Source organism: Phaseolus vulgaris, chromosome 2 (genome assembly GCF_051622355.1).
Source record: "Phaseolus vulgaris cultivar YP4 chromosome 2, ASM5162235v1, whole genome shotgun sequence".
NCBI lineage: Eukaryota > Viridiplantae > Streptophyta > Magnoliopsida > Fabales > Fabaceae > Phaseolus > Phaseolus vulgaris.
Genome location: NC_143499.1, coordinates 4448359 through 4590611, shown reverse-complemented (window position 1 = coordinate 4590611; position 142253 = coordinate 4448359). Strand labels below are relative to the sequence as shown.

The 142253-nt window shown below is 32.2% G+C and overlaps 17 protein-coding genes and 1 non-coding gene across 25 annotated transcripts; 10 read left to right on the top strand and 8 right to left on the bottom strand.

The window, feature by feature from the left end:
- Positions 1-550: 550 nt before the first annotated feature.
- On the bottom strand, positions 551-2326 carry MAKR1 (membrane-associated kinase regulator). Its single transcript, XM_068611638.2, has one exon. The coding sequence runs from the start codon at positions 1974-1976 to the stop codon at positions 930-932; it is 1047 nt and encodes a 348-aa protein (XP_068467739.1). The 5' UTR covers positions 1977-2326; the 3' UTR covers positions 551-929.
- Positions 2327-7329: 5003 nt separating this feature from the next.
- On the top strand, positions 7330-15399 carry LOC137810397 (cyclin-T1-4). Of its 5 annotated transcripts, none has more exons than XR_016518384.1 (7): positions 7330-7472; positions 7859-8408; positions 8563-8644; positions 9328-9462; positions 9775-9950; positions 13696-14017; positions 14256-14394. XR_016518384.1 is itself a non-coding variant. In XM_068611635.2 (7 exons), the coding sequence occupies exons 2-7, from the start codon at positions 7864-7866 to the stop codon at positions 14981-14983; spliced, it is 1116 nt and encodes a 371-aa protein (XP_068467736.1). In that variant the 5' UTR covers positions 7330-7472; positions 7859-7863; the 3' UTR covers positions 14984-15399. The 5 variants fall into 5 exon arrangements, 2 of the variants coding, with proteins under 2 accessions (XP_068467736.1, XP_090154269.1); XR_016518386.1 differs by having other exon boundaries at positions 13691-14017; XR_016518385.1 differs by having other exon boundaries at positions 13661-14017.
- A 1194-nt stretch (positions 15400-16593) lies between these two features.
- On the top strand, positions 16594-31437 carry CLC-D (chloride channel D). Of its 3 annotated transcripts, none has more exons than XM_068611634.2 (24): positions 16594-16728; positions 16844-17248; positions 17352-17424; positions 17938-18159; positions 18256-18302; positions 18405-18503; positions 20089-20163; positions 20367-20455; positions 20579-20719; positions 20811-20881; positions 20975-21054; positions 21218-21367; positions 26682-26741; positions 26818-26892; positions 27311-27462; positions 28369-28504; positions 28574-28705; positions 29329-29406; positions 29490-29545; positions 29684-29770; positions 29847-30003; positions 30095-30196; positions 30282-30323; positions 31137-31437. In XM_068611634.2, the coding sequence occupies exons 2-24, from the start codon at positions 17066-17068 to the stop codon at positions 31152-31154; spliced, it is 2325 nt and encodes a 774-aa protein (XP_068467735.1). In that variant the 5' UTR covers positions 16594-16728; positions 16844-17065; the 3' UTR covers positions 31155-31437. The 3 variants fall into 3 exon arrangements, with proteins under 3 accessions (XP_068467735.1, XP_068467732.1, XP_068467733.1); XM_068611631.2 differs by having other exon boundaries at positions 30282-30328; XM_068611632.1 differs by lacking the exon at positions 16594-16728 and having other exon boundaries at positions 16754-17248.
- Positions 31438-32716: 1279 nt separating this feature from the next.
- On the bottom strand, positions 32717-33785 carry LOC137810395 (mavicyanin). The gene is made up of 2 exons (XM_068611630.1): positions 33422-33785; positions 32717-33252 (listed from the first exon to the last, which is right to left on the bottom strand). The coding sequence occupies exons 1-2, from the start codon at positions 33591-33593 to the stop codon at positions 32864-32866; spliced, it is 561 nt and encodes a 186-aa protein (XP_068467731.1). The 5' UTR covers positions 33594-33785; the 3' UTR covers positions 32717-32863.
- A 1659-nt stretch (positions 33786-35444) lies between these two features.
- On the bottom strand, positions 35445-41296 carry LOC137810394 (Major facilitator superfamily protein). The gene is made up of 5 exons (XM_068611629.2): positions 41087-41296; positions 40297-40622; positions 38216-38340; positions 36522-36813; positions 35445-36336 (listed from the first exon to the last, which is right to left on the bottom strand). Exons 1-5 carry the CDS (start codon positions 41217-41219, stop codon positions 35644-35646), a joined length of 1569 nt encoding a protein of 522 aa, XP_068467730.1. The 5' UTR covers positions 41220-41296; the 3' UTR covers positions 35445-35643.
- A 13295-nt stretch (positions 41297-54591) lies between these two features.
- KMS1 (SNARE associated Golgi protein family) lies at positions 54592-60639 on the bottom strand. The gene is made up of 8 exons (XM_068611628.2): positions 60167-60639; positions 59109-59320; positions 58647-58725; positions 58057-58356; positions 56765-56901; positions 56031-56147; positions 55206-55385; positions 54592-55099 (listed from the first exon to the last, which is right to left on the bottom strand). Exons 1-8 carry the CDS (start codon positions 60222-60224, stop codon positions 54920-54922), a joined length of 1263 nt encoding a protein of 420 aa, XP_068467729.1. The 5' UTR covers positions 60225-60639; the 3' UTR covers positions 54592-54919.
- A 5297-nt stretch (positions 60640-65936) lies between these two features.
- HSP70T-2 (heat-shock protein 70T-2) lies at positions 65937-71118 on the top strand. Its single transcript, XM_068610936.1, is given in 6 exon segments — positions 65937-66444; positions 66447-66629; positions 66632-66701; positions 70404-71009; positions 71011-71057; positions 71060-71118. Coding segments are annotated over 6 exon segments (1473 nt in total).
- Positions 71119-76222: 5104 nt separating this feature from the next.
- LOC137810391 (G-type lectin S-receptor-like serine/threonine-protein kinase LECRK2) lies at positions 76223-79240 on the top strand. The gene has a single exon (XM_068611627.2). The coding sequence runs from the start codon at positions 76743-76745 to the stop codon at positions 79107-79109; it is 2367 nt and encodes a 788-aa protein (XP_068467728.1). The 5' UTR covers positions 76223-76742; the 3' UTR covers positions 79110-79240.
- Positions 79241-83090: 3850 nt separating this feature from the next.
- Positions 83091-86390, top strand: LOC137810389 (putative RING-H2 finger protein ATL21A). The gene is made up of 2 exons (XM_068611625.2): positions 83091-83960; positions 85785-86390. Exons 1-2 carry the CDS (start codon positions 83258-83260, stop codon positions 86237-86239), a joined length of 1158 nt encoding a protein of 385 aa, XP_068467726.1. The 5' UTR covers positions 83091-83257; the 3' UTR covers positions 86240-86390.
- A 50-nt stretch (positions 86391-86440) lies between these two features.
- On the top strand, positions 86441-86513 carry TRNAA-CGC (transfer RNA alanine (anticodon CGC)). Its single transcript has one exon. It is a non-coding gene; the product is annotated as a tRNA-Ala (tRNA).
- A 1241-nt stretch (positions 86514-87754) lies between these two features.
- Positions 87755-89021, bottom strand: LOC137810390 (uncharacterized). Its single transcript, XM_090299391.1, has 7 exons — positions 88946-89021; positions 88718-88853; positions 88566-88637; positions 88324-88467; positions 88160-88230; positions 87968-88040; positions 87755-87806 (listed from the first exon to the last, which is right to left on the bottom strand). Exons 1-7 carry the CDS (start codon positions 89019-89021, stop codon positions 87755-87757), a joined length of 624 nt encoding a protein of 207 aa, XP_090155517.1.
- A 2660-nt stretch (positions 89022-91681) lies between these two features.
- Positions 91682-93349, bottom strand: LOC137809873 (uncharacterized). Its single transcript, XM_090299390.1, has 8 exons — positions 93274-93349; positions 93112-93196; positions 92884-93019; positions 92732-92803; positions 92490-92633; positions 92312-92386; positions 92098-92166; positions 91682-91733 (listed from the first exon to the last, which is right to left on the bottom strand). Exons 2-8 carry the CDS (start codon positions 93185-93187, stop codon positions 91682-91684), a joined length of 624 nt encoding a protein of 207 aa, XP_090155516.1. The 5' UTR covers positions 93188-93196; positions 93274-93349.
- Positions 93350-97148: 3799 nt separating this feature from the next.
- Positions 97149-101415, top strand: LOC137810388 (UDP-glucose 4-epimerase GEPI48). The gene is made up of 9 exons (XM_068611624.1): positions 97149-97547; positions 98063-98112; positions 98278-98413; positions 99027-99128; positions 99406-99633; positions 99958-100036; positions 100166-100248; positions 100727-100818; positions 100975-101415. Exons 1-9 carry the CDS (start codon positions 97227-97229, stop codon positions 101069-101071), a joined length of 1188 nt encoding a protein of 395 aa, XP_068467725.1. The 5' UTR covers positions 97149-97226; the 3' UTR covers positions 101072-101415.
- A 5127-nt stretch (positions 101416-106542) lies between these two features.
- LOC137810387 (G-type lectin S-receptor-like serine/threonine-protein kinase LECRK4) lies at positions 106543-112718 on the top strand. Of its 2 annotated transcripts, none has more exons than XM_090298142.1 (2): positions 106543-109394; positions 111910-112718. In XM_090298142.1, exon 1 carries the CDS (start codon positions 106959-106961, stop codon positions 109389-109391), a length of 2433 nt encoding a protein of 810 aa, XP_090154268.1. In that variant the 5' UTR covers positions 106543-106958; the 3' UTR covers positions 109392-109394; positions 111910-112718. The 2 variants fall into 2 exon arrangements, with proteins under 2 accessions (XP_090154268.1, XP_068467724.1); XM_068611623.2 differs by lacking the exon at positions 111910-112718 and adding an exon at positions 109584-109721.
- On the bottom strand, positions 112051-115322 carry LOC137809594 (uncharacterized). The gene is made up of 7 exons (XM_068610708.2): positions 114983-115322; positions 114689-114806; positions 114324-114412; positions 114160-114206; positions 113953-114041; positions 113134-113267; positions 112051-112617 (listed from the first exon to the last, which is right to left on the bottom strand). Exons 1-7 carry the CDS (start codon positions 115067-115069, stop codon positions 112183-112185), a joined length of 999 nt encoding a protein of 332 aa, XP_068466809.1. The 5' UTR covers positions 115070-115322; the 3' UTR covers positions 112051-112182.
- A 6378-nt stretch (positions 115323-121700) lies between these two features.
- LOC150028950 (uncharacterized) lies at positions 121701-122434 on the top strand. Its single transcript, XM_090298141.1, has 2 exons — positions 121701-121888; positions 122174-122434. Exons 1-2 carry the CDS (start codon positions 121816-121818, stop codon positions 122284-122286), a joined length of 186 nt encoding a protein of 61 aa, XP_090154267.1. The 5' UTR covers positions 121701-121815; the 3' UTR covers positions 122287-122434.
- A 2100-nt stretch (positions 122435-124534) lies between these two features.
- On the bottom strand, positions 124535-128673 carry LOC137810385 (Survival protein SurE-like phosphatase/nucleotidase). The gene is made up of 9 exons (XM_068611622.1): positions 128482-128673; positions 128303-128397; positions 128158-128222; positions 127767-127810; positions 127077-127154; positions 126670-126823; positions 125285-125458; positions 124958-125017; positions 124535-124890 (listed from the first exon to the last, which is right to left on the bottom strand). The coding sequence occupies exons 1-9, from the start codon at positions 128610-128612 to the stop codon at positions 124789-124791; spliced, it is 903 nt and encodes a 300-aa protein (XP_068467723.1). The 5' UTR covers positions 128613-128673; the 3' UTR covers positions 124535-124788.
- Positions 128674-132272: 3599 nt separating this feature from the next.
- Positions 132273-139831, top strand: LOC137810384 (uncharacterized). Its single transcript, XM_068611621.2, has 8 exons — positions 132273-134840; positions 135434-135563; positions 135669-135757; positions 136072-136310; positions 136916-137002; positions 137738-137837; positions 137974-138166; positions 138262-139831. Exons 1-8 carry the CDS (start codon positions 132612-132614, stop codon positions 139056-139058), a joined length of 3864 nt encoding a protein of 1287 aa, XP_068467722.1. The 5' UTR covers positions 132273-132611; the 3' UTR covers positions 139059-139831.
- Positions 139832-142253: the final 2422 nt, after the last annotated feature.

The window sequence follows — 142253 nt, the reverse complement described above, 5'->3', positions numbered from 1 at the left end:
ATTATTAATATTTAAATTAATTTTTATTATTGATAAATAGTTTCTAAATTATATCTAATTAGTTATCTAGATTTTAGCTATCAATTATTTAAATTTTAAATTTGATATCTAATTTTTTCTATCTAACTAGATATTAGTTTAGAAATTATTTATTAATAATAGAAATTAATTTAAGTATTAATAATTTTTTTATTTTTTAAAATATTATTTAATTTTATTAATATAGTAATTAATTATTTTTTTATCTCTAAAACTGATTTTTATTTAATGATTTTTTTTAGTGATAAAGTAAAAGCTTAAATATAATAAAACATACTTAATTATTTGTTGAATTAATTATTTAAACTGAAAAAAAATCTAAATATTGATTAATTGTTGACATATGGAGACTTATGCAGAACCTTCCTACTAAACAAAAATTTGTAGATTTAATAATGAGAAGGTTTGAATCTTCCTTATAATTTACGCACATGCAGGATGAGACCGAAGTTCGATGTACTATTGTTTTTATTAGTTTTATAAAGCAATGTACCAAGTTGGATTTTGAAGATGGAAATAAGAAAACAGAACTACATTATTGTTTGATGCTAGATAAACCAAAATGATTTTGATGAGAAGGTAGCTTCATGTAACGTTACAAATGGAATCTCATCTCCAATAAAATTCCAAGTCACATGGTGCCAATTTAGCTTTGCAGAGCAATTACTCCAACCAGAGGGAAGTCACTGTTATGCAATAAATTATCCAACAGACCATAACTTTCAAATTTTTGCAGTCAAATCAAGGTAAAAGAACATATTTTTTGATGATTCACCACACCCTGTGGCTAATTAGTTCATCATGGATTTTGAACATTGACAAGGGAATGAAAGAGGTGGAAAGAAAAGAAACTGCATGGATTCATTTGATTTTACTTTACTAGATTGGATTCAGATTTCCTTACTGGTCATTTTGTTCTGAATCATCGAGTTCTTGCAATGGGCTATGGCTCCTTGGATTGCGTTCTGCAACTCTTCCATGGAAGAAGTGTCTCCGCAGTACATAGCAGCAGCAGCAGCACCTGGTTGAGAGAGAACACCGGAGTGATTCGGCGATGATCTCATGGAAGAAGGACAACTCGAAACGCAGCTTCTTCTTCTTCTGGGGTATCTGAGATTTCCCGAGAAAGAATGAGAAAGCGCACCCACACTCTGTTTTCTCTCTGTCTTGCATAGTTTGGTAGATTTTTCTGTCTTGGTTAAAAGTGAAAAAACAGAGGTCATTGTCACTACACCAGCACCAGCACCCTCCCCTGTGTTTAACTGCCCTGACCTCTGCTGTTTCTGGGAGAGCTTCTCGTAGAGAGGCTTCACCTTCTTGAAGTACTTCATGATGACCTCCCTGGCCGTCACGCTCATTTTTTTCACTGAGGAATTTGCAGAGACGCTGTCTAGGTCATGGGAGGTTTTGACGGGTAGGTTGTTCTCCTTACGGAAAACAGAGGAGAATCTGGAGAAGAAGAACTTGTGAGATTTTTTGGAGATGGAAGATGAAAGGTTGTTGCTGCTGCTGTTGTTGATACTGTTGTTGAGGCGCTTGAGTTCGTCTTCCTCTGTTACGGAGCTGGGGCGGGAAGAGTCGCAGTCAGGGAAGATCGCGAGGTCGCTGGTGAAGGAGGAGTGGGAGTCGTTGGAGCTGCTGCCGGTGGAGTCGCGTGCGGCGGTGGAGGCGGAGGAGGTGCTGGCGGAGGAGAGGAGGAGCGTGCGGACCATGGAGATGCGCTGGGAGAGGTGGAGAGGGAGGAGCTGACCCTTGTAGAAGAGATCATCGGCAGGGCAGAGTGCATTGGAGGATTTGCGGGGTGAGACAGAGATTGTGAACTCGAAGTCTGAGGAAGAAGAAGAAGAGAAAGAGTGAGAGGGTGATGAAGGAAGCGTGTATGATTTTGATTCATTCCCTCTTCTCCTTCCCATTTCTCTTCTAAGTTCTAACTCCATCAAACTTCCATTCCAGAGCACATAGCTCCATTTATAAGGTGAAATCGTGATTAGTGAGAACTAACGAAACCTAGTTAAGGATGTTAATGAAGACATAAGACAAGGTTGTTTGATTTTTGATGTGTGATTTGACAAACAGGAGCCGCATCTATAGCGAGGTAATAAAGACCCACATGGGAGAGGTGGAGCTTGTGAAAAGGGTTTTTAAATTGGAAGTTGGCCTCCTCATGTGTTGTGAGCTTTCTCATTGTACGTGTCATGTGCTCCAGGCGTTAAACTAGGATGACCAAACACATGGGACCTTCCTTCTTTCTCCTCTTCTCCACTCACTTTTCTGTTCCCTCCCAAAATTCATCACTTTTTCCAATAATCATTTCTCCATTAATACTTCCATTAATAAAGTTGCACATCATCATCATCATAACCCAAGTTTTCAATTATTAGACCAAGATTCTTAAATTTTAATAATACTTTTTACCAAAAATCTACTTAGAGCTCCTGTTCAATTCAAGGATCTTTCATCCATTTTTATTTATTTTACTTGTGTAATCCTGAAAATTTATATGAAACTGTTTTGAATAATATAAGTTTGAAATATTTTTATATTTTATCAATTTTTTAATGAAATAACTCCTATAATGAAATATCACTTGTGTACTTAGAAGAATAATTCACCACCAAATGATTTGCAAAACACTCTAGGAACATGTCTAGAAGTTCATTTCCATGGTAAAAAACATTCACACTTTCTAAAAAAGATGAAATTTTTTAGAAACTAAAATTTTAGTAATTTTCATTTTTAATAACTTTTTGAATTGTTCCTTTGAGTTGTTTTTTTTTTATTGTACTTCCATGTCCACTTTTGAACAGTCACGTGAACAACTTTTATAACTAATTACTCACACTATCTCGGTTATTAAACCTGAAAGTGGAATGATCTTAAGTTTATTAATTAACAAAATTAAGTAACTAAGACTAAAGGTGTAATTAGAGGTAAAGAAGGGTGTGTGTGAAAATTATTGTAGATTCTGGCAGTGGTTGTAGACGACAAAACAACATGCAATGCACTCGTGATATAATTTTGTTTTGAAGTTGCAGATCCGAAGGCCAATGATCGAAATGGTTTTGCATGGTGGAGGAAGTTGAAGAAAGATGATAACAGAAAAAACAATGAATTTGGTATTATGATTAGTAATTAAAATTTGGCTGATTCGGCAGAAACCATAGTTGGTGCGTTTTTGGAAGTGTTGGAGCCATTGCAGTTTGTTGTCACTGTTGTCAGATAATTTGAGTCGGTTATCAAACCAACGCAATATGCATTCAGAGCAGGAACCATGGCATCACTGGTGGAACGACTCTCCCTACTATGCTTTCTTCACAAGCCACCCTAACAAATGCTGCATCTCACCATTCCTATAAATCATTTTTCCATCATCAATTGTTATTTTTTAAACATAAAATCGTCACTTTAAAAAACAATTCTTGTAACTAGTGTTTTTCTTGTAACTTTCTTTTAATTGTTTTTTCATGTTGTCACTGTAAAATTCATTATATAAGTGGCTAATTCTCCCTTCACCATATCAACTGTAATATATACCTAAAACCTACACAAAATATATATGTATCCATAGAAGAATTTATTTATTATAAATATTATTTGATTTTGAGATTATGTTTTGTCAAAATTAAGTATGAGTTAAAATCTGATGTACTTTACTATATATAATTTATACAAACATATAAAGATTTGGGAATCATGTTATGTAGTTTTTCTGTATAAAAGTTTTTCAAATAAAGATTATGACTTGAAATATCTATGACTTTTTGATCAATGCTAATTGTTGCTTATTGGTTATTGTATATGTTAATTACATGTGAAATATTGCCTTAAGTATATTAAACATTTAAGGCACGTAAATATATCAAAGTTGAAGTTTTCTTAATGAAAAAGCTACATTATGAAAAATATGTTGTCTTTGAGTATCATATATTCAAGTTTCAATATTTAAAAATATATAAGTATAGAAAGATTTTAAAGATCAACCTTAACAAATAAACATTCAAGAAGAAGTGTGAGAAATTTTCATAGCAAAAGTTTTCTTTTGGAGCATCGCTAAAATGAAGAAGTGTAAAGTGAGATTTGTGTTGTTTTTAAGTCTTGAAGTTAATAAGTTTCAATGATCGTCATTTATGAAAACTATATAAAGACTTACAAGTTGAGGAAAAATAAAAAAATCACTAGAGCAATTTTTAAAGCTTTCAACATTTAATATATATTGTACATAAAACGTCTAGTCAATCGAGTTGTGAGCTAAATATTGTAAATCATTACTTTGAAGTATATCAAGTGAGTTTTCATTGTTATCTATTTGTGAGTGTTTTTTTTATCATATCTTGATAGATTATAATCTTAGGAGGAGATTAAGACTGATGTACATAGAGATATGTGAATACTCTATGTATCTAAAGAGGTGTGAACATTAATGTACCTGAAGCCTAAACCCTAAATCATAAACCCTAAATTGAGTTGTTAGTTAAACATTGCAAATCATTACCTTATGAAGTATACCAAGTGAGTTTTCATTGTTCTCTCTTTGTGAGTGTTTTTTTTTTATCATATCTTAATAGGTTATAATCTCAAGAGGAGATATGTACACAGAGAGATGTGAATACTCCGTATACCTAAAGAGGTGTGAACATCAATGTACCTGAAGCGATCTATGTACTCGGTGTATCTAGAGAGGTGTAAATATTCATTGTATATATAGATGTATGTGTACACGTCTATAATAATGTAACCTTTTAAGCAATACATAGTCTAAATCATAGGATAAACCAATATAAATTTGTATCTTAAATTTCTCTTCTCTCTTTATTTATTAGATTTTACTTTTGTATTATCTTTATCTTTCTTGCTTAACAATAAACAATAAACGAGAACATGATTATGCATTTTTAATTTAATAATGTAATTTTTAACTAATTATGTCTTACAATATGCAATCACACTTGAATTTGTATTTTTTAATTTATTTTTTTAATTTTAATTAAATTTGATTCAAAATTCTTTACTAACCATTTCTGTGGTAATTTCAAATTCAATTTAATCATGTCTTTATAAAATTTAGAGTTTTTACGAAAATTTTAATAATATTTGTATAACACTATCTAATTGTATTTTAAAATTGTTATTTCCTTATACTATTCTTAGTTATCTTAATGTATATTTTAACGTATATTGTCATTCTTAAAACTATTGAACATCCATATATTTTTTTATTAGTCATTTTATGATTTACATGAATTCAGATACTTAATATTTATCAAATAATATTTGATACACTGGCATGTACACGAGTTTTTTTTTTTTTTCATGAACTATATCTTGCCTATATGTTTTTATTTTATTTTATAGGTTACATTTAGTTTGATCACAGTAAAATCCATAGAAGAAGTAGGACGAAATTCATCACAAATATATTTTTATAACAAAATTTAATATAATGTTTTTGCCCAACATAACAGTGTATCAAATATTACTTTGTTTTAATAATTTTTAAGTTTTAACCACATTTTTCTGATAGGCAAAATCAAGTTTTCACTATATGTTGTTTGTCACAACCACACATTCTTAACTAGTTAATATCAGTTTATATATTTTAATTTTTTTGACTCAATTAAAATTTTAAACTCTCATATTTTATTTAAAAGTGAAATTCTTGTAATATTCTCACAAGTTGTTAAAAAAATCTATCTAAATAATCTAAAAATTCAGCCATCCTCCTCTGTACCTCTATTTTTGTCCTATGTAAATAGTTTTCAATGTGAAATACAATTTTATATCACAATATAAACATCAAGAATATAACCTACATGAGAAAATTATTTATTTATTTTATTTTCTACAATGACATAATTTATACATTAAAAACACATTTTATATTTTTACTTATATAAATAATCTTTATCTTGGGTAATACATAAAATAAATAATAGTTGTAATTGAATCTGATTTTAAATTAAAATATATTTATTCTTTCGTCCCGTTAATCAATTTTAAAATAAAATTCAATACACTTTTTTTAAAATTTTATACAAAATACTATATATTTTTCTTATAGGTCTAAAGTGTTTTGCCGGTAAAAGTATTTTTAATAAAAATTTATGCACTTATTATATATAATAATAATAATAATAATAATAATAATAAATAGTCTACCCTCATATAATGAAATTAATATTTGTTTTTTTAAACAAAGGAGTTTTTATTTTTTTAAACACATGATAATTTTTTTTTAAAAATTTTAGATTAATTATTTATATTTTAATAAAATTCTGCTATATATATATATTTTTTTTACTTATATTATCAAAATATCTTTCGTTAGATTTGTATACTTTTAATAATATTATCATATTATAAAAAATGTTAAGTTAAAATTATTATTTTTGGAAACGAGCTTATGCTTACATTTTGTCATTTTTCTATTATGGATTTTAATGTTTTTATTAATTTAGCCAGTTATGATTTTTAACATTTTAAACAAGATTCAATACATTTTTTTAAAACATTTAAAATGCCTATCCACAAGAAATGGTTGTCACTATTATTAGTTTAAAAAAAATACTATCATTTATTATTTTTTAAATATATTTTTTTCCGTTAAAGTAAATCCAAATCCTATAGTACGAACTAATAAAAGAAGAAAGGACAACTTTGTTGTTATTCCTATTTCAATCCAATCAAGTAAAGTTATGAATATTCCAACTCCTCAAACTTTAAATTCTTTATCTTTCGCATCAGATTTTCTTAATAAAATACTAGAATCTTTGAAATAATTGAAAATTATGGTAGAGTTCTATTGAAATTATTATGAAAGTTTATTAATATATTTTGTAATCTTAAATCTTCAACAAATTCTTATAATTTTATTTCATTTGGCTTTTTTTTTAACTATTTTTTTAAAAAGCAAGTAAATTTGATTGTTTATTAATTTTATTTTAATTTATGTTTAAATTTGAATTAAATTTTAAAGTTAAAACAATTATCTTCTATTCAAAATAAAAATAGTAAATTCGGTTCGCATAAAATTGATTTTTTTTTTCTCTCCAAATCTTAATTTCAAGTCTTATAAATTCTATCTTTTTTATTTATTTTTCATTTTACTTATTTTTAATCATTTCATAAATCATTTTTTAAAATCTTAATATTTAAGTAAGAAATTAATTTAAAAATAAGTAAAAAAGTCTGGGGAAAATTAAATTAAATTAAATTACTCCAAAAAGTAAAAAGAAATAGTAATTAACTAAAAAAAACTAGCATTGCGTGTCTTCCTGAACTAAATTGGAAGTTAAACTTGTTTTTTATTTGAACTACCCTTGATCTTCAAATTGCAAAGAGGCGCAACGCAAGGCTGTTCTTTGTTCATCTCTCTGTTATTGCTCTGTATTTTCATTACAATTCCAATTTCTAGAAGTTGTTTTCGTAGTAATCAGGTACACCTTCACCCTATTCTCATTTATCACCTTGGATTTTTTTTTCATCGTTTTTTTTTTCGTTTTTTCACTTACTTTTCACAAGATGTGAACGACGATGAAATTTCCACCATCTAATTCTACGATTTATGGTCCTCTGTGCCATTTGATGCTTTTCATTCAGGAATTTTATGTTACGAGTTTTGTGATATAAGTTTGGGAAGACAAATTGGATTTTCAGTCTCTGAACTTTTTGTTATCGGTCAAATGATTGAAATTTTGTTGGTGGCATTATGGCATACGCGTGATGAAATCGGAATTCGATTGCAGAGGTCTTTTATTGCTGAATAGTAGAAATGTGAAAAAGATTTATAAAATAAAATCAGATGATTATTATGGTTTTGCAGGAATAATGTCTTTTGGAAGGAATTCGCAAGCACAAGGATATCAACATGGTGGTTGTTGTCCCACCTTTGATGGAAACAACAACAATGGCAACCGGAAGCGGAGCAGGATCAACTATTATCATGGAAATTATGACATTCGTGATCGCTGCTGGGCAGAACATGGTGTCTATTCTAATGGTAACAACTTTGATTACGGTAACTATGTTCAGCACGATGCTGTGCCTTCATCTTCGAAAAGGAGGAAACATCCAACTCCTAGTTGGGAAAACAACCAGAAACACTATCTTCCATCCACTGTCCAAGGCAATATCCCCACTACTTCCATTAACTTTCAAGAGCCTCCTAAAAGATCCAATGTTGATACCTCTATATCACCTATATGCAAGCTTGATTGTTCTATATTTGAAGATAAAGAGCCGGTGTTTATGTCAAGGAATGAGATTGATAAATGTTCTCCATCCAGAAAAGATGGTATTGATGTACTTCACGAGACACACTTGCGCTACTCGTACTGCGCCTTCATTCAAAATCTTGGGATGTGGCTTAACTTGTAAGATTCACATTGCTGGTCACATGCTTCGTGTTGTTTTTAAAACAATTAACATCATAAAGTTTCTGGATATATGTTTATGGTATTGTTACCTGAGGTTGCAAATTAATTGTTTGTCTTACACCTGTGTAAAGTTTGATATGTTCCTTTGCAGGCCTCAAACTACCATCGGGACAGCTATGGTTCTGTGCCACCGTTTTTTTGTTCGAAGATCTCACGCTTGCCATGACAGATTTGTTAGTCTGTTTACCCTCTAGCTTTGATTACCAACTTAATTTCTTACTAATTGCTTCACGATCACTGTGAAAACTACAATGTTCATGGAAGTTGTCATACTTTGAGAAGTGCATAAATTTTATCATATAAAATTTAGATAGGACATGACTCAAATGCGGGACAACATATAAAATTAGTATCAAATTAGCATCAAAACACAAATTTTTGATTGCAGGAAAGAATGTAAGACTCAAATTATTATTAGTTGACAAGATTCCATCATATATCTTAATTTTAGAGAAATGCCATCATTTTACTGTAGTATTTCCATTAGTTTTTGTATGAAAAATATTGTTTTTTGCCTACAGTCATTAGGAGTATAAGACTTATTTGATAAAATAAGTAATATTTTTTTATAAAAAATTATACAGCAGAAGACACTATTATAGATATTGAAAAAAATTCAGATAGGAAATATTTTGATGAGATAATGTCTATGAAATATCTTATATGGTTTATTCTCAAGACAGAAACAGTGATTATTTTGAAATGCCCATTAATCCTAGTAGACCGATGTGAGCGATTGCTAACTTTTTTTTATCTAAACAAGTATGCAGTTACATCGGTATTCATATTTGTTTTTCGGAGTTGCTTCTCATGGTCAGCATGTGGTTTAATTAATTTTGATTGTGTCCTGTCACAGTTAATTTCTACTGCTGCCATTTTTCTTGCTGGAAAGTCAGAGGAAACACCATGCCCTTTGAATAGTGTGTTGCGAGCATCCAGTGAAATCTTATTTAAAAAAGATTTTACTTTGCTGTCCTATCTGCTTCCTCTTGTGAGTAGACTTCAAAATATGTACATTTTCGTACTTCTTTTGGTAACATGCTGGTAGGAGACAATAAAAAAAAATCTTTATCAATGTTATGTGGATATATAATATACTCTGTCACTCATGGATATGGTTGTTGTTCTTCAATAAAATTTTAGATGCATAGTGTCATTTAAGCAGCATGTTACCTCAAGTCAGTCAACATTTTTCTTGGAGGCTTCTAAAATAATCTCCACTACTAAAGAATCTCGGGCAGGTTCTTCCTTGGAATAGGATTAAGTTTAATTTTCACTCATGTTGACTTGATTTGTTTTTCAGGATTGGTTTGAAAAGTATCATGACCGGGTGCTTGAGGCTGAGCTATTGCTGCTTACTACTCTAAATTTTGAACTTAATGTGCAGCATCCATATGCACCTCTTACTTCTATCCTTGACAAATTAGGCCCATCGAAGACTATTTTGTTGAACCTGGCATTGAACTTGATCAGCAAAGGGTGAGTTTTCATATTTGTTGGGTCTTGTACTTTCTGCAATTGCAACAGTATGTTTGCTTGTCCTTCCATTTTTGAACCAAATATGTACTGATACTAATGGGTTATCTGTGCCCAAGCCCACAATCAAATTCAAGTGTCATTTATTTTAGCAGCAAACATCTCAAACTTGTCCATGTATATTCGCTGCTCTCTCCTGGAAAAATACCTTTGATTTCAAGAACAGGTTCCCTGTATGGTGATTATTGTATGATTATATCAGTCAAAAGGAGATCATTTGAGCCGTTCCCATTCCAATTCTTGTTTTGCCTCCTTCAGCAGCCTGAACAAAGTCATGTCATTCCCTCAATCTCTCCATACATATTTTTGCCAGTTGTAGTCACAGTTCTTGTGGTGTGTCTTGCTCAACAAAATACATATCTGCACAGGAAATTCTCCTGACTGATGAGGAATCCAAATTCTATTGGCACTGCAATCCCTGCGACACCTTGAAATGTCAAGCCACAGAGGACTTCCTAATATCCTCAATGCTGGTCAGCGAGGAGCCCTGCTTAGCTGAATATTCAGCTGTACCATGTGTTTCTTTAGTGTCAAATAATGATTATGCAACACGGTACTTCCTCTTGATTGAGAGTGGATTCAACCTTTACCATGTGAGTGTCTAAAGTATCAATTCATTGAGAAACCATACAAGTTTGCTCACAATTGATTCTCCCTCATAACTTCTTTTGAGTGAAAACACCAATGATAGGATCTGGTGCAATCTGGCTGGGAGACTATATTTTATTGATGAGAAGAAAAGAGAAATTACAGAAAACAAAGAGCTCCGTGCTGTGGAAGAAACTTCCTAAGCCAAGTTAAGTCACAAATAGAGATGACATATTCCTATGTGACTCCCCTTATACATCAGTTCTGTCTTTAGTAACAAACTACTCTCCAAAACTGTATTTTCTCTCCTTTTCTAGCCTTAAGCCTAATAGACTTGTTGGATTTTGGGCTTGGGTGCAAATAACCCATCAGATACATATAAACCTCCCTTCCCTTTAGTCTGTTTTGGTTTGCATGTGCATGTATTGTTTCAACCTGAAGTCCTCTTTACGCATCATTTTTATTGGTTTTTACTTGGCTCATACAGTGTAATACACAACAATTACCCTAAAAAACATAGTGCATTTTCTTGAGTTCTAGAGAGCTAGTAGCCTTGGTGTCTCCCCTCAAATTTTTGGTTAAAGGTTATTAAACCTCTTAATATTTTTCTTTAGAGTAACTGTTCTTTGTAATTAATCTTTCATGGGGTATTGAATCTTTTGGCATGCATATAGTGCAGGATCTTCACGATATGAGCATGCTAGCCTGTATAATATTTTTAGCTGGTGGGTTGATATACTGTTTAATGTTCATGGAACATTTGTTTTACATCTGGAAGTGAACTGCTGATAGTTTAATGGATTGCCATACCCTAAGCAGCCTATGTGGATAAACTTTTGCTCAAGTGCTTCTTACAAAATAAAATAAGAAAGAAAATGACATTAACTTAACCACAAACATCATAAGTTAGAATTAATTTATGCATATGCTAATTTGTAAAACTTCTCTCATGTTAGTTTCTACATAAACTAATTACAGAGAAGTCTATTTTTAATTTCTACATAAACTAATTACAGAGGAGTTTATTTTTTTCCTTTTTGTTTTCTTCTTCTAAAAATGCTTACGGATAAGTTTATCCAAATTAGTTCTAAGAAACTTTTCTATTGGCTGCCCAAGATAACTACTACTATTCCTCTGACCCTGATTTTCTGACAAACCCTCCATGCTTTGTGGGTAAGAAACTTTTCTTTTGGCTGCCCAAGACAGCTACTACTATTCCTCTGACCCTGATTTTTTGACAAACCCTCCATGTTTTGTGGGTTATCTATTCTGATGACTTCAGCCAAATAGGTTACCTTTTTTATGAGAGAATAATATCTTTTTAATGAGGTCAAATAGGTTATCTTTGCACTTTAAATATAATAAACAGAAAAAAGAAAGCATTTAATTTTTCAAATGGTACCTTGGAGATAGTCTCTCCGCTTTACGGGAGTAATGTTGCATATATACACCCTTCCCAAGCCCCCACTATGGGAGTCTCATGTACTGGGTTGTCTTCTATATTTCCTCCTCTGGTCTTAGGTTTTTGTTTATTTCTTTCAACCTGCTTTATTAATTGATTAGTTGATTTTTACGAAAACTATTTTGAGCTGGAATATGCTGATAAATAAAATCCCTTTGTTTTAAACTGTTTCCTTTATTATTTTTGAGGGCTGATCTTTGAGTTTGTGCAAGGTGTCTCAATCCCCCTTCACTTTTCTAGCCACATTGAATTTTCGGTTACTCACTTGGATTATTTCCTTTTCGTGGGAGTTTTAAATTTGCATAATATATGTTGAAATATTTGAGGTTTTCATTTGATTTTAACCTAGCTATTTTTTAGCATACTTTGATACCCTGTTCTTGTTAATGTCGTCTTTCGGATTTTATATCTGATCAAAACTTGTAATCTCACTGTTTATTGACATTAAGACTAGTCATTAAGATTGTCATGGAAATGCACAGTTGAAGGTTTAACTGGCCATCATTTGCAACAGTACATGCGAAATAGTTGCTAGTCATTATAGAAATCAACAAGAAGAGTAACAAAACTATAGAATCTGGTCACCCAGAACTTAGAATTTCACCTTCTTTGAGCAACAAGCTTTTAGTTTAAAGTTCTTGTGGGATCCACTTTCGATAGTTGGGAAATTGTTGTCCATAGTTTTGATTAAATCTTACTTTAGATGAACCTAGGCTGCTGCCGAAAGTATTTATGTTGAAAACCTTAATTGCAGAGCTGTTAGGTTATGTGTATGCATATTACCTTTGGTTTCCATAAGCCTAAAATGCTAACAGTATCCATTAACAAATTTGGTTGGGTTGTTGTTATAACTGACTTGGTGAGTTAGATGAACTTCTGCAGCCTGTATATAGTTGCTGTAAACATAAGCTCATCATTGTACAAACTCAGTATAATCAATACAAAAATTTCCTTTCTCTATATTTTTTTCTCTTCATCTCTTAATATGGTATCAAAAGCTCCTTGATCCTTATCCATGAATTCCGAAAATCATCCTCCTATTCCAGCACTAATTTTTCATGAAACCATGTAATTTTCACAATAAGTTGTCCATTTCCTATTAAATCTGAAAATGCATGTTGCAGCCAACTTATCTTATTTATGTTTTCTTTTTCACTTTAACTTCCACAATTCCCGATTCACATTGTACATTTGGAGTTTGTTTTGAAGATGTTGTCCTGTTCTTCTTTCATTGTTCACACTGTTTCATATCTTGCTGTTTTTAATTTACATTGAAGCTTTAGTTCTTTGAAAATGAATGTTCATTGGAGTATAGTATTGGTAGATTAGTGCCGGACTTTGTGAACTAGTGACTTAAGTTATCAAGGAAGGTTCCATTCCAGTGTTGGATTTTATCATTCTATATTAATTTCTATCTTGAGATTACTTAGAGGTAAAGTTCTTTATCCATGATTAGCTGCAGGTTTGGACTAAAATTATCAGGAAGATTTTTCTATTATTTGTTTTTTGTTGGAAAGGATAAATCAAATTCTCCTTCCATTTTTTCATGTTCTGTATTGTGTAATGTTGTTAAACTTACAATTTGCACCTGCAATATGGACAGTGGTAGAGGATTTAGTGAGTTAATCTGTAGTGCAGAATAGGATGCATTCATCACAAGCATTCTGATTCCCATATTAGCAAGGCTGTCCAGATCCAAATGTAGAGCAGAAGATGTTGCATTGGCATTAGCTTTGAAAGATTCAATTGTTTGCAACGTGCAGCACCCTGTGTATGCATTCTGATTTTAATTACATAGATTTCTGGAGTTTAAAGCCCCCACAGCATATTTGGCCTGGAAATCTGAATAATTCTCTAAATGAGTATAAGATAATGCTATAGTTTGGTACCCTATCAGCAATTGTGCCAAGATTCTTGGAATAATATTCTTCCTGAGTTGCTGCCTTGTTGGAAAGGAAAAGTAAGTAAATTTGTGTTTTGCTGTTGGAATCAATGTTCAATTTTGTACGTCTTCTTATTTCAATAGTTGGCATGATCTCAGATATGGTGAAAACATGTGTTAATTTTTACAAGAATCTTCTATTCTTGTTGCTTTGGATAATTTGCTGTTTGCATATCTCTGAATGTCTGTTAAGAGATGCTTGCAGAACGCATGTGTCTAGTGTGATTTTCTGACGCTAGAAAATGGTGTTTTGCAGTCTTCAGAGCTCTCTATGGCTTCAGTATAAACCCCATCACATTGCTGCGGGAGCTGCCTATCTTGCTTCAAAGTTTCTGAGAATTGATCTTACTGCTTATCACAATATCTGGCAGGAGTTTGGGGCAACACCATCCATTCTTGGGGGTACTCTGCTACCACTTTCCCCTTCCTTCTATATCTCTCCCTTTTCTCTTGAATAGCGTTGAATTTATACTAATTTGGTTTCTAGAGTGGTTCATCAGTGATGGATAAGTGGAGTTTGGTTGATTTTCGAGAGAGGAGAAGAAACAATTTCGTCACTATATTGCATCAGTTGATTATTTTTGGAATAACGGGGTCTGATGTCATGTCAATCTCTTTAATTTACTCTTTCTTTTAATAAATTTGGTTTAATCTAATCATTTGAAACCTGAAATCTAAAATGTAGGTTTTTACTTTGTAGCTTTTCAAAGGAGTTGTCTTGAAAATGTGACTAGACTTCCATATGTTAGATTAATGCTGAAGCAGAAATAAATTTCCAAAATTATGATAGAAATTTCCCAGATTCAACCATAGTTGTTGGATGGAATAAAGTGCTAGGACCACCTATGCATCTAAATGTTAACATTGATGCCAACTCATTTTGTAAAAAATTCTGGGAAAAGTTATGATTACGCATGCTTATTAGTTAATACTGTTTCTAACTTTTGTGCAGATATCTCGCAGCAATTACTGGAGCTCGTTTAAATGTATAAAGGAGATGGTTATTGGATTGTGGCTTCTAGATGCAGAGTAGAGTATGGTGCTGTGTTCTGTTTAAAAAATGCCTCTGAAGGAAACCATCATAGATTGTCTCTGTTGTTTATGTTCACTTTGATGGATATTATATATATATATATATATATATATATATATAATGTTGAGGGGTTGGGACCTACATGATTGAGCGTTTCAACTCCATAAATGTGTTATTCATTTAGTTTATTAGTCGATATAGCCTGTGATCTCATGTCATGTACATACCAAGTTACCAACAACATTACCAAAATTCTTAAATTCGAAAGCATGTAAGTTATGGTCCGAAATTAAATTTTAGTCCTGTCGGAATCATTCGTAGTCGATCTAACGAATCTGCAATTTACGGGACCATCCATTTTATTCTATTTTTAACGCATTTTTTTACTGTTGAGTGATGTATACATAGATTAAGTTATGTGTTTTTTATTTTTTTTGTTATTTAATGTAATTTACATGAATTTTATCTAATTGCTGAAAATGTATGAACATATCATGTTAAAAAGGTCATCACAGTTTTACATAATTGATGGAATGATTTTAGAGAGCAATATTTTAACGTTTTTTTTATAGACGAACATATATTTTTTTTTGTATGGATTTACACATTTGTCATCTTCAAAAAATTAATGAAAATTATTTTTTCCGTACGCATTTCTCAATTTATTTTCTCTTTGCTATTTCATGTGACAGACTTGCCTTAATACATGTTAGTTTTAATTTTGCACTTTCTAATGCCATACAATTTCTCTGAGTTCTGTCTTTCATCCGTGGCAATTTTGCCTTATTTATTAAAGCATGGAAATTTCAGATCAGTGACTAAAAATTACATGTCAAAACTCGCAACACAGAATTTCAGCGACAAAGACAACATTGACATTTTTAGAATAGAAGCAAAGAAAATAAACAGCAAGCAATCAGGCACAAAGGTGATTAAATTTAGTGATACGTGAAAAAAAAGTCGAAACTGAAACACTTAAGACGTTATTCTTTTTAAGAAAATCTGGTCCAATGCACTTGTATTTTATTATCAAGATGTTCTAACCTCAAGTTGGAAAGATAAAATTATTATGATAAATTATCATATTTAAGGTATTATTTGTTTTGAAAGTTAATATTTCAATATGATTTTATTTTTAAAAGATATATCTGTGCATTGGAAAAAGAATGAATATCTTTAGTCGTAACTCTAAACTATGTAAACTTATATTCACTATACCGAAACAACAACTTCCAATCCAGAGTTAAGAGAAACTTCCAATCCCACGCTACTCAACTACTAAACGATACTCCAAATGGAACTAAACGATGACGATGAGAATTATTAGGTAGGTTGTGAGCAATGTAACCCAACTATTGAATGAGTAATATCCATTTTTGAGAATTTCACAATTGTCTCAGAGATATCCAACCCAATAAAAACTAACACTATTGCAGTTTGTGTATCTTTATTTTAATTTTATCGCTTGAGTTTTTGTTGAGAAAGAAAAACTCTTTGAACCACGCACGAACGTCCACGTAAAAGTTTCATCTATTTAAATTTGATCACAACCCAACTAATTAATTATTTAAATAATAAAAGATTAACTTGTCAACAGCAGAGGACTCGATTTACTTACTCATCAGAACTCCGCAGCGTGAACCAACCGTTCATAGCGCGTGTCTGTGTTCTCAACAACGAACTCAAACTCCGTAACGTAGGCGTATCCGTATTGGAAAATTGTTCAGTGCCTCCTTTCATTTTTTTCTCGTCATTAACTTTTTGTTTGCTTTGTCCCTCTAACTTGAGAAATTGGGTACACGAAAACACAGAGTGAGGACAATAAACAACCAACGCACCATTGAGAGGGAAAACGACGTAACAGCAGTGAAGAAAGAGAGTGGCGTACGACACTGCCGCTTCGCACTCAATCAATTGCTGATCCGCTACCGATGCGCGACTGAATCCACCGTAACAGAACATATCATAACAAACAACGCGCGGGCTTTGGAATTCTTTTCTAGGTTTTGAGTTTCGGCTCCGATCGACCGACGATGCTGGCGAATCATTTCCAGAACGGCATCGAAACGGCGAGGCTCGTTTGGTCGCGGATTCCAAATTCTGATGAATCGCAGCTCCTCGACGACGCCGTCGGCATCCTCAAGAAGAACGACGGAGGCGGTGTTGAGAGTCTAGACTATGAAGTCATAGAGAATTTTGCTTACCGTGAGGAACAGGTTTTACTCTTCTCTTTTAACTGTTATTCTGATCTATTGATCTTCTTAATTATAATGCTTCTTCATTATAAAATGATATTCTGCCGTGCTTTGTGGTTTTTAGGCGCTGAGAGGGAAGTTGTATGTGAGCTATTTGCTTGTGGTGAAATGGTTCTTCGCCTTGCTCATTGGCATTTGTACGTTCTTCAATTTAATCGCGGTTTGAAAGTGTTGTTTCTCTTTCGGCCTTCTTTTTTTATTGCGGTGCTCTAATTTTTTTTTTCTTTCTGAATAGCGAACTATTTAATATGCAGGCAAGCGTTAGGGGAAGTGTTATAAAATTGTAGCTCATTGAGGTTGTAAACTAAGATGTGAACTCGAAGCCTGAGTTTGAACTTGTTTTAAAGCTCTACTTACTGAGTGCTGAAAATTTTCAGCTGTGAAAATGTCTTATTAATATTTTAGTGAAAATGTCTGACAGAAGAGGTCCTAGAATTCTTTCACAGACAATGATTTAAGTGGTTTATTGCGACTAGTTTCCCTTAGCACCTATAAGACTAAATTTTCACGACTAAGAATTTGGTGATTTTTGGTGTTGAATTTTCCAATTTTATTGCGCACGCCTTCAGTCTGGTTCTCACCTTGCATTATACCACCCTTGTAGCACTTTCAGAGATTTCTTTATACATATTTTTTTTTATTGTTTGCAGGTACAGGACTTGCTGCTGTTTTAATCAATATTGCTGTTGAAAATTTTGCTGGCTGGAAGTTTTCGGTGACATTTGATATAATTCAGAAATCATATATTGCTGGATTCGTTGTATACGTTCTGATCAACTTGGCTTTGGTGTATTCTTCTGTATATATTATCACTCAATTTGCACCAGCAGCTGCTGGATCTGGTATTCCTGAAATCAAGGGTTACTTAAATGGTGAGTAAACTCTACTGAGGTTTTAAAATTTGAGTTGGATGTTGATCATGTAAGATTCCCTGTACACTTAGAGTGCTGATTCTCATTTATGTTCAGGAGTTGATACTCACGGCATCCTTCTTTTCAGAACTTTAGTTGGAAAGGTGTGATGGATTACCTCTTACGGTTTTTTGTGGGGGGAAGTTGAGGGAGTCCTTAAGAAATGTTTGTCTGTCTAAATTGTGAGGTCTAATTATGTGCTACAGATATTTGGAAGCATTGGTTCAGTGGGTGGAGGCCTTGCTTTGGGCAAAGAAGGTCCTCTTGTTCATACTGGTGCTTGTATTGCTTCTTTGCTTGGACAAGTAAGTACTTACTACTCAGATGTGCTAGTATCTGTACAGTGTGTTCAATGCTGTCTATTCAATGAGTCGATGCATGTGGCCTTACAAATATCTCTTGATCTATTTAATCTAAATATGAGACTAAAATGTGACATCAATACAACCTGAAGTGTATTATATTTTAATCAATCATTTAAATGATCTTTGTTTTGTACTGAGCATAAATTACCATCGCTTCCTCAGTGCATTACCATAGCCATGGCCATTCCTTTCTCTTATAAAATAATGAACTTATCAGGGTGGGTCAACTTCAGCCAGAAATTAGTGATTGGACTAGTCTAGTTTAGTCCAAAAATCGTCAGACTAGCCCAATTCCAGCTTGGAAGTAGTGAATAGGCTGGCCTGATTCTAGTCCTAATTTTATGATTGGGCCATCTTATTTAATATCTAAACTCTCTGAACCATGGTAGTAGAATCGAGATACAAGTAGTGTATCAGAGAGCTGATATTATGAATCGTAAATCGTTTCGTATCGTGAATCGTAAGATTCATAAACATTACAAAATTTAATATATACTTAAATATATAAGATATGTATACATGCAAGATACAATAAATTATATATATGTATATATATACCACACAATTTCACCAAAACAACCTCTATGGTGCATACATGTTATTAAACAAATTATGTCTATCTTTTTTATTTACTCATTTTTTAAAATTCACACTAATTCACACAATACTGAATCGTTTCGTTTCGGGATTCAGCGATTCTTTGTGCGAATCGCATGATACAACTAAGATTCAGGGACGAAAAAGATTCTTCACGCGATTTGTATCGTGGGAGGGTGAAACCATATCGTTTCGTAAGATACGTATCGTGAATCGTAAGATACTAACTACTATGCTCTGAACACATACAGAAATAGGCTTAATTCTTCCTGTATTGGTAACATGGTTATCAGTCTCGTACTAGATTCAAGATAAGATATGATTCTTCTGCTTGACAATATAAAGCATTGGTTATAATTTTTTAGAGTGAATTGTGCAAATTGTTTAATCACATCTCGTGGAAAATCGTGCTATTCTTCCACAGCTGGTTGTGATGTGTTGCCATCCAAAGGTCATCGCTTTGCAGAAAAAAATGCAAATAATTTGGCCATGGGAGCTGGCAAATCAGACTGTACTCTAGTTAGATGTACAGCTTCTGTTCCACTCAAGCTGTGCTTTCTCTTGCTAGTGGGTTGAAAAGGGAGACGAGCCACAACACTGAACCTAAATGACAGTTTACTGTGTTTTTTCTTATGGTTCTAAGACAAAAACCACCAAGTTTCAATTTTTTACCTTGGGCAGTTTATATAGGATTTTCTAATATCTTTTAATCAAAATATAGCGAGAAAAAAAAGTGAAATCTAGATTCAGGATAATCAAGTTTTATTTTCAAATTTAAATAAAGATATTTTCTAATCCAGATATTCTGAAACTTATACCACTTTGTTTATTATTTGAATTCACACTTTTGTGTGATTTTTATTGTGTGTTTATGCATATGCTTGCAAGCAAGAAACTGAATGAAATAACCTTTGATGTCCTTAAACAGGGGGGATCCACTAAGTATCATATAAATTCAAGGTGGTTTCAAGTATTCAGAAGTGACCGGGATCGCCGTGATCTTGTAAACTACTTTTCTCCTTTTAGTCTACTGGTTATAAATTTTTTCCAATTAAAGCAGATAATGTACTGTTTATATATATATAGTATTCCAGGATTCCCTGCACCTTTACCAAAGTCACAATGATCTCCAGTTCATCAAATCTGCTCCAATCCTAAATGTGAAAGAAGAAATGCTCATTTATAATTTCATTGATGTCTTTAAAGGTAACCTGTGGATGTGCAGCTGGAGTTGCTGCTGCATTTAGAGCTCCAGTTGGTGGTGTGTTGTTTGCTTTGGAAGAGGTTACATCTTGGTATAAATTCTTGATCAAAGATTCCGTTTACTTAGAGGCATGTGTAGTAAAGACAGTAATGTCTGTTCTTGTATTTGTTTCTTGCTTTTATTATACCTATAATTTGTTCACGTGCTGTTGAAGGTGGAGGAGTCAACTCATGTGGCGTGTCTTCTTCACTTCTGCCGTTGTGGCTGTTGTGGTTCGAGCTGCAATGGGGTGGTGCAAGAGTGGAAAATGTGGACATTTTGGGTCCGGTGGATTTATAATTTGGGATATATCAGAGTTAAGATCTAAGCTATCACCCTTTTCACTTTCAGTTGAATAGTCAGATATTTGTTTCTTCCTTCCTCTTCTTGACTGATTTTGTTTTTAGTGGCCAAGAGGATTATTCCTTTGCAGAGTTATTTCCAATGGCTATTATTGGGGTTATTGGAGGTCTACTAGGTAGGAATTTTTGCCTTTATTTTGGGCTGCATCTGTACCATGAGTTTTACTTGGCTAGTTCGTGTTTGTTAATATAGTATCAATAATTTGTAGGAGCTTTATTCAACCAGCTTACACTTTATATTACCACCTGGCGACGAAATTATCTTCACAAGAAAGGTAACAGGGTCAAGGTATGCTGTTAATTTTGATCTGATTTTTGTCTTCTATGCATCTGTAAAATACGAAAAAAATCCAGAGGGTGGTCAATATTCAATAATATTTTTTTGTTTCTCATCCAATTTCTTTTCTCATCTATTTTCTTTTCACTCATTCCCCCTTTCCTTTGAATTACAGATTATTGAAGCATGTGTTATATCCATTTTAACGTCAGCCATTTCATTTGGCTTGCCACTTCTAAGAAAATGTAGTCCTTGCCCTGATTCTGATGCTACATCTGGTATTGAATGTCCTCGACCTCCTGGAATGTATGGGAATTATGTAAATGTAAGAGCGTTATACTGTTTCTTGGATGTGCTTTATCTTCATATTTATTTTGTTTTTACTGAATTTCAATTATCTATGTCCTAATCTTCACATTTATTTCTCATCTATTTCCATTCGTTATATTTCTCACCCAATCTTTCCTTCTTATTAAACAGACCCTTCATGTTTTCTGTGTTACCTAATGACAGTTCAAAGTGGGTGGGAATGAGGGATTAAAACTGTAAAAAATAGACACTCACTCACACTTAAATTCTCTCTAAAAGAAACACTCTTCTTTGCAATTCTCTCTATTGTATTTCTTTCTGTGGTGTATCTTACAATTGAGAGAGCATCCTATTTATAGGCTTTAGGAAGCTCTTCTAGAAAAGTCTTCATTATGGCCTTAAAACCCCACTAACAACACAATTAAAATCCCACTCACAACTTTTGACCTTTTACATATCCAAACTCCCATTCTACTCTTTTCTAGTAACTTCTAACTTTAAAACCCACAAATTACATTAAAGTTTATTCAACAAAACTCCCCCATAAACTTAAATGTTTCTACCATCCATCATGCCAATCATCTTCTTGAATTTGTCGAAAAAGACTTTCGGTAGCGGTTTTGTGAAGATATCAGCAACTTGATCTTGACTTGCCACATGCACCAATTTCACAATTCCTTTCTTCACATGATCACGAATAAAGTGAAAACGAACGTCAATATGTTTGCTTCTTTCATGGTTCACTGGGTTCTTTGCCAACTCAATTGCTGATTTGTTGTCAACTTGAATCACAGTTGCATCTAGTTGCTTTAGCTCCATCTTACTCAACAAGTTTCTTAGCCATATCGCATGACATACACACCAAGATGCTGCCACATATTCAGCTTCACACGTCGATAGCGTCACGATCGGTTGCTTCTTTGAAAGCCAAGAAAATGCTGTGTTGCCCATAAAGAATACATATCCCGATGTACTTTTCCGATCATCTATGTCTCCGCACCAATCGCTGTCAGAGTAACCCACCAACTTGTAATCTTCTGCTTTTGAGTAGAACAATCCGAGTGATACAGTACCTTGGATGTACCGTAGGACTCGCTTCAACGCCTTCCAATGTGAGTAAACCGGTTCTTCCATGAATCGACTTATGATGCCGACACTTAATGAAAGATCCGGCCTTGTGCATGTGAGATAACGAAGGCTTCCTACCAAACTCCGGTATCTACTTGCATCGACACGTTCTCCTCCATCGAACTTTGAGAGTTTTGCACCTGGTTCCATTGGTATTGATACTGGGTTGCAATTTTCCATCTTGTACGTCTTCAAAATCTCCTTTGCGTATTTCTCCTGTGATACAAAAATACCTGTCTCTTTTTGTCTAACTTCCAAGCCAAGGAAAAACTTCATCAATCCCAAATCTGTCATCTCAAATTCCCGTCTCATTGTGCCCTTAAACTCTTCTATCATATCATTATTGTTACCCATAAAAATGAGATCATCAACATAAAGAGCAACAAATATCATGTTACCTCCATTGTTCTTTGCGTAAAGAGCATGCTCGTAAGGACATTGCTTGAACCCGTTCTCCTTGAAGTATGTATCGATACGAGTATTCCATGCCCGCGGTGCTTGCTTCAACCCGCAAAGTGCCTTCTTCAATTTTAGCACCTTCTTCTCCTCTCCGATTTTCATGTACCCAGGTGGTTGTTCGATGTAAACTTCTTCTTCAAGCACACCATTCAAGAATGCCGACTTGACATCCATTTGAAATATCGGCCATTTAAATTGAGCCGCTTGGGAAATGAGCAATCGAATTGTCTCCATTCTTACAACGGGAGCAAACACCTCATCATAGTCAATTCCCTCCTTTTGTTTGTATCCCTTCGCAACGAGTCGCGCCTTGTACCTCTCTATCTCGCCTTGAGCATTCATCTTTTTCTTGAATATCCACTTCACACCAATGGGCTGACTTCCCTCTGGCAATTCTGTTAGCTCCCATGTGTTGTTGCGGTCAATCGCTTTAATCTCCTCATCCATGGCAGTTTGCCACTTCTTGTCTCGCACCGCCTCTTCAAAGCTGATATTTTCAGCATCTGCCAAAAGACATACTAGGTGTACCTCATTTGTCGAATCATACAAATCATGCAAACTTCGAATTTTAGGTTGTCGTGGTTCATCTTCATCATCGGTTGTTTCAGAATTTATACTTGTCGGTGATGATTCTCCAACTTCAATCATAACCTCTGAAGAATTGTTCCAATCCCACTCGCTTGCTTCATTTATTTGCACATCACGACTCACCGTCACCTTCTTGCTTATTGGATCAAGTAGCTTGTACCCTTTTGTCTTCTCATCATACCCAATAAAAACATACCTTTTGCTTTTGTCTTCGAGCTTCGTTCTTCGTTGATCTGGTACGTGTGCATAAGCCACACTACCAAACACTTTGAGATGAGAAACTGTTGGCTTTTGTCCGCTCCATGCCTCTTGTGGTGTTTGATCATCTAACTTCACATGTGGACATCGATTTTGCACATAGATGGCGCATTGCACAGCTTCCGCCCAAAATTCCTTTGGCATCTTTTTGCTCTTAAGCATTGATCGAACCATGTCGAGAATGGTCCGATTCTTCCTCTCGGCCACACCATTTTGTTGAGGAGTGTATGGTGCAGTTAGAAATCACCTTATGCCTTGCTCCTCGCAATACTCCATGAAAGCCGTTGAAGTATACTCGCCACCTCTATCAGATCGTATAGCTTTGATCTGTTTATCAGTTGTCCTCTCTCCACCATCACCTTGAACTTTTTGAACACCTCAAATGCCTCGGATTTTTCTTTCAGAAAGTAAACCCAAGTTTTTCGTGAGAAATCATCAATGAAGGTAATGAAATACCTTTTACCGCTGAAGGACTCTGGAGTAATTGGTCCACATATGTCGGTATGAATCAATTCGAGAGGTTGCTTAGCCCAATATTGAGCCTTCTTTGGAAACGAGGTTCTCACAAGCTTGCTGAGCACACATTCTTCACAAAATTTTCCCTCGTAGTCCATGTTGGGTAGCCCGTGCACCATATTCTTCTTCGCTAACTCTTTTAGTCCACCATGATGTAGGTGACCAAAACGGAGATGCCACAACGATGCCTTATCTTCTATGTTGACTTGCAAACATTTTTCTCGTATGCTTCTCAAATTCAGCTTGTACATCCGATTTCTTGCCATCTCAATTCGGGCAACCAAACACCCTTGCTTGTTCTTCAAGTGTAGGAATCGATCTTTCAAAAATATCGAGTAACCTTTCTCCGTGAGTTGCCCCATACTCAAAATGTTGGTCTTGAGGTCTGGTACGTAATAAACATCTTGGAGTGACCCAATTAAGCCATCCTTTTGTAAGTAGCAAACCGTACCTTGCCCTTTGACCTCCACCTTTGATGCATCTCCAAATGAAACATGACCATCTTCAATCTTTTGCATATCTTTGAATAGGTACTCGTGACCGCACATATGGTTGCTTGCTCCAGAGTCGAGGTACCACAGAGTGTCATTGTTAATGTTGACTTCATCTTGAGCCATCAAGAGAACACCTTCATTCGTTTCGACTTCCAAGGCTAGGTTGGTTGTTTCTTCTATCTTTATATCAGCACGGCAATCTTTTGCAAAATGCCCCACTTTACCACAATTGTAACATTTGTCAGAGTTACAATCCTTCGCATAGTGACCATATTTGTGACATTTGTAGCACTCGATGTTGGAATAATTCGATCGGCCGCCTCTTCCTCTACCACGTCCTCTTCCACGCCAATTTGGTTGGCTCGATTGTTCCTTCTCCTTATAGTACCCTTCATGGTTGCTGCCTTTTCCACCACGACTTCCACGACCACGCCCTCTATATTGAGAATTTTGATGATAGAGTACCTTTTCGTCTTTGATTGACGCCTTGGTTTGAAGTGCTTGCTCGAGTGTTTCCTCCTTCTTCTTCTTCTTTCGTTGCTCGTGTGCCTCGAGAGAACCGGCGAGCTCGTCGACTGTGAGCGTCGCAAGGTCCTTTGACTCTTCTATCGCGCACACAATACTCTCAAAATTGTCTGTTAATGTTCTCAAAATCTTCTCCACAACTCGTGCATCGGTTAGAGTTTCACCGTTTCGGTTGAGTTGATTCACCACAGCCTGTACACGCGTGATGTAGTCAGATACACTTTCTGACTCCATCATCTTCATGTTCTCCAACTCGCCACGCAGAGTTTGTAGACGCACTTGCTTAACTCGGTCAGCTCCTTTGAACACCTTCTCCAATATGTCCCATGCTTCCTTTGAAGTGGACGCACCAACAATCTTCTCAAAAATTGCCTCATCAACAGCTCTATACAACATGTACAAAGCTGCCTTATCTTTCGATCGCATCTCTTTCAATGCCTTGGTTTGAGCTGCCGTATAACCCGTGGTATTGGTCGGTTCTTCAAAACCTTCTTCGACCACCTCCCATGAATCCTGAGAACCGAGAAGAACTTTCATTTGAATGCTCCAGTTGTCATATCTGGTCGCCTTCGTTAACCGTGGTAGCGGTATTTGACCCGTCACATTCGCCATTGGCTCTTGATACCAAATTGTAAAAAAATAGACACTCACTCACACTTAAATTCTCTCTAAAAGAAACACTCTTCTTTGCAATTCTCTCTATTGTATTTCTTTCTGTGGTGTATCTTACAATTGAGAGAGCATCCTATTTATAGGCTTTAGGAAGCTCTTCTAGAAAAGTCTTCATTATGGCCTTAAAACCCCACTAACAACACAATTAAAATCCCACTCACAACTTTTGACCTTTTACATATCCAAACTCCCATTCTACTCTTTTCTAGTAACTTCTAACTTTAAAACCCACAAATTACATTAAAGTTTATTCAACAAAAACATCGCTGAAGCACTTTGCTTTTGTTTCTTATTGTGATAAAACATGTCCCATGTAGTCTTCTTTTTTTATAAAAGAACAAATTTATTAGATAAAAGAAAATTACAGTCCTTTGACGAAAAACTAAAAAGAGAACAGTTAACATGAAGAGTCTCAACCAAAGTAAAAATAAAAGCCTCAAAACCCAGTGAGGTTTCTCTATCTGCATGTCACTGGAGATTCCTTTGAAAAAAGGGGGCATGAAACTATGAAAGTGATGAAGTCAAACAGAGGGCATAGAGTTTGTTTCCAAAGTCTTTGCCCCTCTTCCCTTCTGTTGCAAGAGCAGACATTCTTTTGAATTTAACTCCTTTCTAGTGACATTTGAGATGCCTCTTTTGTTTTAATTACTTTTGTAGATTGATTCTGTTGTTATTTCATGTCTTTTGCAGTTTTTTTGTAGCAAAGACAACGAATACAATGATCTTGCAACTATTTTCTTCAATACACAGGTTTTGAATGAACTGGATTTTTTAGTTTCTCTTTCTTTTCTTGTTACATTACATTAATTTACTACTCTTGTTTCAGGATGATGCCATAAGGAATTTGTTCAGTGCAAAAACAATAAATGAGTACAGTTCCCAAAGTTTATTAACCTTTTTGGTATTGCATTCTTGCTTACTGATTTGGATTTTGCATACATCAGACATTAGTTCTGTGATATTTTCGATGTTATAATTATAGCAAACTGTGTACTTTGGTATATTCTACTGTAGCCATGTATGTAAGTTTCTAGTAAGAATACAGTGGGTAGAAGTTGATAGGAACCAATAACAGAAAGTAATTAAAATATTTAGTATGGAGGTATGCTTTTTCCAAAAGGGTTTGAAAAAATGGGCTTTCTTCTGATTACGATGCACCAAAAATGAATGGTTTTCCCCATGGAGGTCCTGGCCATCAAAATTACTACAGGAATTCCAGTTGATTTATCTTCATATTCCCATATTTGAGAAAGTTGTCACTTGCAACTTTTGATGCTTTACATGTTTATATTGTAATTATTATCTCTATTATCTTGCAGGTTATGTTTTATGCTTTAGCAGTGGTCACGTTTGGTACTGCTGTGCCAGCTGGTCAATTTGTTCCTGGTATAATGATAGGATCAACATATGGGCGTCTTGTTGGCATGTTTGTTGTAAAATATTACAGAAAGCTCAACATTGAAGAGGGAACGTGAGTTTACTCTGAGTTTACTCATTGCCTTTGTTGGAAATCATGATTATGAAGATATGGTTTCCTTTCTTATTATACATATGAATTGGTTTTATTCTCAGAAGACATCAATTTTACCAATTGATCAATCTTCTATCCCGTTTTCTGGGTGATAGATACATGCTCCCCTCCTCCTTGTCCTCCTTCTTGTTTATGATGTCTCAAGGAAAATGTATTCTCTATTTGAAGAGCTGACGGACATATTGGACACTGATACCTTGGTTGATCCTGTACTAATGAATTATCAAGTAACTTTGCCGTCAATTTGTGTTATGAACCTAGTAATGAGTTCTTAGTTTTCAGAGAGATGGAAAAGAACATTTAATGGAATGGAAAAGAGTGCTTTGGTAGTTGTTTATTATAATTATTTATTGATTATTAGCTGATTGATATCAACTATTTCCTTATTATTAGCTTTCCTTTTTACAACAGTTTGGACACATGATTTGATTAGGATCCATCATTTTCATTTTGGTCTAGATCTCACTTGTATATAAAAATACATGTACATAGACATGTAAAAATCAGTGGAAAATATTCAGATTCCATTCAATTGTAGTGTTTATTAAATCAGCAACGAAGGACATCTATAGAGTTCTCCTTCCAAGAGTTTGCTCTCTACAAAGGATTCCCCTTTTCACAATAGATCTAATGCTCTGTTCTCAATGGCACAGCATGAGACTGAACCTAACAACCCAACGAATTCTGTAACCACAATTAACCAACTCTATCTACTTTGCCTTATTTATTCTTCCATGGGTCCTATGACACTGGCATGCAATGTTTGCTGTTGCAGCCTATAATTGAATGATTCCATGTAGTTGTATTTTAATAGAAATTTACAATTGATATTTTTCTTAACTTCAGGTATGCTTTGCTGGGAGCTGCATCTTTTCTTGGAGGCTCAATGCGGATCACAGTGTCTCTATGTGTCATTATGGTTGAAATCTCAAATAACTTAAAATTTTTACCTCTTATTATGCTTGTTCTTCTTATATCGAAGGTATGCCTATCAAAACTCCCTGCTACAAAGAAAAACCTCTAGAAAATGCACTAAGCTTCTCTGTTACAGGCTGTTGGTGATGCTTTTAATGAAGGTATCTATGAGGAGCAGGCTCAATTGAGGGGCATTCCGTTACTGGAATCAAGGCCTAAATATGAGATGCGGAATATGACAGCAAAGGAAGCCTGTGGGAGTGGAAGGGTAAATATAATTTTTAAATTATTTAAGAAAGTGCATATTCACCGAGTGTGATAAGGGGTGTTGCTGTATTAATTAAGAAATTGGATATAGACCAACAGTTGTTGTCTAATTAAATTGTGTTTCGGTTGAAGTTTTTCTAGTAGTGGGAGGGGAAGGATGAATGAAAATTCCCTCAATTCTTGTTAGCAGTTGTCCAATTTATTTTATTTTTTTCATTCAGTGTTTCCAGTAGAACACATGTTTGGGTCATCGAAGTTTAATGCCTATTTGAACTACATGCTGTTCCAGATGCTTTCTAATATAACCGAAGACAGAGGTTGTGTTAGGTAAAGGCAGATTTAAATATTTTATTTCTTCTTGTTTAGCACATAAAAAAGGGAGATGGATAGGGAGAGAGAGAGGAGGGAATTAAAAAATAAAAGCCTTATTGAATATATAGGCATTAAATTATGGCAGTGGATACAACCCAAAATCAATGGGTGACGACTTATTGAGATGGTGCTGTTGCCTTTATTGGTTAACATTTATGAAAAATAAGGCTGTCACTGGTAAACCATGTTTCACATGCTTTTTACTGTTATTCCTTTGGCTGCTGATTGTATGTTTAAATCTTTGTATTGAAGGTGGTCTCTTTCCCCCGTGTTGTTAAGGTTTCAGATGTGGTCTCCATTCTACGGAGCAACAAACACAATGGTTTTCCAGTATGTATAACTTTTGTACTAATCTAGACTTGAGCATTATTCCTTACATTTTCTAAGTTGTATTTCACAATTTACTATGCAAGGTGATTGATCACACAAGAAGTGGAGAACCACTTGTTATTGGGTTAGTGCTTCGTAGGTGAGAAATGAGCATAATAAACTCTATATACTCTGATATCTTTTTTGGTTGCAACTTGAGGTTAAAGCTTGCATCACTTGAGGTTAAAGATTGCATCACTTGAAAACTCAAGCCTCTATATGCTTTTATTCTATGCAGTCATTTATTGGTAATTCTGCAGTCAAAGGTTGATTTCCAGCATAGCCCTTTACCCTCAGATTCTCGAGGTGGGGGCAGATCAATTAGGTAAGGTTTCTTGTGATTTGTCAGTTAGGCGTTTCACATCTGTATGCTGCACTATTTATGACTCCTTAACTTCCAGGCATGATTCTGGTGAATTTGCAAAGCCTGTCTCTAGCAAAGGAATATGTATTGACGATATAAATCTAAGTTCAGATGACTTAGAAATGTACATTGATCTCGCTCCATTTCTGAATCCCTCACCGTATATTGTACCAGAAGATATGTCTTTGACAAAGGTGTGTCATTCAAAGTCCATTAAATAATCTTTTTAAATTCTATCATACATTTTGGTTGTCAGATGACCATGATGTCGGACTGATGCAACAGGTATACAATCTTTTCCGTCAACTTGGTCTAAGGCATTTATTTGTTGTTCCTCGACCATCTCGTGTGCTTGGTTTGATAACGAGAAAAGATTTGTTGATCGAGGTAATCTTAGTGTGTTCAATTTTTTGGTGTATTGGAGTTGAGCCTGCATTTATCTTTCGACTAATTGTACTCTGTAATTGGACAGGACAAAGAAAATGTGAATACGTTAGAGCTTCAGTCAACTAGTGTAAGGTCTCTGATCCTCTACCTCCTATTCAGTTTATTCAAATATTTTACGTCTAGATTTGATATTTTACGTCAATCATATTTGTTTATATTCTAAAAGCTGTTCTAAGTTTTTCTTACTGTGGATTGCCACGGTGCCTATGAAACAGTTATATTTTGGTGGATCTTTCCAAATTTTATTCTTATATTTAGTGTCAGCAATATTACTATTTATATTGTCAAGGTTTGCAGGCATGTCTACTACGCTGTTTATTGTTCTGAGTTATCCACTAGCACAAAATAGGAGTGTTATCTCGAACTCAATTATCTTTATGAAAGATGTCGTTGACCATGTGTGCACAATTTCCTGAAAGTGAACGCCGTTATGGACACATCTTTGTCAGATTATCTCTTCAAAAGAAATATGATTTTTCTTTTGTTTTTGATAACCTTCAATCAAGCTATACTTTTTAGTAGAGTTTAAAATTATATTCTGCTTAATATTTGGATTGAGTTTGATGGAAGAGTATACAAGTAATCACCTGTCCAATAAAATAGGAATTTTTATTATTGAATTTAGTTTGATGCTTTGTGTAAAGTCTTTTTCACTTCCGGTGAGATTGTGAACTAGAAATGGTTTGTCTGATTTTAGATCTTAAGAGGATGAATGAGACGTGAAACCTCTACGTATCTTCATATTTCGTGGTCTTTTTTTTCTGCAATAAATCTGTGCAATTGTGTTGTCTTAGCGATTAATTATGAATCTACCAGGATTCATCGGTTACTCCAATAAATTGATTTAAGCAAAGTTGTCTTCGTGATTTTCTCACCACAGAATAGGGCATCAGTATAAAAGATTGACAAGGAATACAGACGTGGAGCGGCCTTTGCTAAACGGACTGCTCCAGAATCAGATACCTGACTAACACTGCCTGTAACTTACTCCAACTCCTCTCCTCTTTCAATTTTCCTTGAAGATCATTCTTTATTATTTATATTATTTATTTATTCATGCTAAAATAGGCTAGAGAAACCGATATTTAGGAATGGGGTTGTGGACACCATGCCCTAGAATTTTGTATATTAGACACAAGATTTCATCATAATGATAGTTTACTTTAGTGTGATCCTTTCAATGTCTTTTGGTTGAGGTCATTCCTTTTTTCACTTTGCATTTGTTATAATGAATGCCTAATTTAAGAGTAATCTAAAACTCATCTTTTCCGATCTTATGTAACCACTTCTATTCAATAGTGAAAACACGGATGAAATCTTTAAAATAGTTATGAAAATGTATTTTTTTTATTAAGTGTTATAAATTACATGTTAAAACTTAAAATCAATTTAAAAATTTATTTCAGTTATTCAAATGGTATTTAATTTTAAAATCATTTTAGTTCTATCATTGTTTTTTTTTATGTTAAAATTTATACGTGAATTAATTAATATAATAAAAGTATTCTAAAAACAACATAAAAGGATAAACATTTTGTTGGAAAGTATATTATCGTGTGAGTTACTACGAATTGATATTTTATTTTATTTTATAATTTATAATTCAATTATTTATCAAACACAATAACATGATCTACAGCGTACACAGTAATGCGATCTCCTAAAATACGGAGATCTCTCATTTGACAACAAATTACTTTTTACAGTAATTCTACTTTCTATGTTAACTTAAATATATTATTAATATTTATATAATATTCCAATAATAAATTCTTTCACATAGCACCCAGGAATGAATATTTTCATTAAAATAGGGAGAATTTTTTACCTTTAATTAACAGAATAAACTTTTTTACTTGTGTCTAATTAAAATTAAAATTTCTTTTACATGATTAATATATATTTAATTTCTTAATAAAAGAACATAAACTGACATGATCGGTATTCTCTATTATAAGTAAAATTAGCGTCTGAAATTGTTTTTTTTTTAATTATTTATTCTTATATATAATCTTGTCACTCAAATAAATTATTCAATATTTTCCTTCACCTGAAAAAAAATAATTATTTTATAGATTGACGTGTATGAAAATTTATTTAAATAAAAAAATTATATAAATTATAACACATGTGAGTAACGTCTTTTACATAAAAACAAGTTGGAAAAAAATTGCCTAAATCGTCTTAGTATCCAAAATTGTTATGTTATTGCTCTTCTACTATATATCTTATTGAGTGATAATTTTTAAATGTTTTATTATTTTAATAACTTATCATTATATAAGTCTTTTTTCCTAGCATATCACTTATAATATCAATATTTTTTTCATTCAATATTTAGGTGTACACTATTATTATGTATTAAATCCACTTTACAGTTTATCCAAAAGTTCCTAACAACATAACTATAAATTTCGAATTGTTATTTATCGTCTAAACTCAACCAATCCAAAAATCAGATGTGAAAATAAAATCTTGTCATTCAAAAACGGTTACAAGGATCCTGACAATGAAAATGTATTGAAATATTTTGACATGATCATTAAAAAAGAAAATCCAAATATCCAATAAACCATATTCTTAAGAACTAATTAACAAGTATAAATCTCAATAATGAAGGGGTAGAAAGAGCAAGAAATGCAGCAGAGCCATAGCCAAAGCTGAAAAAGCAAAAGCTCCCTTGACAACAATGAATGGGGATGCATTGTTAGGAGAGGGTGCTGGTACATTAGCAGCAGGTGGAACTGGAGAAGCCATTGCTGATGTTGGTGTTGGTGCTGCTGCAGCAGATACCTTCATCACGTTGATATCAACCTTCTGTCCTGCTTGGCAGTGACCAGGAACGCCACATATGAAGAAGTGGTGACCATGATTTGTTATCTTTATGCTGTCATTCCCAGTGGTCATGGTTGTCAATGGGGACGATGCATTGCATGACTTGTACATAGCATGTGTCACTCGCATCACGTTGTGGAACTTGGCATTGTACTCAAAAACTGATCACACAAATTACCATCTTTTAATTCTTTCATGCTAATATTTTGATGACATGGTTGTTTTGTTTTCATTCTTAAAGGAGGTTGCATGTAAAATTCAAAGGATTTTCCATTTCCAAGAAAATTTCGAGTGAACATAAATAAAGAATTTTGGAGTGAGGGAACTTACTGATAGTGTCACCAACTTGGAAGTTCTTAGTAGCAGCCCATTTCCTGTAATCTATATTACCAATGATGGTCCAGGCAGATGAGTCCCCAACCTTGTGCACAGCTGCATGTGAAATTTGAAAAGCTGCCATCATCATCACCAAGAAAACCACAGCTTTCTCTGTAAATGCCATGGCTACAAGCTCTGCACACTAATTAGGAATCACCTTTTCCTTTGGCTGAGGTTTGAGCAATTGAGGCTTCTCTTCTCTTCTCTGCTCTCTGGGATCTTTATATATCCTTTTTAACTACATGGCTTTGGGAGATGGAGAATGGAACTTGAAGAATGGAAAAGTTAATTAGTTGGTTATTTTGTTTTTATTCTTATTTCTTTTGATGAAAACCTCCTTTTTAATATGAACAAGGTGGCCCCTTAGTTTTTTTTTTTGCAATCATGTTTGGTAGGTAAAAGTGGATCTAAACTGTCTTCCTATTTTTGGCTAAATTTTATTTGATCCCTTTATTAGGTTAACAAATATATAGATCAATATCTTGCATAAAAAGGAAACTAGTGTAATAAAACTGGTCCAAACTTGTATTAATGCATTTGCATGCAAGCAGTTTTAGCTGGGTGGTATCTTATTGGGTTTTTTACCTTTACTTTCGCTGATAAAAGAAAAAAACTTCACTTTAAAAAGAGTATCAATCACGAGAAAATACAATGAACAAAGTGGTGCGCATGCAGAAAAAAAATTGATGATGAAAAACATTCAATTAATTAGGGATTATAAAGGTTGAATCATAGATGATGGCTTGTGATCTGTAACACAGATCAAAGCAAAAGGATTTGTCTAAAATTATATTATTAAAAAAAAAATTAATCTTAACTCAATATCGTAAAATTGACTTACATTATAAGGTTCGCATCCATTTATATATATAATTTATAGTCAAGGTTACCAACTCGTGCGTAAGACTATATATTATGGGTGATACGGTTGAATGGTGAGTGACTTGATAAATCCAACAAATAATCGTTATGATAGACTTAAAATTACTTTTATACCATGTTAAAAAGACTGAGATTATAAGTTGATATTTCTATCGAATTATATAATATGAAATGTGTTAATTTCTAGTATTTTTTTCTGATATTATAATTTGATCCAAATAATAGACCGTATAGTCTCTATCCTTGTTATTTGCGACATGATAGTTTTGGTTGTGAGTGGTTATGGGTTTAAGGTTGTGAAACTTGAAAGGCAAGAATGTCGGAGAAAACGGGTTAGATCTGTGCGGCTACTGCACTTCATTTCAACCATGATGAGGTTTGTTTATTTTTAACATGTTTTGTGAAGTGAGTGGTGAGTGTCATCATGAAATAGCAACCACTCTACATTGTTCCCATTTGGAGATCATCACATTGCTTTGCGCATGAGAAAAGCAATAACCATTCTCTTTATACAACAACATCCAATACTATGATACCCTAACTACTATCAAATCCAGATGCCAACCAATTGTGTAAGACAAATATGCTAAATTCACTCTGCTTCAGCTTGTTTTTCCATGTATACACCAAAACAATTATCAGTAAGTAAGAGATCTCACATCAACTAAAAACTAAAATATTTCATTCTTTATAATTGATATCTATCACCAAAATTACTCACACTGTTATTGTTATAAGTAATTATTGTAATGGTTTTCGTTCTGTTTTCTGTGCTTATGCTCCTATTGCCGTTTCTTTAAGCTTTTTCAGATTAATTTCCTTCGTGGCGTTTTTCTCCCTTGTTGACTAATATTGTTTTCCAATATAACAAGTAGCTTCATGTATAAACAATACACAAAGTGTCAACTTATTTGTTTATTCTACAATTTTCCATTTGAAACTGAAACTATCTGTTACAATAATATTAAATATAAATTGATTTTATAAGATTGAATTATAGTTAAAGTTTACTTTAAATAAAAATAATTTCAAGTATATTATTAATAATTGTTTGTTGTTTGTTTAGGGTTTAGAGAGAAGTAATGAGTATAAATTACGGAAGAATAAAGTATTTATCATACATATATGGCTTGAAACAGGAAAAATAATGTTTGATTAAAGTGGGTACAAGATTGCAGGTGGAGGGGGAAATAAAAAAGAACTTGCTTAATAGCTGTAACAAGCCCAGATTGGTTCTCTATATCCTAAAATACTGGTAATATGACAAGGAAAATGATTGGTGAATGGACAGTCTACAACCTGGAGGCTGGATCATATCCATTGGAGACATTGGCGACTTTCTCATCAGCAGTGTAATCATCATCGATGAACCTCTTCCAGAACCAATGCTGCTTCCACACTCTCTCAGTCATCTCTTCAATGGGGACATTCTTTGTCTCGGGTAACAAGAAAAGCACGAAGAAAGACATGATGAAGACCCAGCCAGAGAAGAACAAGAAGATGCCAAACTTGAAGTGGCAGAGCATGGAGAGGAAGGCTTGCGCAATGACGAAGGTGAAGAGCAAGTTGACGCAAACGGTGACACTCTGTCCAGCAGAACGAGTCTCCAATGGAAAAGTCTCGCTGGGGATTAGCCACCCGAGAGGACCCCAAGACCATGCGAAGGAAGAGACGAAAGTGCAGACAAGGACAACCACCAGCACTGCAAAACCTTTGGAAAGGTCATTGGAATCGTCCTTCACCTTTATTCCCAAGATGATGGCTATGACCACTTGAGACAGAAACATCTGCACACCAGCTTCCAGCAAGAGCAGGCGCCGTCCCAGTTTGTCCACCGAGTAGATGGAAACGACGGTGGAGAGCACATTAACAGCCCCAGTTATGACAGCAGAATAGAGGGCTGCGTCGTTCCCGAATCCTACCGTGCTGAACAGCACCGGAGCATAAAACATGATTGCGTTGATTCCTGTGAATTGTTGGAATATCTGTTTTACACCACACAAACACAAGCATACTTATTATCATATCAATGAATTCGGACAACTCCTCTTAAATTGTGTATATCAATAAGAAACAAATCATTTTAAATTCATTCATAGTATTTTATATTTTAGTGTTTATGTTATATAGATGTTACTTAGAAGGCCAATGAATTTTGAAAGTTAATTACCTGGAGGGCAATAGAAATGACAATCTGTGGTCTGTTCCTGCGTTTGAGAAGATTCCTGAAAGGGTGCTTGACCTCTTTAGCCACACGACTTGCCTCAACCAGCTCCAAAAACTCAGGTTCAATGTTGTCAGTGCCACGAATCTTTTTCAGCACAGCTTTTCCTTCTTCCAAGCGGCCACGTTCGATGAGACTGTTGGGGGTGTCCACCACCAACAAGGCTCCCACCGTCAGCAGAACTGCTGGGATACCGGCCAACCCCAGAGATAGCCTCCAACCCCACCCACCTTTGATTCTGTTGTTCAAGTCACCACACAATCATACTCAATCAGAACAACTCCAAAACACTAAATTCACAATTTCTTTATTATGTCTGCAAACATTGGCAATCATTTAACGCCAGAACACGATCATTCATTCACCAACATTGATTTTTCACGAAATTTCTCTTCAACGAATGCCCCTGATGATGTTTTCTTGACTTAGTATGAGTGATTTCCTCAGTACTAGCTTATGTATCCTACTATTCATTTTAAATTTTTACATTCTGCTTACTTAGAATAACTTTGCTCTCAGAATTATTTTTTTCACTATGATTTCTAGAAGCCTAGAAAGATACACAGATAAAAAAAAATGTAAAATATGAACTGAAAAGTGTTTGCAAAGAATTGTGCGTAAAATCGGAAAGCCTAAAATGTTTGGGCCTTGACCATGTGGGCCTTTACTAACATGGATGACCACGAATTAGTTGTTTCATTCTCCACCCCATGTTTTTAAATCTACACCCTCATATAAATGAAAATTACAATTTTACCTTTGTGAAATTTAATATAAAATATATATATATATTATATTTTGTATTTCAAATTATAGATTCCAAAATATAATGTTTTTTTGTATTTTAGAACACATATTTTAGAATACAAAATAAAAAATATATTTAAAATCCGAAAAGACATCAGAATGTGTGTAATTTAGAATATATATTTCTAAGATAATTTTGTCGTTTCATATGCAAGTTTAAAAACATGTGGGGTCAGGAATCACATGAAAATGCAAAATGTTGGTGTTCAAGAAAGAAATACAATGGATGTATTTCAACTGTTGAAGACGTCACTGTTGAAAAGATTGTTAGTTTTAAATATTTTATGAGAAAGAGTACAAGGTTCAACGTCTCAAATCTTCCGCAGTTTAAAACTGCGCAGTGTCCCAATCCATTTTTCTCTGATGTATGGGCCTTTGACCACTGACTACACACGTGTTTGATGGAATAATGAAACATTGATAACCAATAATTTTTTATATGTAATATTATTTTATTTTTATTTTTTTTATATCATTTAATTCTAAAAATTTTCAAACACTAAATTGACACTTGTCCCTTTAGAAAGAAGCTCACACAACTCATTGTCCTTTTGTGGCTTCCCATTCAACAGTTGCGTCGATGAGGTTAACAATTTTGACCGTTATCACCCACACTATTATCCACTACTTCAATTTGATAACTAGTACTACTTGTGAGGAATAATCGACCACAAATAAAGTCAACACAGGAAAAAAAATAGAAAAACTGGGGTATGATAACTTAACTCTTATCTAAAACACACACATCATCTGATTCAGTTAGTTTCCAAATTCCAATGAACAACTCAATACTGAAGAAACGTAAGCAAAGTGGGAGCACATAGAATACTTACTTGTTGGTGCCATAGTTGACAAGGTTAGCAAATAGAATGCCAATGGTGACATTCAGCTGGAACAGTATATTCAATGCTCCTCGTATTCTTGAAGGTGCGATCTCAGAGAGGAACACTGGCACGGCCTGTCATCAAATTCAAACACGAATGTTTGGTAAGAGTTTCTTTTAATTCAATAATTATTTACTAGCTTCGTTCTATTGCTTATGTATGCACACACCTACGCAAGGAATCAATAAAATAAGGTCCAACTTGTGACTAAAGAGTATTGAAAATGACGGGAAAAAAATGGAATTCGTGATGCAAGTCAGAAACTGCACAATGCATTATTTTTCAAAAGCAAAAAGGCATAAGACTTTTTAATTGATTCACGCAATGAACCTTATTTCAAAGAATTGTGTCAAAGTGACAAAACTAACCATCATAAAATATGGTAAAAAAAAGTGGTCCCTGTAACAAGTGCCTTAAACGTCCAATGGTGAGAACATTTAAAAGTATGATAAAAGGTGGTGAATAGGATTGGAAAAATTATTAACAATTGTCACAAAAGTGTGAGCACAAACCACAGATTTGCGTCCCTTGGCACATGATAATCCACAAGTAGTTGTGAGACACATATTCATATGTCTGCACGACAAAACCATTGGGTTTTTATGTATATTAAATTCTTAACCTTTATAAAATCATACGTCGGCCATCTTCTCTATAAGAATATAGGTACACCCAATACACACCAAATAAAAACTGAATATACTAATTTTTGTCTTTTGACGAAAGGGACACAGGAATCTTGACTACGTGAGTTTTGAGGCGTAAAACATTACCACTCATTTCAAATTGGATTAATGGATATGTACTACGTAAGTATGTAAAATATCTTCGTTTAAACTCTCGAAACAACAAAACTCTATCCTATCGTCATTAATTATCTTACTAATTTTCTTAAAACGTCATTATTGTAAAACAAAAATTGTATATTCTGCTGGTTAACCTTAAGTTATCATTAAAGGAAATAAAATAATTAAAATTTGCTTCATTCGAAAGTAAGAAAAGTGTGAATTTTCTACCTTAAAAAAGAACAGTTAACTCATGAACCCATTTGTTCTTTTTTAAACGTAAAGTATATGGACCACAGCAAAAATTAAAAGAGTTTTTATATATAAAAAAAAAGAGCTAGAAGTTTTTTTGTTCTTTACATTCGTAATTGGTAAAAAATTTCAGAGCTACTCAAAAGATTCCCAATATAATTAAAATATGATTATTTTCTTTCTGATTCCGATCCATGAAAAACAAAAATAAACACAAATATATTTTTAAACATAAAAATAATGTTTTCGTACCAAAAAAAACTGAAACAAAACCTGTTCCATGTTCATCACTTCAAAGTAACTAGTATTTTACACATGCAGCAATCAATGAACGAATGACACATGCATTACAACCTATAGCAACAGCATCTGAGTTAGTCAACAGGAACTCATTTAACTCCAATTAATTACTACTATACTACGTAGAAGTATAACACGTACTTCAAATTGACGTTTCAAACAAAATATAACTCTTATTAAATATAGAATTAAATATATTTATCTTCCTATTAGTAAATTAATTTATTTTATATTCTAAACTTTAAATATTTTTAATAAATAAATGAAAATTAATGTTTTGACATAACTCTTTATATGGTAGGTGTAAAAATAAAGATATATAATAAAATATAAATTTGTAATTAAATGATATTAAAAATGGTCAATTTATCATTACTCTAAATAAATTATTAAAATGAGTTTTTTTTTTAGTTTTTTATTATTTTTATCATCACACATTTTTTTATAGGGTGAGATGTTAAAATATCTTATCCTTTACTTAATGTTATATAATATTATAATATAGTTGATGTTAAATATTAAATTGTTACTAAACTCATTACAATATTACTATTTTACTTACTAGAGATATTAAGAATTTTAGAATCTGTAATAATGACAAAAAAAAATTAGGGTTTGAAATATATAATGACTCTCATTAATTAGGAAGTAGGAATATATGAGTTGGCATGAAGAAAAGATGAGGAAGGTAACCTGATTAGCAAAGCCAACTCCACAACCAAGAAGGATCCTACCAACAATGAGCATAGCAAGGTCTTGAGCAGCGGCATTAAGCACAACTCCACAGAGGAAGAAGAATCCAGCAATGAGCATAGTTAATCTTCTTCCCAACCTTCGCGTCGTGTAGGAAGCGAAGAACGTTGCAACCAAACCAGCCAGATACAGAGACGACGTGAAAAGCTGCAATCCTTGGTTGTCATATTTGCAGTAGTTACTGTCCAATTCTTTCTCTTCCACCGTCTTTCTGTACACCGTCGGAAAAAACTTCTTCAAGAATGGCGCCATAGACGTCACACCACCTGATTAAACATCCACAACAATTTCAGATAAAGTCACGGGACAGATTGGCCTCGGCGAGCGCCGTTAAGTGAAATCTCAAAAACGCCCTTTCGTGTCGTTTGACTGATTAAGCATGGTGGTTCACCAATTTTTTGCAAACTCATGAGAAATCCCTATATTAGCGCCTTCGTCCTCGTCAGCCAGATCATAATTAAACGTAAAATAGTTCATTATCTAACGAAACTCTTTTTTTATTAAAACACGTTTTTCATTCCATCGTCATCTAAGATTATTAAATGCAGTGAGATCCATTTAAAATACGATATTTCAGATCAGAACCAAACGCAAAAGATCCAATCCATGATCAAGAGATCTTGTTGACAGGTGAGAAAAAAGAACGTTGAAAACAAGATATGAGTTGGTGAAAAACACGGAAAAAGGCTTATAAATTGTAAAGGAAGGAACCGGTGAGAAGAAGGATTACCTGAAACACCGACGTCGTAACCGAACATAAGACCACCGGTGGCGGCCATGATACAGGAGATAATGACGATGGGAGTGATTTTGGCCTCGAATTCGCCGCCAGCGGCGCCGCTGGTGAAACCTCCGCCGGCCATGGTTAGCGTGTGCGAGGAGTAGTGAAGCAGTGGAAGAAAGTGTGAATGTGTTGTTGTTATGGTAATGAAAGAGAGTGTGGCATGTGAGGGTGTATTTATAGGCGTTGCGAAGTGAGGTGAGAGAAAAATTTTATCTCTTTATGATCTGAGATGGGCCCACGTGGCTTTTTCAGATTTCTTTTTTACTTTAATTTAATCTTATCTTCTCTCTTGACGGCTAGCAAGTCAAAACCCGGATTTAATTTAATATTTATATCTATACTAAAATATATTAGAGATAGATTAAATATGCATGAGCATATATAGTAAAAATTAGATTTTATATAAGATCTCATCTTTTACTTTACATAATAATAATAGGAGGTTTTATAAAAACAACTTTTTAGATTTTCATAAAATATCTTTTTATATCCTTGAATTCTACAAATTTAAATTTAAAAGTGTGAAATCTATAAAAAGTTATCTTAATCTTTAGTTGAAGTGAACACATCATCTCTTTATAACACTATGATCCTATAGCTCTTTAGAATAAGTCCAACAAATATTTATTAAGATAAATTCAAAATAGTAAACTTTAAAATTAACTCAACTTCATAGAATCGGTTTAAAACGTACTATTTTCATCCCTTATAAAAATATAAAATATTTTAATATTTTATCGATGTAGAATCTCCAATCATCTTTATTCTCTATAATACAACATGATTAAAAAAACAATACAAATTTTTTTAAAAAAATGCTTTATATTTACGGATTAATATCTCTTACAAACACTATTAAAGATAATTATGTTGATTTATACAGCGATAAATGTTTATTTGGCTTAAAAATATTTTTCTTTTAACATTAGGTACAGTATCATTGAAAATATTGTGATCATACGTAATTTAAATGTTTTATTTTCAACCTAATCTATTCTATATCTAAAATACATTATAAGTATTCCAACCTTATGATATGAATACATTATCTATTAGTTTTTTGTTAAAATAGATATAAATAAATAAATAAATAAATTATTTTAATTTTTGTGTCCAAGACAAACACTAGATGAATATGATAGCTTTGTTACAGTAACACGTGTGAAGATGTGGCGAAATATTTGGTAATAAGCTTTGATCAATCATAAGATTCTATCTATGTGGAAGGAATCTACGGTGTCCCTGTCTTCACGTACAATCATAACCAATTTTATAAGAAAAAAAAAATAGAAAAAAAAAATCCGTGGAAATTGTGTTCACAATTATTTTACTATAAAAAATTGCTCCTCCCTTTTAATTTAGAGAAAATATATAATAATGTGTAAATCGAATTTGATACAACTAGATTTGGTACGTGTACGTCCTACGGTTTTAAATTTTATTTAATAATTTATTTTTTTATCAGAATAACAAAATATTATGTGTACTTTTTTTGTTTATAATAGTTTTAATATTTTAGATATTACACTATTATATTATTACCGAGGTAATTTTTTTCTAAAGATTATAGTATTAATTTTTTTTTAATACTTTACATTTTGCTAATATTGTATATAATATTAGTTTTATTTCATTTACTTTATATATGTACAAAGATTATGATATTATTTTTCACTTACGAAATAATACTGTAATCTCCTACTTAAACACTTCTTATTACATTGTAGCATTAGAATATTTATAGGTTACGGCACTGAATTTTGATAAAACAAAAACTGTTTTAGAAATTAATAAAAAATACAAAGTCCGATATAAAAGCTTTCAAAAATTGACACCAGTCAGTTTGTAAATTATGTTTTATTGTCATTAAATAAGTGACTGAACTAGTCAATAAATTAGTTTCTAAAATTAAAAATTAAAATCTTAATTAACTATTTTAAAGTTAAATTTATAATTAATACATGATTGAGATCAGATTTTAGAGTGAGGGCTGAACAACAGTAGGAAGTACTTTGCTACTGTCCAGAGTCTTTCCTATTTTTTTCAGTTTAATTTTTTAAGATGTATTTAATTTTAAAATATATTAGATAACTATTTTTTATCTAAAGATATAAGTACTTGAATAATCTTAGTATACAAAACAATAGTTTTTATTATATAAATTATTATTATTTTTCCACATTATTTTTTTCATGAATTCATTGAAATTTTAAGTGACATAAGAAACCGGTGATTGTAGTTTGCAATTTTAGATTTTCAAAATGTCGAATATTTTCTGCATTTGTATTGAAAGACACTAATTAATTTCTCTCAATCGTAAACTTCCACTTTTTTTTTTCTTATATTTGGTGTTCAACCTTCGATTTTGGATGGAGAATATATCTGTAAAAAAAATTCCAATTAGATATAATAAATATTACAATAATAATACATAATTTTTTTTCTTGATATGTTTATTTATAGGATCTTGATCCTTTGCAATAGGTGATGGTTAATATATTCACAAAAATTAATATTATTTAATTTTTCATATGATTTATGTCACCTTAATTTATATTAATTTTAACTTATTTTCTCATAAGAAATGATGGTATGTTTTCTATATAAACATATTGTGTATTGTATGTTAATTCTTAGATATTTTGTAGAAACACAATTGTTTTAGATTTATTGAATTTTGGTGGGCTAAAGGTTCTGATTTTTTTATACTGTGTTGAATATTGTGTGTGAAGAAGAAGAAGAAGAAGAAAAGTAGGAAACAACTATTTTGCCACACGTGCGAATGAATGAAGTTGGTAAGTTGACCTACTATTCTATTGAGTCAATGGTCCAGCCCAACCCCACTGCTTCACAATTTTCTCCTTTCTGCATGCAAAGGATCATTCTGCGCTTTACTTTTTACATGCAAAACAGAGATTCTTATAAGTATAAAAGGAAATTTTTATTTGCGCATTTTTCTTTCTCTTCTCTTATCGATGTCCTGATTTTTTAGTTTATATTTAATTTTCATTGGAATGATTAATGATCTCACGAGTCAAAGTTTTAAGTAAATTTTTCTCGAATTTAGACGAAGACAAAAGTTAAAGGTTGAGTTTATAAAGATTGAATTACTCTTAAAATAATTCATATTTATTATTTTTTTATTTTCGATAAAAAAAATAAGTATAAAAGGTCAAATTAAAAAAATTATGTAAAAAGATTTAAGATAAAAAAGAAAAATTAAGCCAAATAATTTAAACTAATCAAGTTATTTCAATAAAAATGTTAAAGTCTTTTAAATTAAGTGTGAAATGATGGTAACGGTTCACTTTATTTTTTGTGAAGTTATACATGTATGACTTTTATTTGTGTTCTTGCCTTTAATTTTTCTCTTAATCACTCTTAATTAGTTTAAAAAATAATTGGTTAAACCTCCACACAAAAATTCCAAAATTTAATTCGAAAATTTCATTTCCAATCATAAATGGTAAATGTTGGATTAAGATTATTTTTTTACGAAAAAATAGTTTTCTTAGTAAATGAAATTTGTGTTTGATGGAAGTGTGAGTCACGCGCTAGTAAAGTTGGTGGCAGTGTTTAGAAAAGGAGGAAAAAAGTTGTGTTTGAAATAAAAAGGAATGGTAATTGGGTAATGATGGTGTTTATAGAAACAAATGAGTGGGGGAAGATGATAATGGATGACGTCATGGTGTGACGTGGCAGATTATGTGATGAATGGTTTCACATGTGATGCCATGTCTGTCACCTAAAAGCCTTAAACGTGTGACCTTGTCTGGCCTGCGCTTCTAGAAACACTCACATCCTCAATTTTATTTTATTTTTTAAATTTCCTATTTAGTATTATTTAGACTTTTATTTTCCTAACTAGCACCTTTTATTTTTATTTTCTTATTTAGCACTCTTTTATTTTATTTTTCTATCTAGTATCCTTTTATTTTTTATTTCCCTATCTAGCATCATTTAAAAAAAATAATAATAATAATAATTTATCTATTTTTTGATAATTTTAATTTTGAATGCATTAAAAAATAAATATTTTTAATGTTTAAAATAGTTAGAAATATAATTAATGAATAAATAAATGAGTTTTTATAAAATAAAATTAAAAAAATTAAAATGTTTAGTTTAAAATTTTTTTTTTAAGAATGAAGAAAATAAAAAATTAAACCCTACAACAATATAAAATTTGAATCTATAAACATAAATTACTATTTAATTGATGATGTAATCATGTTAATTTCAAGTAAAAAATACATGACATAATTAAAAAAAAAACAAAGTCAATTAATATTAATTAATTGTGGATACACAAGTAATATTGAAGTGTCTATCCTAAATGCAAAATCCTAAAAAAAAAACTAATGCAAATGTTACACTTAATGCCTACAGATGAGAAGCAAAAGATGAAAAAAGAAAATAAGTCTAGAAAATAAAAACAGCAACAATAAAAAAAATAATGGTAGAAAAAAAATAATAACTAAAAACATAAAAGATATAAAATAAAGGCAAAACAAATTAAGATAAAGATAAAAGATATAAAAATAAATCCAAATAAGATAAATATAAGAGATATAAGACGATACTAAATAAGTATATGTTGATCATAAAAATGAAAATAAATGAAAAATGATAATTAATTTAATATTTTTTTCAATGGTACATTAAATAGTTTGTGCGAAATGAAACATAATTAATAACGAGAGAAGTGCACAATCCAGTAATGTTGGGACATATTCTTTATGTGTGTCTTGATGTTTGACAATATGAACATTTTTTTTTCGATCATGTTGTTCTTTTATGTCCATATCAGTCCTTATTTAACTGTTTTTTTATAATTATGTCCTGTATTTTTTTACTTGAAATTAACATAATTACATCATCAATAATAATAAAAATAAATACTAATTTATGTTTATATATTCAACTTTTATGTTGTTGTAGAGTTTAATTTTTTATTTTATTCATTCTTAAAAAAATAATTTTTAAAATAAACATTTTAAATTTATTACTTTTTTATTTTTATTTTGTAAAAACACATTTCTTTATTCATTAATTATATTTCTAACTATTTTAAACATTAAAAATATTTATTTTTTAATACATTCAAAATTAAAATTATCAAAAAATAATAATTTATTATTTTTTAATTTATTTTTTAAATGGTGCTAGATAGGAAAATAAAAAATAAAAGGGTGTTAGATAGGGAAATAAAAACAAAAGAGTGTTAGATAGGAAAATAAAAACAAAAGGGTGCTAGTTAGGAAAATAAAAGTGTAAATGGTGCTAGATAGAGAATTTACCCATTGTTCTTCAAAATTAAATATTTATAAGTTTACCATGTCATCAAAATATGATAAGTTTGTTTAATTGATTTATACTTGCCAATGTAATTTTTATTTAAGGAGGTAGTTGAATTAAAAATTAACATGATATATATGGTAAGAAATTTTATATCTATTTATCAATATTTTAAATTTTTAGATAGAAAATTACTCACACCGTGACATCTTAATAAATTATTTTTCTTCATTAGATAGGTTATATCTTACATTTTTATTATTATTTTAGAGTGATTGATATGCTTAATGTCAAAATGAGTTTTATTTTATTTTAAAAAATACATATTTTGTTTCATTTTTAGAAGTATATGTGATCGTGAATTTCATTTAATTTAATAATAGTATAGAAAAAAAAATTCATAACAATTTACACAACATTAATTAAATGAATCAAAACATATATTAGTAAAAATATATAGTGTGACTGTAAATTTTATACCATATATAGTATATAAGTGACTGTAAAATTATTTTTTAATGGTATCATAATCATTTAACCTGAGTTTGTTGAGTTTATATAATGAAATCATTATTTTTTTTTTAAATGTGTTTTATATAATGACATTGATATTGATAAATGTGTTTCATGATTCCGAAAATGTTACAAATATATTACCAATGTTAATATTTTGAAGAAAGTTAGAAAATTAAATATTGTTGAAATTTACGAAGTTAATTTATAGTTTTCGATATAATTTATTGCTTTAAATTATTTTATTCATTGTGAATTACTTTGACTAACAAAATTATTGTCATTAAATAACAATGTGACGAGACATGGATAAATTGTGTTAATAATTAAAATAATAAACTAATATGGCATTTTACGTCTTATATATCTTTTATTTAAAATAGTTTTGGTACATGTATAATTTTGTTATTATTAAAAACCAACTACAATAATATTTTTATTTTGAACATAATATATTTTATCATAATATTATCTGGCACGTGTCAAATATAAGATAAATACCAAATATTTTTATCCTCTTTATGTACCTTTCTTCTATTAAAATAATTTTTTCCAGAAAATACATACTCCACCTATTAATCAATATTATAATTCTCATCGATCATTATTATAACTGCATTGTCTTTGCATCTTCATTATTACACTCAATACTATCTCCCACAAACTATCCTCGTCACTCTCATAAGTGCATAATCATCAATTGTACAAGCATCCATGTATTTGGTTTTCACATCTATTATTTATATTTCATCATATATATTTATGTAAAATAAAATAAAATTGATACATCAATTATTATTAAGAGGTAAACTCTAATTTTAACTCAACATAATAAAATGTGACATGATATGATATCTAGTTGATATGATATCTTCAATACATTTCGTCACATCCACACCAAAACCTACTAATTCATGCGTGAGACTATGTATTTATAAGTGGTCCGAGATAAGTTCAACAAACTCTTATTATGATAGACTTTAAATGACTCAGATATCATATTAAGAATTTGACTTTAAGTCTAATTTAATCTTGTAAAACCAACTTATAAGATGAAATTTTACACTCACTTATATATTATGAAATATTTTTATCTCTAGTCGATATGAAATCTCTAACACCAATAAATAATTTAAATTTTAGAATTATCACACATCATATCTACTTTATACTCAACCCTTCTAGGTTAAGCTCAAATAATTTTATAACGAAGTTATAAAAAAAATGTGAAACAAATAATTGTTTTTATATTTTTTGGCTTTGAAGACTTTCTAATCCAATAAATGGCATAAAGAAATAAGATTATATTGTCTCATATTATTAAATAGGTATATATTTAAAATATGAAAAGTACATTACATTAGGACTTTAAAATAAGATGATGCAATGAAGTCCTGACCACTGGGAGGTTGGCTATTTTTGACTAACTATTAATTTAAAGGTGTGAGATCAATTTGAGGCTTTTAGCTTTATTATGGCAATTAAAGAGGTGGAAACCACCATTTTTCTTTTCCAAAAAGCTTAAAGTGGGTATGTTTATGAAGAAGCCTTATCTGAGTTGGAGTGCTCAAAATTGACCAGTTGAAATTCCTTGTCCAAAACAGTGGTAGCAATATTTGAAAGTGTGAATTAATTAGGTGGATTTGGATAAGGACAAAGAAAAGAAAAGAAAGAAGAAAGAAGATAGTGATGATAAAAAAGAAAGGGTGGAAAAATTGCAAACATGCATTTGGTGTTCACGAGAAGAAGAGAAAAGGAAGAAAAAGTGGGCACGGATAAATAAAGCAGTGGTGGAAAAGTATAAGCAAAACTTTTGTGATACATTAATGCAGTGATACCAAGTTTTTACTTCATCCACACATTCATTCTTTGATGAAAATTTTGGATAAGTTCAATTTCACGTGGATAAGTGTGATAAGTTGAATCAACATTGTGGAAATTGAATTATGATACCACTTGTTAATGGGAATCAATTAAATGTTAACAGTGTTTTGTGTTTGCCTCTCAGTGCCAATCACTTCATATCATTATCTCTTCTTCTTTTCTTCTAAGTCAAACTACACATCTCCCCTCAAAATGTATTAACATTCTAAGAAAAACATTTTCCTCTCGTTCAGTTACACATTATCATACTAACAACTTCATTATTTTGTATATTAGTTATTGTTCTTATAATTTAATAGTTTCAATAATTTAAGAGTCAAAATTAAAAATAATTTAAATATTCTTTTTTGAGATTTTAAAATGTTTTTAAAGATAAAATCGTAATAAAATTTCAAATTTTTTTTAAAAAAATTGAGTTCTGTGGAAAATATCTTAAAGAAGTTGATATCAGAATATTATATCAAAAGACTTTATGGTAAAAATGGAAAATTGTGTAAAACAATTATTTTAACTATCTATAATTAAGTAATGACACATTATAAAAATATATATTGTATTAGATAAACTGGTAGAGTAATCCGTGGAAGTAAGAGATATTTTTTAAACATAATTTATATATAATAAGATAATAAAATAAAATTATAATAATGAATTAAAGTGTTGCATAATAGAAACAAATATAAATAGAAAATGTTCTTACAATCTCAGAACAAATGTTTCCTACCGATTGTTTTTTGTCTTTTTTCCTTCTGCTCGCCGTCAAGTATGTTGGAGGGGTGGGGTACCTGCAAAGATACTCTAACGCTTAAATCAGTTTGTATACTGGAGTGTTTAATGGACTTAGAACTAGAAAAATCATTACCTTCTACAATAAGACTCTTGTCTTATTTATAACTTTTTATTGGACCTTCTCTCTTAATCACGTTGACTTTGACCCAATAATTCTTACTAATGTTTAGTTATTTACTAATCTCAAATTAATCTAATAATTGATTGTTATCTTTATAGTTGACCAAGAGACCGTATAACTATTTATCTTGTCAGTTACTCGGAATCCAAAAACAATAAAACATAAAATATTGATTTATTATACTAGACTTTACTCCTAACTTTTTTATAAACATAAAATATTGATTTATTATACTAGACTTTACTCCTAACTTTTTTATAAAGACGATAAATATTCTATTTATTTAATGCATTTGATAAAAATAAAATAAAACTATTCTCTACCCCCATTGAGTTAAAAAAACATATATCATAACGTGTAATTGTAATTAAGAGATTCAAAGTACACTCCTAATAATATTCTAAATAAATGGTTTGAAATTTTTGATGAAAAAATTATTAGAAATTATATTCATAACTTTTCGCTCATATATAAAAGATAGAGTTTTTATAAGCAAAGTTATTACATCAATACTTTAATATTAAAAAATGTGACATTAAACAATCAATAGTTGTTTTAGATTGAAATTATATTTTTAGTTCCGATAAAATTAAACAACTAAAACTCTATACTTTATTTTTTATAGAAGGTGTGACATTTAGTTATATTTTCAGTAAAAAAATATTAATTTTTTCTTAACATAATTATATTTCAATAGTCATACATGTCATTTTAAATGCTAATTTAATTTTAACATCTTATAATATCAATCAAAGTGCTAACTTTGAATTTTATATAAAATAAAATATTTTTTTCAAAAGATACATATCAAAATTAACACATTTTTAAGTCATTAAAAATATATTTAATAAGTCTTCTAAATTTAGACGAAACCATCGGTTCACACCTTACAATATTCAATAAAATTATCAAATATCTTTTGACGTAACATATTTGCCAACAGCAACAAATATAATTAATTAAAAATAGATAATTAATGTGGGTTGCATGTGTGATTAAGATGCTATATTGATTAAGAAAATTGTTAGATACATGAATTGACCGTTGACCAAAGTTAAACAACTCTTGTACATTAATTTTAATCAATTTTACATTTATTTAATGTTGTTTAAGCAACGTTTAAAATTTAACCAAACATCCCACAGGAAAATTATTTTATAATATTAAAATAGTTATGGTTGAATAAAGATGCAATCATTATTTATTAAATCACTGAATATAATTAAAAGATTGATTGTAATAATCGACTAAACTAACTAAGATATCATGTTGAAGAAAACTGCGAATTAAAGTTCAAAATTCAACGTCAGAACACGTAAATGGTGTAAACATGCAGTAAACAAATTTTGTTTGTCGACAACGTGCTTAAACATAATCAAAAGTCAAATGTTGAAGATCAACATTTTATACCAAAAACACATCCTTTATATATTCCTTTTGACTTTAATTTTTGCACAAGATGAATTGTGAATTGCATTTAATTTAGTTTTAAATTTTAAAAATTATTCTTTATTCTGAAACTAAAATTTAAAAATTAAAAATCTGAAACATAAAAAAGACATTCTGTAAAAGGAAATCCTGAAAATGAAATTTTCAAATGGAATTATAAAACTAATATTTCATTGCGAAAAACAGTTCCATAATTAAAAAAATAAATTTTGGAAAAAAAATAGAAACATATTTTAAAAAATATTTTAGAATTCAGAAAAATGTTCTAAAACCTAGATCTTGATGCTAGAGATTTCAAGTTATTTTTTCTTCTCTTAAACCGTTATAATAAATGATGATTAAAATACAAAGATCCTATTAATTCACCAAAAAAATTATTAAATAATAACTTAATTTAAAGATAAAAATAGTTATTATATTAATTAAATTAAATATTCATTTAAATATTAAATAATTATTTATATTTATAGTGATTTCTATTATTAATAAAAAAATTATGAAATAATTTTTAAATTAATATCTAAATTAACTAAGATTAAATATTAATTTAAAAATTATTTTATAATTTTTTTGTTAATAATAAAAATTATTTTAAATATTAATAATTTTTTTAGTTTATAAAATATTTTTAATTTAATTATATAGTAACTAGTTATTTTAGTTTTTAAAAAAATTACTTTCAAAAGCACTTTTTTGTATTTTTTCACATTTTGAAAATTATTTACAAAATACTATTAGTTTTCATGTTTTGAAAATTATTCTAAAAATGCTAAGAAAACGAAAGTATGCTTTGGAAAGTACATTCCAAAATTAAAAAAGAAAAAAAAAATATAGAACTTTTTTAATGATGTTTTTCTACAATATAAAATGTACTTTCTATTATACATTTTTATTTCCTTAACACTATGAAATATACTTTCAAGATCATTTTTTTTTTCATTTTTATGTTTTAAAAACAGTTTCCAAAATGTTAAGAAAATAAAATATACTTTTGGAAAGTACTTTTTGAAATGTTAACAACAAGAAAAACTCTAAAAAAACTACATTTTAAAATGCAAATAAAGAAAATAATGATTTAGAAACCAATTTTCGAAATACTCTTTTAAATTTTAAAACATGGAAATGAAAAAGTACATTCCATAGTGGAAAGAGAGTTTTCCTAAAAATACTCTCTAGCACCTTTTCTCATCTCATTATAGAATATATTTTCAATATTATTTTTTTTCTCTCAACATTATAAAATGTACTTTTCAGGACATGAAAAATGAAAAAGGTGTTTTAGAAATTATTTTCCAAATATAAAGAGATAATTATGAAAAATACTCATATCTCTTTTTACCTTTTAATATGTAATTTCTACAACATATTTTTTTTTGTTTTGTTTTTTAAAACAAGATGGAGTGAGATCCCAAAACACATATTAAGAATCAAACTAACTTCTACAGCATTAAATGGGCAAATTTTTCGTGCACATTACCAATTTTGACCTACACCCTATTCCCTTTTGAAAATTCCAAAATCATCCTTTATTTAGGAAATTAAAAATCTGGAATTCAAAAAATACATTTTGCAAAAATAAATATGAGCAAATTATTGTATTTTAGAAATGAAATTTCATAATAGAATTTGAAAATCAAAATCTGAAAAAATAATTCTAGAATGTAAAAATATGTTTCAGAAAAAAAAAACCAAACAAATAAAACTTGGAAACGTGTTACAAAAACGTATTACAAAAAGAGTTTTCAAATTTCAGAAAAGTGTTTTGAAAATCCAAATCTAAAAAGTGTTCTGGAAAAAGGTTTATATCACCCCTTTTTTATTTAAGGGCATTTTTATCATTTCACATAAAAATTAGGTGCAGGTTCAAATTGATGGGTATAGAAAGTAATTGTCCATTACAAGCCTTTCTGGTTCACGAATCCTTTTCCCACCTTCATCATCGTCTTTATAGAATGAGCAAAATCATTGAAAATAATGACACGTTCTTTACAACACACACAACTGTGGAATTGGTTTGTGTTTCAAGATTGAATGTGGTTGTGGAAGGTAGAGAAAATGCACCTAATTCAATGTGGAAAATGCTTTCCAACAATGAAAAAAATATTTTTGAAAAGAAAATCAAACTTCTATACCATTTATTTTTATAATCACCAATGTGACTTATTATATTGATTCTTTAATCACCATATAAAAAAGATAACATTTTCCACGTCGAACGTATCTATGAAAATCCGTAAGAAATCAATATAAAAAAAGTTGGAATTTACCAATGTGTAAATTAAATTATTTTTAGAAAAGAAGTGATCCTAATGGAGAATCTAATGTCGCACGCACTAATGTTTAACAAAAATGGTATCAGATTTAGAAAACGTTCTATAAATGTTCAATCATATAGAAGAAATAAAGGAAAAGTGAATAAAAACAAAAAAAATTATAATAAAAAAGGTTAGGTGGCAACTTTAGTAACAAAACTTAATATTTCATCTAGATGTGATAAGAACACAAATGAGAATCTTGCTGTAATTAATTAATATAATATTGTAATAGAAGCATGTTTATGTTATCTTTTATTTGTAAAATGTGTAGCAGCAAATACAAGCTACTTCATCCAAGGTTGCACTGATGGTTACAGATAGTTTCTCACTCGTAAACTTAACCTTACAGAGATGGACATGCCCCACCTGTTTTTAAAATAAGAATTACAAAAGTTAATTACAAAAGTTACTGATTTTTAACCTATAGCTTGAACACAAGTATCGGATATCTATATCGGTAAAATACGTATTGATGAAATGTTTAATTTAAAAAATATTTGTTGAATTTACGATAATCCTAACACAATTTCAAAAATAAAAAATACATCAATTTTTAAAAAAATTAAATTTATTATACAAATTTTTAATATAATTATAAAATTAAAGAATAAATTATTTTGAACCAATCATAAAAAAACTAAAACATAATTATACACATAAATCTTTATTATTAATTTATATAATTCATAATATTATAAAATGTATATATATATATATATATATTTACATGTCTTCCATTTTAAAAATTATATGTATTATATGTATTTAAAAATTATGTATTATATGTATTTCCGTATAGTATCGCTACTTAGTTTCCAATAGTATCCCTACATAGTTTCCAAGACTATGATAGTGTTTTTATATTATTTAAACAAACACCGTTTAGAGTGTATGAAAACTGAGAAGATACTTTCAAAATATTTAGGAAAAAATGTAGCAACTGCAGATGGGCTTCTCCTTGTTCATACTCACGATGTAGCAAATGCAACACTTTTAACAAATAACGACTGATCAGATGAGAGGATTAAAAGCTAGGTATAGTGCTTGATGTCAAAGGTGATAGGGCAAGAGAAAGTGAACAATTTGTTGTTTAGCAGAGAGATAAAGGAACTAATAATTTGTCTTGCCAATGCAAAAGAATAGAACTCTTATAATTCTTCCATTAGAGCAACAATTAATACGGGGTTAAATCTAAAATCCAAACAATGGTCGCCCCAAATTAAAATAAAGTTGCAACTTTAGTTGCCTACTGTGTATATTTCATTCCTAAAGCTTCTGGCAGGACCTCTAACGCAGATTTTCAGGGTAACTTCAGTGGGGCCACAAGAAATTGCTGTAATTTTAGTTTCAATTTTCTGCTTGCTGAAGGAACCGCTAAAAAAAGGGCAACACAAGCAGAACATAAACAATTCATTGTACGTCTGAGTCTGTTGCGGTAGATTTTTCCGTTAATTCAGAAATATGTATCTCTTGCTGTTTCTTCAGATACCCCTGGGCAGTTGCATTCACTATCTTGACAAAGAAGTTCATAAGCATAAGCCACACAACAGTGTTCCAGATTGAAGCAAAAGAAAAATCCCACTTTTTCCCCTGCAGATGAACATGAGATGATTTTAAGAACATGAAGCAGCACAAATTAGAAATATATCAGAGACATAAGCATTGATAAATACGTCATGTTGCAGTTAATAGATACCTGCTTATTTGGGGAAGCTGGATTGGGTGCTTTCAAATACTTATCTTTCATTGCATGGAGACTAGCAGTCACTTTAGGCAAGACGGAGGCAAAACCAGGTATGTGACTGAGAACCCAAATAAATTCATTTTCAATCCAGTTAAGAAGTTGATTGTTGCAAACTGATATAATGAATAGCGTCTGCAAAAAGAATACACATACAAGATCGATCAAAATTTGCAGATGTATATGGCTAAATGTGTCTGAACGATTGTTTTCATTGAAGTGTAAAAACTTGTTCACTTATTCTGGTACTCCAACTTGACAGGCACTATCAATCTGGTTCTCTAACAATAAATACATTTACGTCAAAATTTGCAACAAATTGCTTCTCTAGAGGACTAGTTTGAGGTAAAAGATGGCATTGAAGTACCATTTCTATGTATTTATTTGGAAGATAAAAAATGACTACACTTTTCTTTAGGAGAACTGAAATGTTTTCTCTTTATTCAACTATAAATCTACCCTCCTATTGTTTACCCATCTGCTAATGTGCAGGGTCACAAAAAAGGAAGATAATGGTCATAAATCATTAGAAAGTTCACCACGTAGGTCAAAAGTAGTCACAAAATCAAATAAAAATAGTGTTTGTATTATTTATTTTGATAAATATAAACATTTATGGGAAAGACCAACTATCAAGTTTGCACAACGACTACATATATAAAAAAAAATCAGGCTTCACCCACAACCACAAACCATTCCCTTGTCTACAATAACATAACATTACCTAAGAAAAGGTTAAATTAATATGAGGGGATAAGAGAAGTTCAAAAACATACAAACCTGTATGTGAGTTTTGATAATTGCCTTTCCAATCAAGGTTGCAAGAAAAAATTTCCAAAATGGAATGCCAAATTGTCCACACATGATGCCAGCAAGGTCAAATAAAGGATTTGGAACCTGAAATATAATCTCAATAAATAGCTGTTTACAAGTTGATAAAGCAGATATAACAAATGCTATTTTCGAGCAGGATGCGCCTCAAAAATAAAGGAATTGCTAGCTGCTAATATGTTTTCGAAATCCCATATTTTATATCGAGAGAAGTAGCAGAACTTAAAACACGCACCACAACACCCTGATGCCATGATAGGTTGGAATAGTATTCAATAACATTTTCTATGCAATACGAAGATGCATAACCCAATCAGCAGTCAGTTACATTGATGAGACTGTTGTGTATACTGTAGGATCACAATAGGGAAACTTTAAGAGGATAACAGAACTAATTGAGTAAAGATTTTTTACTAACTAACGTAAGTTGTCCCACCAAACTTACACTAAAGAATATTCTACTTCATATGCCTAAAATTACAGCCTTTGTTGCCACTTCCCGCCAAAGCTCTTTCGTTTACATAATTACCATTCTGGAAATAACTCGGGAAGTTGACAGATACAAAACGCCATCAACATTAATAACATCCTAACCACACATTAAGAAATTTTCTGTGCAGAAGAAAACATAAACATTTAAGCAAAGAATAATACTGGAAATGAAGCATGAAGTCTGTACTAACCGAAGCAAGTATTAGAATAGTAACAAAATTCATATGTTGTGAGTGTGAAAGAAACCAGCACTTGACTCGATTCAAGAGTCCTTTATCATCACTATCTAATTCTTCAATTGCATCCACTGTGCTCCCAGACAAGCTTGCTACATGAATAATTTGATTAGAATCATGTACAAACCAATTTGTAAATAAAATAACTAATAAGCACCGAATACTGAAAAATGAAATAATTAATCAACCAGTAAAAGATGGACATTAGAAATTAAGGTAAAAAAAAGATGGACATCAGAACTTTAAAACTAGTTATTAAAAAGCACTTGTATTAAAATGTTGATAACTGACTATATTTCCATCAAGTATGCATGTGGATAACATATGAAAGAAGATTTTTCAATAATCAATTATTATGATTGCTTTTGTTTAAAATAGTTTCATGTTTCAACATAACAAATCCAAAATTTTGTTCACTGTGCAATTTGCAGCCAAAAAATTTCTTTGCAGACATATAGGAGAATATACTATAGAGATACATACAGTAAGTCACAAGTCATGTCATTATGAGACTATGCGACTAGTTGAATGGCTATTAATTAAAGGAGATGTATTTAAAAACAAATATGACTACTCTCGTATACAATACCATAACATTAGGATGTATACATGATATCATCGCTCCAACCACAAGCATGGCCAAATTCTTCAATTTGTTTCATCTATTGGTTATTCCCATTTTACCTAATTTTCTTTATAATTTGTTTATAAGGAGCCAAACTTTCTACTAATTTGTGAAGTCTCAAGAGTGGCTATTTCGTTCATTTTAAATACTAAGCAACATGATGCATTATTCCCAGGCCACATGAAAAAAAATAGTATATTTCTATGAGCTTTGAATATAAAGTTGAACCTAATAGCAATTATACACTTGCATTATGTAGATAACCATTTCAACAAAGAAAATTAAAATGCTGGGACTGACTTTTGCTTTGGAAAAATATCAATAATATTTAAATATTAGTCAATAAGTTTTTTATTTCCTGAAAAATATGCATAAATTTTCTTTTCCTTTTCTACCTATAGAGGATGAACAAAATAACAGAAGTTCCAGCGCTTCACATACCATTAATAATCAGACAATTAAAACCACAGGCCAGATGCAAATAGTAAATACTACATAGAATAATATCACAAGGTAAGCATTTTTCTCAATAGTATAGGATTACGATCAGACTATTCTATCAAATTAACAATGACTTTAATAGAGTAAGGGAACAGCAGTGATAAAGCCGTAGACATTGTACCTGCCCTGGATATAAAATAAGGAGGAAGCTCCCCTATAGCTGTTCCCACACCCCATAAAATAGCCTCCAGCTGAACTTGAGGCAAAATGCTGCTAAGAGGAACCTGTGAACCATAGATGGACTGGAATAATGGTGGCCCAAACTCAGAACAGTCTTTATCAAGCCAAGAAGGACCTCGTTTTAATTGTATTGTATCATAAGGAGCACTTTTCAGATCAACTCGGCCACATTGCACTGCTTTTATTGTGAACAGTGCTATGTGTGGACCCAAATACAGGACAAATGTGTGCAAACCAGATCCTGAACCAAATAAAAGGATAAATGAAACAATTTACCAATAATATGTAGATATATAATAAGGAAATTGCAAACTCATGGACTACATACATGGCCCCTGATCAAGATGATGGCAAAAGAATCATAATCCTTACAATTATGAGTGTAAAATCTATATATTGCAAGCAATTGCTTTTCCTTAAGTTCAAATCAACAAGATGTACAAGACAGACCACGTTAACCTAGTAAGTAGTAAACCATGTATTACACAATCAGGAATCATATCTGACTATAGGGTTAGTTATTTTGCTTACCAAGACCAATTGAAGAAGCAACCCCGAGGGCTACCCACCACAGTCCAAAACGAAAATATTCAAGAAGCTCCTCAAGATGCTGCACAAAAGAACAAGCATTTGGAGTCCAAGTCTATAAACAAAAATGAAGAAAAGAAATACCTACAAAATGAATGTCTACTTCACATGTGTATTATATGGCTGAAATTAAAAGAAAAAATTATCCTTCATATAGTTTCTAGAGCCAAAAGAAGTTTGATTAAAATTAGCATAATCTTCACTCAACACTATCAAATATCAATGTGAAAACTTAAGGTGGTTTACCTTACAAGTTTTCTACTTTTACTGAATATTTCAGAGAGCTTGGAGTTATAGATATATGCTACCAAGGTATATATTGCACATACTAGCCAAAAAGAATTATAAACGGAGAGTTCTTTGATCCAGAACTATCAGCATATGTTACAGACTGAATAAAAATACCTTCTCTTGGAGTCCACCGAGGGTTGTGAGCACTATGCCAAAAATCCCAACCGCAACACTGAAAAGCATAACCCATCCACCTTTTGCCAATAGATATAATGTTGTTTTCTTGATGCATTGAATAACAGCTAATGTGAAGAATTTCAATGTTTTGAAGGGTTGTGTGGTTAGTGTCAAATTTTCTAGCTCCGATTGGTGCTTCTCACGGAGCTCTGCAAAATAAAGACTTTTAAATCAGCATATGTGATATAATATAAACTTATTGTAATCTTTTGTCCGGTGAATTTAAAATACAAGAGCATATCATGTTTGCAAAATAGGTTAAATGCATTATTTCCAGAAATATAGACAACAGATTAGCCAACATCACCCAAAAGCTATGACAATATGCTCCTATTCAAATTCTCAGATGTCTATGACTCACACAAAGCACGACTCCTCTTCTTCCCCAGACTCCAACCTTCTTGGAAGGTAACAGAATAACAAAAATTTCCCTTACAAAACTAATTGAGGAATTCAATCTTAACATAGACTTATGATAACTTATAGCCCCAAACCCAAAACCGCTTTCAAGAAATCCAATGCTTCAAAAACCCAGACTAATCAAACAGACCAATGAACTGCATCGCTGCATCTTTTCACCCCCAGAAAACAGACAATCTATCACCTCATAAATGGTTCCCCAAATGCCAATTTGTATAGATTCTAGAGCAGTAAGTGGGGCAGTCCAATTCTCTACTGGCCAGTCCCCCCTTTAAAAAGACAAACACTTGATGAATCATTTCTCATCCACTCACTTTCCCGTCACCCTATTAAAATTAACAGGAAACTGAGACACTAAACTAAATAACTGCAAACTTTTCCATACTTCACCATACACGTTCACAGATAAATCCACAGATCCAAAACCCAAGGCCAGGAAATTCATACCCACACACACACACACATATATATAAAAGGGGAACGACTATACTTATGTAAATCCGATACAGTAACAAAGGACATAAGAAGAAACAATTAAACACAGAGAATCAAAAGTAATGAAAAACAAGACTTGCCAGAGATAGACAAATCAGGGTGCCCGGAAGAAGAAGATACTATATTTCCAGAGCCCATTATTGCTCACATGCTAAGAGGGGAATATCTGCACTTGGGTACTCTTCTCTATCTATGCTCTAGTTTTGCAGCACCACAATTCGAATCAGCACTCTGATTCAGAGAAGATAGCAAAAATAACAAAATAGAAACGAAATTTTTCTATTGGCTTGGAAATAATTGCAGTGGAATCTGCAGATCTAGAAAATTAAAATCAGAGTGGTGGTTTGCGTGAAGATCGGGTAGCCCTAGTTTAGTTTGTTACGCACATTTTCATCGACTTCATCTTAGACCCACCCCAATATATTGCATCTCTTTCCTCCTGATTTATCATCAGAGTAATATACCATACAATTATGCGCTATTATATAAATAAATATATATATATATATATAAAATTCAAATTCTGGGTCAAATTAATAAAACAGTAAATAGTTCCCAGACTATAAATTATCGTATTATGATTACATTTAATCCAAGAAGAAGACCAGAAATTTTCAAATCTAAAAGTTATGATTATTAAAAAATAATTAAATTTTGTTTGATTAAGTTAAAAATAATAATGTGATTCTATTTATAGCAATAAAACTTTTCTTCCAATCTAGAAAAGTTAGAATATTGTATTAAGTAAACAAATAAATGCAACACGACGTTTTTATAGAATTAAATACTTCTTTCTAATTTGGAAACACTTTTTCTTAAAAAACAATTTTGTATGAAATGTACATACATTTTTTTATAAAAGAATATTACTTAAATATAATTCTAATTTTATTTTATCCAAAATTTAATCAAAACCTATCGTGGATACCCTCCATGAATGAAGAATATAACGGACATCAATTTTTATTGTTATATTAACATGTCTGACTTAAATATATTAAATGCAAATGGTGCATAGTTTTTTCATATAACCCAATTTTATAATAATTATTTAAAAAAATATAAATTATATTCTCATAAAATACATATTATTTATGATAAGTAGTAATATATATTGTGTTATGCTGTTATTTTTTAATTATTGATAAAAAATATATTAAATATAAGTAAAGAAGAAAGATTTTGAAGCTGATAGATTGAAAAACATTTAGTAAAAACATAATTTATAATGAGTTATATAATTTAGTTAAAACATAGTTTATATAAATGTAAAAACATTTAGTTTATAATGAGTTAAAACAATTAGTTTATATTAAAAAATAGTAAAGAAATAGAGCATATGTTATTAGGAGCATATTTAATAATCATAATTTATTTTTCTTGGTCTTTCATAATAAATAAATTTTGTTCATCTGAATATGTTTGATAATGAAAAATATGTGTGTGGAGGTTTATTCGAAGAATATATTTCCACCTTTAAGAATCTTTTTGGTATAGCCAAACTTTTTGTGCAGGGATGGATCACTTTCCATGAGTAATGATTTAAATTGAGCAAAAAACTATGACATTAATTATTTTTTTCAATAGGTGCTTTCGTGATCCTAACGTCAACCAGATTATAATTCCAATGAAGAAAGAGAGTTGATGAGACAAACACCAATATTTAGAATAACTGCCTTGCAAGCAATAGTATTGACAAAAACAGCATCATACATGAACTTTGTAGAAAAAACTGCATATAAAAAATATTTTAATCTAAAGACCAATATATTGTTTCTTAAATATTTTAAAATAAATATTTTATTGGAAATCAAACATTAACTACATATGATATTTACATAAGTGTATGGTAAAAATCAACAGAATTTCTCGATGTTTAGAAAATTCTATACGAGAAGATAAAAGTAACTAATCATTTCCTAAGTAGGATTATAGAAATGATTAGGCCTTTGTGAGATTGCAAATCTCGAATCCATAAAAAATTATAAATAGAAAACGGTCTCACAAGAAAAAAAAAATAAATTTATAACTACAATGCATGTAACCCGGACATACTTATCACTAGTGTCTTTGGAGGTACTTATCTCTAAAAGACCGAAGAGACAAGGAGCCAAAGAACTACATAACATAAGAGTTTGGAGACTTAATAGAGAAAATTCATATTGTTGAACCATGTAAGAACAAAAGTAAGTCCAAACTTTTTATTAGAGTTTTATAAGATTAAATTAGATTTAAAATCTATTTCTTAATATATTTAAAAATAATAATAATATCTAACTATAATTGAAAGTAAACTTGTGGAAATCTACCTAAATTTGTTTATTCAATTATGAGTTTAGATGAATTACTAATGTGTGAATTAGGAAATGGTCAATAGCCTCTTAAAAACGAACAAACTTGTTTGGTAAATTTTGTAGGCGTGTTGGTTTAATTCAGCTTCATTAACATTTAATTTAAAAACTATCTCGATTAACATTACTTAATGAGTTGAACGAATCAGTGAATTTCAAATTAAAATAATTATTTTAAAATGATTTTCGCGTCCAATGAGTGAGTATTTTTTTTCATACATAAGGTGAAAAAAAAGATAGTTCGCTTGTGAATTTTTTAAGTGGAAATATTTCATAGTTGATTAATTTGCACATAAATTGAATATATTACTAAAAAAAATTGAACTTTCATATATATTATGAATGTTTTTCGGTTTTAAATGTTCCATTAGAATAGTATTAAACAATTAAAAAATTATAAACAAAATTATTTCATTTTCATTTACCTTCGGGTCAATTAAATCAAATGAATTATGACCAAAGGTCTCTATAGATATGGGCCCAATAGATATGGGCTTTGAGAATTAATTTGAAATATATTTAATTTCCCTTGTTCAGAAAAACATGATTGTAATAAATAATACATTTTGGGCTTTTGAGAATTTGGTACAATTTTAAAAGAAAATATTGAAATGGAAGACTTTGAAAAAAAAAGTTACATAATGTGAATATCACACGACTTTATCAATAAAGTTGTATGTACGTCACATAACTTTTTATTTTGGGAAAGTGAAGTAGTATATTTAAAAAAATAAAAACTGAATTAAATTGAATCAAGTTATATAACTTAAATACAACTTCTATTTACACACTAAAAAAATCGTGTTAAAATAACACAATTTAACTTTCATAAAATCAAATATGCATAATTTTTTAAAATAAAATTATATCATGTTTACACGATTTAATTATATGATTATTTTTTTTAAATTGATTTGATTCAGTGATTTTTGTTTAAAATTGCACTATAATAGAAAAAACCTACATTTTATGAAATTTGTTTGTTGTAAATTTAAGTGTACGTTATTAAAAGTGTGATAATTTTGATGATTTGAAAGTGGAGTAACACAATCTATTACCAGGGAAATTCATGAAGTAACTGCATCCTGAACAGTAGCGTAGACGTTTCGCAACATGCAATATCACTCCTCTTTTGCCAAATGTTTTAGGTCATCTCTAAATAGTTGTATTTGAAAGAAAAAGAGAAGTATACGATTTTTTTAATGTCTAATTTAAAAAATATTTGTTAAATTTTAATAATTTTAAAAAATACAATAATCTTATAAAAACTTAAATTTATTATATAAAATTTTGTTATAATTATAAAAATAAGAAAAAATATTTTTTTAAATTAGTAATATATAATTTTTTTAAATTATATAAATATATAATTCATGATTATATATAGATTCGTCTCTTAATATCTTATATTTTAAACATTATATCTTTCTCTTTGTTATTTGAAGTAGATTATTGTTATGTCAATCACTATGCTATAGTTAGAAAAACTTAACCAATTATTGCAAACATCTGAATTTAATGAAAAAAAATATAGATTAATGGATTTAATTGATATTGCCTAATTTTGACTAAAAGAATACTATTTTTAAAAAAAATTGTGCATTTGGCCATTTATGTAATACTCAAATTGAAGTACAGCATTTTGATAAATTTTTCTTTAAACTATCTTCTTCACATTTTGAGTGAAGAAAAATAAAAAGTAAATCAAATTAGCTTTTTAAACATTAAAACTAGTTTATGTTAATTTGTAAAATAATTTTGTATAGTTTTTAATTCATTAAATTATTTATTTTCTAAAACTGTTTAAAGATTTTTATCTTAATTTATCTCGCAAAAAACTTACTTCAATATTTCACCTATTGTTACCTTGTCCTGTAACAAAATTTCTACATATAACTGGTCTTAAATAAAATATTATATTATAATAAAATAATAAATTATTTAAGTGTAAAGTAAATATAGAATAATGTTATTGGTGTTGAATAAGAAAGATCTAGAAGAGTCCTTGGTAATATTTATAGTTTTAAAGTACCTCTGGTGAGATAATATGTTAGAATTATTAGATATTATTTAGTTTTATTATGATTTTGTTATTAAAAGTCTCTTAAAGAATTAAGGAGGGAAATGTAAGTGAATTTAAATTATTTTTTATTTTAACTTTTAAAATATGTAGAAACAAACTCTCAAATGAAATGAAGAGCTAAATTAGGATGAGTATTTAAAAACTACTTTTCATTTTAACCGACTACGTTAATCTTCTTAATTGAAACCGTTAAGATAAATTATTAAAATCAACCATTATTTTCCATTATAATTTTATTATTAAGAGATTAAAAAAATATTTAAATTATTTAAGACTAATCACAATTAGAAATAAATGGTATGTTATAAGTGGAATAAGAATTAAAAATGAATGTGATGTGATAGATTAAGGAGTGTCTAGAACTTCAGCACCTTTGGTCATTTTTTTTATATGAACGGTTCAGTTTTTGCATCTTATTCGTTTAGTTGTTCAGTCTCAGTGAAATCAACCGTTCATCACATTTTATTAAGGAAATAATAATTATCAAATTATATACAATTATTGTATACAATATTGTACTCAATTATATGCAACAATTAATTTAATAATGATAGAATCTCATGATTAGTATCCTACCTAATTAGATTGTAATTTGGGGAGAGAAACTCCTATGGGGAGAGAAACTCCCTATATATTTCCTATAGATGAAGTGATGTAATACACACATAAGAGAATAAGAAACATCTCTTCTTCTTACCATTTTTTTTATCATTTTCTTATACATTTTGTTGTTTTGTTGCGTTGCTCAGTTTTCACCTCTTCCCAATCATCAATAACTTCATTTTTCTTATGATATCTCGTTCTATTTTAATTGTTAATGGAACAATGTAATCATTATCTTCATTCTCACAATCACACTACCAACTCAGTTTACTTGTTTAGGCTTTGAAATTGGAAAAAATGTAAATAAAGAAAATAGTTATTTGAATTTTATCTTTGCCTCTTTTAACGTTATTCTTGATGATGATCATGCTACTTAACTACATTAGAGAAAGAGATTGGTTGTTAGGTTTCATAGTTTAACTAAACTCGTCTGTGACATTGAAATAGATGAGACTAAGTTGACGGTTTATTACGTATTTTTAGGAAGGATAATGCATGATAGATGCAAGATTTTGTTGTGGATTGTTTTAGTTACATATTCTAGTTATTCGCTTGAAGTGTACATCCTGCGAGGAATGTATTTCGTGTCTTTTCACCCTGGAATTTGGGTTTATAATTGTTCTTGTTCCTGGATACTTTTAACCCTTTTTTTTGAATTGTGGTGTGATACTTATGATTATATGAATATATGTGATGCTAATTTACTTCTAGAAGCGTTATTTTCAGATATATCAAGGAAAGTGTAGTTTAAAAAATGTAAAAATGTAGAATGTATGGATAAACCTCTATTTTCTCTTATCGTTCAAACACAAGATGCCGGAATCTGCATACATTGTGACGTCTGGCAGTGAAGCCACCGGAGAAGAAAAATCATCTACTTTTTTTGAAATAGCAATTGGAATTGATCTTGGCACATCACAATGTAGTGTTGCTGTGTGGAGTGGTTTCCGAGTGGAGCTTTTGAAGAACACAAGGAATGAAAAGATTATGAAATCGTATGTGACTTTCAAAGGTGACACCCCTTCTGGTGGAGTTTGCAGTCAACCCTCCATCGAGGATGAGATGTTCTCTAGAGCCACCATTTTCAACCTGAAACGCCTGATAGGCAGAGTTGATACCGATCTGGTTGTCCAAGCCTGTAAGAATCTCCCTTTTCTAGTGCAGACTATGGACATTGGTGTTTGCCCATTAATTGTCGCATTAGTAAACAATATGTGGAGATCCACCACTCCAGAAGAAGTCCTAGCGATATTTCTGGTGGAATTAAGAGCCATAATTGAAGATAAGCTGAAACGACGAATAAGAAATGTGGTTCTAACAGTTCTAGTCGATTTCAGCTAACCCGGATAGGGCGTGCGTGTGCCATGGCTGACCTTCATGTTCTCATGTTGATGCCTGAACCGACAGCCGTGGCTTTGTTGTACGCTCAACAACAACAGCAAAATTGTCATGAGAATATGGGCAGTGGAAGCGAGAAAATTGCTCTCGTTTTCAATATGGGTGCTGGTTTTGTGATGTTGTTGTCGCTGCTCCAGCGGGAAGAGTTTCACAGATTAAAGCCTTGGCAGGAAGTAACATTGGTGTATAATAAAATAATAAAAAATGGTAAGAAGAAGATAGGTTTCTTATTCTTTTATGTGTATGGTTACATCAAATATATAGGGAGTTTCTATCTCCAAATTACAAACTAATTAGGTAGATACTAATCATGAGATTCTATCATTATTAAATTAATAGCATATAATTGGGTACAATATCGTACAATATTACATACAATAATTGCATATAATTTGATAATTATTATTTCCTTAATACTCCCCTCAAGTTGGTAGGTGAAGATCATGAACTCCCAACTTGTGTCGTAGCGTCAAAAACCGTTCCTTGCTCAGTGCTTTTGTAAAAATATGTGCGAGCTGATACTGTGTCGTTACATATGAAGGACTGATATGTTACCTGTAATGTCAAGAACCAAGAAAAATGCAATACCCAGATACTCCTTTGATGTACTTTAGGACTCGAATTGCGGCATCCCAACGAGGTTTTCGTGGATCCTGTATATACTGACTTAGGGTCTGAACCGAAAATGCTATGTCAGGCCGAGTAACCGTGAGGTATATCAGTCGTCCCACGAGTCACCTGTATTTGACTGCATCCTTTAATAACTTTCCATCGTCTGGTGTGAGGTTTAGGTATTGTTCCATTGGAAATTTGTCTGGACGAGCACCTGTGAGTCTCGTATCCTGCAAAATATCAAGCACATATTTTCTTTGGGACATGTAAATACCAACTTTGGAACGGGAAAATTCAATCCCTAAAAAATATTTTAGGTCTCCAAGATCTTTAATGCGAAATTGTTGTAATAGACAATCTTTAACACGCTGAATTTCTGTCAAATCATTTCCTGTCAAAAAAATATCATCCACATAAATCAAAAGGGTAGTAAATAATGAGTTATTTTGTCTTGTGAATAGAGAGTAATCTGTCTTGGATTGTTGAAATCCTACAGATTTAATCACATGAGAAAATGTTGAAAACCATGTTCGAGATGCTTGTTTGAGACCATAAAGGAATTTGTTGAGTCGACATACAATGTTCTCCCTTGTCGATGATGCTCGGGTGACAAGTCCATGTAAATAAATTCATGCAATGTGCCATGTAAGAAGGCATTTTGCACATCTAGCTGGTGAGTAAACCAATTTCTAGTTATTGCAATGGTGAGGAGACACCTCAAAGTTGTTAATTTTGTTGTTGGTGAAAAAGTTTCAGAATAGTTGACACCTTCAATCTGAGTGTACCCCTTTGCGACAAGGCGCGCCTTATATCTGTCGACGCTACCATCTGAGTTGTACTTTATTTTATAGACCCATTTGCATCCGATGGGTTTCTGCCCAACGGGTAACAGTGTCAAGGTCCACGTTTGATTTAGCTGTAAGACGGAAAGCTCTTCGTCCATTGCTTTTTGCCAATTTGGATCAAGGATAGCTTGAGCATAAGTGTGAGGTTCTTTGGTGGTTGTGATGTTAGCAAGATATGCACTATGTGTAGAAGAAAATCGTGAATTAGAAAGAAAATGATGCATAGGATACCTGGTTCCATTCGTCCGGTCTTGGGCAGTGGTCGAATGATTGGCTTGGGATCCTGTTACGTAGTCTTGAAGCCAGGAAGGTGGGGTTGATGTGCGACTGGATCGTCGAACAGGAAGGTCGGTTGGAGAAGGTTTGGTAATGGGTGCTAGACTTCTTGGCATGGGAGAAGAAGGTTGGTCTAGTGGAGGTCCAGGTGTATTATGACGAGTAGGAGAAGAATGTTGGTTTGATGGAGGTTCAGGTGCATTGTGACGAGTAGGAGAAGAGAGTTGGTTTGATGGAGGTTCAGGTGTATTGTGACGAGTAGGAGAAGAAAGTTGGTTTGATGGAGGTTCAGGTGCATTGTGATGAGTAAGAGAAGAAGGTTGATCGAGTGAATGTTGGACAGGAGTGGGTAAGTCAATGTCAATAGTGGGCAAAATACCTTGTAATGGAGGTGAGGATTGTGTCTGTGACTGTTGGCAGAATGGGAAAACACTTTCATGGAAGATGACATCCCAACTTGTAAAAAAAGTGTTTGCATCTATATCAAATAATTTGTATGTTTTTTGACTGTGAGGATAACCAATGAAAATGCATTGTCGGGCGTGTGGGTCAAATTTTTGCTTAGGTGAAAAACAATTGCGTAACAGAGGCAATCAAAAGTTTTTAGGTGACAAAGTGAAGGTGGTTAATTATATAGTAGCTCAAAAGGTGATTTATTTTTTAGTAAAGGTGATGACAAGCAATTAAAGATATATGTGGCGGTTAAAATGCATTCTCTCCAAAATTCTAATGGTAAATTGGACTGAAATAGGAGGGCTCGTGCTGTGTTTAAAACGTGTCTATGTTTGCGTTCTACTACTCCATTTTGTTGAGGAGTGTAGACGCAAATGCGTTGACATTCAATACCTTTTTTGAGAAAAAAATCATACAGTGAAATAAATTTCAGTCCGTTGTCAACGCGGATGGTTTTAATAGATATCTGAAATTGATTTTGTGCAAATGTAATGAATGACTCTAAGATATGTTGGGTTTTAGATTTGTGATTCATAAGAAATAGCCAAGTACATCTAGTATAGTCATCGACTATAGTGAGAAAAAAACGTTTTCCAAAATGAGTTGGGGTTTTATGAGGACTCAAATGTCACAATGCAATAGATTAAATGGAGAATGAGATTTTTTTTGTGCTTAAAGGAAATAGTAGCCTTGTTTGTTTAGCTTTGGGACAAATACTACAATTATTATGAATGAGAATGAGATTTTTACTGATAGGATAGGTAGTAAGGAAGATACAAGTTGTAGACACGCCAGACAAGGATGTCCGAGGCGCTTGTGCCATAAATCAGGGTCGGTCGATATTTGAGATGCGTGGGCTTGGTTTGGAAGAGGGAACATGTAGTATAAGCCTGCGTGTTGTTTACCCGAGCCAATCATCCTCCCCGTAGCCAAGTCTTGTAAAACGCAACCATGTGGAGTAAAAACGACACAACAATTTAGTGAATTGGTTATCTTCCTAATGCACATTAGATTTAAATTAAAAGAAGTAACGCAAAGAACATCTTTGAGAGTGATTTTGTCATTGAATTTAATTGTGCCGGTAGATGAGATGAGCGCAGTTGAGCCTGTGGGCAGATTAACATTTGGAATAAATGATGATGAAGTGTGTGTGAAAAATTGTGAATCAAATGCAATGTGATCGGTTGCTCTGCTATTCAAAATCCATGGTTTCGTAAAAGCATAATTAGAAGAGAAGTTATGGGCAAGCAGACTGCAGAGCTAACAAACGTGTCACTTTTACCGTTATTGTTGAGCGAGTAAATAGCCTTTGCCAATTGTTGAATTTGCTCGACACTGAAGCCTTGTACGAGGTTTCTATCAGACTCGTTACTGATGCCTTCTTTGCCAAACATGATTTTTTATTTAGGGGATAAAAATGAAGAGGTTGTCAAGGCACCAAGATCGGTGCTCTGATACCATATAAGAAAATGATAAAAAATGGTAAGAAGAAGAGATCTCTTATGTATATGGTTACATCACTTCATGTATAGAAATATATAGGGAGTTTCTATCTTCAAATTACAATCTAATTAGGTAGGGATACTAACCATGAGATTCTATCATTATTAAATTAATTGCATATAATTGGCTACAATATCGTACAATATTGCATACAATAATTACATATAATTTGATAATTATTATTTCCTTAATATGGTGGTGAAGACTTGCTTCAAAATATGATGTTTCATCTTTTGCCAGAATCTGAAAATCATTTTCAAAGCCATGAGGTCAGTGAAATGAAGCGGATGGGCCTGCTTCGAGTTGCAACCCAGGATGCAATTCACCAGCTTTCCTCTCAGAACACAGTTCAGGTTGATGTTGATTTGGGAGATGATGTGAAGATATGCAGAGTTGTTCAGCGGGAGGAGTTTGAGGAGGTAAATAGAAAGGTGTTTGAGAAATGTGAAAGCCTTATCATTCAGTGCTTGAAAGATGCCAAGGTAGAATTTCAAGACTTAAATGATGTGATAATTGTAAGTGGATGCTCTTGTATCCCAAGAGTGAAGAGTCTTCTTGCTAAAATTTGTGGAAGGAAGGAACTTTATAAAGGCATGAATCCTTTGGAAGCTGTTGTTTGTGGTGCAGCAGTGGAAGGAGCAGTGGCTTCAGGCATCAATGATCCCTTGGGGAACTTGGACTTGTTAACTATCCAAATTACACCTCTTGCCATTGGAATTTGTGCTGATGGTAACAAATTTGTGCCTATAATTCCGAAAGATATCGCAATGCCAACGCGAAAGAAACTAGTTTTTACAACATGATAATCAAACGGAGGCATTGATTATTGTGTATGAAGGTGAGGGGAAAAAGCAGAAGAAATCCACCTATTGGGATATTTCATTAGTAAAATTCTAAAATTTGTTTAAGATTCAAACACTTCCTTGATTTAATTTTCCTCATTCATCTTTGTTTTGTTATTCTATGTTCTAATAGGTCTTATTCTCTATCCTCATTAGTTATTTTTAAAGTAAGTTGGAGTGTATGTATGAAAATGTAAATTAATTATTTGATCCCTAAAACATTTTGATTTCTACGCTCAGAAAATACTTGTATTAACAAATAGTACAATAAACTATATTTGATATCCTTATATATCCTCTAGCAAAGTTTGTGAAATTTCGTCCTACTTTCTGCAATTTTATTCTGTGTTGAAAAATTGCGTTGAAAAATTCACACAAGTACTTTCATGTGCTGTTTGCACACTCCGAAGGAGGCACGTCCATAACAAAATCACAAAAAGGAGATATAGGGAAGAAAAGCCAGGACATTTTGTTTTTGGAAAACCTGTTTTGTTTACTCTCGATCTGGGTCTTGCTACGCCCTATTCCTTGGGTCTTTTGGTCTGAAAATTTTACCAGACATTCGTCATTGTGTGTATTGAGTTTTGGCATAGATTTGAGCCCCAGGTTCGTCTCACAAGATTTTCAATAAATTTTGTATTCATCACTGCCAGGGTTGAAAGGAAGGTTTGTTTGTGTGTGAAACTGTTTGATTTTATTCCTAGGTGAATACTCATCCGTTTGACGTGAAATTTGTCGCGTTTTGTCCCAAATTCAGTCCAGATTCTTACAAGGAATTTCAGGAAAAAATTATTCCGGGACAATTTTTCTGAAATTTTGTGAAAAACCAAGGCGATCCTCTAGCAAAATTTGTGAAATTTCGCCCTACTTTCCGCAATTTTATTTTGTGTTGAAAAATTGCGTTGAAAAATTCACTCAAGTACTTTCATGTGCTATTTGCACCCTGCGAAGGAGGCACGTCCATAAACAAATCACAAAAAGGAGATATAAGGAAGAAAAGCCAGGACATTTTGTTTTCGAAAAATTGGTTTTATTCACTCTCGGTCTGGGTCATGCTACACCCTATTCCTTGGGTCTTTTGGTCTGAAAATTTTACCAGACATTCGTCATTGTGTGTATTGAATTTTGGCTGAGATTTGAGCCCCAGGTTTGTCCCACAAGATTTTCAATAAATTTTTTATTCATCACTGCCAGGGTTGAAAGGAAGGTTCGTTTGTGTGTGAAACTATTTGATTTTTTTCCTAGGTGAATACTCATCCGTTTCACGTGAAATTTGTCACGTTTGTCCCAAATTCAGTCCAGATTCCTACGTGGAATTTCAAGAAAAAATTATCCAGGGACAATTTTTTTGAAATTTTGTGAAAAACCAAGGCTATCCTCTACCAAAATTTGTGAAATTTCGCCCTACTTTCCGCAATTTTATTTTGTGTTGAAAAATTGCGTTGAAAAATTCACACAAGTACTTTCATGTGCTGTTTGCACCCTGGAAAGGAGGCACGTCCATAAACAAATCACAAAAAGGAGATATAGGGAAGAAAAGCCATGACATTTTGTTTTTGGAAAATCGGTTTTGTTCAGTCTCGGTCTGGGTCTTGCTACGCCCTATTCCTTGGGTCTTTTGGTCTGAAAATTTTACCAGACATTAATCATTGTGTGTATTGAGTTTTGGCAGAGATTTGAGCCCCTGATTCGTCCCACAAGATTTTCAATAAATTTTTAATTCATCACTGCCAGGGTTGAAAAGAAGGTTCGTTTGTGTGCGAAACTGTTTGATTTTTTTCCTAGGTGAATACTCATCCGTTTGACGTGAAAATTGTTGCGTTTTGTCCCAAATTCAGTCCAGATTCTTACGTGGAATTTCAGGAAAAAATTATTCTGGGACAATTTTTCCGAAATTTTGTGAAAAACCAAGGCGATCCTCTAGCAAAATTTGTGAAATTTCGCACTACTTTCTGCAATTTTATTCTGTGTTGAAAAATTGCGTTGAAAAATTCACACAGGTACTTTCATGTGTTGTTTGCACCCTGTGAAGGAGGCACGTCGATAAAAAAATCACAAAAAGGAGATATAGGGAAGAAAAACCATGACATTTTGTTTTCGGAAAACCGGTTTTGTTCAGTCTCGGTCTGGGTCTTGCTACGCCCTATTCCTTGGGTCTTTTGGTCTGAAAATTTTATGAGACATTCGTCATTGTGTGTATTGAGTTTTGACAGAGATTTGAACCCCAGATTCGTCCCACAAGATTTTCAATAAATTTTTTATTCATCACTGTCAGGGTTGAAAAAGAAGGTTTGTTTGTGTGTGAAACTGTTTGATTTTTTTCCTAGGTGAATACTTATCCGTTTGACGTGAAATTTGTTGCGTTTTGTCCCAAATTCAGTCCAGATTGTTACGTGGAATTTAAGGAAAAAATTATTACGGGACAATGTTTCTGAAATTTTTTGAAAAACCAAGGCTATCCTCTAGCAAAATTTGTGAAATTTCGTCCTACTTTCTGCAATTTTATTCTTTGTTGAAAAATTGCGTTGAAAAATTTACACCAGTACGCTGCAAAGGAGGCACGTCCATAAACAAATCACAAAAAGGAGATCTAGGGAAGAAAAGCCAGGACATTTTGTTTTCCGAAAACCGATTTTGTTCACTCTCGGTCTGGGTCTTGCTACACCCTATTCCTTGGGTCTTTTGCTCTGAAAATTTTACCAGACATTCGTCATTGTGTGTATTGAGTTTTGGTTGAGATTTGAGCCTCAGGTTCGTCCGACAAGATTTTCAATAAATTTTTTATTCATCACTGCCAGTGTTGAAAGGAAGGTTCGTTTATGTGTGTAACTGTTTGATTTTTTCCTAGGTGAATACTCATCCGTTTGACGTGAAATTTGTCACGTTTTGTCCCAAATTCATTCCAGATTCTTACGTGGAATGTCAGGAAAAAATTATTCCGGTACAATTTTTCTGAAATTTTGTGAAAAATCAAGGCTATCCTCTAGCAAAATTTGTGAAATTTCGTCCTACTTTCTGCAATTTTATTCTGTGTTTAAAAATTGTGTTGAAAAATTCAAACAAGTACTTTCATGTGCTGTTTGCACCCTGCGAAGGAGGCACGTCCATAAACAAATCACAAAAAGGAGATATAGGGAAGAAAAGCCAGGACATTTTGTTTTCGGAAAACCGGTTTTGTTCACTCTCGGTCTGGGTCTTACTACGCTTATTCCTTGGGTCTTTTGGTGTGAAAATTTTACCAGACATTCGTCATTGTGTTCATTGAGTTTTGGCTTAGATTTGAGCCCGAGATTCGTCCCACAGGATTTTCAATAAATTTTTTATTCGTCACTGCCAGAGTTGAAAAAAAGGTTCGTTTGTGTGTGAAAATGTTTGATTTTTTTCCTAGGTGAATACTCATCCGTTTGACGTGAAATTTGTCGCGTTTTGTCCCAAATTCTGTCCAGATTCTTACGTGGAATTTCAGGAAAAAATTATTCCGAGACAATTTTTCTGAAATTTTGTGAAAAACCAAGGCTATATATCCTCTAGCAAAATTTCTGAAATTTCGTCCTACTTTCTGCAATTTTATTATGTGTTGAAAAATTGCGTTGAAAAATTCACACAAGTACTTTCATGTGCTATTTGCACCCTGCGAAGGAGGCACGTCCATAAACAAATCACAAAAAGGAGATAGAGGGAAGAAAAGCCAGGACATTTTGTTTTCCGAAAACCGGTTTTGTTCAGTCTCGGTCTGGGTCTTGCTACGCCTTATTCATTGGGTCTTTTGGTCTGAAAATTTTACCAGACATTTGTCATTGTGTGTATTGAGTTTTGGCTGAGATTTTAGCCCCAGGTTCATCCCACAAGATTTTCAGTAAAATTTTTATTCATCACTGCCAGGGTTGAAAGGAAGGTTCGTTTGTGTGTGAAACTGTTTGATTTTTTTCCTAGGTGAATACTCATCCATTTGACGTGAAATTTATCGCGTTTTGTCCCAAATTCAGTCCATATTCTTACAAGGAATTTCAGGAAAAAATTATTCCGGGACAATTTTTCTGAAATTTTGTGAAAAACCAAGGCGATCCTCTAGCAAAATTTGTGAAATTTCGCCCTACTTTCCGCAATTTTATTTTGTGTTGAAAAATTGCGTTGAAAAATTCACTCAAGTACTTTCATGTGCTATTTGCACCCTGCGAAGGAGGCACGTCCATAAACAAATCACAAAAAGGAGATATAAGGAAGAAAAGCCAGGACATTTTGTTTTCGAAAAATTGGTTTTGTTCACTCTCGGTCTGGGTCATGCTACACCCTATTCCTTGGGTCTTTTGGTGTGAAAATTTTACCAGATATTCGTCATTGTGTGTATTGAATTTTGGCTGAGATTTGAGCCCCAGGTTTGTCCCACAAGATTTTCAATAAATTTTTTATTCATCATTGTCAGGGTTGAAAGGAAGGTTCGTTTGTGTGTGAAACTGTTTGATTTTTTTCTAGGTGAATACTCATCCATTTGACGTGAAATTTGTCGCGTTTTGTCCCAAATTCAATCCAGATTCTTACGTGGAATTTCAGTAAAATATTATTCTGAGACAATTTTTCTAAAATTTTATGAAAAACCAAGGCTATCATACAATAAACAAAATAAATACGCTAAACTATACATCGATGTCATAGACTATAAATTTTATTTAGAAGAAAATATTTAATTTATAAGATTTATTATATTTGATTTATATATTAAAAAAAACTTAATAGTAGATATAAATGATACGATTGATCATATATATTTTAAATAATTTATTTATTAAAATGATTTTTTAAATATAAAATGACATATATATATGTATATTTCTGAAATTTATTTAAAATATAGTACAAAATGAATTGTTTACCTGAATTTGGAAGTTAAAAAAGTGTCTTTACTTTCATGTTTTGTAGGCATGATCTGACATAAATTATTTTGAATGAAATGAGAGCGAGATGGAAGAATGAGTCTTCCGTCTCAAAAGATAAGTGTCTATAGTCTTTGAATTCAAAAGTTAAATAAATGTGTGATTCCTTATTGGTTTGCAGCATCAACTTAGTCTTTATCCATATCCATTCCATTGAAGCTGTTCAACTTCAAATTTGAAAAAGATAAAAAAAAAAAAAAACTATTGACTTGGCACTTCATTGAACCAGTTGAAGATGTCAGAGGAACACTTTTCAGGTCACTTTCTTTTGCTTATATTTCACTTTACACACTTAACTTCACCCTCCTCTTCTTCTTCACTCAATAAAGCATCTTTGCATCTTCTGAAATGTTTCACCCAACTTTATTTTGCTGAACCAGTTAAACAGAATCTATAATTATATTTTGCTGAACCAATCTTCCAAGTTCCCATAAAAGTGACACTGCAAAATTTGTTTTTACTCCTGATTTCTTAGTGGTGCCAATTGAACCAAGTTTCTTAGTCAATTCGTTGCCAAGTCTTCCACTGCATAATTTCCTTGAAGTTTCCACTGCCCAAATATTCATGATGTTCATTCACCATATGCATGCATCTATATATTATATATTATGAGGATACAACTTCATTTTTTATGACAATGCATCTCTCTTTCCTACCAAAAATTCTTCTTTGTTGCCTTCTTTCTATGTTCTCAAGTCAACTTCTTTTGTTGTTGTTTTCTGCACATTTCACTCACCAGATTCATTCCAATCCAATCTAATGTCTTTAGCTATCTTTCTCTCTTCCATTCTTGTACTACTTTCACTTCTGAATGGCTTCCATGCCACCATACAACCAAACACACACATCACTGCTGGATCAAACTCTACCTGGAAGTCACCCTCTGGTGATTTTGAATTTGGATTCCTCCATCTCCGCAGTGATCTCTTTCTTGTGGGAATATGGTTTGGGAGAATCACAGAGAGAAAGCTGGTATGGTACAGAGCTCCCCCAATGGAACCAAATTCCCAAATCCAATTCACTTCTGCAGGACAACTTGTGGTAGTATACCCAAATGGGACTACTGCTCAGACCATACACGGTGGAGCAAACGGTGGGGCGGCAACATCTGCCACCATGCAAGACGATGGCAATTTTGTCATGAAGGACTCCAATTTAAGACATGTGTGGGAAAGTTTCAACTTTTCAGCCAACACAATCTTACCAGGCCAAACCTTGCAGACTAATCAAACCCTCTTTTCCAAGGGGAGAGGACCTTCAAACTACTCACAGGGAAATTTCATGCTATTGATGCAAAATGATGGCAACTTGTTGCTCCAAGCTCACCAATGGTCTGACCCAGCATACTGGTTTTCTTCAACCCTAACCTCCAATGTGAGGTTGGTTTTTAATGCTTCCACTGCTCTTATGTACCTTGTCAACGACACCGGGAAAATCTTCAATATGACCAAAACCACTCCAACCCCAGTGGAGGATTACTATCACCTTGCTACAATAGAAGAGAATGGGAATTTCCAACAATATGCATATCACAAGAGGAATGGCACAGAATGGAGCAGGGTTTGGAGAGCTGTGGAGGATCCCTGCAGAGTGAATGTTGTCTGTGGTGTGTATGGCTTGTGCACTTCTCCTGACAATGAATCAGTGAAGTGTGAGTGTATTCCAGGTTATATCCCATTGGATGATCAAGATGTTTCCAAAGGGTGTCACCCACCAGCTGTCATCAATTACTGCGCAGAGACCAACTTCAATCTCCAGGTCTTAGACGATACTGATTTCAATTTTGATATTCGTCTGTTTAGTTTTGATAGTGTTGACTTGGAAAGTTGTAAGAAGGCTGTAAAAGATGATTGTAACATCGTTGCTGCAACTTACAACCATTCCACCTCCACATGTGTGAAGAAGAGACTGCCCTTACTGAATGCTAGAAACAGCTCTTCTTCAAAGGGAATGAAAGCACTGCTTAAAGTTGCTCATAGGGTTGAGTCTGGGACACCTAAACTTCCCAAGAAGAAAAGTTTTAATGTAAGAGTCTTTTTGAAGGTTCTTCTTGCAGTTACTGCCACTCTTGCTTGTTTCCTGGGTGCTCTTGCTGTCTACTATCATCCTTTCGCTCGGAGACTAACAAGAAGAAGGAAGCATCTGAATGCAACCGCTATTGGAATCAACTTCAGGGAATTCACCTTTCAGGAGCTGCATGAAGCAACAGAGGGATTCACTAGGATTCTTGGAAGGGGAGGTTCAGGAAAAGTCTATCGTGGTGGTTTAGTAATAGATGGTGTAGAGATTGGTATTGCAGTGAAGACACTGGAAAAGAAAATTGAGAAAAGTGAAAGTGAATTCATGACTGAGCTCAGAATTATTGGCCGTACCCATCACAGAAATTTGGTGAGGCTTTTGGGGTTTTGCTTTGAGAGTAGCCATCGAATTATAGTGTATGAGTTGATGCCAAATGGAGCACTCTCCAGATTTCTGTTTGGAGAGAGAGAAAGGCCTGAATGGGGTCAGAGGATTGAAATGGCTCTTGGAGTCGCAAGGGGGTTGCTATACTTGCATGAAGAGTGCAACACCCAGATCATACATTGTGACATCAAGCCCGAAAATGTGCTACTTGATGCCAATTACACAGCAAAGATTGCAGATTTTGGGTTGTCCAAGCTTTTGAAGAAAGATCAAACTAGAACAAACACTAATTTAAGAGGCACAATGGGATACATGGCACCCGAATGGCTGAAGAGTGCACCTATAACTGCCAAAGTTGACATATACAGTTATGGGGTTATGCTATTGGAGATTATTTGCTGCAGAAAGCACGTTGAGGTTTGTGGGGCTGGAAAAGACAGTGAAGATGATGATGTGGTTCTTACAAAATGGGTTTTGAGGTGTGTGGTGTTTAGGCAACTAGAGCTAGTGGTGAGACATGACTCGGAAGTGTTGAATGATTTCAAGAGGTTTGAGGAAATGGCCTTGGTTGGCCTATGGTGTGTTCATCCAAATCCTGCTCTGAGACCTTCAATGAAGCACGTGATGCAGATGCTAGATGGAACCGTGGAAGTTGGTGTTCCTCCTTTGGTTTATGAGCAGATGATGCCAGACCAAAGCCTAAGTTTGTCATTGCAATCCTAAAGCTTCTATAGAAATAGATTTATAGTTTAAGGTTTAGGTTATAGAGTTTAACTTCAAATACAGAATATTAACTATTGTTTCAGATTCAAATCACTAATATTGAGTGTTACTTTACCTGAACTTAACATTAATTTATTTTTTATTATATAAACTCTCTTATCCATTTATGGAGCTATTTATAGCCCATTTACTTTTCATTGGTATCATCATCCATATATACAGACCTCCTCCTCCTGCATGGCATGCCACATTATGGGAGCATATAATTAATTTAAGATTTAAATAATTGAGTCTATATTAAATTATGTTGTTAAATACTTAAATTTTTCTTTTTTTAATTGAATTTTTATCATTTAATTTTTAATCTTTACCTGTGTTATAATTTTTAATTGAATTTTGATCATTTCATTTTACTTATGATTATAATGTTATCTTTACATCTTAAAGAATGTAAAGTTTTGTAATTAATATAAAACGATAATTAATATGAAGAATGCACTATTAGCACCCGTGACATGGCTGAAAATGCTAACATGTCTAAGGATATTTTTGTCCTTTCAGCAAGTGAGTTAAAATTTGAATAATTTGTAATTTCAAAAGGGTCTTATTCCTAATTTGGAGTGAGACTTGAAAATTGATTTTGAGGAAGAGAGGTTAAAGCTTGAAGGTTGCTTATGATTTGCATTTTGTCTTTGAGAAGTGATATATTGACAACTTGTACCACTTTAGAATCTAAACTTTTCTACTTAAAACTTGCACTAGTTTATGAAATGACGAAAATAATTTTTCTTTATATCATCAATATTGGAGCAGGTTGTAAAAATATCATTAGTGTTTGTTGTGGATACGATTCAATAGTTTTTCAAATTTTTCCACCTGCTGTAAGTGGAACCCACAATAATGAACCATGATATATTAATAATTCTTTTTTCTATATCGACTCTACAACTTTCAATATTATTATTTTAAAAAATTCTCACATCATTTACTTACAAATTTATTTTTTATTATATTTTTTAAAACAACTCTCTTAGTTATAAAATTATATTTTTTCAAAGATAATTCTCTAGTTTGTTGGGTATGAAGCCAGGACCAATTGGGTTGGGCTGACTAGACACATGTTTAGTGAGTGTGCTTAATTATTATGTCCCTTTATTATCTCTATTTAAAGAGATCATTGTACTTGTAATTGGTGTGCAACAGGATATAATGTAAACCTAATAGTTGCCCGGGTGGATGTAGGTTGCAGTTGGCGACCGAACCACGTTAAATCTTGTGTCGTTTATTTTTCTGCAGTTGATTCGTGATTATGTGTGTTGTTTCCGCGTGCGTTTTTCCCATCAAGTGGTATCAAGAGCCTGGGTTCGTTTACACACTAGAGGTTCGATCAGCAGAAATTAATCGACGAGATGTGAAAATTGTGGTTGCAGTAGCGTCCCAGAGTTAGGGTTTCGCAGAGGCGGCAACAATGTCCCAAAGTTAGGGTTTTGCAGAGGCGGCAACAACATCCCAAAGCCAGGGTTTTGCAGGGGTTGCAACAGCGTCCTAAGGCTTAGGGTTTCCCAGATCTGCTTCACAACAGCGGTGACCAGCGACGGTGGTGGTGCGAAGTGTCAGGGCAGTGGGGACTGCGACCAAGTCTGTTGGTGAGTGATTTTGGGTGGTGCAATTTTTGTGTTCTTGATTTAAAAAAAAAAAAGATTGCCAAGATCTGAAATCAGTTGTACCGAGTATCTCGTCTAGTCATTTGAGATGACAGAAGAAGGGAGGTTCTGAATTGAAAAATTCGATGGTATAGATTTCAGTTGGTGGAAAATGCAAATTGAGGATTGCTAGTTCAAAAAGATTTGGACGTGGCTTTGGATGACAAGCCAGAAAAGATGTCTAATGCAAAGTGGGCAGGTTTGGATCGGAAAGTTATGTCCGTAATCCGACTCTCTTTGAGTAAGAATGTTGCGTTCAACATTTTGAAGGAGAAGACAGCCATGTACGAGAAGCCATCTGCTGCAAACAAGGTGTTTCTGATTAGAGAATTGGTAAACACAAGGATGAAGGAAGACAGTTCAGTTACTGAGCACATCAATAAAACGAATTTGATCTTAGCCAGACTTATGTCAGTGGGCATTAAGTTCGATGATGAAGTTCAAGCTTTACTACTGTTATCGTCTTTGCCTGACAGTTGGTCCGGAACGGTTATAGCAGTTACCAGTTCAGCCGGATCCGATGGATTCACTTTTGAGAAGATTCGTGATCTCATTCTTGGCAAGGATGTCCGAAGAAGGAGTTCTGGGGAATTATCTAGTGAATCGCTATATGTCATGAGAGGTAAGAGAAATATCAGAGATAGTTGGAGCAAGAACAAAGGAAGGAGTCAGTCAAAGACTTAGGATTGCTCAAGTGTAACATGTTGGAACTGCAAGGAGGTGGGGCATTTCAGGAATCAATGCCCAAATGATAAACAAGTCAGCATTGCAGAAGATTCCGCGGACGAGGACCTCTTAGTCTGTTGCGCGGAGAGCAGTGTGGATTCCTGGGTCATGGATTCTGAAGCATTGCAGAATCTAGTTATTGGGGACTTTGGAAAGGTAAGACTAGCGGACAATATAACTCTTAAGGTAACGGGCATGGGTGACATAGTGTTGAAGACACCAGTTGGTTTTTGGACTTTGAAGAATGTCAGAGTTGTTCCAAGCTTAACGAAAAGTGTGATTTCTGTTAGGCAATGAACAGGAACATGAAGTGAAGTTTGAAAATCAGCACTGGAAGGTTGTCAAGGGAAATCTTGTCATGGCCTACGGAAGAAAGAAAGGTTCGTTGTATATAGTCAGATTACCGTGTCTGAGGAGTGACCATCCCCGTTCAGAAGATAAACAAAGTCCGGTTCACAGAATCTCATGGGCAGAAGAGGGTTGTCTTTACAAAAGAGAAACCCAGAGCCACAAGTCAGATTCAGGATGAACGAGCATGGAAAGGTTCAAGTAGACCAGTCAGAGGTACTTGTGGCAGTGGGAGCATGGGTTGTGCTTCAGCTAAAGTTCCTAGACGACAGTGGGTTAGGAGAACCAATATCCCAGCGATTGAAACTTCTCCAGAAAATGTCTTGTTGAATATGGAAAGTGTTTGTTCTCAGGTTGTTCCAGGATCTGGCAGTTCCTGTAAGTGGGAGTCAGTAGGAATAGAGAACGGGTATATGGAGAGTGTTTGTTCTCAGGTTGTTTCAGGATCCGACAGTTCCTGTAAGTGGGAGTCGGTAGGAACAGAGAACGGGTCAGTGACTGACGTGTTAAAACTCAAGGGAGTTTTAACGAAGTCTTCAAAATGATTAAGAAGGCTGGTGGCAACTAGTGGTGGAACATTGAGTTTCGTCGACAGATTACAGAAGTACATGTACACAGTTGAAGCGCAGGTGAACATTGTTCCGTGACTTCAAGTGGGAGATTGTTGGTATGAAGTCAAGACCAATTGGGTTGGGCTGACAAGACACCATGTACACAATTGAAGCGTAGGTGAACATTGTTCCGTGGCTTCAAGTGGGAGATTGTTGGATATGAAGTCAGGACCAATTGGGTTGGGCTAACTAGACACATGTTTAGTGAGTGGGCTTAATTATTATGTCCCTTTATTATCTCTATTTATCTCTATTTAAAGAGATCATTGTACTTGTAATTGGTGTGCAACAAGATATAATGTAAACCTAATAGTTGCCCCGATGGATGTAGGTTGCAGTTGGCGACCGAACCACGTTAAATCTTGTGTCGTTTATTTTTCTGCAGTTAATTCGTGATTATCTTGTGTTGTTTCCGCGTGCGTTTTTTTCCATCATAGTTCCCCATTTGTCAAGTAGCACATTTACTATGCAATTATCATTATTAGGTTTTAAAAGCCATTAACATCAAGTTAAAGAGATATTTTGTTCTCTTTGGAGGAAAAACGGGTCCAGATCTTTATATCACGTAGCATCAACATGGAAAGGAGAGAAAAGGTTTGCAACTGAATTAATCACAGAACATGACACTTTGCCAATCCTCAAAGAAGTTATTGAAAGTGATGAATTGCATTTATTTCTCTTTAGCTTCCAACACTTCCTATAATTAAACCTTTCCCTCTTCTCCTATTCACATCACACTTCTTGCTCATTCCTTGTTCCAATGTTGTGTCTGCCACTGTTGATCATCTTTCTCCTCCCTCTCAGAGGGGAATCAACGTGCCGCACAATCTCATGCGGCAAAATCAAAATTCACTTTCCGTTTGGTCTGAAACAAACTCCGATCGAAGCTACAATTTCTGGTCGGTGCAGCTATCCGAGGTTCCAGCTTTCCTGCGACAACCGCAACCGAACCATTCTGAGCCTCCCAGGTTCCGGAGATTTGGTGGTGAAAAGCATAAACTACGAGTCCCAAACTCTTACCGTGAACGACCCCGAAGGTTGTCTCCCGAAACGTTTCTTGCAGAACTTGAGCCTTTCCCTGCACCCACCGTTCACGTTTGAGGCAACCGTTTACGACCTAACGTTCCTTCGTTGTCCTTCCAACATGACACACTCCGTTGAATCTCCCCCAATTTCATGCCTCGATTCGAATTCCTCCTCCTCGGTGACATTCTCGTGGTGGCCTCTCAATGGCACGTTGCCGTGGAGTGAGGAGTGTGAGGTGATATCCTCGGCTTTTGTTCCCATTCCGAATCCAGACACGACATCGTTTTTCATGCCTGATCTCAACAAGGATGTCGTGTTAAAGTGGAACGAACCCGCGTGTGGGGATTGTGCTGGTCGTGGCCAAGTTTGTGGGTTCACCTCTCACACCAAAACTTTACAAGTAGGGTGCTTCTTCTATGCTCCTAACCAAAACCAAGGTACCAAAACCTCTTTCTTTTTTTCTTTTTTTTAGTATAAAGAAATGATATACTGAAAACTTCTAGTATACAACTTTTATTGATGATATCAAAAAATATATTTTTGTCATATCATAAAAAAAAAATTATATAAAAAAATTATATTTTGATAACTTACTCTAATATACCACTTATGATATAAAACAAATGATATTTTTGTTATATCATACAACAACTACTGAAATTTTATATAGAAAAATGATATAGTGACAATTTAGTATAAAATTGATGATATGAAAAAAAAATGGTGTTTTTGTCATATACCATACAAAAAATAAAATTTTAAATAGAGAAATGAGATTGTATATTGGAGTGGATGGTTAATATATCAAATTTTTTACTATATTTGCTTTTTTATTCTATTATTTTATGATCCTATTTGTTGAAACTCTACAAATTTTCCACTTTTAAATTTATAACCCATTTATTGCTTTTATATTTAATAATTTAATTTATATTTTAATTGAATAATTTAATTTATATTTTAATTGAATAATTTAATTTCATTAATTATTATAATTATTTCTAGTTGTTACAAGAATGTCAAATAAATATCATTACCCAAGATTCTTATTTTAAGGCTATATTTGGATTAATTAACAGAACCAAAATTTTGTGGCCAGGCTTGATGCCTTGGCCAATTGGCATGGTGTGACAGCTTAGGTAAATAATTAATGAATGTTGAATATATTTATTTAAAGCAGTAAACAAATATTTTTATTATTGAGTGATACTACGTTTTTTTCATTATGAAAGTATTATATTATTTATTTGAAAAAGGCACAAATAATTATGTTTTTAAAAAATACTCTGATTAAAAATACTCAAATTCAATTGTTAAGTGAATTAATTATTCTTCGAGAGAAGTAAAGCTTTATTGTATAAATTAAGGTTTGTAATTAGTTAATAATAAAAAATGTCGTATAATGTGTCCGAGCATAACCATTAATTTTTCATTTTCATATTATAAATCTGGGTGCTCACTTAGTCGTGAGAATATCTTCACTAATTTGCTAGTAATTAATATGTATCTTGTATAATGGACAGACATTTTAAATACAAAAATTTTAAAATAGTTATAGGTATTCAACATAAAAAAATATAGAATATAGTTTCAAAACAACCAAATGTCTAAAAATAAAGTTAAAAATTACTGAATTCGGTAGGGAATAATAATTTTAATAGAAAAATTAAAATCAATATACGAAGGGGAAATCAAATATATAATTGTAAACAAATAGTAATTTAAAAATTCAAAATTTGTAAAATATATATAGGGGAATTTTCGTGTAATTTTTTCTACTACTAATAACATTTTAAGTCATAATATAAAATTTATCACTGATATAAAAATGAAAACGTGGTGGAACAAAAAAATAAAAACAGGAAAGAAACAAATAGATAGTGTGAATAAACTCTCACATAGATAAAAAAAAAAAAAAACCCTCATTCTACTTAATTAATAGTGTTTAGAATGTTTGATTTTATATTGAACATTTTTTTAGTGCAACCTAACTTTAATACAATATATTAATTATCTTATTTTTATGTAATAAAGAAAATTATGTCAAATAAAGGATAATATATATTTTTATTTGTAAAACAATTATAAGACATAAAATATAAAAAAAATGGAGACGGTACGATAGCAATTATATTTTTGGTTTTATAAAATAACGATTAAATTAAAAATTGAGAATTTATTTATTTTTATAGAAATTTGTTTTGCTTCATTAAAGTAAGCCATAGTACAAAAACTGTTTCTGACACGGACTCGTTGAATAGGTCTTTCAAGAAGCGCCAAATATGGGTTAACGATCGGAGTGGGAATACCTGGGCTTTTATGTTTAACTGGGCTTTGCTGCTTTATGTGTAGTAAATTCGATGTGTACGCACATGGTAACCGGGCTAGGCCCACCAGAGAGCTTCCAAGCTCCATTACGACTCTTCCACGATCCTCGCCCACAGTGGGCCTTATTGGGCCGGAAATTGAAAAATTGCCCAAGACTCTTATTGGTGAGAGTGGGCGCTTACCGAATTGGAACGATAACACGTGTCCAATTTGTCTCTCTGAATACGAGCCCAAGGAGACGCTAAGGACCATTCCTGCGTGCAACCACTATTTTCATGCACACTGCATTGATGAGTGGCTGAAGATGAATGCCACGTGTCCCTTATGCAGAAATTCACCGGATCCATGTTCTACCGTTACCCCTTCTTCTTCTTCTTCTTTGCCATAGCTAATCCAATAGCCACGTGTTAGTCCTGTGTAGTAGAGAGACTCTTCACCTCCTATTTTTACTATCATATACAATTTTTTTTCTTTCTACTATTCGTAATTAGGATACAATTTATACCAAATTTTATGTAATAAATAATATTTTTTTGTTATTTATGATTTTTTAATTAAATATATGGTAGTTAGAATTACTATCAGCATTGGGGGTGTAGCTCATATGGTAGAGCGCTTGCTTCGCATGCGAGAGGCACGGGGTTCGATTCCCCGCACCTCCATTTTTTTTGTGCTTTTTCTATTTTTTTGTGCTTTTTTCAGTTTTTTGTGCCTTTTCATTTTTTTTTGGGTTTTCCATTTTTTTAAATTTTTTTGTGTCTTTTACTTTTTTTTTAAAAACAACAAATAAATAATGGAATAATTCTTTAAACTATACTTAATGTTTGCTTTGTGTATTCCTTTGTAGCTTACTTAACACTGCTGATAAAAAGATTCTTAAAGTTTGTATAGTTGTAATGTGCAAGACATAATTGGGTAGTTAAGTCACTAATCACACTATTCTTCTAGTCCTAATTATTAACTTCTCTAACAATAATTCATATTTTTTATGACTCATTTCTACAACAATTCACGTTTTTAATAAATAATTTATGCAATAATTCAATTGTTTTATGACTTGTTTGTGACCTCACCGATTATTTCCTCTCTAATTTGTTTCATACCATTCAAATATTTATCTTTATAATATGGTATTTACATAATGCACTATTTTGCTTTATGATATGTCGGTGGATTAAGACATTTGTTTTCAAATCTATGAATAATAATATTAAACAAAAACATAAAATTTGTCCAAAAACGTGTTTTACAAATAGGAAAAAGTTCAATACGCAACCTCCGTGGAGATAGGAATTTCAATGGACATGATTCAGATAAGTAATAATATATCAAAAAATTATTTTTTAATTTTTTAAATTAAAATATATTTTATATATGAGTAGATATATGACTCGAGACTCAAAGAATTTATATTTTTCAGATTAAGTGTTATTTCTCCCACATATCTATTTAAGAAAAAAAATCTAATAATCGAATTTAACTTGAATTTCAGATTAATTAAATATTGAGTTCATTCTAACTATTATAATATTAACTTAATATAGTAAGTAATATAATATTTTTTTAACATGGTTATATATATTTATTATATATATATTTATATATTTTATAATATTTATATATTTAACATGGTTATAAATATAATATTAATTATATTTATATATTTTTTATTATATTTATATATTTTGTATTATATTTTTTAAATATTATGTTATATTTTTTAAATATTATGAATCTTACTATTCGTAATATAAAATATTCATGATTATATAAGCTCTTCGATTCAAGATTCAACTAATATGATAGCAAGATGTGAAATATTTATAAATATCAAAAGTTTTTTCTTTATTCTATATTTCGACATTCAAGTATGACATGTTAATTTGTATTGAGTAAGGATCTTCTATGCAACCACTCCTTTCACCCTTGCGCTTCTGAATTTCTTATTCCCAAAGCTGAAACACAAAAAGGGATAAATGTAGAGTTAATCTATGAACAACAAGAAATTTGAAACACTCCCCACCTTCAAATTAATAAATGTCAAATTAATGAATAGTTATTCCAAGAAGAAAGATAGTAATTTGATTTTTGTCAAGAATTCTGAAATTTACCATACCTTTGCATTGAGAATGATTGAGCAGTGACATCTACTGGTGGGTTTGAGAAGTGATTATTAGAAACATTAAGAAATTAAGAAATATTAACAACAAATTAAGAAGAAATTGATTTTGGTTTTTTCCATTTCAAACAACCCAAAGCAAAAAGATGTAAAAATAAATCATAAGAAAAGAAACAAAATCTTACAAGACTACGAGATTTTTAAGAAGAGTGACTACTGCACTTGGGATTGTTCCTGACAACTCATTGTTGTCTAGCCATCTATATCATCAATGCAAACAAAGCTTAATTCACATTGTTTGATTCAAAAAAATGTGTAATTTGGTCAACCAACATCAACATAAACGTGCTTACAAGAATTTAAGAGACTCCAAGTTGGCAAAAGATTCTGGGATATTTCCTTCCAATTTATTCTTAGACAAATCCATACTAATAAGGTTTTTCAAGCTACCAAGTTCTTGAGGAATATTTCCACTTAAGTTATTTCCGAAGAGATGCCTGCAATGAAAAGTTTTATAATCAATCTTTCTGGAAAACAATAAAAGAAAAGGAGAAAGAGTGTTGAGAAATTGTAGAATCCTGATACATATACATACAGATGTTGAAGGGAGGGTAGTTGGGCAAGTTCTGGACCCAAAGTTCCACTAAGACCACTATTTCCCAAGTATCTGAAATTGAAAGAACATGCACATAAGTGATTAGAAATGAAGGGATGAAGAAAGTAAAGGAGAAAGAAAGGGAATGTTACATGCGAAGGACGACGTTGTCATTGGAGTCGCAGGAGACACGAAGCCAAGTACAAGGATTAACGAGAGTAGGGTCCCAACTCTGTAGAACGTTGTTGGGATCAGAAACCCTTCTTCTAAAAGCAGAAAGAGCGTCTCCTACAAATTCAAACAAACCTCACATCAGTTTTACGTGAAATGCATGCATTTGTTTGTCAAAACAAAAGGGTTTGAACAAAGAATAAAAGTACCTTCAGAGTTTGAGAGGGATGAGAGAGGACATTGGAGAATGAGACATAACAGACACAACAACTCCAATCTAGACATCCTCAATTCCTGTCAGAATAGACAGAGATTAAACTTCCATCAATACAAACAACACTAACTTTAAATAACACAATTTTACCTTATCACACTTAGGTTGTATCTGGATTGGAGATGGAAGTTGTGGGAGAGGGAGTAAGAGAGTGAATTTGTGAGGATATGAGAATATGTGTTAGGTTGTTTAGATTGATGGATGTTAGAATAAATTTATAAGGATGATTTAGGGAAGTTTTTGAATGATGTGATGAATAAGAGAGAATTTAATTTTCTTAAAGAATTTTATTTTATTATTAAAAAATATTTCAATAATGAATTTTGTTAAAAAAAAATTATTTAAGTTAATTAAATTGTTGTAAATTTTTTCTGATATCATTGAATAATTATTTTTGAAAAAAAATATTGCAACATAATTAAGGTTATATATATTAAAATTTAAAATTGTTACATAAAAATAAATAATTAAAATATTCAAAATTCTAGATAAATACAAATCTTAAATATTTTATGTCCTGTTTAAATAAAAATATAAAATATTTAAAATCTTAAATAAATACAAATCTTAAATATTTAATATCCTATTTAAATAAAAGTATGAAAATGAATAAAATCGATTATCTCTTCCCTACAACATGGACGATAATCAATTATGGCATCAAAGATAACAACAATTACTAAAAAACGATTATCGCATGAAATCAACATAAATGAGACTCGATTTTCATTATGAGAATCGATTCTTACATGAAATCAACATAAATGAAACTCGATTATCATAATAAAAATCCATTCTCACATGAAATCATCATAAATGAGACTTGATTTTTATAAGCAACACTAGGACAAAATCGATTCTCCCATTAAATCAACGTGAACAATAATCAATACTCCTAAAACACAACCAACACAAAATTGATTATCATAGCTCGACTAGGTTACCAGAAATCGATTTTACCTATTCCACCTTACTCTTTCACGGTAAAGTTGTTGTTAACCACACAAAAAAAACTTGAATGTCATGCATGCACAATATAAAGATTAAGGGGTATGGAAGTAAAATACTATCATCCTATGTGGAATCAGTTCAATCTCGTGTATTTATGTGAAGAAACCAAAATGTTTCCACCCACTAGTTCATCCCTCCTCCAAGTCTACCCATGAAAGCAAAGAGATCATTAATTTTCCATATAAACCAATTAACAATTCTCTTACAAACATAATTTATTGTTAACTAAATGTATAATTTTTTATTGATTCTCAAACATAAATATTCTCTAAATAATATACGTATATAAGACTAAAAGAATAGAAAACTTAAAAATTTGTTTAATAGTGGGAAGTGAGAGATAAATTTATTAATTTTATATATAAAAAATAATAATAATGTAATTCACATTGTTATTTCCGGTCTATTTTTTATAATTTGTTTATTTATATTCTTATTTTTTTATTAAATTAAAAAAATTATAAAACTCTACTTATTTATACTCTACTTAAAAATGAAACATTGAATTTTATTGATATGACCTATTTTTGTTTATGATTAAACAAATCATCATTCATTCACATGCTTCAGATGACTCAGACTAAAAGTCAAATTCACATTAACATTGATTCATACATCTAATTTCACCATTTATTACACATTCTCATACATTTGAATGGGGACTCGTCTCATTTTAAATGATTCTATTTTTTTAAATATCTAAATAAAAATTTCAGATTTATTAAACTTTAAATTTTATATCAAATAAAATATTTCAATTCTCATCAAATATAAAAACTATTTAAATATTAAATAATTGTTAACAGTTCAAGAATATTTATATTAGAGATTTTTTTATCATGTTTTTTTTTTCTTGATTGAAGTTGATCAAGATTAATTTTAATTAATGTCAATAACAATTATTTTAACGGCATCAGTGAGAATTATTTCTAGTGTCTTGTTTCTTGGAGTTTATTTTTATCAACCGTGGTTAAAGGACCTTGTTATTATTATCATAAATTACTCTGATGAATTATACTTTTTTTTTTAATATTTATATTTTTCAGATTATGTGTTATTTCTCCCACATATCTATTTAAGAAAAAAAAAATCTAATAATTGAATTTGACTGGAATTTCAATCCTGATTAATTAAATACTCAAATGTACACTTCAATCTAATTATCTAATTATTATAATATTAATTTAATATGATAAGTAATACAACCATTTTTCTTGAATATGGTTGTGATTATTAGTTATATTTTTACATATTTATATGTTTTATGTTATATTTTTTAAATATTATGAATCTTATATTCGTGATATAAAACTATTGATTATATAAGTTTTTCGATTCAAGATTCAATTATCATGATAGCAAGATGTGAAATATTTATAAATAGCAAAAGTTTTTTATCTATTCTATATTTTGACATTTAAGTATGACATGTTAATTTGCATTGAGTAAGGATCTTTTATGCAACCACTTCTTTTAAATATTATGAATCTTATATTCGTGATATAAAACTATTCATTCATGATAATATAAGTTCTTCGATTCAAGATTCAATTATCATGATAGCAAGATGTGAAATATTTATAAATAGCAAAAGTTTTTTATTTATTCTATATTTTGACATTTAAGTATGACATGTTAATTTGCATTGAGTAAGGATCTTCTATGCAACCACTTCTTTCATCCTTGCGCCTCTGAATTTCTTATTCTCAAAACTAAAACACAAACAAGGATAAATGTAGAGTTAATATATGAACAACAAGAAATCTGAAACACTCCCCACCTTCAAATTAATAAATGTCAAATTAATGAATAGCTATTCCAAGAAGAAAGATACTTTAAAGCAATGAGTTGTGGAATGGATACATAAGTAAAGAGGGAGAATGAACTATTTTAAGGGAGCACAAGTTTTCTTTGGCTTCTTTTACCAAAGCTAATTTAGTACCAATCACCCTTTTGCTTGCAAATATATATACGTTTTATCTTTAAAAACTTTTTTATTTGAATTAATGGGTATCTCAACCATGCATATAAATATGGTAATTTGATTTTTGACAATAATTCTAAAATTTACCATACCATTGCATTGAGAATGATTGAGCGGTGACATCTATTGGTGGGTTTGAGAAGTGATTATTAGAAACATTACTACACAACACAATTGACGAGGTTTCAAATTAGTTGACATATTAACAATAAATTAAGAAGAAAATGATTTTGGATATTTTCATTTCAAACAACCCAAAGTAAAAAGATGTCAAAATAAATCATAAGAAAAGAAACAGAATCTTACAAGACTACAAGATGTTTAAGAAGAGTGACTACTGCACTTGGGATTGTTCCTGACAACTCATTGTTGTCTAGCCATCTATATCATCAATGCAAACAAAGCTTAATTCACAATTGTTTGATTCAAAAAAATGTGTATGGTTAAGTTTTTAATATGGTAAACCAACATTAAACGTGCTTACAAGGATTTAAGAGACTTCAAGTTGGCAAAAGATTTTGGGATATTTCCTTCCAATTTATTCTTAGACAAATCCATACTAATAAGGTTTTTCAAGCTACCAAGTTCTTGAGGAATATTTCCACTTAACTTATTTCCAAAGAGATGCCTGCAATGAAAAGTTTTATAATCAATCTTCCTGGAAAACAATAAAAGAAAAGAAGTAAGAGTGTTGAGAAATTGTAGAATCATGATACATATACATACAGATGTTGAAGGGAGGGTAGTTGGGCAAGTTCCGGACCCAAAGTTCCACTAAGACCACTATTTCCCAAGTCTCTGAAATTGAAAGAACATGCACATAAGTGATTAGAAATGAAGGGATGAAGAAAGTAAAGGAGAAAGAAAGGGAATGTTACATGCGAAGGACGACGTTGTCATTGGAGTCGCAGGAGACACGAAGCCAAGTACAAGGATTGACGAGAGTAGGGTCCCAGCTTTGCATAACGTTGTTGGGATCAGAAAGCCTTCCTCTAAAAGCAGAAAGAGCGTCTCCTACAAATTCAAACAAACCTCACATTAGTTTTACGTGAAATGCATGCATTTGTTTGTCAAAACAAAAGGGTTTGAACAAAGAATAAAAGTACCTTCAGAGTTTGAGAGGCATGAGAGAGGACATTGGAGAATGAGACATAACAGACACAACAACTCCAATCTAGACATCCTCAATTCCTGTATGTTAGAAGAGACAGAGATTAAACTTCCCATTAATTCAAACAACACTAACTTTAAGTAACAAATAATGTTACCTTATCACACGTAGGTTGTATCTGGATTGGAGATGGAACTTGTGGGGGAGGGAGTAACAGAGTGAATTTGCAAGGATATAAGAATATGTGAGGTTGTTTAGATCGATGGATGTTAGAGTGAATTTATAAGGATGATTTATCGAAGTTTTTGAGTGATATGATGAATAAGAGAGATTTTTTTTAAAGGTATTAAATGTAAGTTTACAATTTGATTTTTATTATTTAAAAATATTTTGAATAATAAATTATGATGAAAAAATTATTTGAATTAATTAAATTGTTGTAAATTATTTATTTATGATACCATTGAATAACTATTTGAAAAAAACATTGTAACATAATTAGGGTTATATATGTAAAAATTAAAAATTGTTAAAAAAAATAATTAAAATATTCAAAATTATAGATAAATACAAATCTTAAATATTTTATGTCCTATTTAAATAAAAATATAAATTTTTTAAAATTTTAAATAAATATAAATTCTAAATATATAACCACTAATTTAAACAAAAATTTAAAATAAGTTTGAATTTGTAAAATATTTAAAATTTTAAATAAATACAAATCTTGAATATTTAATGTCCTATTTATATAAAAATGTAATTTTTTAAAAATATTATAAATTTTAAATAAATAAAAATCCTAAATATTTAAAGTCCTATTTAAATAAAAATATGAAAATTTTAAAATATTAAAAATCTTAAATAAATACAAATTTTTAATATTTAATGTCCTATTTAAATTAAAATAAAAAGTTTTTAAAATATTCAAAATCTTAAATAAATACAAATCTTGAATATTTAATGTCCTATTTAAATAAAAGTATGAAAATGAATAAAATCAATTATCTCTTCCCTACAACATGGACGATAATCAATTATGGGATCAAAGACAACAACAGTTACTAAAAAACGATTCTCGCATGAAATCAACATAAATGAGACTCGATTCTCATAATGAAAATCGATTCTCACATGAAATCAACATAAATGAGACTCGATTCTCATAATGAAAATCTATTCTCACATGAAATCATCATAAATGAGACTTGATTTTCATAAGCAATGCTAGGACAAAATCGATTCTCCCATTAAATCAATGTGAACAATAATCAATACTCCTAAAACACAACCAACACAAAATTGATTATCATACCTCGACTAGGTTAACGAAAATTCTTCCACCTTACTCTTTCACGGGTAAAGTTGTTGTTCCTCAACCACAAAAACAACTTGAATGTCATGCATGCACAATATTAAGATTAAGGGACATGGAAGTAAAATATTATTGTCCTATGTGGAATTAGTTCAATCTCGTATATTTATGCCAAGAAACCAAAATGCTTCCCACCCACTAGTCCATTCGTCCTCCAAATCCACTGGCGGAAGCATAAAGATCATTAATTTTCCATATAAACCAACTAACAATTCTCTTACAAACATATAATTTATTGTTAACTAAATGTATAATTTTTATTGATTCTCAAATATAAATATTCTCTAAATAATATACGTAAATAAGACTAAAAGACACAAGAAAATAGAAAACTTAAAAATTTGTTTAATAGTGGGAAGTGAGAGATAAATTTATTAATTTTATATATAAAATAATAATAATAATGTAATTCGCATTGCTATTTCCGGTCTATTTTTGATAATTTGTTTATTTATATTCTTATTTTTTTTATTAAATTAAACAAATTATAAAACTCTATTTATTTATACTCTACTAAAAATGAAACATTGAATTTGATTGATATGACCTATTTTTGTTTCTGATTAAACAAATCTCATTCATTCACATGCTTCAGATGACTCAGATAAAACTCAAACTCACGTTAACATTGCATTCATACATCTAATTTCACCATTTATTACATGGGGACTCGTATCATTTTAAATTATTCTATTTTTTCTAAATATCTAAATAAAAATTTCAGATTTATTAAATTTTAAAGTTTATATCAAATAAAATATTTCAATTCTCATCAAATATAAAAACTATTTAAATATTAAATAATTGTTAACAATTCAAGAATATTTATATCGAGTTTTTTTTTCTTGATTGAAGTTGATCAAGATTAAATTTAATTAATGTCAATAACATTTATTTTAACGGCATCAGTGAGAATTATTTCTAGTGTCTTGTTTCTTGGAGTTTATTTTTATCAACCGTGGTTAAAGGACCTTGTTATTATTATCATAAATTACTCTGATGAAATTATACTTTTTTGTTTTTTTAATATTTATATCATTCTTTATTAAAAACTTGGTGTGATATTTAAAAAAATAAAAAAAATTATTTACTGTGCAAAAAGCAAATGTATTTTAATTTTTAAACCAATGAAAGGCTAAAAGTAATTATATTTGTATAAAAACATAATTAACATAATGTCACAGTTTAATAAAATAGGTAAAATGAATGAAATGAGAAGGAGACAGTTGGCTGAAGTGTTGTAATGATTGAAGACAGTTGGGTTGTTACAAAGGTTCCATTTAAAAATTTGCATTAAGTGTTCAAAATTTAAAGGTAAATATTAAATATACTTTGTGACTACATAATTATAGGTATTGGTATTGGTTCATCAAGATTTGTAAAGAAAGAAATAATAAATATAAGAAAATAGAGAAGAAATTTAAGAAAAAAACTATTTTATTAATATTAAAAACTCTATTTATAAATAAATAAATAAATAAAAAATAACAAATGTAACTATTACTCATAGAACAAATAGATGTAGTTATAATTGAAAAGTTGAAAAATTAATAGAATCATTTTTTTATTGCATGCTTCAACCCCTGATTCCTTATATGATGTAATTTATTTAATATTTTCTTATTGTTTTCATTTTTTTTCTGAACTCTTTCAGCGTCTTTTTTATTCTTTGATTAAAATATTATTATTTTATTATAATCAATAATTATATTAAAAATATTATTGATTTTAGTGTTTGGAGTTACATGATAATTTTATACAAGTTAAGAGAGAATATTCATTCAATTAGACTCTAAACAATGTAAGACTCCTAAATAGTATACAATTATTAAATGTATTAAAATAGTTTTAATGCATTATCATATTTAGGAATTTTGTTTTATTTGAAATTAGTTCTATACAAAAAAAATTAATGTATTTTTATAATTATTTTATTTTCCTCAAACTTTTTAAGTAACCCAACAAACGTCAAGAGTGGTTGATTTGTCAAAATATTTATAAACAAGAAAATCTATTTTTTCTTAAATGAAAACTAATATAAATATATATAAACTTGATAAAATATTTGTTTGCACATGTTTTTCTACTTATAACGGTCAATTTCTACTTCTTGCGATTTATTGCAGCATTTGGATCTTTTATCTTCCTTCTTTCCTTTTCCTCTCTTTATTTTTTCCATATACATTATGCTATTCAACTATATTTTAAACTTTTTTCATTAGATTTATTAAATATTTATTACAGATGTATATTTTTATTAAATATTATATAGCCAAAATCTCTGTATATAATCAAATAATTTAAAGTATCATTAAAGCTCTTACGATAAGATATTAATTATGCGCGATAAATGACAATAAAAAAGTAATTAATATTCGAGATAACAATTAATACAAAAAATAAAGTGATTAAAGTTGAAATCGATAATTTAAAGTAATTAGTGTTTTTAAAAATATAGCGTAACAGTTTTTTGTTTAAACAAGATTTACTTAACTGTGCCAGCATTAATCATAAGAGAGCAATGATTAAAACCGGAAATTAGTTACGAAAGAGAAAAGAAAACAATGATTATGGGAAACCGCCACGCTGGAAATCCACGTGGCTGATCTGTTGTTCCCTCCATAAATATTCGCACAAGAAAGAAACCATTTCAATTCCAATTTAAACGAAAGAAGAAAACAGAAGAATACGAAACAGCACAGAAGAGTCAGAACATTCTATCGCCTTCTCCAAATATGGCATCGCGCGTCAGCATTGGCAACCTCACCACCGCCACGCCACCGTATCTTGTTAATTCACCTCGTTTTCGTTCACCACATAAACTTTCTAAAGCTCTTTCTCACCAAAACGCTGCGCATCATAACAACCTCATGCTCCGCAGAACCGTCCTGGTGACCGGCGGAGCCGGTTACATCGGCAGCCACACCGTTCTTCAGCTGCTGCTCGGCGGTTTCACTACTGTCGTCGTCGACAGCCTCGACAATTCCTCCGAGGTTGCCATCCATAGAGTCCGGGAGCTCGCCGGCGAGTTTGGGAATAACCTATCCTTCCACAAGGTGTGCCTCTTTCATTCAGTTTCGAATGTTTCCGTCACTTTATCGTAATCCGAGACTGTTTTGCTTTGTGGCTTGGGTTTTTCGGATTCGGAGTTTCGTCGATTTAGGTTTAGATTTGTTAAATTTTGGGATTGCTGTGGGCTTGGTTTGGGCCTGGACGGTGTCTGGTTCATTGAATTTCTGCGTGTTTAAGCGTTTTTTTGGATTTGGCGCTATGTCGGTTTAAAATTCAGCTGAAAAGTTCGTCATGTACTTTTTTGATGTGATGTGATTTTTGAGAACGACTGGTTTATGTTTTTTCTTAGGTCCTAACGGATCTTGTTCTAGACTGTTCTGGTGGTTTCGGTGACGATGTTTATTTTGTTTTACAAAATCTGTGTTTTTCACAAATATTATGGCGAAGGAAACCAGAGAGGCCGAGAACTCTGATTGCTTAATTTTGCACATTTGTTTAATTAGTTTATTATGGTGATGATGAATGACCGACACTTTTTGTTGTATTTTCGCCACTGCAGGTGGACCTACGGGACAGAGCTGCACTAGAGCAAATTTTTGTTTCCACACAGTAAGTATTATGACTGTACCTTCTTTCTTCTTTCTTTTTTACGCTAAGTAGAGCATGACAGAAGTTTCTTTAATAATAATAAAAAGATTCACTTGTCGGTGCTTCATATTCTCTTTGGGACATCGTTGATCTAGGAACCTTTTCTAATCACTATTTTTTTTGCAGGTTTGATGCTGTCATACATTTTGCTGGACTGAAAGCAGTAGGAGAAAGTGTGCAAAAACCTTTACTATACTACAACAACAACTTGACTGGGACAATCACTCTATTGGAAGTCATGTCTGCCCATGGATGCAAAAAGGTAAAGTTCTTCTTGATTTTTTAGTCATGCATCCACGATAGAATTTAACTGTACTAAAAAGTATTCTTAATATTCTCAAGTTTCTTTCATGGCACCCGGTCATATTGTTTGCTTTTTTAATAGAGTTCCTTCTATTGACAGATACAACATGTGTATATCCAATTAAATTGACGCAAAACTGCTTGCATATTATTTAAATAAATTTATTCAAGGTACTTCTAGCATCACTTGAAAATTAGGTTTTGAATTGAGTTCAGTGGTTACATGTGTATTCAACATGGCCGAGTGGTGGTTGTCAGTGAAGTTGTTGACAGAAATAGCCATGAAGGGATATTTTTTACTAATTTTGTCAAAAATATTCATGTGGCTGTAGCTGTTATTGCTTTTGCTGCTGTAATTTATGTTGTTTTTCTACGATGTTTAAACTTCTCATTATATTTTTATTGTTATTCATTTAGTTGGGTAAGTGGCGAAGTATTAAGCCTGCAGGTTACCATTGCTTGTTTACACATTAACTCCTTGAAGTGTCTTGCGAAGTTGATCATGCATTTTATTACCTTGGTGCTGTATTCTGCTTGTTTCACTCATTCTGTATCTATTCAAATGGTTTCAGCTTGTGTTCTCGTCTTCAGCAACTGTATATGGTTGGCCAAAGGAGGTTCCATGTACAGAAGAGTTCCCTCTGTCAGCGATGAACCCATATGGTCGAACTAAGGTATGACTAGGAGTATTTGTTGGAAGGTGAAACTTATTTTGATTCGAATTGTGTTTTCGCAATCTGATTTTGTGGACTTTTACAAAATATCATTTATTACTTTGGAATATTGTTTTCATTTAAAAACAATCCCTATCCACCAAATTCCCTGTAATCCGCTTCTCTTTGTCTTTAACAACTTTCTCCCTTTATTAGAAAACAAAAACTTGAATTTTATATATATGCTTGTCTAGGTGCCTGCCTTCCATTGGTATCTGATAAGATGTTTGTCTTTCAGCTTATCATTGAAGAAATTTGTCGTGATGTCCACCATGCGGAGCCAGATTTGAAAATAATATTGTTAAGGTATTTCAACCCAGTTGGTGCACACCCTAGTGGTTATATTGGGGAGGATCCTCGAGGAATTCCAAACAATCTCATGCCATTTGTTCAGCAAGTAGCAGTTGGCAGACGGCCTGCGCTGACAGTTTTTGGAAATGATTACAATACAGTCGATGGCACTGGGGTAAGCTCCAACTTGTCCTATGAAAATTTTCCGAGGAAGGAGAAAATTGCATGAAGTTTAACTCAATCTTATCCCGTCCTCTGATTCCTTTGATTTGATACATTTATGTTCTTTATATATCACATGTGGGATGTACATATTAGATTATTTTACATGTACAATTTCTCCTCATCTTCTCTTTTGAATTCCCCTGATAAAATTTATGCTTAAGTAAACCACTTTTCCTCACTGAATAGTTTCTGTTAGGTGCTTACATTTATTTCCCAATTTTAGAGATCTACTTTTAATTTCTTCACAAAGGATGGTTCTTTTCATTTCTCTCAGGTTCGGGATTATATTCATGTTGTTGATTTAGCAGATGGGCACATTGCTGCATTACTTAAACTAGACGAACCTAGTATAGGTACTATTCCAAAATTTTCTTTATCTTCTAATGTCTAACTCTGTCAGCTCCGGTTAATTCTGAAGCAGTGACAATGTCGAAAATTTATGGTGGTAAAAATTTAGTTTAATTTTCGTGGTGTGTTTACAGGTTGCGAGGTTTATAACCTGGGAACAGGAAAGGGAACATCGGTTTTGGAGATGGTTAGGGCTTTTGAAACAGCATCTGGAAAGGTAATAGAAACATGTTTATTTTTCTGGTCCTGCATCTGTCTACATAATCTTTTCTGTCAACTTTAATGTCATATGTTAAAGCATGTTGTATCTCACGTTCCGTTTTTCTCCCTCATGTGGGAGGGACATTTTGAATTTTGCTCAGAGTGTACTCAATATAGTGCCTCATGCGCATTCTGAATGTAGTTTTTTGCTGTGTGCTCAGCAATCTAGTCATTTTGCAGTTTGGTGCTAGTATTTTTGGGTCCTGAGATAAACTTTTGACTTGAAATTATGATCTGAAATGATTGCTCTATCGTAAGTTGTGGATAAGCAGCTTCTGGAGTTTCAATCGGTTTATCTCAGTGTACATATTTGCTATAGGGCGTAATATAGACAACGAATGTCATAAAATTCAAATAAGTCATTTTTATATGGCTTTAGCTATTCTCCAGTGCATGTATATATAACTAATCCTTACTATTATTCATTTGTTCAGAAAATTCCTCTTGTGATGGCTGGCCGTAGACCTGGTGATGCTGAAATTGTTTATGCATCCACTAAAAAAGCGGAAAGAGAGCTTAAATGGAAGTAAGTTTTAATTGGCTTTCTAATTGAATGTTCATGACATTTAATTCTGGGTGAGGTTTTATGTAATATGAAAATGCATACATTTTACCTAAAAAAATGTTTATGCACTTCTTTCGTAATATATTTTTTTTCTCAATTATTTGTGTTATATGGCAGGGCAAAATATGGCATTGATGAGATGTGCCGTGATCAATGGAATTGGGCTAGCAAAAACCCTTACGGCTATGTAGATCAGGAGGACTCCACCGACTAACTACAGAATACACCACATAGTATTTCTTAACTCTCCCCCAGCGTACTCCGTAGGTTTTGTGAATTTAGCTTTTCCCAAAAGTGTATTATTATGATTCATAGTTACATGGTAAATAAGTAGTGGTTTACTATACTGTAATTTAATTTAAAAGTTCTTTAGGTTTCTTCTTACAGGGTATTGATTATTAGATTCAGGTTCTCTCGTGTTCCGCATGAGCTGCGTCCTGGTTTGTAAATCTAAAATCACATGTTTGTTTAAACTGTGACTAACAGGTATTCTTACCTCATTATTCAGATTATATTTTTTAATATTCCCTTTAGCAATAAAATAGCATTCTTTGAAAATTTGAGGTATCTCCCATTAGAATTTTATCACTACAAATAGTGTCTTATTCATGTATTAAATTCTTTTATATAATTTTGATAGATGAAAATATCTTATGTAAATATTGCTTATAGTTTGCTTTAATAGTATATGTAAATCAATAGTATGTCACCTTTACTAATCTCCCAAACATCTTTCACAGTCTCCTCGTAAATTCATTAGTTTTCAGGAAAGGCATGCATATAATTTTATTAAAGGGGAAAAAAAAATCTAAATTTCAAAATCTAATCCATAATTAACCATATCCATATTAGTTTTAATCCATTTAAATAGATTTATTTTAAATTCAAATCCATAATTTTGGATTTTAAATCCAATCCATTTAATTGGATATGGATTAGATATAGATTGGATACATTTTTTGGATTATCCAAATTGCATTTTGGGATGGATTTTGACTTGGTCCGATCCAAGTTAAGTCAAGACAATCCAGCCGATGTCAAGTCGAGCGGGCTCGGACCGATGTCTAACCGAGAGTCCCAGGCTCATATTGAGTCGAGCGCGCCCGAGTCGATTTTGAGCCGAGCGCGCCCAAGCCGTTATTGTGCTGAGCATTCCCGAGTCAATGTCGAGTTGAGCTGGCCCAAGCCGATGTCAAACCGAGCTGGCCCGGGCCGATGTCAAGTTGAGCTGACTTGAGCCGATATTGAGTCAAGCAAGCCCGAGCTGATGTTGAGTCGTCGAGCCAGACCAATGTCGAGCCGAGCAAGTCGGGCTGATGTCAAGTCGAACAGGCTTGAGTCGATGTCAAGTTGAAGGGGCCTGAGTCGATGTCGAGTCGAGCGGAATTGAGTCGTTCGAGCCCAGACTGATGTCGAGTCGTTCGAGCCCAGACTGATGTCGAGTCGTCTGGGCTCGAATTGATGTCGAGTCGTCCGGGCCCAGACCGATGTCGAGTCGTCTGAACCTAGGCTGATGTTGAGCCGTCTGGGCCCGGGCACATGTTGAATCGTCCGGGCCCGTGCTGATGTTGAGTCGATTGGGCCCGAGCCAATGTCGAGTCTTCTGGGCAAGAGTCGATGTCGAGTGGAGTGGGCCCGGGTCGATATCAAGATGAACGGGCCCGGGAGACTTGACGTCAATTGGGCCGATGTCAAGTTGATTGGGCTCTGGCCGATGTTGAGTTGATTGGGCTCGATCCAATGTCGAACCGAGCCGGCCAGAGCCAATGTCGAACGAGCCCGAGCCGATATCGAGTTGAACAGGCCCAGACCGATGTCGAGCCAAACGGGCTCGGTTCGATGTCGAGTGGAGCGGACCTTGGTCTATGTCGAGCCGAGTTGACCCGAGCCGATGTCGAGTCTAGCGGAACTGAGTCGTTCGAGCCCAGACCGATGTCAAGTCGTCTGGGTTCTGGACTGATGTCGAGTCGTTCGAGCCCGGGCTGATGTTGAATGGGCTCTGTTCGATGTCGAATCATCAAGGCCCGTGCCATTATCGAGTCATCTGGGCCTGGGTTGATGTTGAGTCGTCTGGGCCCGGGCCCTTGTTGAATCGTCTAGGCTCGTGCTGATGTCGAGTTGATTGGGCCTGGACCGATGTAAAGTTGAGCCAACCAGATTTAATGTCTAGTCTCCCGTGCTCAGGTTGATGTCAAGCTAAACTGGCCCGGATCGAGGTCGAGTGGAGTGGGCCTGGGTCTATGTCGAGTCGATTGGGCCCTGGCCAATGTCAATTCGAGCGGGTCCGAGCCGATGTCGAGTCGTCCAGGCCCATGCCATTTTTGAGTCGTCCAAGCTCGGTCCGATGTCGAGTCGTCCGGGTTCGGGCCGATTTCGAGTGGAGCGGGTTTGGGTTGATGTCGAGTCGATTGGATCGTGGCTAATGTCGAGTCGATTGGGCCTTGGCGCAAGCTAAGCGTGCCCGGGTCGATGCCCAGTCGAACGGGCTCAGACGGATGTCGAATCATCCAGATCTGGACCAATGTCGAGTAGTCTGGACCCAAGTCAATGTCGAATCGTCTGGATCCGGACCGATGTTGAGTCGTCCGAGCTTAAACTGATGTCGAATCGTCCAGATTCGGATCGATGTCGAACCGAATTGATCCACATTAGGTAGTCGATTTAGACCCGGTTTAAACCAAATTAATCTGTATATATATCAGAATAAATTTAATCTAATTAATAAAATGGATTGAATTTAGATTTAAACAAGCACCTACCTATTTATTTAAATAGGTTCTCTCATGGGTGGTTTGTATGTGTATCTACTTTTTCTATATCAATATTGTTGCCGACCATATGGATTGTTTATAATTTTTTATTTGGTACTCTGATGGCTGGTTTGTATGTGTATCTACTTTTTTTATATCAATATTGTTGCCGACCATATGGATTGTTTATAATTTTTTAATTCATACATTGCTTTCGACAAATAATGTAGAATTATTAGCCTACAAATCAAGAAAAGAACATATCATAAAAATACCTTTCCAGTGAAAAAGAAAACTTGTATCTCCTGGATCTGGTTCAAGCTAAATGAGAACAACTATGTGAGGAGAAAGTTATTGAGATCCCAGAAACTATCAATTTGCAGACATCAATAGTACAGTTATAATATGGAACACATGCATTGTACAACAATCTTAACCATTTAGGACAATGTTAGCTGGAGTCTATTCTCTTGGCATAATGTTAGCATGAGCCCTCTCTTCACCAATCATTTTTCATTTTTGTCTCTTCATCAATCATATAATTATTTCAGATAAATTAAATGAAAAGTAAAATCCTATCGATAGTAAAATAAAATAGTGGATTCTAACAAAGTTATAGATAATTGATCGGGTATTTATAATTGATTAACACCCAATATAATTCTTGTTAGTATCACAATTCTCTCTTTAATATTTTAAGATGTGATTCTATTTTTGGATAATCTATAATTCTTTGAATTCTGTAAGAAGTTCAAGGCATATAAATGCTTTTGTTTGTGTAAGAATTAATATTATTTTTCACATTTTTAAAAAAATTTAGTCTCAGTGTTATTAAATGTTTTAATTTGAGCTCTTTTTTTTAAAAAAAAACATTATTTTTTTTTCTCTTTCTTTATTAAGTTGATGAAGCATGAACATGACATTACTAACGCAGTAATTAAAAACAAAAAGGCTGTGGACATTTATTAAGTTTGGTGAAGCTATACCAAAAAAATTGGTCCACTTTTATCTTTTTAAGATTATGAAAAGAGAGGGGCAACAGTTTTCCAACATCTTGAATTAAAAGATGGAAAGATAAATTAAAAATGAAAAATATATTTAAAATTTTAAAAAATTAATAATACGTTCAGGTTTTATAAACATAGTTTTTTTTATCAACTTTAAGAAAACAATTACACTGATTTATTTATTTTTAAATGTAAACCAAACGTTAAATTCAATTCAATTCTTTCTAATTCTAAGCTAATAATGCCCTTTATCCTGAGTTCGTTCTTTCTCCTTTTGTGTTTCTTTCAGAGCTCTGGAAAGTCCTCAGTGCTTGAAAGTATCGTTGTCAATGATTTGTATTTAATTAATAATAAAAAAGGTCCTATAATGTGTCCGTGTATAACCATTAATTTTTCATTTTCACATTTATAAATCTGGGTGCTCACTCAGTAGTGAGAATATCTTCACTAATTTGCTAATAATTAATATGTATCTGGTAAAATGGACAGACATCTTAAATACAAAAATTAAAATAGTTATAGGTATTCAACATAAAAAAGAGAGAATTAATCTAAATAAATAACCATAATCAGAGTTTTTTTTAAATAAAAGCTTTATCACTATGCCACTTAAGATCTCAGCTAGGCTGACACCTCAAGTAACAACAATCATTTATCACATGAAAAAAATATTATTAAACAAAAGAAAAAAGAAAAAGAAAAAAATACAAAAATATGGGGGGACTAGACCAAAACCCATATGTTAACAAAAACGATACATAGGTAGACGATACCTATTCATAAACTTATCAGCACACGCATTTCATTCACGAAAAATATGAGTAACTGTAAACCTAATTTTCCCACAGTAATTAAGACAAGCATTCTATCGATTACGAAGCATCCAAGGAACATTTGTCCTAGCAGTAAACGCAGCACAAACCAAAGCAGACTCACATTCCAGCCAAACATTAGTAAACCCCATCTTTTGAGCTTCCTCCATAGCAGTATAACCCCATAAAACTCAGCAACCAGAGCAGTCTGAACTTAACGCAGAAAAAGCTCCAATAAATTCCTCCATACTCCCACGAAAAATACCTCCGCAAGTAGCAAGACCAAGACATCCCCTAGCAACCCCATCAGTGTTAATTTTTACCCAGCCTGGTGAAGGAAATTTCCATCTAATAGGAAGAGGATGTAGAACTTTAACCAGTACAAGTGTTAATACCAAAAAACTTTAGCACATTGAAATCAAACATATCATTCTTCATTGAAGCTTTAGACGAATTACCCACTAGACAAGTTAAGTCTTTAATAACCAAAATAGCCCTAAAAACCTCAATCTTATCCTGAAAGCGAACATAGTTCCTCATACGCCATATCATCCAAATACAAAAAGTTATCACAGCTAGCTTAATTAATTTAACCAACGGACTACCATCACTCCTAATAAAAGAAAGAAGATCATCCTTATTAGAGAAATGATAAATAGGAAAAATGTGTCAGAATATAGTTTCAAAACAACCAAATGTCTTACAGATAAAGCTAAAAAACCTACTGAATTCGATAGGAATTAATAATTTTAATAGAAAAATTAAAATCAATATATGAAGAGGAAATCAAATATATAAATGTAAACAAATAGTAATTTAAAAATTCAAATTTTGTAAAATATATAATGGGGAATTCTCGTGTAAACATTTTTTTTTACTACTAATAATATTTTTAATTCATAATATATAAGTGAAAAAAAAAATCAAACAAAAATATAGTGAAATTATATGATTGTCTGTTTTGTTCCTCTTTTTATTCTTATATTATTACTTTGGTACTTCTGGATAACACGAAGGGATTACGAAAATACTTCTTATATTTTTGTGTTCCTTCTAAAACAGTTTTATTTAATTTTATTTAACATCTTTTTCAACGGGGTTCTATCATATAAGTGTCTATAGTCTTTGAATTCAAAAGTGAAATAAATGTGTTATTCCTTATTGGTTTGCAGCATCAACTTAGTCTTTATCCATATCCATTCCATTGAAGCTGTTCAACTTCAAATTTGGAAAAGAGAAAAAAAAAAACTATTGACTTGGCACTTCATTGAACCAGTTGAACACTTCTCACATCACTTTCTTTTGCATCTTTTGAAATGTTTCACCCAACTTCATTTTGCTGAACCAGTTAAACAGAATCTATAGTTATATCTTGCTGAACCAATCTTCCAAGTTCCCATAAAAGTGACACTGCAAAATTTGTTTTTACTCCTGATTTCTTAGTGGTGCCAATTGAACCAAGTTTCTTAGTCAATTCGTTGCCAAGTCTTCCACTGCATAATTGCCTTGAAGTTTCCACTGCCCAACTATTCATGATGTTCATTCACCATATGCATGCATCTATATATTATGACGATACAGCTTCAGTTTTTATTACATTGCATCTCTCTTTTCTACCAAAAATGCCTATCCAATTCCTTCTCTTTCTTGCCTTCTTTCTATGTTCATTTGCTTCAAGGAACGCTAACTCAACCCAACTGGGGTCCAGCATTGTGGCCGGAACCAATTCATCTTGGCGATCATCCTCCGGGGATTATGCCTTTGGATTCTTCCACTTTGGTAGTGGCCGCTATCTTGTTGGAATTTGGTTTGACAAAATTCCAAACAAAACATTGGTTTGGTCTGCAAACCGTGACAACCCAGTTGAAATTGGATCATCCATCAATCTCACACGAAGTGGCCAATTTGTGGTCCAACCTCTCAATGGGGATTCATTTTCCATCTATAAAGGAACAAACGCAGCATCTGCAGTGATGCAGGATGATGGGAATTTCGTTTTGAGGAGTTCAGTTTCCAACGTTATATGGCAGAGCTTTGATTCACCCACGGATACTCTTCTATTAGGCCAAACTTTGAATACCAGTCAGAAACTCTACTCCAATGCCAATGGATCAGTAGACTACTCAACTGGACAATACAGTTTGGAGATCCAACAATGGGATGGCAACATTTTTCTTAAAGCTTATCGGTTCACGGATTCTGCCTACTGGTGGAGTAACACTGCCGGTAATAAAGGTGTCAGAATTATTTTTAACAGCACAACAGCTTTTCTTTACGCGGTCAATGACACCAACCAAATTATATCTAACATGACTACTGAAGTAGAGGGTTCAATCGAAGATTACTATCATCGTGTGTTGGTGGATGACAAGGGAAACTTTCAGAAGTTGATTTACCATAAAGAAAATGGAAATGAGTGGAGATCTGTGTGGCAGGCCGTAACAAAGCCTTGCACTGTCACTGCCCTTTGCGGGGTGTATGGCTTTTGCAACACGTCTGATTCTGACACCCAAACATACACTTGTGGTTGCTTGCCAGGCTATACTCCTTTGGATCCAACGGCACCCTCCAAGGGGTGCTATCTCAGTGAGGTCAAGGACTTGTGTGCTGCAAATTCTTCTGCCTCAAACTTTATGGTGGAAGTGAAAGAGATTCAAGATGCTGATATACCGAACCCCCGTTACTTTTTTCTTGATCTACAAGTCTTGAATATGATGGATTTGGAAAGTTGCAAGAGGGAACTGATGGATGATTGTCTCTGCATGGCAGCTGTTTTAGATGGCACTGATTGCCATAAGAAAAAGTGGCCAATTATAAATGCCATAAGAATCATTCCTGACACTAGTAATCGTGTGATGCTTATTAAAGTTCCTCTGGTTGACAACATGGACAATGGAAAGGATTCATCGTCTTTGGTTGTTTTGGTAGTGTCTCTCTTTTCTTGCTCCTTACTTGCTGTACTGTTTGCAGCCACTGCCATTTATCATCACCCCGTTTGCCAGCATCTCATGCACAGACGAGCACCACCAAAGCCAAAGCCCGTGGATATCAATCTAAAGGTATTTTCATTCCAACAGCTGAGAGAAGCAACTAATGGATTCAAAGACAAACTCGGTGGAGGAGCCTATGGTACGGTGTATAGTGGGGTTTTAAACTTGGAGGATCAACAGGTTGATGTTGCTGTCAAACAACTGGAGCAAGTAGAGGAGCAAGGTGATAAAGAATTTGTGACAGAAGTTCAAGTTATTGGTCTCACTTATCATAGAAATCTAGTTGGTTTATTGGGCTTCTGCAATGAGCAGAGTCATAGGCTTTTGGTTTATGAGAAAATGGAAAACGGTACACTATCCAACTTCCTTTTCGGAGAAGGGGATAAACCCAGCTGGGAGAGAAGAGTCAGAATTGTGCTTGAAATTGCAAGAGGCTTGTTGTATCTGCATGAAGAGTGTGACCATCAAATCATCCACTGTGACATAAAGCCTCAGAATGTTCTGCTTGACTCTAGTTACACTGCAAAGATCTCAGATTTTGGACTGGCAAAGTTGCTAATGAAAGATAAAAGTCGAACAAACACCAAAGCTAGAGGGACAGTGGGATATATGGCACCAGAATGGCTCAAAAATGCACCTGTCACTACAAAGGTGGATATCTACAGCTTTGGTGTGATGTTGTTGGAAATCATATTTTGCAGAAAACACATTGAGTTGCATCAAATTGAGGATGAAACAATGGGTGATGACTTGATACTAACAGATTGGGTTTTGTATCTGGCAAAAGAAAAGAATTTAAGAGCCCCAGTGATAGATCTTCTTGAAGATGAAAGTGATATGAGGAGGTTTGAAAGAATGGCAATGGTTGGATTATGGTGCGTAAACACCAATCCAACTCTTCGACCATCTATGAAACTTGTGGTGCAGATGTTGGAAGGAAACGTAGAAGTTGGTGTTCCTCCACTCAACTCATAGATGGTAAGAAGAGTAATCATACCTTCCTTGAAAATTCACAATTTTTATACAATTATTATAATAAATGCGAATACTATTATTTTAATATTTTTTCATATAATTTAATTTTAAACTTATTTTTAAATATATTTATTTTTAAACTCATAATTTTTTCTAATAAATTTATGGTTGCTTTTGGGTTGTATTTTTCAGAAAACACTGCATGGTTGAAATCATCCACGCTATGAATTGGAATGAATGATTCAAGGATGAAACAAATACTCCGCAATCCCTTTCAGTAATAAAATATAAGCTAAGTTTAAGAATAATGAGTCAAATTTATATTATTGTAGCGAGTTTCTTTTAACTTGTATCGATGTTTTAATATTTAAATAAATTTATAATTAAAAAACAAATTAAGAATGATAATAGATTATTTAATAACTATTTTTTCATATTAGATATAAATACATTAACCTGGCAATATTTTTAAAACTGAGGAGAAAATCAAGAAAATAATTTATTAAAGTATTTTATTGATATGGTGCCTAAAAAGTCAAAGTTTAATGGTTATCTATATTATTTTAGAATATTTCTAATTTATAGGTTAATTTTATAAAACTATAGAGCTGATTGCTTAAAACTCAGTCAATATTTTTCTTATTTCATGTGAATCATCAATTCTTATTTAAAAGACAAATAAATGTGTTACTTTGTATTGAAGATGGAAAATGAAAAAAAAAACAATAAATTTCAATTTTGTAAGTAAAGTAGGCTGTTTGTTTCAAAATCAAAGTTTTTTATTTTATTTTGTTTCAAAATCAAAGTTTGTTTTCTTGATTAACACATACAAGTTTATGCTCCACTTTACACCTACAACCAAATATTAATATTTATATTAACAAAATATTTTTAATGAAAATATAGACAAATTATAAAATTTTAAAATAATTTTAAAAAAATAATTAAAATATTAATATTTAGTAGGATGTACATGGAGCAATGGATATAAAAAAATTATTTTTCATAAAAATCTCCATAAAATAAACTACCACTCGTTTCATAACTATAACTTTACCTTTCATTGTATAACACAGTTTCAATCTAACAAAGCAGAGCAAAATAGAAAACAACATAGGTGAGTTAAAGTAGAGAAGTCTCAATTTCTAACCTTCCTCAGATTTTCATTGAATAGTCAAAGTTTTCATCTGGACAATTCAAACTTTTATTGGAAAGTAGGTTTATACATAAACTATTCTTACATAATTAAGATAAAATTTATACTTATTTATATATTATAAATTTATCTTTAAGATACATTTATATATTATAAATGTATTTTAATATGTGATTTCCAACATGAATCTTCCATTGCAGAGTGTTTGGTTGTAGAAGATTTTTGAATATATTATTACCCTTTATTATAATGACAATAAGTGTTTTTTCAAAAAATCCCTTTTTTATATTAGACGAAATTTGTTCGATAGTAATGTTTTTTTTTTATGAACTTTTAAATTGTAGTGTTTTTATTATTATTATTATAAAATTATTCTTAATAGTTGATTATTTTAAAATATGATTATGTTCCTTTTCTATAATGGTGGGGTAGAAAAGACACTTTTAAAAGTGAAATGATTTTTTATTCGTATACGTAAAAGTTAGGTCTTAAATTGATGATACTGGTCCATGCATAGGGATATTTTAGTGTTAATATCATAGGAGATTTCAGAAAATTTTAGTATCATGGCCCAATTCAATATAAAGAAGTAAATTGGGCCCAACTCGATATAAAAGAGTGAATTGGAGAATATTATAATAAGGCAATTACTTCCTGCACCCAATTTCAGTTAAAAAGACGAAAATACCCTTAAATAAGTAGGATTATACATTACGGATATTCTTTTTCAGAATGTTTCCAGATTTTTTTTTCTAGAACGAATTTTATGTATTACAGATTTTTTTATCCTGAGATTTTGAATTTTGAATTCCAGAAATATTTTTCTGGAATGTATTATTTTCAATTATAAAATAAATAAAAAATTGAAATAAAAAAATATGTTGGGTGCAAGTTAAAAATGATTAGGTGTAGGAAGAACTTGCCCTATAATAAACTTAATATTTAGTCTTATTGACTTATCTTTGAAGTTAAAAAACTCTAACGTATGGACATAACTCGATAATATACACTAATCAATAACCTGATAATATATTAATCAATAATCCGATAATATACTGATCAATATATTGTTTAATGAAATTCATATCCAAGATATTAATATCGTATCAATCCAAATTAAGAAATTTCAAATAATTAGAATAATATTTATTATTAAATTATATTAATAATAATATCATATATAAAAGAAATAGAGCGCATTTTTTAATATATATTAGAAAAAATAAATAAATTACACACTGAGTAAAAAATCACATATTCTTAATTATACTTTTAAGTTTGAGATGGCATTATTGTCTAGAACCATTTTTATAGTTTTTCTTTCTCACTTCATTTTAAACTTTTCTTGATCTCTGTATGAAGGCAAGCAGTAGAAACAAAAAACTCTCATCACATCACATCATTCAATCACTCCAACCCTCCCCCGCTCCTCGGTCGTTGAATAAGCTTCACTTTCACATCACTGACATTTATAGTTGCAATTCAGGTAAAACAACCACTCAATTATTGCTGCATAATTTACTTCATTCAATTCAAACACTACTACTTCTTCTTCTTCTCATGTTATGGGAGAAAGAGAAAGCAAAAGAAAAAGGAAAAACGTACACAAGATGGGATTCATGATCATGATGGGATTCAGAAACGTTGAGAAAGTGAAATGTGGCGTCGTCTAAACTCACCTCCCACCGGGCCCCGCATCTTTGACCTGTAAACCATTTCATCATACGGCCTTCTGTATAACTTCCAAACCGCCAAGAACGATTCCCGACACACCCGCTCTCCACGCCGGAACACCGTTCCCGCCGGCGATTGCAGAAACGACGGCCGAGGAGTGCGCTGCACCACCGGCGTTCTCTTCGCCGCTGACGTCTCCGACAGGCTCAGATACCAAGGCTTAAGCGAGTCAACGTGATGAGACACCGTGAAGGCAAAGCGCGAAGAGGAGCATGAGCCTTCCTTCATCACGCCCCTTCCTCCAGTTATCTCCGCAAACGATTCGTCTTCATCATCCAAATCCAACGATGACACCATGCTCGTCACTGCTGATAGCTCCACGAATGCTCCCACTCCCTGCGCCCACAACACACACAATCATTCTCTCTATCTTAATAAAATCTTAATAATAATTTGTTTGTCTTATTCTCGTAATAAAATCATGATATATCATTTAAGATTTAGGGTTTAGAATTTAAGATTTATGGTTTATATAATAAGTCATTCACTCTATCTTAATAATTATTCTATAAAATTAAATTTATATTAAATATTAATATTTTAAATTTTTAAAAATTAATATAAACTAAATTAGAGTATAAGGTTGTAAGCAACTAAATAAAGATACTATTTTATAAAATTTTATTAATAATAAAAATTATTATAGAAATTAATAATTTTTTTGGTTTATAAAATGATTTAATTTAATAGTAATTATTTTAGTTTTTAAAATTAATTTTCATTTAATAATTTTTTTTATAGTGACGGTTTTTTACTATGTTATAGTGAAAATTAAAAAGGATTGTTTAATAGTACATAGCAGAAAATAATTAGACTGTTACCATGATTGGTGTGACCACATGTGTTTTTTACCTTCCAAAAGTAAGGAAAGAGCGAGGGAGGGTCTATGATAAACGCTTTATGTAGTCGCCCAGGGTAGTACTCCCCTGTTATCTTCAGTGCTCCCATTAGTAAGTTCGTAAAAGCTGTTGCAGACCTGTAAAAGCCTGCAACCAAACGCCTCCTTAACATACATGCTTACTTCAAACATCACTCTTAACATGCAAAGTCAACACTCATTAGATCGTACTAATTTCCCTGCCTAATTAAATTAACTTTTTCTAGTACTGTATATAATTTTAGAGTGTGTTCTTCCGGGATATATAATTTAAGGAAGCCATAAATATCTAGGGCAAAATATGCATAATAATCACTTCCAAGGAATAATAACCTTTGTATGGTGATGGTCTATAATCAAGAAGATTGGTTTCCAAACTATATTCTCGAAGTTACTTTGACTTGAGTCAGAAAATTCTAAATTAACTAGTTTTAATGGTTCAATTATTAAGGAAGAATCATGGTTATAATCGGGTTTTATCAATATATACCATAGAATTCATGGGAGAAGATCCATTTTTTACAAAGTGTGCACTTATTTTTGAGTGTTCTGAACTTTAAGTTGGCTTGTCGACCCTTTTGTCTGTAACATCTTTATAACTTAGATTGTGCAGAGAGAAGATTGGTTATGTTAATTATTAGAAAGACATTTTCTAAACTAAAAATGTGTGAAGATAAAGGATTTGAAGACGAACTTGATTATCGTTGCATGCTTGGTATATATGTTAGTGATCCATTACTAGTCATTTTGGGGGTTGAAAAGTGTTGTTGTGGAAGTGCATTAAGGGTACTTACTTGCATCGAAAAGCATGACAAATTGGTGTACGTATTTTGGCATGGTCGAAACAGCCACCTCCATTGTGAACACCAACAAACGAATGAACCTAGACAGAGAAAGAACCAACATATTTAGCTCTACTGGAGTGGCTGCAGCAGTGCAGATCATGAAATTGACAAACAAAAAGGCTGAAAACGATTCTTCTCTTCTGTTTTCGGACTTACATTTTCTGGGAATGAATCTTCTGGTACTCTTGCTTCATCCGCAAAATCTGTTACCCCACTTCAACTCATTATATTCTCACAATTAAACAAGAACTTTGCAGAAACCTACATAGTTTACACACACTCAAGTTGAGAAAAACCGAAGAAAGATCATGATATATTACCATTACAGGTCTGGACTCATCGTCATGACCAGCCACGTACGCCAACCCATCAGCCAGTTCTCCTGAAAACTCATCTGCCACCAAATGATCTGTTTAAAAGTAATTAACATAACAAAATTAGTAATATTCTGTTGAAGGAAAAAGAAAGAAGAAAACCCTTTGTTCTAGGGTGTAGATGTGGAGGGAGAGTCCTTCATCGTTGCTAGGAAGTATAGGGTGCATTCTGCTGTAAGGCTTCATTCAAATAATTTAAAGGGGCAGCAAGATTCTTTGGTTGGTTTTCACTTTCCTTGATATGTAGAATAATAAGAACAGGAAGAAGAGTGTAAGAACAGCACTGTAACAATGTGTATATTATAATTTACCAGCGCCTATGCTCTCTCTCCAAGAAAGGCAAGCCCTGAGTTGCTTCGCAGCTCTTTTCACGTTATCCCTCTTTGCTTTCAGAAATCGTTCCACGCAAGCATAGTTGCAGAACTTCTCCTACACGCAAAAATAGTTAAGAACAAAAAGCATGTGTGTATCAGAGCCAGAACACCATTTTGGAGTAATTCTCCTTCAAATAACTGCAACAATTTACTCTCAGATCAATAAATTTTAGTCTAGCTAGTGAAAACAGTGAGTGGAAGTGGAGAGAGAAGAAGATGTGAAAGAAGAACCTGTTTAACAGTGAGAGGTGTTTGTTTCCTGATGAGCTCAAGAACTGCTTCAACTCTAGACCAGTCTCTCTCATCCTTTTTACTCATTTCGAGAAATGCCAACTTCACAAAGTGTTGAGATAATTCAATACTCTAATATGGTGAATGAGTAGAAGACAGAAAGAGATTGAAGGAAACGCAGTGTGGCAAAACGACTGCTAAAGCCTTGTGATTGGAAACATGCTTGTCTGAAGAAGACACTATAATATGGGAGAAAAAAAAGCGAAAAAGTGATTGATGTGTGTTGTGTTGGTCAATGGCATCGCAAGAGATGGGTCACAGAAATGATGGATGCGTCCGACACTGATTCATAACGGAAAACGACTGTTTAATCAAACTATATATGATGGGATGGTTTGATTCATCATATATATATATATTTATAATTTGAAACAGATTGGAACCAAAAGATTCTTCTTTTGTCTTTATATTCAACACTTCGTGAACTCTAAGTTCGAATAATACGTGTAAAAGAGATTTTGATGTTTAAGGGAGAACTCGATGTTATGACGTACCTGATTATTAGAATATGTGTTTATATAATTTTCATGGATATTTTTTTATTAGATCATATTAAAAAGTTAGATCATATTTAGGAGTATATTACCTAGAACTTGATCTCTCATTAATCTCGTTAATACTATTTAGGCATAATAATTTTTGTTGTGTCGATCAGACTCAACCGGATATCGAGTAAGAATGTCGGTCCTGCATTCCCAACTAGCACGTAATTCTTTTTAAATTACACATTCACATGCACTCTATTCTAGCACGTAATTCTTTTTAAATTACACATTCACATGCACTCTGTATTTATTGGGTTGTTTGTTTTACATCTTTGTCTCTGTCTAAAAAGACAGAAGTGGATTTGAAGTAATGCATAAAGTGTGGTTGGGAAATTGTTGAGAATGATGTTATTTATCTGAAATGTGATAATAGATGCATGCATGCATTCCTCTTGCACGCAGGTGTGGGAAGGCATTGAATTTTGGTGTTGACAGTTCTATATATTGTGATGTAAACAATGAATGAATGCAGGATTTTAGCAGTTGAAAAAGGCTGCACTCAAGATGACACAAAAGCATAAGCTTTAACCCAAAATCGGGTCGATTGAGGTCAAAATTTTAAAGGGACATTGAAAAAAATAAATAATAATTTGATAATTCTTAAAATGATAAATAATGTGATGCATTTAGAAATAAATATATATATTAAAAGATAAATTTATAATTAAATGATATGAAAAAATATTGAAATAATAATATTAAGAGTTTTAATATAATTACATAGAAAATTGTCAATATCAATGTATTATTATAAAAAATAAATTACCAAAAATAAATTAGGTAAAGATCTTAATTTTTACACACTCCCAAAAACACTTTACACCTTTTGTTTTCTGAATCTCTTTTTAGGATAGCTTAAACAAGTAATAAATGATTTATATAATGCTGCTTATTCTTTTATAGATTATTAAACAATTATTTGTTTTTAAAAATATATAAATATATTATTCTTCACCTAATTAATTAAATATCAATTTAAATTTTTTTATTAATAATAAAAATTATTAGATATTAATATTTTAAAAAAAATAGTATCCAATTTAATAAATATAATAACGAATTATTTTTAATTTTTATTTAATTACTTTTTCTGTAGTGATATGACTGAATATATATGTAAGAAGAGAACATGTCGACATATATATGTTAAAAGTCATATTTTAATTAATAATTGTCCTACTCATTAAATGGTATTTTATGTTCTTTTATATAAAATGTGTTTTTAAAGTTACTTTTTTATTAGAATAATATAACGTTATTGAAATATGTTATAATGTCTCGTGTCAAAGAAGTAGAACTTCCCAAGTAACAAGCCTCTTGAGTAAGATAATAGGTGTATTTTAGACTAGTATTTGAGAGAAATTTTTAAAAAACAAAGTCAAACAAATTAAATAAAATTTTCATAGGTTAAAATTGGTGTATGTACGATTTAATGAATAAATGAGTGAGAAGTGAAATTTAGAAGAGGGTTTGTTTTATTATGAAGCTATGAATGTATTGATTTAGCTGTATGTAGGTGGCAGTGTAGCTGCTGAATTTTGGCTTGTATTGTAGATTTGTGCATTAGGAAGTTCCTTTAGGGTATGGTGTGCCAATATTGTTTTTGTGTAAGAAGTGGAAAATGGAAACTCCACTTTATGCCTTCACTTTGTTCTTATTATTGCTTCTGAGGTTAAAGGGAATGTTCCTTGGTCACCATATCCATGTCAAGTCCATTTCCTTTCAGATTCTGTGATCCTTTCTTTCCACTTTGTTTCTTAGAAGCATGTTAAGAATTCTTCACTCTTTTTGCCCCTTTTCGATAAAGTTTACTCTAATAATTATGGTTCGTTATTATCAATATAGACTCACATCGCTTAGGAGTTGAGGTCAATGGTTATTTAAAATATATACTTTCTTTCCTTAATCCGCTGAGATGACTTTTAAGGATAAAACTGTGATGATTAACAGACAAAATAGACAATATCTCGAATGCGATGATTAACCCTAGTAATACTTCCTTAAATTGAAGAGAGTGATGATAGATATTTTATATTATAAGGAAGGAAAATAATATATTAATGAAATAATATATATATTAAAAGAGTAAAAAAATAAAAAATAAAATAAAATGAAAATCGTAATTGTTCATTTTGAAGAAAGTAACATAATAAAAAAAAATTAAGAATAGCATGCCTCCTTTAGTTAAAAAAATTTAAGAATAGCATGCCTCGTTTAGTTAAGAGTGACTCTTTCCAACAAGAAATTTTCTTTGCCTTCTTTTATGAAATGTTTGTTTCTTATGTTTAATTTATGTTTTAAAGAATAACACTTCATGTATCTAAAATATCTTGAGTAAATTTTCCATAAAATCGTTATTAGGATCAAAACCTTTGAGAATTTTTCCATAATTTAATAGGAGATTATAACTAATGAATATTAATAATTGATCTATAGAGTATTTTCAATGCTAAATATTTCAAAGTCTTAGAATTATATTTTTCTTGAAGATTTTGAAGTTCAATATAAAAAGTTGAATATTGTATTTTTAAGGTTTCTTAAAAATGTGACAACACATTAATAACCCATGATTTCTTTATAAATATGAGATGAGAAATTCTAATGATACTAGAAAACTGAAAGACTATATGATAAGAGTAGAGAGCATTGAACCTAGTCGAGAAGACTGAAAGTTGAATAAAAAGAAGTGATTCTAGGAATAATTGATAAGAAGAATTATATTTTTGTATTTTGATGTGTGATAGTGAAGAAGAAGAAGAAGAAGAAGGGTAGTGCAGTGGTGGTTATAAATTGAAAGGTACGAATGATCACGAGAATAGTTACAGTGATGGTGCAGTGAGAATGGACCGTGGACACAGTCTGAGACAAATATGAGGCAACAAGTATCCTTCAAATTCTCTGCAAATTTAAGTTTTCAGAGTCTGAATACTCCATTATTAGGCCCACTTTTTGCTCAAACTTTGGTCCACTCATTTATGGGCTTTAACCCAATTGCTTCTCTCTATGTACCACTCTTTACCTTTCAAAACTCACATGCACAAATATAATTTTCACTTCTTACATCCAAATCACTCTGTCGGCAAGAGATACCACATTTATTATAGATAAAAGATCAATTTCATCCTCTTTATCAATTAAGTTTAAAGTTTTAAATTTTACAATTTTCACAAGAAATTATTAAATAGAACTAAATTTAGAGAAAATAATCAGTCACTATATTAACTAAATTAGATATTAGTTTAGAGATTAAAAAATTATTCATATCTAAAGTGATTTTATTATTAATAAATATTTATAAAATAGTTTTTAAATTGTACTTAAATTAGATACCTAAGTTTTAGCGACTAATATTTTAGATTCTAAATTAGTATCTAAAATACTAAAGACTAATTTAGAATATAAAATAGTAAATAGTTAAAATCTTGGTAGCTAAGGATTAGATACAAATTTAAAAACTATTTTATAAATTTTTATTAATAATAGAAACTATTTCAATAGTTTAGTTTATAGAATGTCTCTAATTTAATGAAATAATAACTAATTATTTTGGTTCTAAGATTAATTTCTATTTAATATTTTTTTTTTGTGTTTATAATTTTTTATTTTTTTTATAAATTAATCATAACTTATCGAGAAACTGGTTTCTTTGTTTTTTTTCTTATTTCTTCTATTTTAAATATTTGAAATTTTTTGTCCAAACATACTCTGATTTGATTTCACTATTCCACTCCTAAAATGGTTTTGCTATTGCTGGGATAACTACAAATCGTAATTTTCTTACACTATTTTATGTTATAAGGAAGGAATAATATATATATTAAAAGAATAAAGAAAGAAAAAATAAAATGAAAGGAAAATCATAATTGTTCATCTGTGAAGGAAGTAACATAATAAAAAAAATTAAGAAAGGCATGCCTTGTTTACACAAGAGTGACTCTTTACAACAAGAAATTTTCTTGGCTTCTTTTATGAAATGTTTGTTTCTTATGTTTAATTTATGTTTTAAAGAATAACATTTCATGTATCCAAAATATCATGAGTAAATTTTTCATAAAATTGTTATTATTGTCAAAAAATTTGGGAATTTCTCCATAATTTAATAGGAGATTACGACCAATGAATATTAATAATGGATCTATTGAGTATATTCAATGATAGATATTTCAAAGTCTTATAATTATATTTTTTTAAGACTTTGAAGTTCAACATAGAAAGTTGAAGATTGTATTTTTAAGGTTTCTTAAAAATGTGACAACACATTAATGACCTGTGATTTCTTTATAAAGAAACATTTATCTCATTCTCTATATAAAGGAAACTTGTGAAAAAGATATGCAAAGCAACATAGAGAGTAAATGAGAGAATATAGGAGATGAGAAATCCTAATGAGATACTAGATAAACATTGTATTTCAATCTTATTGGATGAGATTAAGTGTTATCCTCACATAACGAAAAAAATAAATTATAAATCAAATTATTTTTTAATAGGATTTTATTTTCTAGTTATTTCTAGCAAGCATCAATTAGTTTGGAGACCCTTTTCACATCTCTCAGTTACGTGGCTCAACTCTCTTAAAAATCAACATACACCGCATTACAACAATATAGTAGGTTAATTTTTACGGGTTTTTTTTTCTGTAAATGATTTAATTATTTTTAATACATTTAGCAGTTTATTAAATTTAACCTACAGAAGGGAATTTAAAGCTGAAAAAGAAAGACAATGGTATTTAAATGAAGAAGATATATAATTCTCGTATAAAAAATTGCATAATAACTTCTACTTTGAGAAAAGAGTATTTGAATTTTATAAGTAAATTGGTAAATCTTATGAAATAATGTTTTTTTAAAATGTTAAATGAAAAAAATATATTATTCTAACAAACGACAACTTACAATACATCAATTTAGAACTGTAATTTATCAATATAATTTTAAAATTATTTTATTTCAGTAAAAAATTCCAGTTATAATTTGATGTATAATTGTGTACATATCATCCCTCTTTGGTATTTAACCAATTGAATAGACCTTCAATGAAGAAAGTTGGATTCCTCTTCCTTTATTGAAATGCCAAATATTTAATGAGGGAAAAATAAGATAGAACACTAACACCTGTAGTAAAGAAATTGGTAAAAAGGAATAGAAGAAGCAGCATGATCTCAATGATCCTGAATTTGGGATTAAGCTAATCAGTTTGCAGTGTTTGGTTGCATGGTGAAGTCACTTAATAGGATCCTGTTGATAGTGAGAAAAGTAATTTTTAGATAAACCCTATATCTGCTTTATTTTTGTACTTATTGTTGGGTGAAGCAAGAAGTTTGAGTTTGAGATGGTAGGCCCATAAATATGTTTTCCCAAAATTGAGAAGACTTCTCCATACTGTAATCACTGATAGCTAGGTACGTACCTACTACCATTAGGAGTGTCATGCATACATAAGTGATATATTGAGAATTTGTACCAGTTTACAATTCATTTATTTGTCTAAAATTTAAATTTATTTTTAAAAAAGAAAAAAAAAATCTTTTTTTTTATATCATGAATAGCAGGTTATATACTGAAGTAAGTTAATGTATCATTACTGTAAGTAAAATCATATCCATGGAAGTGAGGTGTGGAAGCTGAGTGAGGAAGACATTCCTGAGAGAGTATTGTGTTCACTCTTGTAAGACACCCTAGAGGAACAGGTGGACTAACAGGAAACAAAGTTGGGTGTGCCTTGTTGGAGACTCTATGAAAGTGAGATTGTACTTGCTTAAAATGCAAGAGGAGGGCCTATGTGTCAAATATGGAAACCTTCCCCATGTGTGCCTTTTACCTCTAATAGAGATGCCAAATGATGGTGAAAAAAAAGGCAAGTTTATCTTGAGGCATAAGCCACCACTACTCTTTAAGGAAAGGGAAAAAAGGGATACCAAGAGAGACTCTTTTCTTTTTTTATGGTCATGAAAGTGTGAGATGCAAAGCTGATTGGTGGAGTGTTTTCTTTTTCTTCTGTAAGGGATAAGAGGTTCGAAAGGGACTATGTACCAGCAACAAATGAAGTTCATGATTGGCCTGCAAGGGAATGTAAAAATGTCTCAAAACATGAAAAGCGACATTGCAAAATGTTCACCCTTGTTTAAGCAAAGGGTGTAGAGGCCTCCTCTTTATCTTTCTCACCCTCTTCTTATTATGTCCCTCATGTTTGTTACACCTGCATGAGCCACACCCACTTCACCAAATGGGGTGGCTGCAATCCCTCATCTCTCCACTCAAGAAGCTTTGGTTCAGGATGCATTCAACTCAAAAGAAGAGTAGGTTCCATCACAAACTTCATACCTGCATTATTCTCTTACTCATGCTAGTTTTCTCAAAAATGCTTTTGTCATCTCTTCTTCACATTGCATTTAGCATAATGCTTCTTCTATTCTTGAAACACTAGTTCACTACATGCAACCCACTTCCCTCCTTCACCTAATGACATAGAAATTAACTACAGCTTTGCACTGCCTCATCATTTGAATTCTTTCAAGCGTTTTTCTTCACACACTCAATTTCTTCCCAGTCACAAATTTTCACAATTTTGCAAAACATTTCAGGAAGAGGCATATACATTCTATATGAAGATGTCAAATCTTGCCCCTATGAAGACGTCCACGTCCTCTGGTCAATACTAGTGGAATCTCACTCTTCTTGGCCATTGAAAAAATGAGGGCTATGCACAGAAAAGAATCGATGCGAAGTTCGTAATGTACATACATAAACTATTTATGATGTCCATACAGAGTGTTTATCTTTTACTTTAAAAAAAAAAACTTTTGTAGCATCCATACATAGAATGACACTCTTACTTTGATTTATTTTGTCTTATGAGCATCCATTAAGAGCTTATTTAAACGTCCATCTTTTTTTCTGCTTAATGCTTCCAAAACCTGCAGGAGGGAGGGGAGTGACCCAGTTAGAAAAAATTAGCTTTGAAAAACAAATTAAAGAAGTCCTCAATAAGGGCTTTTATTGGTAAGCTGTCTATTTAAAGCTGTTGTTGAAATGCTAGCTTGTTCCCTTATTTTCCTTATTGACGTTGATGCGTGAAAGCTATCTGGAATGGATAGCCAACCTACAATCAAACATTTTTACTGAAAGGGAATAAATGTTAATTTGCACAAACTCGTGAGGAGTTTAGGAGTGCGTGAAGCTCACAAACTCTAATTTGTTATAATCTCGCTTTTTTTTAGAACTTAACATGTTAAAACTTAAAATTTAATAAAATACCCTTGATAAGTATAACTTACCAAGTTATTAGAATACTTTTCCTAAAAGTTAAATGAGTATAATGCTCATCAGCGAGCTGATATACTGTAACTTCTCTTTTAGAAAGACTATTTTATAATATAATTTAAATTTGTTAGAATACTTTTAATATATATAACTTACTAACATTTATTCTAAAAGTAACTAAAAGCATATTAGCACTTAATTTTAGTCACTAAATTAATCTCCCAAATATTCAAGTTTATGATAAGAACAAACTATCTCTAAATTTGTCCTTTTTGTCCCATTATCTGAATCTTCTATATGCTAATCCTTTTATATTTCTCAGGATTCATTTGGTAAAAGAAGAATCTATAAAATAATAATATCATAATATTTTGCTTTTTGAAATACTCATCTAACGATAAAAATATTTGGAAGAATAACGTAACGATATCCTAATCATGGGAAGCCTAAGTTGTAGATTTATTGATTTTTTTTTTTCTGATGAAAACGGATTTCCTGTACTGGGGAAATCAAAATACCTTATCATCACTGTTCGAAAGCATAGTAGGGCTAGAATGATGTGGCCTAACACATCCTAGTAGACTATGCATGATCAAAAGCAGCAGTCAATTTAATTCGTAATGGGACCAATTTTACTTTTGAACTTTGTTTCAATAAACCTAATGGGAAGACTGATACACTTGGGTACAACCTGAGGCTGAGTGTAGTTTAACATTCTCTACGCAAAAATACGTTTTAGGGAACAACTTTCTCACTCTGTACTAATCAAGACTTGACTTCTTTCAGGATGAGTTTATGTAATTTTTACATTTCATAAAGAAGAAAAAAAATGCATTTGGAAATATCTTCTCAGAATTGTAATTTTTACATTTTGGAATAATCTTTCTAAAATGAAAGAATACCTTAACTTTTATATTAAGGACGAAAGAAGCAAAACAATATTCCCCAAGTCAAGAGAGGTAAACAAGATGCAATCTTTTGGTAAAGCATAATTTATTTTCAGATTCTCACAATTGTCACAGGATTGCAAATTTAGCTCCCAGAATAATATAGCACCATAAACGGCATTACTTCGCTTCGGAATAAGCAATGTATTCAAACCTGTATAGAATTCAAACACGCAGGTACTCGAAGACTATGAATAGCTTCAGTCAAGAATGGCCATTACCTGCAAATATAATTGCTCAATAGAATTTGACAGTACGTTTCATCCAATTTTAAGATAACTATCAGCAATGTGTGTATTAAATTATGAAAGAAGTAGCTATTGGAAATAACAGACTCCTTTAATAACAGACAAGGGACAAGATCAACCCAAACTAGCAGTAGGGTAAGAAAGAAATAGTATTTTTTTTTCAAGTTGATATAGTAATTTTCTTATTCATTCAAGCAATAACTTGAGCAATTCATGTAAATGAAGACTGAACAAGAATACTTGCTATTATATTAGTCTAAAAATGATAGACATGTTATTACTTAGTAAATTACAGAAACGAAGCTCTAATCAATTATGCAACACTATTGAAATGTCTTTATTGCCTAATGACAAATATGGTGACAAGCATACCGGAGCAACCAAATTGGTCAGGATCAAAGCAGTTGATTTAGCAACATATTGAGGTGAACACTTCCAGTGAACCGGAGTAATCAGCAAATGAAAAGCATTCAGAAGTCACGGCCTGTAAAAAAGGGGTGCTATAATGTAATAATTGATCATATGACAAATTGTGCTACGCAGGCCTTCTGTGGTTCTCAAATGTCATTTGTACCGGTGTCTTTTAAACACATTATATTACAACTTTCCATTCATCTCAGTAAGAATAGTTATTCTTAAAACAAGGATGCTAACAATGTAAAAGCAAAAGCAGCAACTGCAAGCAATATATTGCAATCAAAGCAACACATAAACTACAAATACATGATAGGACTTCCAGGATTATAAGGATGATGGGCCAGGGACACTTTGTAGCCAATTCTTAAAGTAGGCCTGACAATCTACCTCCGCATGAGAGAGGGCAGCAAGAGGAGTAACAGTGATCTGAAAAAACGAAAATGCTTAGTATGTGTATATTAACTTTTTTGTTCTCAAATTTATATTTACTCACATATCCTTCTTGCAAAGATCTATAGTCTGATTCGTCGTCATCAAGGTGGGAACCTCTCACCTACAAAAGATTAAAGATCATTGCATCATTTTCCTTGTGTGAAGGACTAGGAAATGTTCATCCAAGTAATATCACTTGGGGATTCCATATAGATTCTCGTGACCACTGCTAATTCAGAAGTTGGCAAAACTGAATGCTTGCATTCTCTGCTCTGTTTTGAGATAGTCCAAGCACAGCATACTTAAGCAGAAGACTCAGCTGTGTGGTACTTATAACAATATGGGTATTTCAAGAAAATAAAAAGAAAGAAGAAGGAAATCGACCCACCTCTCTCGTAAACAAAAGATGTTCTGGTGATACAGATGATGGGTCAAAATTCTTTGATATATCTGTATCTGTATTGGTCATATCTGACGACATTTTTTGTCCTTCTGTCTCAGAGGTGACTTGCTTCCATCCCATCTTGATGATACTTTTACCCTGCTTAGTTAGCTTGTAACCCTATGTAGAGGCACAAAAAATAGTTATAATTGATTGCATGATATAGCAAAGCGCTATGTTTTCGTAGCAAAGTTAGAAATTAAATGACAGTCTTTTATACAAATTCTAGCTTCAATAATAGGATAGAAAAATAAATAGGATAAACAGTTAAAACAACGTCCCAGGTCTTGATATGAATGCATTTTTGGGGATACAATATCAGCCTGCATAGGTCTATCCTATTTTTCTTATCAGCCTGCTTGAAAGTCTATTTAATGGTCTACTTCGTAACAAGTCCTTTCAATTGGCTAACCAACCTACCACTAAATAGGCTAACAGACTTAAAAAACTGTAAGTCAATGGACCTAAATCTTTAAATAGATCAAAAAATATATAATTTAGAGACATTCTAATAAGAAATTCAATGTAATGATAATAATATATTATTTCTATTTACTTAAATAGATTAGCTTGATAGACTTAAAAAGTTTTTCAGATGGCCGAAAGTCTGATCTTTGTAGATAAATAGCCTCACTTATTTAGTAAATGAGCCAAGCCTGAGGCGGACCTAATACAAATGCTAAAAGTGTGTCTTTAGTTTGACATTTGGAAGCTCAAATGAAAGGTTATTTAAGTAACTTCAACTTGGATATGGATCATGGATTAGCGTTTGACTTTATTCAATACAAAACCAAAAATGCACTAAAAGGATTTTACGTAGGCCTAGTTTTTAGGATTTAACCAAGACAAGCTTTTGGGAGGAATGGTATAATTTTAGCAAATAAATGAGATTTAAATACACAAATTTTGCAGCGATTGGAAAACAAGGAAAATAATTGGATAAAAAAGAACACCTTATTTTTCTATCGTAAATCAGGTCCTAAACAATCTATTGACCTCTATCTCTTGTTGGAAATATATTAATGTGAAAAAAATATATTTTCCACTCAAAACAAAGGAAAACCTTTAAAAATGTTTCTCACTTTAAACAAAGCATGACCTTTTAACAGTCATAATAAAACTACGCTAAGAAGAAATCAATGTTCATTGTGCAAACCATACTTTATCCTTAATAAGATACGAAATCTACAATTATTATCATACAATTACTTAAAATAACAATACAAAACTTTAAAGTAGTTCCTGAACATTTAAAACAAAGTATTGGCTAGATCATATTGATAATTTATCACAAGGAAAACATACAGATTAGAAAAATAATTGTAATATACCTTATGGTTAGGAACAACGGTTGGCACATCTACATTCAAAAAACATTTTCTAGGGTAGCTTGGATTCTTTGCCTCAACCAGTACAGCACTTATGATAGGTAGGCATACTTGTGCAGCAAGGGTGAAGTCATTTAGGTCACTCTTTCCTTTAACCCTGAATATAAAGTAAGCTCCAAATGGTGAAACAGGTTAACGAAAAGCTGTTGCCATGGTAAGAGATAAATGAAAGAATGTCGAAATAGTTAAGAACACCGAAGAGCCACATTACTCGAAGCATTCATTCAATTACCAGTCACAGTCACAAGTATACAAGCTAACAAAATGGTTTCAAAATTAACTTTTGAATAAATATTCAAGATAAATCCAGTAATATAGCACAGCAGAAGCAGATTGCAAATATGCCATACCAGTTATATGAAATGGAGATAGAGGGTACATCATTGAAGAAGGCCTCTCGGGCTCCAGCTACAGTACCTGAGTAAACACTGCAAAGGGACCTATTTAGTAAAATATGGGCAATTCATGAAGTCATAACTACTGAAGCAACTACACTGGAAAGAAACATTATGTAAATCATAATTGCACCACATCTAAGATTTCAAGGAACTGCAATCATCATTTTCATTTCAATGCTTACAATGATAACGGAAAACTTTTCAAAGGATAAACTTATTGTATTAAGGTACCTTTTTTACATCAGTTACAATCAGGTCCAGGATTTTACTCGGGACAGATTTTAAATTATAAATTACTTGTTTGGGGAAATTAGATTGTTTCCAACAGGGAAAAAAAAAAGGTCAGGTCTAATATATAGATTTTAAGATCAAATTGATATAGATCACTCCTTCATATGTACAAATTTCATCTAAAAAGATCATAATAAATGAAGATGGTTGTCTTGTCAGAGGAACAACACCAATTTTTACATGACTAATTTGCTTACTCCTAGCAAAGGAAGAGAGGGCTTTGCATCTGCCTCCCCCTTCAATGTTTCTCATACTTTCGTTCTAATTTCATAGAGATTCATTTGAAGTTTACAAGTAGAAAAGTTGGTAAGATGTCAGTGAGGACATGTGAAAGGAAAAGATGATACATACATGTGATAACCGCAGTTGCTACCTTTGTTTATGCCACTGACTACCTGAAAAATGGATATAACATGCATCAGCAACTGGCTTGATGTTCTTGTCATTTGCTATTTAACTATTTAGGCATAGCTCAGTCAAATAGGTCCTATATGCAGAGAACTCGACCACACCAACAGCAGAATTAGGTTAAAAAAACAGCCGGAAATCAGATGGTCTATAAATAACAAAACAATAACAGCCTTCTTCCAGTATACACTCAGTACCAGCCACTGAGCTATGCAGCAATGCGATCAATCAATTCAACAATAGTTTGAAAATACTATAAGCTGTAGCGGTAGAATCAAATAGTGCTAGTGCACAACTAGAACTGAAGAAGCATGGCATAGCATAACAGATGTACCAAATCAGGTACTGTGGGAAAGAGAGCTTTGGAAACCCCTAGAGAGGCACAATCAGCGGGCGTCCCTGTCAAGAGAATGCAAATAATGATTCGTAACATGAAATAGTAATGAAGCTGTGTGAAGAACGGTAAGAGAGAAACGAACCAGAAACCGCGAATGCGGTGGTTCCATCAATTTTCACTTGCTTAGCGGCGATTGGATGGAGCCAAGTGATGCTGTGACTAACAGCTGATTTCTCGCTGCAAAAACGAAGAAATGAAAATAGTGCAACGGTGAAAGAAGAATGGATGAGAAAAAACGGCGATGAACGGTGGAAATGTTACCTATCAGGAGCGCAGACTTGAAGGTTGAAGAGATTGGCGACGACGAGCGATTGAACCAATGCTCGTAAACCAGGAGCATCGATTCCGTCGTCGTTGGTGATCAGAATCGTCCCTAGTTTACCTCCTTCCATTTCACCAACTACTAACACGCTTTCTTTCTTCTTTTCAATTTCTATACAATCAAAATGTATACAAAATAAAGTTTCAATTACCATTTACACTTTTATTTTTTATTTTCCTTACCATTTTAAAAATAAACAAATAAAATAATAAATTAAAAAAAAATAATGGATTAAAAAATAAATATTTTAATATTTAAAATAATTATAAATATAATTAATAAATAAAAAAATAACTTTTTACAAAATAAAAATAAAAAACGTAATAAATTAAAAATGTTTAGTTTAATTTTTTTTAAAAATGAAAAAAATAAAAAATTAAACTCTACGACAACATAAAAGTTGAATCTATAAACATAAATTAGTATTTATTTTTATTATTATTGATGATGTAATCATGTTAATTTCAAGTAAAAAATACAGGACATAATTATAAAAAAATCAAAGTCAATTAGAATTAATTAATATTGAACACCCAAATAATATTGAAGTGTCTATCCTAAATGCAAAATCTGAAGTCTTTCATGTTACTACGAAAGACTATTTGATGAAACTAAAAAATGAAGAGTATTGGTCTGCATATACTGATTAAATACTATGCACAAGTTCCGACATGAAAATAACCTCAAAGGGAGACCTAAGTCAAGTCGAATAATGTCTGATATGGACTTAAGAGAACAACTTGATCGGAAAAAAAAATGTTCATATTGTCAAACATCATGACACACACAAAGAATATGTCCCAACATTTCAGGATTGTGCAATTTTTCATCATTAATTATGTTTCATTTCGCACAAAATATTTAATGTACTATTAAAGAAAATATTAAATGAATGATCGTCTTTCATTTTTTTTTATGATCAACATCTACTTATTTATTATCGTCTTAAATCTCTTATTTTTATCTTGTGTTGGATTTTTTTTTATATCTGATATCTTTATCTTATTTTGTTTTGCCTTTATTTTATATCTTCTATGTTTTTAGTTATTATTTTTTTCTGCCATTTTTTATTTATTTTTGTTTTTATTTTATTATTTTGTTTTTTATTTTCTATATTTATTTATTTTTGCATTTTTTTTTCTCGTTTTTAAGAATTAAGTGTAGCATTTGCATTAGTTTTTTATTTTAGGATTTTGCGTTTAGGGTGGAAACTTCAATATTATTTGTGTGTCCATTATTAATTAATACTAATTGACTTTGGTTTTTTTATAATTATGTCCTTTATTTTTTACTTGAAATTAACATGATTACATCACCAATAATAATTAAAATAAATACTAATTTATGTTTATAGATTCAATTTTATGTTGTTGTAGGGTTTAATTTCTTATTTTCTTCATTCTTAAAAAAATAATTTTAAACTAAACATTTTTAATTTATTACTTTTTTATTTTTATTTTGTAAAAACTCATATCTTTATTCATTAGTTATATTTCTAACTATTTTAAACATTAAAAATACTTATTTTTTAATGCATTCAAGATTAAAATTAAAAAAAAAATAAAAATTGAAATGGTGCTACATAGAGAAATAAAAAATAAAAGAGTGCTAGATATGGAAATAAAAACAAAAGGGTGCTAGATAGGGAAATAAAAACAAAAGGATGCTAGATGGGAAAATAAAAGTGTAAATGGTGCTAAATAGGAAATTTAGTCCAAAATAAATATATATTATTTTATTTATTTTATATTAGTAGAAATACAATGTTTATGTGTGTTCACATATTTTTATTTTTATTATTGATGTATATTTATATTTAATATTTAAATACATATTTATTTAAATTTATATTTTGTTAAAAAATTAAATGATAAAAAGAGATAATAACTAAATCAAATTATAAAAAAATTATAATTTTAAAAGAAATAAATATATGAAAAAAAAACTACTTTAGTTCTTAAAATCTTTTAATGACACTATATTAGTTTTGAAAAACAAAATAGTTTTCAATTAATTATAAAAATAATTAATTATTTAGTAGATACTTAAAAAATAAAAAAGAATTAAAATATCTAAAATAAATGTTAATAAAAATAAAATGATAACAAATTTAGATTAAAAAAACAGTTATAATAGTAGAGAATCTTTTATATATAAGTATATATGATTGGTTTATTCTATACAAATAAAATGATTAAACATATTATTTATTGTATTAATATTATGTTGTAATTATACTGAACTCAAACATTTTAAACAGTTTAATTATACTAAAATGTGTATAGTTGCAGTTTTTAAATTTATTTAGGAGTCTTTTTTTTTTTTACTTTTTTCTTTATTATTATTTTTTCTATCAATATTTTTTATTATATATTTTGTATGATAACTTAAAAATATTATCTCAGATACAATAAAAAATCAATTTGTATATAACAAATGGAAAATCGATTGCAGATTATATATATTTTTTATTATATTAAAATAAATAAATAATATTGTATTATCGTATTATATTAATATACTAATATCTAATTGTAGCTTAATAATATATTTATTGAATTTCATGTTTGTGTACCATTATTTATTTAAATTTTACGCATTTGTTTATCATGCCAATATAATAATTGGTTTTTTTTTTCATTGTGTTGAAGTTGTACCAATGTAGAATAATTCAATTATATAGAGATAAATATAAAAATAAGTTTGAATGCAAGTTTTATAAATGTTTAGTAAAATTAAAATTATTTAATTATGTTGTCATTGTTTATGTAACAATGAAACTTTATTAATTTGAAAACCAAACAATAAGTGCAATTTAGGGTGATATTTAGTTACTTTGCAATTCATAGAAAAATATAAAGTTGTAAATGTATTTAAATTATATTTAGACTATAAGAACATATATCAATTAATTTTTTTTTTTTAATGAATTTGAATACAAATTTAAAGCAAGTTATTAATATTTCTTGAATATTTAAAAATGGAACTAGATTTTTCAAACATTTATTGTGCTTATTAGTTAATTATACTCCATAAATTAAAATAAAAAACTAACTCACTCATTATCACACTTAAATAATTGAATGAACAAGTTTGCAAATTAATACAAAGGTTAACTATTCAAGACATTAGTAACAAAAGAATCTCAAAATTAATTTCACACACTATATATATATATATATATTAATATTAATATTAATATTATGAAATATATTGAGCCTACAAAATAACTATATGTGTGGTTTAATTTTCATGTAGTTATTATATATTAATTAAACATTAATATTATTTTTCTTGAATTCACTTGTAGTCTCTATAGTAATCTTAACTTTTCTATATTTTTTTAGTAACAGATAGCATATTAACAGTATATTAAAGTCCTTAATTTAAGAATTTTAAAGAACTAAATCTATAAATAAAATTTTACAAATATCAAAATTGAACATTAGTGGAACTATAATAATGAATTTAAGTGATTTTATTGTTTTTAAATTATTCTCTCTATCAACTAAATTTTTACTAAATCTAAACTATATTAAGATAAATTAATTATCTCCTAACATGGATAAAAATACTTTCCTTTATAATTTTTTTATAAAAAAGATATAACTAAGATACACTAATTGATTAAATGAAAAATAGTTAGATATGAAAAAGATAATAAAAGTGATAATAAATTTAGTATTATTTATTATCTAAATTAACCAACACTCTGAACAAGATAAAAGAGTTTTATCCTTGTTGGCTTAGGCATTGCATATGCAAATCACAACCCAAACATCTCTTATAATCTCTCTTTCTCTCGTCAATTTTCGTTAATTTCTCTCCGGCGTGGGTTGCTATCGGATCAGTTTCGGCGGGGACTTGCGTCCCACTCGCGTCCCAGAATTTACGGCGAGGGACGGAATCCGTGGATTTTCCGGCGAGGTAAGAAACCGTTGAAATTTTGCTTTGGTCCGAGGGGAGGGAGGAGCTTTGAAGAATTAGGATTGGTTTAGCTTCAGATCTGGGAATTAGGGTTTAGTTTTGATTGCGGGTGATGCTAATTTTGGGCGAGGGGCTTTGGTAGATGGAATCAGGCGTGAGATCGGGTGGTTCTGGGGTTGTTGTGAAGAGCAGGAACTCCTCGGGTTGTTTAATTGTGCGAAAGAAAGGGGATGGATTGGGTGCTACTGCTTCCTCGTCTAGGAAGCTCTATGAATCGAAGAAAAGGGCCAACATGAAAGTTTCCTTGAGTGATTCTGGATCAAGCGACGAGCTGCTGGTTCCTCCTGGTAGAAGGCTTGGTCCTGAGACTATTCGAGTTTGCAATGGTTTGGCTGCCTCTGAGCGGGGTGGGAGTGAAATTAGTCGGAAAAGGGACAGAGTGGAACGAATTAGGGGTAGTGGGGAAGGTATTGCTGCGGAGAAAGGTTTGGACCCGAGGGAAAGGAAGCGTAGTAAGTTGGATGTTTATGATTTTGATGAATATGATGGAATGGGTGTGGAAAACACAAGGAGGAGGCATTTAGATGATAATGGAGTTGGTCATGGAGGAGGAAGGTTTATGGGATCAGTGCATGCTGCTAGAGGTGGCATTGACAGGGAATTCAAAGCAGGGTCAAGTGGACGAGTTCTCGATAAGAAAAAGAACTCCTATGGTGACAGGCCTAGTGGCTTGTTTCCGGTGGATGATGTTGATCACAGTAGGTTCAAGATGAACAGGGATGGGACTCGGGTACCTATATCCTCGCAGAGGGAGAAGTTTAATTCAGATGAGTCCATCAGGGTTCAGGGGAAGAATGGCGTTTTGAAGGTAATGGTTAATAAGAAGAAGGTGCGTGGGCCATCAGAACAGTATTATGATCATCACAAGCCTGTAGAAAGCAGACAAAGGTTGAAAACTGAAGAGCCTACCAAGAGGATAAAGACTGAAGAGACTGTCAAGAAGAATATTCCAAGTCGTCCTTCATCATACACGGAAACAAAACCTGTTGAGAAACCAAGATTAGTCAAGAGGCCAGAGAAGAAGCGGGTATCATCCAGAAAATCCTTGTCAAGCAAAGACAGTAAGGGTGATGAAGGGGATTCAGATAACAGTGATGCATCACTGAATCCGGGAATAAGAAATACTGAAACTCATAAGCCTGCAAAAGAAATAATTTCTGAGGATGAGCAGACACCTGTGCTCGAAAAACTCCCCACCGCAGGAACAAAAGATGGGAAAGTCAAGCGTGGTAGTGGTACAGAAAAACAGAAACTGCGAGAGCGAATAAGGGAGATGCTGCTGACTTCAGGTTGGACTATAGACTATAGACCTCGAAGGAACAGAGACTACCTGGATGCAGTTTACATTAATCCAGCAGGTACAGCCTATTGGTCCATCATCAAGGCCTATGATGCGCTTCAAAAGCAATTGAATGATGATGCTAAGGAGGTCAAGGCCAAAGGGGATAGTTCTTCTTTTGCTCCTATTGCAGATGAGGTGCTCAGTCAGCTTACAAGGAAAACTAGAAAGAAAATGGAGAAAGAATTGAAAAAGAAGAAGAAAAAATATGACAGTGAAAGTCGTAATGAAAAAGAGCCGCAAAGAAAGAGATCTGCCAGCAACAAGTGTGATATGAATAGCACAGATAGTGACAGCAATGAGGAGAAGTTAAGCTCCTTTATAAAGCAGGGAAGTAAGTCAATGAAAAGTAAAATGTCTGAAAATACCATTACCACTGCTCGCACTAAAATCCAGAATGCTACCCATCACTCAAGTGATGGAATAGAAAAATCATTATTTGGAGGTGATCCTCATATACACGGAAGGAAGAGTAAAAAACATGGAAGATGTACCTTGCTAGTTCGCAGTTCTAATAAAGGATCAAATTCAGAATCTGATGGCTTTGTCCCATATGTGGGGAAAAGGACAGTTCTTGCCTGGTTAATTGACTCTGGAACTGTAGAGTTAAGTCAAAAGGTTCAGTACCGCAGACGGAAAAAAGTCCTTCTGGAGGGGTGGATCACAAGAGATGGCATTCATTGTGGCTGCTGCAGTAAGATCCTTACAGTTTCAAAGTTTGAACTTCATGCAGGAAGCAAATTGCCACAGCCATATCAAAATATATATTTGGAATCTGGTGTTTCTCTTCTACAATGCCAAATAGATGCATGGAACAGACAAGAGCATTCTGAAAAAATTGGTTTCCATTCAGTGGATATTGATGGCAATGATCCAAACGATGATACATGTGGTATATGTGGAGATGGAGGGGATTTAATCTGTTGTGATGGTTGTCCATCAACATTTCATCAGAGTTGCTTGGATATTCAAGTATGTGTGCATATTTTATTCTCCATATGTGTTGTTATGGTTCTCACTTCTCAACATAGTTCATATTTGTTCTCTGAATTGTCTTGCATAGTCTCTTAGTGAACAGTAGCATATTAAATTTATGATGCCCCTTTCTGATGCCATTTGGTTTGTCTAATTTTTGTTTGGGGTGGTGGAAGTGGGACAATAATTTCTATTTGTTGGTAGCTTTTTTGCTATGACGTCAAAGGGACTGAAGATTTCTTGTTATTATGTTTTTGCCTCATGTCTGTTGGGGAATGACAAAAAGTTGTATCTTTAGACAAAATTTGTGCCTGCTGAATGCCTACCCGTAGAATAGTTTTTATAACTAAGTCAATAACTCCACAGGACTAACTTCTTTTATATCTAGTAGGCATTTTGTATTGGTTTTCACACGGTATAGTCAGTGTTCTTCTACACAAAAACTATAATAATCAATTATTGACACTTTGACAGAGGTGTTATTGACTTGGTGCAATTGCACGCTGTACCTTATTTTAGTAACATGATTATTTGCTAATAATTATAGGAGGATGGTTTTCTTCATTAGTAATCCATTTATGTTGTTGCAGATGCTTCCTGCTGGTGAATGGCATTGTACAAATTGCACCTGTAAATTTTGTGGCATAGCTACTAGGACATCTGAAAAAGATGATGCATCTGTGTATGTCCTACGGACATGCAACTTATGTGAGAAGAAATGTATTCACTTTGACTCATTTATATTTGATGTTTCTTCAATATGTTTATATCCCTTATTTTTTTTTTCCTTTGACTTCATTTAAGTTATTCTTTTCATTTGCATAGATCATGACTCTTGCTCTGAGGAGATGGATACCAATCCTAATAGCTTGAATACTTCAAGCCTTTCTTTTTGTGGGAAAGAGTGTAAAGAGGTACCTCTTACAGTTGTTTCTGGTTTTCCAAGTTCTGAAGTATAACATGAAAAACATATATTTATTTCTAACAATTTTATACTGTATAATTACGCATCCATGAGTACCACTTATGCTTTTGCACTAGTCTATGCAATTTGTGTTTCTTTCACGACTCTGAGTAACTTTCTTTTTGGAGGATTGTGTATTTTAATTGTTTCTTAGAATGGTAATTTTCCAAGGAAGAGTAAAATTAGAAGTGAACTTTTGTATTGCTGCTATGGTAAGGCCAGATTCTGACTCGTTAGTATTATTGTTATATTGTACTTTTACAGATTTCTGAACACTTGAAGAAATACCTTGGTACCAAGCATGAACTAGAAGCGGGTTTTTCATGGTCTCTCATTCATAGAACAGATGAAGACTCAGAGGCAGCTTGCAGGGGAATTACCCAGAGAGTTGAATGCAATTCAAAGTTGGCTATTGGACTGGCTGTGATGGATGAATGCTTTTTACCTGTTGTTGATCGGAGGAGTGGGATCAATTTAATCCGTAACGTTTTATATAATACTGGGTGAGCTCTAGAGTAAACCATCATACCTATGTGTTCCTTTTTGTTGTTTTAACTTTTAATACTGTCTGACTTTGCACATGATGTTGACTGCTTGATAATTTAAACTGGTAGGAAATGAGACGATTAATTTAGGCTTAATTGCATATTTGCACTCTTGGTTCCTCTAATTTGAGTTATGTGTGGTTTTGGTCTCCAAATGTTTTTTTTCCAAGCTAATTAAGTCTTTTATTTTAAAAATCAAGCAAATTTGTGACCCCCTTGTTGATTTTCGTCAACATAAAACCATCAAAATATTATTTTTAGTTCAGATCTTTTTGGGTTTATGGTAGAGTTGAAATATCAAAAAATTAAGTTTAGAAGAAAAAAATACTGGAAACTACAAAAAATTTGAAAGTTTTTTTAAGATGTAAAATTAGGGTTTAGGGTACAGTTTTTCAAGCAACAATGGTAGCTTCGGGTGTTAATATCATGGTATTGTCATGCACCTCGACATTGTGCTTGAAGAACATTAAATTAATAGATCAAAGTTACTCTCTCTGTATATTTTTGTTTTCCGTTAGATATTTCTAGCCTAACTGTTTTTCTCTGTCTATTTTTCATTTCAGATCAAACTTTAGCCGGTTGAGCTATGGTGGATTTTATGCTGCTATTTTGGAAAGAGGGGATGAAATAATTGCTGCAGCATCTATCAGGTACTAAGACTCAGACTTTGCCCTGTGGACTCATTTACTTGATATTTGAGCTTTTTTTTCAAGAGGGAAAACTGCAGATATAGTAGACTTTGGGATAGTGAAAGGATTTTCAGTTGCAATTGATTGAAAAGTCTACCCAATTACAGATCTACCATAGAAAAATGAGGGGAACTAAGGAAGATGAGTGGTTGACACTTGACAACGAAAAAATATAACATTGTAGTTACTTAGAGAATTTTTTGTGATCATGTAGAATGAAATTCATTATAATGTAAAGTATGGATTGGCTTACTTCAATTGCTTTAAAGAGAGCTTTTCTTTTTTATATGACTAGTCTTTTGAATTTGCTAACTATGATACACTAGTGTGACTACTTAAGAGAGAGCTTCTCTTTTTCATACACTAGTCTGTTAAAATGAGTAAGAAATTACCAATGTGGCAATGGTGAGGAGAAAGGATTCATAAGTTTGGCAGTGCCCTAATCCTATGGCTTTTATACAACAATGCCATATCACTTTGTAACAAGTAAAGCATGAGTGGCATTGGGCAGCCACTTGCTCTTGTTTCTAACCTTCTTGAAAGTAACATTCAGTTTTACTGATCTTTTAGCCTAAAAGGATGGTAGAAGGCCATGGCTGTTTTCTTGATCTCTCACTCTCATAACTTATATCTATGTTGCTGTATATTTATGTTAGTTTGGGAGTATACATGTAAATATTTACTTTCATGTCTTAGGTTGCATGGAACTAAGATAGCAGAGATGCCATTCATTGGAACTCGCCATGTATATAGGTGCCAGGGGATGTGCCGCCGGCTCTTTTCTGCCATTGAATCGGTAAACCTTTAAGCTATGGTTCTTTGTGATTTCCTTGCACCTAAAATCTGTTTAAAATTTTGGTTGGACCTTTTTGCATGCATCTTTTATTGACGTTGACTCATTCTTATCTCATTTGTTCCTCCTTGATCAAAAGGCCCTTTGCTCTCTCAAAGTTGAAAAACTAGTTATTCCTGCAATTGCTGAACTCACACATACATGGACAACGATTTTTGGCTTCACACATCTAGACAATTCACTCAGGCAAGAAATGAAGTCACTTAATATGATGGTCTTCCCTGGTATAGATATGTTACAGAAGCTGTTAGTTGAACAAGGAAAACGTGAGGGTAATAAAACTGCATCTGTTTATGCTGTTTTTTTATAAAAAAAATTCTGAAGTTACTTTTCCCTTTACATAAGTTTTACTTTTTTTTCCTGACAGGTTCTGAGAAAATGGGAAATGGAGGCAATGATTTTACCCCTATGAAAATGGAAAATCGGTCAGATATGGGTTCTTTAACTCCACAAGATGCTCATGGAAGTGATGATGTTAGTTCAAATCCTGCTAATGAGACGAATGATGAATGCAGTGATGCTTCTGAAGAACTAAACAACCATATTTTGGTTGAGGGGACTCTCTGTTCCAAATCTGATTCCGAGGAAATGGTGTCTGATTCAGTTTCAGATAAATGTATTTCTCATTCTAGAACTAGTCACAGTGCACTAGAAATGAAGAATAAAGTGGTGCCTGCTGCTCCTGTTGATAAATTAAGTTCTCCTTCGAAATGTCAGTCCATTTCTCCTAATGACAATTCTGAGAGTAGTCACTCAGAAGATATTCCAAACGTTCAAACTTTGGTTAAGGAAACTTCTTCTGATCCATGTTCACCAGAAAACCTTGACAAGAAATGTCACTCATTCACTGCTATGAATTGTGATTCGTCAGAGCTTGACATTAATCCAGTGTTGGGTTCTCAAAAGGCAGGCAATACTTCACCTACTAAAGAGGTTTGTATGAATGACTCTCTTGAAGCCGTTCCTTCAAGTAATTTACCGGAAGAGAATACTAGAAAGGGGGATGATCAAAATATAGATGACTCCAGATCTGCTCTCAAACTTGCTGATAAGAGTTTGTTGCAGGTAGAATCTGATTCCAAAAATGAAATTGGATGTGAAAATGAGAAGGATGTAAGTGCTGTAAATGCTTCTGGCGTTAGTTCTGAGACAGTTCTGGTCTAGCAGAATGACTGAGTCCTGTACTGCACCACATGTTATCATAAGCTAGTTTTCTTTTCGGAGCTTCATTGCTTGTGTGCAAGTCAATTTTCAAGGCTTTTGAAGCTTCTACATCGTGTTGGATCAGGGTATTATGAATTCGTTCCGTTGGTTTTGAAGGAAATATTGTTTGGTCCCTTGTCATTTATGGGTGATTTTCAAGGTTAAAATTAGCTAACTTCATTGTATGTGAATGTTTCGTCTGCCGAAAGTATTCAACTGCATCTGGCGCCAGACCTGTTGCATTTAGCCGAATAGGTAAAAAAATTACTGGGAGTTAATATACAGCGGTTTTTCAACAGAAGCAAATACTTTGAGTTGCATTAGACGATTGTGCGGTTCCTATTGTATATATAGCTGAATGTGGTAGAGTGGTTTCTGCTCAATTCCTTTGTGCCACCAATGTCCGTAGCAATTCAGCAATCATCATATGACATAAGCAACTGTACTGTGAGCAAATTTTTTACATAGATTTTTTATGGTGTTTTTGACTCCCTTTTTTACACATATTGGTAGCATGTGTTTAATATGACTTGTCTGTATTTAATGAGTAATTATGGGAAGCAAGAATTATGTCTTTTGCATTCCAATTCGAGCTCCTTGTATTCGGCTTGTGGTCAATTTCTGCCATATTTGTAGAATTTGGTGTGCACTGTGCATCAATTAACAATTGTATTTCACTATAGCTTTTTATCTTCTACTTTTTTACTTTCTGCAATTAAACTCCACATTTTTCATGTCAGGCATCTATACTAATATACATATTCTTCTTACAATTTTACTTCTGTTATAATATTTTTTTTGTAACTTTATTTTTATTGTGAAAATGGTTATGGTAATTACTTTTAATGAAGTGATTGAAATGCAGACACTTAGGTGCAATGTTCTAGAAGAACTTGGTAGTAATATATATATATATATATATATATATATATATATATATATATATAATAATAGATATGAATAATGAAATTAACGACCAAAGAGAAACTTACATCACTTAAGTAGTGTTTATATGTTGATATTTTTTAGATAAATGAGTTTGTTGTCGAACGTGGTTCAAACCGAATAATTGTTCTTTTTTCTCGGTCGGTTTCTCCCCCCTCTGTGTGAACTCTTAGTACTCGTTTTGCCTTCTCTCGTCCTTGTGAACTCAAGCTCGGATGGTGCCTGCAAAAGGTACTCCGACACTCAAGTGAGATTTCGGTAGTCAGCACTTGGTGTATTCAGTGTATAATAATAACGTACATGATTCTTGGAATCTGTGTATTTATATGATTATCATGAGTTTTGTGTCAATGGATCGGATTAAGGACATGGATTGTAATTAGAAATATATTACCTAGTGTTTAATTGTTGATTAACCTTATTAATTTTCTTAGTATATTTTTTTTTATCAGCAATGAATTAATGAAAATTAAATTGGGATACTTAAGGGGTACCCCAACCCTTTACAAGCTTAAAATACAGATGCAAGTATCAGGTTCCCACAAGCTCAACCATCTAGGCTTGATAAGTCCTGATTAAAAATTGCTTCTGCAGAGCCATATGCACCTAGAGCACTATATGTCAACCATGTATAAGCCCAACTACACACCTCCAACCCATTCTATAGCTCATGTAACCACAGCTGCAACCCCTAGGTCACAGATGCACCTGCTCACCTTTATAGTAATTGGGTCTGATCTATTGCTCCAGGTCCAAGTCCTTTGGTATTGCAGTTGATGGAAGATCGTCCCAATTGGACGGTTGGCCTAAGTCCCCAAACCAGTAAAAACCAGTTAGTTTCTGCTATAAGGCTCCCTTAGACCGTGCCACATCATGTCTACCACGCAACCATGTTGATTTCACCATACCACTTTACACTTTAGGCAATTTGATTCTTGCACTTAACCATAGCTTCTTAGGGTACTACTTACCCCTCCTTAACTCCTTCCACATAACAGTCCTTCAGATGCTCTAGAGTCAGAACCCTTGCCTTCCGCTACTTACACCAAACAATAGACCTCACCCTTCCAAGGAGAACCCTGAGGTACTCCTTTGCTCAGGTTCGCCCACTGTAGCCAGCTGCATTGCAACCTTCCATAGGAGAATTAAAAGCACCATCCCGCAAGTATGACTGTGACAACAGCTTCCAATCCAATGAGCATGACAGGGGCAATTCACCACCGATCTGTCTGAGAAACTAAGCTGGCCAGTTCAGTCGGTACCTACAGAACAGGACAAGACCAATGGAAACTAAAACCTTTAGTCAGCAACCTCTAAACCCTGCAACCAGCACACTACCAATGCCTTATTCCCACGCTAGCAACATCTCCTCCTTTCCTCCACCGAGCATGTCACCAAGATCTAGTTATTTGTAGCTTTTTATGCAGCACATTGGATTCAGGACCCAATCCACTAAGGAGTAGTTAAAGGAACTTGTCTTATGTTTCAGCCATTGCCAAGATTTAATTTGTGCTTGCTGAAAAATTTCTTCTGCATCTACAACGCCTTGTTTGAAAACTACCAAGTTCCTCTGATCCCAAATACACCTGACTACCGCTGCCCAAACCCCTTTCCAAACCAGGTTTTGATTATGACTAACCTGAAACAGGTTGAAGCTCTCGAAGTGCGTCATTATATCATTGTGTTGAACAAACAACATTCCAATCCACTTGAAGCACATGGACCACACTTGATTAGCATATTTACAATCCAAAAAAAGATGTTGACACGATTCATCCTTTGTCTGGCAAAGAGCACATAAGGTTGTTTCCATCAACACCCCTCTCCTTCTCAAACATATTCTAGTAGGAAGTCTATCCATCATAATTCTCCACGCTACAGTCACCGCACTTGGGAACGCCTTAGCTTCCCTCAGCGACTTAAAGACATCATGTTGAGGCCCTCTTCCTTGTTTTGATAGACACACGTAAGCATTATTGACTGAGAAGCACCCTTTCTCCTCGTTCCCCCATACCTGGACGTCCTTCTCTTCTTTAAGAATGGTTGTCGTGGTTATGAGCACTTCAAGTTCTTGTACTAGAGCGGATTCCCACTCAAATCTTTCCCGTCTCCACCTTAACCGCCAGCACCAACCCGACTCTTCCCACACACCTACCTCTCCCACCTTGTGCCCCTGGTTTAAAGACAACAAGTATAATCTGGGGAACAAAG

Coding starts and splice junctions, on each gene's coding strand:
- MAKR1 (XM_068611638.2), bottom strand. CDS start 1,976: ATGGAGTTAGAACTTAGAAGAGAAATGGGAAGGAGAAGAGGGAATGAA.
- LOC137810397 (XM_068611635.2), top strand. CDS start 7,864: ATGTCTTTTGGAAGGAATTCGCAAGCACAAGGATATCAACATGGTGGT. Junction 8,645..9,327: donor ACGCTTGCCATGACAGATTT/GTTAGTCTGTTT, acceptor GTCCTGTCACAG/TTAATTTCTACTGCTGCCAT. Junction 14,402..14,951: donor AACACCATCCATTCTTGGGG/GTACTCTGCTAC, acceptor ACTTTTGTGCAG/ATATCTCGCAGCAATTACTG.
- CLC-D (XM_068611631.2), top strand. CDS start 17,066: ATGCTGGCGAATCATTTCCAGAACGGCATCGAAACGGCGAGGCTCGTT. Junction 20,164..20,366: donor ACCGGGATCGCCGTGATCTT/GTAAACTACTTT, acceptor ATGTCTTTAAAG/GTAACCTGTGGATGTGCAGC. Junction 29,771..29,846: donor GGTGGGGGCAGATCAATTAG/GTAAGGTTTCTT, acceptor CTTAACTTCCAG/GCATGATTCTGGTGAATTTG.
- LOC137810395 (XM_068611630.1), bottom strand. CDS start 33,593: ATGGCATTTACAGAGAAAGCTGTGGTTTTCTTGGTGATGATGATGGCA. Junction 33,253..33,421: donor CCAAGTTGGTGACACTATCA/GTAAGTTCCCTC, acceptor TTGTGTGATCAG/TTTTTGAGTACAATGCCAAG.
- LOC137810394 (XM_068611629.2), bottom strand. CDS start 41,219: ATGGCCGGCGGAGGTTTCACCAGCGGCGCCGCTGGCGGCGAATTCGAG. Junction 40,623..41,086: donor TTACGACGTCGGTGTTTCAG/GTAATCCTTCTT, acceptor ATGTTTAATCAG/GTGGTGTGACGTCTATGGCG. Junction 36,337..36,521: donor TCATTTCTATTGCCCTCCAG/GTAATTAACTTT, acceptor GGTGTAAAACAG/ATATTCCAACAATTCACAGG.
- KMS1 (XM_068611628.2), bottom strand. CDS start 60,224: ATGGGCTCTGGAAATATAGTATCTTCTTCTTCCGGGCACCCTGATTTG. Junction 58,357..58,646: donor TGCTTCTTCAATTGGTCTTG/GTAAGCAAAATA, acceptor TATTTGGTTCAG/GATCTGGTTTGCACACATTT. Junction 56,902..58,056: donor TTATTTTATATCCAGGGCAG/GTACAATGTCTA, acceptor TTATTCATGTAG/CAAGCTTGTCTGGGAGCACA.
- LOC137810391 (XM_068611627.2), top strand. CDS start 76,743: ATGTCTTTAGCTATCTTTCTCTCTTCCATTCTTGTACTACTTTCACTT.
- LOC137810389 (XM_068611625.2), top strand. CDS start 83,258: ATGTTGTGTCTGCCACTGTTGATCATCTTTCTCCTCCCTCTCAGAGGG. Junction 83,961..85,784: donor TGCTCCTAACCAAAACCAAG/GTACCAAAACCT, acceptor CTCGTTGAATAG/GTCTTTCAAGAAGCGCCAAA.
- LOC137810390 (XM_090299391.1), bottom strand. CDS start 89,021: ATGTCTAGATTGGAGTTGTTGTGTCTGTTATGTCTCATTCTCCAATGT. Junction 88,854..88,945: donor ATCCCTCTCAAACTCTGAAG/GTACTTTTATTC, acceptor TTGAATTTGTAG/GAGACGCTCTTTCTGCTTTT. Junction 88,041..88,159: donor TCTTCTTAAAAATCTCGTAG/TCTTGTAAGATT, acceptor ATATTTCTTAAT/TTCTTAATGTTTCTAATAAT.
- LOC137809873 (XM_090299390.1), bottom strand. CDS start 93,187: ATGTCTAGATTGGAGTTGTTGTGTCTGTTATGTCTCATTCTCCAATGT. Junction 92,634..92,731: donor CTACCCTCCCTTCAACATCT/GTATGTATATGT, acceptor TTTTCATTGCAG/GCATCTCTTTGGAAATAAGT. Junction 91,734..92,097: donor CAATCATTCTCAATGCAATG/GTATGGTAAATT, acceptor TTTGTGTTTTAG/TTTTGAGAATAAGAAATTCA.
- LOC137810388 (XM_068611624.1), top strand. CDS start 97,227: ATGGCATCGCGCGTCAGCATTGGCAACCTCACCACCGCCACGCCACCG. Junction 98,113..98,277: donor CAAATTTTTGTTTCCACACA/GTAAGTATTATG, acceptor TTTTTTTTGCAG/GTTTGATGCTGTCATACATT. Junction 100,037..100,165: donor ACTAGACGAACCTAGTATAG/GTACTATTCCAA, acceptor GTGTGTTTACAG/GTTGCGAGGTTTATAACCTG.
- LOC137810387 (XM_090298142.1), top strand. CDS start 106,959: ATGATGTTCATTCACCATATGCATGCATCTATATATTATGACGATACA.
- LOC137809594 (XM_068610708.2), bottom strand. CDS start 115,069: ATGAGTAAAAAGGATGAGAGAGACTGGTCTAGAGTTGAAGCAGTTCTT. Junction 114,807..114,982: donor CACCTCTCACTGTTAAACAG/GTTCTTCTTTCA, acceptor TTTTGCGTGTAG/GAGAAGTTCTGCAACTATGC. Junction 114,413..114,688: donor GAGAGAGAGCATAGGCGCTG/GTAAATTATAAT, acceptor ACTTTTAAACAG/ATCATTTGGTGGCAGATGAG.
- LOC150028950 (XM_090298141.1), top strand. CDS start 121,816: ATGGGGTGGCTGCAATCCCTCATCTCTCCACTCAAGAAGCTTTGGTTC. Junction 121,889..122,173: donor GCATTCAACTCAAAAGAAGA/GTAGGTTCCATC, acceptor AAAACATTTCAG/GAAGAGGCATATACATTCTA.
- LOC137810385 (XM_068611622.1), bottom strand. CDS start 128,612: ATGGAAGGAGGTAAACTAGGGACGATTCTGATCACCAACGACGACGGA. Junction 125,459..126,669: donor CCGTTGTTCCTAACCATAAG/GTATATTACAAT, acceptor GCCTCTACATAG/GGTTACAAGCTAACTAAGCA. Junction 124,891..124,957: donor GATCTTTGCAAGAAGGATAT/GTGAGTAAATAT, acceptor TCGTTTTTTCAG/ATCACTGTTACTCCTCTTGC.
- LOC137810384 (XM_068611621.2), top strand. CDS start 132,612: ATGGAATCAGGCGTGAGATCGGGTGGTTCTGGGGTTGTTGTGAAGAGC. Junction 135,564..135,668: donor CAACTTATGTGAGAAGAAAT/GTATTCACTTTG, acceptor TCATTTGCATAG/ATCATGACTCTTGCTCTGAG. Junction 135,758..136,071: donor GTGGGAAAGAGTGTAAAGAG/GTACCTCTTACA, acceptor GTACTTTTACAG/ATTTCTGAACACTTGAAGAA.